Source organism: Camelina sativa, chromosome 6, assembly GCF_030686135.1.
Source record: "Camelina sativa cultivar CO46 ecotype springtype chromosome 6, ASM3068613v1".
Taxonomy (NCBI): Eukaryota; Viridiplantae; Streptophyta; class Magnoliopsida; order Brassicales; family Brassicaceae; genus Camelina; species Camelina sativa.
In genome coordinates, this window is record NC_141885.1 from 1723819 (window position 1) to 1865340 (window position 141522).

At 35.6% G+C, this 141522-nt stretch overlaps 12 protein-coding genes, 3 long non-coding RNA genes and 12 pseudogenes across 25 annotated transcripts; 11 read left to right on the forward strand and 16 right to left on the reverse strand.

Annotated features, from left to right (window-relative positions):
• Positions 1-1358: 1358 nt before the first annotated feature.
• On the reverse strand, positions 1359-1958 carry LOC147942125 (uncharacterized). Its single transcript, XR_015558864.1, has 2 exons — positions 1769-1958; positions 1359-1683 (listed from the first exon to the last, which is right to left on the reverse strand). It is a non-coding gene; the product is annotated as an uncharacterized LOC147942125 (long non-coding RNA).
• Positions 1959-16547: 14589 nt separating this feature from the next.
• On the forward strand, positions 16548-17255 carry LOC104790081 (uncharacterized). Its single transcript, XR_768623.2, has 2 exons — positions 16548-16805; positions 16891-17255. It is a non-coding gene; the product is annotated as an uncharacterized LOC104790081 (long non-coding RNA).
• A 1182-nt stretch (positions 17256-18437) lies between these two features.
• LOC147942126 (uncharacterized) lies at positions 18438-18962 on the reverse strand. Its single transcript, XR_015558991.1, has 2 exons — positions 18789-18962; positions 18438-18703 (listed from the first exon to the last, which is right to left on the reverse strand). It is a non-coding gene; the product is annotated as an uncharacterized LOC147942126 (long non-coding RNA).
• Positions 18963-32377: 13415 nt separating this feature from the next.
• LOC104790082 (SKP1-like protein 14 pseudogene) lies at positions 32378-33175 on the forward strand (annotated as a pseudogene).
• Positions 33176-34783: 1608 nt separating this feature from the next.
• LOC104790083 (SKP1-like protein 14 pseudogene) lies at positions 34784-35728 on the forward strand (annotated as a pseudogene). The gene has a single exon (XR_015560268.1). The product of XR_015560268.1 is annotated as an SKP1-like protein 14 pseudogene (transcript).
• Positions 35729-45160: 9432 nt separating this feature from the next.
• On the forward strand, positions 45161-45894 carry LOC104790084 (SKP1-like protein 14 pseudogene; annotated as a pseudogene). Its single transcript, XR_015560179.1, has one exon. The product of XR_015560179.1 is annotated as an SKP1-like protein 14 pseudogene (transcript).
• A 2002-nt stretch (positions 45895-47896) lies between these two features.
• On the reverse strand, positions 47897-49581 carry LOC104790085 (aspartic proteinase nepenthesin-1 pseudogene; annotated as a pseudogene). The gene has a single exon (XR_015560269.1). The product of XR_015560269.1 is annotated as an aspartic proteinase nepenthesin-1 pseudogene (transcript).
• Positions 49582-49731: 150 nt separating this feature from the next.
• On the reverse strand, positions 49732-53690 carry LOC104790086 (fucosyltransferase 2). 2 transcript variants are annotated; one of them, XM_010515785.3, is made up of 3 exons: positions 52056-53690; positions 51362-51730; positions 49732-51267 (listed from the first exon to the last, which is right to left on the reverse strand). In XM_010515785.3, the coding sequence occupies exons 2-3, from the start codon at positions 51648-51650 to the stop codon at positions 49835-49837; spliced, it is 1722 nt and encodes a 573-aa protein (XP_010514087.1). In that variant the 5' UTR covers positions 51651-51730; positions 52056-53690; the 3' UTR covers positions 49732-49834. The 2 variants fall into 2 exon arrangements, with proteins under 2 accessions (XP_010514087.1, XP_087311838.1); XM_087455712.1 differs by lacking the exon at positions 52056-53690 and adding an exon at positions 51850-51976.
• On the reverse strand, positions 51988-54449 carry LOC104790088 (galactoside 2-alpha-L-fucosyltransferase). The gene is made up of 2 exons (XM_010515788.3): positions 54115-54449; positions 51988-53690 (listed from the first exon to the last, which is right to left on the reverse strand). Exons 1-2 carry the CDS (start codon positions 54389-54391, stop codon positions 52282-52284), a joined length of 1686 nt encoding a protein of 561 aa, XP_010514090.1. The 5' UTR covers positions 54392-54449; the 3' UTR covers positions 51988-52281.
• Positions 54450-54987: 538 nt separating this feature from the next.
• On the forward strand, positions 54988-55768 carry LOC104793854 (uncharacterized). Its single transcript, XM_010520279.3, has one exon. It carries the CDS (start codon positions 55082-55084, stop codon positions 55589-55591), a length of 510 nt encoding a protein of 169 aa, XP_010518581.2. The 5' UTR covers positions 54988-55081; the 3' UTR covers positions 55592-55768.
• A 92-nt stretch (positions 55769-55860) lies between these two features.
• On the reverse strand, positions 55861-60099 carry LOC104790090 (phosphate transporter PHO1 homolog 5). 2 transcript variants are annotated; one of them, XM_087455710.1, is made up of 12 exons: positions 59209-60099; positions 58496-58883; positions 58352-58400; positions 58180-58251; positions 57950-58079; positions 57755-57875; positions 57413-57671; positions 57224-57328; positions 56938-57132; positions 56565-56852; positions 56349-56485; positions 55861-56236 (listed from the first exon to the last, which is right to left on the reverse strand). In XM_087455710.1, the coding sequence occupies exons 1-12, from the start codon at positions 59885-59887 to the stop codon at positions 56137-56139; spliced, it is 2523 nt and encodes an 840-aa protein (XP_087311836.1). In that variant the 5' UTR covers positions 59888-60099; the 3' UTR covers positions 55861-56136. The 2 variants fall into 2 exon arrangements, with proteins under 2 accessions (XP_087311836.1, XP_087311837.1); XM_087455711.1 differs by lacking the exon at positions 59209-60099 and adding an exon at positions 58989-59052.
• A 4533-nt stretch (positions 60100-64632) lies between these two features.
• On the forward strand, positions 64633-66167 carry LOC147942127 (uncharacterized; annotated as a pseudogene).
• A 7278-nt stretch (positions 66168-73445) lies between these two features.
• LOC104790091 (phosphate transporter PHO1 homolog 6) lies at positions 73446-80893 on the reverse strand. Its single transcript, XM_010515791.3, has 12 exons — positions 80350-80893; positions 76905-77247; positions 76759-76807; positions 76600-76671; positions 76224-76353; positions 76012-76132; positions 75567-75825; positions 75380-75484; positions 75104-75298; positions 74729-75019; positions 73900-74036; positions 73446-73779 (listed from the first exon to the last, which is right to left on the reverse strand). Exons 1-12 carry the CDS (start codon positions 80849-80851, stop codon positions 73692-73694), a joined length of 2292 nt encoding a protein of 763 aa, XP_010514093.1. The 5' UTR covers positions 80852-80893; the 3' UTR covers positions 73446-73691.
• Positions 78385-79204, forward strand: LOC109133402 (uncharacterized). The gene is made up of 4 exons (XM_087455487.1): positions 78385-78643; positions 78730-78857; positions 78939-78961; positions 79168-79204. Exons 1-4 carry the CDS (start codon positions 78502-78504, stop codon positions 79202-79204), a joined length of 330 nt encoding a protein of 109 aa, XP_087311613.1. The 5' UTR covers positions 78385-78501.
• Positions 80894-84826: 3933 nt separating the features above from the next.
• LOC104793855 (phosphate transporter PHO1 homolog 2-like) lies at positions 84827-88627 on the reverse strand. Its single transcript, XM_087455929.1, has 10 exons — positions 88388-88627; positions 86845-86916; positions 86632-86761; positions 86431-86551; positions 86086-86344; positions 85893-85997; positions 85619-85813; positions 85214-85531; positions 84991-85127; positions 84827-84899 (listed from the first exon to the last, which is right to left on the reverse strand). The coding sequence occupies exons 1-10, from the start codon at positions 88625-88627 to the stop codon at positions 84827-84829; spliced, it is 1650 nt and encodes a 549-aa protein (XP_087312055.1).
• A 734-nt stretch (positions 88628-89361) lies between these two features.
• Positions 89362-90953, reverse strand: LOC147942128 (uncharacterized protein At4g02000-like; annotated as a pseudogene).
• Positions 90954-92743: 1790 nt separating this feature from the next.
• Positions 92744-93174, forward strand: LOC147942129 (uncharacterized; annotated as a pseudogene).
• An 831-nt stretch (positions 93175-94005) lies between these two features.
• On the reverse strand, positions 94006-95416 carry LOC104790092 (transmembrane emp24 domain-containing protein p24delta8). The gene is made up of 4 exons (XM_010515792.3): positions 95022-95416; positions 94739-94948; positions 94411-94487; positions 94006-94287 (listed from the first exon to the last, which is right to left on the reverse strand). The coding sequence occupies exons 1-4, from the start codon at positions 95226-95228 to the stop codon at positions 94143-94145; spliced, it is 639 nt and encodes a 212-aa protein (XP_010514094.1). The 5' UTR covers positions 95229-95416; the 3' UTR covers positions 94006-94142.
• A 211-nt stretch (positions 95417-95627) lies between these two features.
• Positions 95628-98254, forward strand: LOC104790094 (rhamnogalacturonan I rhamnosyltransferase 4). 4 transcript variants are annotated; one of them, XM_019246615.2, is made up of 8 exons: positions 95628-96254; positions 96346-96413; positions 96503-96591; positions 96682-96844; positions 96936-97225; positions 97308-97512; positions 97595-97752; positions 97823-98254. In XM_019246615.2, exons 1-8 carry the CDS (start codon positions 95987-95989, stop codon positions 98049-98051), a joined length of 1470 nt encoding a protein of 489 aa, XP_019102160.2. In that variant the 5' UTR covers positions 95628-95986; the 3' UTR covers positions 98052-98254. The 4 variants fall into 4 exon arrangements, with proteins under 4 accessions (XP_019102160.2, XP_019102161.2, XP_087311835.1 ...); XM_019246616.2 differs by having other exon boundaries at positions 95631-96254; positions 97595-97742; XM_087455709.1 differs by having other exon boundaries at positions 95684-96254; positions 96666-96844; positions 97595-97742.
• Positions 98188-100582, reverse strand: LOC104790093 (uncharacterized; annotated as a pseudogene). 2 transcript variants are annotated; one of them, XR_015560266.1, is made up of 2 exons: positions 100392-100582; positions 98188-100277 (listed from the first exon to the last, which is right to left on the reverse strand). The product of XR_015560266.1 is annotated as an uncharacterized LOC104790093, transcript variant X1 (transcript). The 2 variants fall into 2 exon arrangements; XR_015560267.1 differs by having other exon boundaries at positions 100396-100566.
• A 3180-nt stretch (positions 100583-103762) lies between these two features.
• Positions 103763-107376, forward strand: LOC104790095 (phosphate transporter PHO1 homolog 2-like; annotated as a pseudogene).
• Positions 107377-111402: 4026 nt separating this feature from the next.
• On the reverse strand, positions 111403-112160 carry LOC104793856 (disease resistance protein RBA1 pseudogene; annotated as a pseudogene).
• A 7917-nt stretch (positions 112161-120077) lies between these two features.
• LOC104793857 (disease resistance protein RBA1 pseudogene) lies at positions 120078-120933 on the reverse strand (annotated as a pseudogene).
• A 4923-nt stretch (positions 120934-125856) lies between these two features.
• LOC147942130 (uncharacterized) lies at positions 125857-128412 on the reverse strand (annotated as a pseudogene).
• Positions 128413-131067: 2655 nt separating this feature from the next.
• LOC147942131 (uncharacterized) lies at positions 131068-131970 on the reverse strand. Its single transcript, XM_087455931.1, has 2 exons — positions 131380-131970; positions 131068-131289 (listed from the first exon to the last, which is right to left on the reverse strand). Exons 1-2 carry the CDS (start codon positions 131968-131970, stop codon positions 131068-131070), a joined length of 813 nt encoding a protein of 270 aa, XP_087312057.1.
• Positions 131971-133009: 1039 nt separating this feature from the next.
• Positions 133010-133784, reverse strand: LOC104790096 (disease resistance protein RBA1-like). The gene is made up of 3 exons (XM_010515793.3): positions 133570-133784; positions 133251-133496; positions 133010-133169 (listed from the first exon to the last, which is right to left on the reverse strand). The coding sequence occupies exons 1-3, from the start codon at positions 133782-133784 to the stop codon at positions 133010-133012; spliced, it is 621 nt and encodes a 206-aa protein (XP_010514095.2).
• Positions 133785-134871: 1087 nt separating this feature from the next.
• Positions 134872-138425, forward strand: LOC147942132 (uncharacterized). Its single transcript, XM_087455932.1, has 2 exons — positions 134872-137379; positions 137454-138425. Exons 1-2 carry the CDS (start codon positions 134872-134874, stop codon positions 138138-138140), a joined length of 3195 nt encoding a protein of 1064 aa, XP_087312058.1. The 3' UTR covers positions 138141-138425.
• Positions 138426-141522: the final 3097 nt, after the last annotated feature.

Genomic DNA, 141522 nt, shown 5'->3' on the forward strand with positions numbered 1-141522 from the left:
ACCATGAACATGGTGGAGAAAACATGACCTAAATAGTTTGACTTAATTTTGTTTTGAATGCATGTAATTGAGTTTTAATCTTGATTTGAATTTCCCCCATATATGTTTTACTTTCATCCTTGCATTTATAGATGATTTATTCGAGTCTTATGAGGATTTACTTATGCTAAATGAATAGCTGATTCCTCACTCTTCACCACAAGATTGTAAGTTCATATTTGCTTGTCTTTTCCCGTAATTACCTCCCAAAAGGCTCACAGATTTCTATTTTATAAGTGTAATTGCCAATTGACGGATCGTCAGTTATTTTTCATGATTTTTCCATGATTGTTGTTGTGGCTAGAGATGATCATAGGAGTCAAATGAATTGTTTTTAAGGCCTATTTAAAAGTCTGTAGGCATAAAATGAATGGTTTTAATTTAGTGACATTTGTCACTTTCTGGTTGAAAATATTTGGAGGAACACTTATTTGTTATATAAGATACTATTGTAAATTCTGTTTTGACATCTAAATTTGTTGTTATATCATATAATATGCTGAATCTGACTACTGTATATTGTTATTTTTCCATCATACGTAAAAAAAATTTGTTTATGTATATCAATTTTTTTTTGTCAATATGTATGTTTATGTTGTTTTGTAGGCTTTCTCGATAAACATTTGTTACATAAGTCTATTAATAGGCCTCTTTTGGACTTCAGAAATAATATAGTAGGGATACACAATAAATAATTGGTGAGTTCACTTCTATCCATTATCCAAACACATCTCAAACCATGGTATCGTAGCAATATAATATAATCATACATACATACATAATTTGTTCTTATATAATCTTATCATACATAATTTGTAAAAGCTCTTATTCAAGAAATATTTATGGCTCGTCAGCCATTTCTTCATGATTACGGTCTGTTGTAGCCAGTGCCCGCTTGAGAGTATTTGATGCTTAAAGCAAATCAGAAATTAATGGCCAAATTTTTTTTTTCATATGACAAAATGATATACACTTAATCTTATTCATAAAAGTTCAATAAAAAAAAATGTCAACAAACATCAGAAGACTTGTAAATGTATGACTTAAGAAGAAAAATGGATAGAGATCGAAGAAGATAGAAATAAACTAGTTATTTTTTTGTTTTAACCAAATGATTTTTTGTTCAAGTATAACGAAACCGTTTGGTTTTTACTTTTTAATGGTTGTTTTCGATCAGTTCTCTTCACACGTGAAATCAAAGTTGTAATATTTGATGAATTTGAGTAATGAAATCACCGTAAAAAGAAGAAAAAAAAGTATATCAATAAAGAATTGGTGAGATTTATTCATTATCCAAATCTCACCAGTGTAGCAATATATCACACATAAACTTTTCGTCAATACATATGCTTATCACGTATACTTTGTAATATGTCTTATTCAAAGAAATACAAATTCCCGTCATAGCATCCACATATTCGTAAAAAAACTACCGTCTGATACTCTAATGGTATCTCACAAATATATAATATCAGTAGTTTTAATATATTATAATTAAGTTAAAGAATTCAATTTTAAATCAAAAACAAATTTAAACCAATCATAAGTTTATAAATATCATTAAAGTATCTTATGTTTTACTCACTTCGGACTCCCCTAAACTTCACCACTAGGGTTGGCCGGCTTCTCCTTACTTACTGGAACCTAATTATTAAAGAAAAATATAACTTTATTTACACTTAACACATCATCAATTAGGTATTACAACTTTGTTATAAGATTTACGTACACTTTTTACAGAGGTAGCATATGCTAACAACAACGCCCACGAAGCCTAGAAAAAAGATGCATAGAATCAAAATCCCCTCCACAGCCATTTTCCGTTACTTGCTCTTGTTCTCACTAACAATTCTTTTATGTATTTTGTGTGGGTTATGATAATCTTATTACAATCCAAATATTAGAAGTACTCATAGCAACATATAAAAGTGGCATTTTATAATCAAATTTGATCTTAACATGCCCTCAAATGGCCAATTTTGGTATTAATCAGATCATGACGTGTGATACTTAATATTAAATAGATTGTAACATTTGTCAAAGAGTTTCCTCAAAACTTATAATGATTACAAAAAAAAAACTTATATATACTAAGAGAATTTAATATATATATATATATATATATATATATATATATATATATACATGAATCTAACTGAAATAAATAATAAAATATACCCAAATCAGTAATTTAATGGTGAAAACTGAAAACATATGTAATGTATTGCAAAATGATATCACTGTAGCATTAATTAATACATATATCTACATATTTTTATCATCTTGTATAGAAAATAGAATGGGGAATTGCATTGTATAACCCAAAAAAAACTTTATAATTCATTGAGTAGTTATACTAACCATAAAAAGGTGATATAGTATTTATTTTATATCATAATTACAAGATTAACCTTTTATTATTATTTTCTACCATCCCTTTCTACCACCACTTCCGGCCACCAGCGCCGGCTGAAACGACCCGACCCGTTTGTTTTTTTAAATAATAATAATAATAATATATAAATAAATAAATAAATACTCGACAGCTAGTGGTCCCATACTCATTATCCACCTAACCACAAACACACAACAGCGGATAACATAAACCATAACAGTAAACTAATAAATATCCAATAACCATAGCAACCTAGCAATGCCAAACAACAACCAATCGAGTCCCTAGAACATCCTCCTCTTCATCGCCTTGATTCCAGGATCACACTTTGCCTTTACCTGCACCACAAACACAAATTGAGATGCATGAGTATTTGATACACTCAGTGAGGCAATCATCCCATCTACTGGGATATACACACATGTAACAGTGATACCAATGTTTCAAACAATCAACAAACAAAGCATACAAACCAGGAATAAAAACATCATCTCGCTGGAAGGGAGGTGTCGACCGACACCAGCCAAGTGTCGACCGACACTGGCTCTTGGTGTCGATCGATACTACCCCACAGTGTGGATCGATACTACCCCACAGTGTGGATCGATGCCGCTTCACTGGTGTCAACTGACGCCAATTGGTGTCGATCGACACTACCTCTGCTACTGCAATCCGCATGAAGCCGAGAGTCGAATCTCGCTACCCAAACTCCATCAAATCGCCCAATACTCAAAACCCAAGCCATATACGTCCATTGGAACCTGTAGCAATCGATCCCAGCAAGAGAAACACACAAAAACAGCAACAATCAAGCAAGAACAAGGAATCACAGGCTTAGATCAGCCATGGTCATGCACTCACATCTTTGCACGAAGATTCGGACCAACAGGAACGAATCCAATCCTCCTAGCAAGCTTCTAACTCCTTCCTAGCCTTGGATCTCTCGAGAAACAGCAAGGAATCTCACCAATCTCTCTCAAAAGCTCAAGAACTATGTTTTTCCCTTTTTCTCTCCAAAACAACAAAGCGGCGACACAAAACACTTCCTAAAACCCTCTTCTGCGACAAAACACTTAAATAATTCGGTTCAATGGTTTTCCCTAAACCAAACCGCCCAAAATCGACAATTAAATCAATCTGATCGAACCAGAAACTAATGGTTTCGATCGACACCCACCCCCAAAATGCAGAGTTTTGGTTCACGGGTGTTACAATTCTCCCCCACCAACATTGATTTGTCCTCGAATCTCGCACAACCATCATTCAAGGACTTCCGTGCAACCGTCTCCATAGCCCGCACTCCCCCGACCGATCTACGAAAGGTCACCTCTAGGCGATACACTCATGTTCCAAGCATTATTTGCTCTTGGCTTTTGGACATTCCTTTACTCACAGGCCTAAACCTTGAGTTTTTATTGTCTCCTCATCATGCCTTAACCTTGAGTTTTTATTGGTCCGCGGGTGTTACACCGACCACCAAATCCGGCCATCACTTCCGGCCAGCTCCGGCAGCCACCACCTCCGGCCACCTTCCTTCACCACCTCTGGTCACCATATCCAGCTACCACCTCCAACCATCACCTCCGGCCACTACCTCTTGCGGTTACTACCTCCGGCGGCCACCAACTCTGGGCATAACTTTCTGACCACCGTCCTCCACCAAACCATCAACATCCCAATTGGTAATTTTTACTACCCCTTATGTTATTCTCCAATTTTTTGAAATAATATGCTTTATCCTTAAATACATTTCCAATTTTGGCTACTACACTAATTCACCAAATAGAATACTATTCAAGAAAATACTTTTTTTTTGTTAAAACACGTATTTTATTACTTAAAGAAGTTAAGGTTCAAACAAGCATTGCTTAAGCTACAAGATAAAAAGGCATTGGGCCAAAAATAACAAAAATACAAAGTAAAAATAGGATTAGTCGACAATCGATTCTTGAGAGTTTTGAACCAAATTCTAGAACAAAATATTTTGATTACTTTTAATCCATCATAGATTCCAACTTATATAAATAAAGCAGCTGTTTGAGGAAGAACCATATCCGAAGACCTACCAAGGCTATACTCACCCCAAAGGCTATGGCAATAACTCTTTTTTTATCTACCCTTATCGACATCGTCAACGCCATTTCCCTTACTAGCTTACTTGTTCATCTCGTCAACAATTATTTTTGGGTGCCTTGTATGTTTTCTGATATTTTATTAAGAAAAGAGGTTCGATGTACCCAATATTAATATAAACACTTACAAAGTGGTTCGCTAATATAATTAAATAAATAAATCTTGTCATGTATTCAAATGTTTCCAACATTTAATAGATTGTGACGTTTTGTTTTTCTTTTTTTATAACAAACATTTGATTTTATTCATCTGAATCAAACCAAATACAAGGCTAATAGAGGATTTAAATATCCCAAAGTTTAAAACATATATAATAGATAAGGACATTCTCCAATGCCACAAAAGAATAGATAAAGGACATTCTCCAATGCCAAACATATATAACAGAGAAGGACATTCTCCAATGCATTTTATCTCCTTAAGAGCATAAGATGCGGTCCGATACTTGGATTCTGCAGAAGAATGAGAAAAGTCTTTTGCTTCTTAATTTTGCATGAAATGGGCGAACCACCAAGTAACACAACATAAGCACTAAGAGAAAGACTAGTAACCGAACAAGAACACTAATTCAAATCACAATAAACATCAAGTGTTAACTCCTAGGAGGAATGAAGCAAAATGCCCTGACCCAACGAGCCCTTTAAGTAACGAACCACTCGTAATGCAGCATGCATGTGAACTTCATGCGGTGTTTGTATAAACTGAGCCAACATATGAACAAACAACTACACTCTGGCCCTGTATGAAGAAAATACAACAAGCGAATAACAAGGCAATGGTAAGGTTTAGGATGCAAGAGAAGGGGACCATCACTGGAAGCAAGATGATGATTTTGTTCTAATGGAGTAGACGGAGGACGAGCACCAAGATTCCCACTATCAACAATAATATCAAGAGCGTACTTAAACTGGGATAAAAATATACTGACATGAGCATGAATCACCTAAATACCAAAGAAATATTAAAGTTTCCCCAAATCCTTCATAGAGAAACCACGCTGAGATAGTCTTTAAACTTCTGAAGCATGTAACCATCATTGCCACAAATGATGAGATCATCAACATAGATCAACAAACACAACTCAATACCTTTGCGAGTATAGTAGAAAAGCGAATAATCATCATCCATCTGGACGAAACCAAAAAGTAGAAGAGAATGAGACAGCTTCTTACACAAACACCAAGGAGCCTTTCCAGGATTAGAATGACGAAATCCCAGAAGAAGTTTCATGTAAACCTCCTCATCAAGGTCACCATGGAGAAACGCCTTGTGAACATCCATTTCATAAACCTTCCATTGTTTTGCAGCCACAAGAAGGAGAAGCTTACGAAAAACAAGAGAAAATGTCCCCTTTTAATCCTCCCCCTCGACCTAATTACTGCCAAGTCGAGCTTTGTAATGTTCAATAGTACCATCAGAATTGTACTTCGTCTTGTAAATCCATTGACAACCAATGGCTACTTTGTTAGAAGGCAAATCAACCAACTCCCCCGTTTTATTGACTTCAAGAGCATAAACCTTCTTAGTCATCACAATTTTCCACTCTTTGATCTGAACAGCCTATTTAAAATGCTTAGCAGTAATAGCCGCCAAAAAGAGCTGATGACTTGGTGAAAAATTAGCATCAGAAACATAATCCGTCAAAGGAAACAGATACGTACCTTGGACCGGTGTCAAAGACTGTGGCGGGGAGTCGGGAGGAGTGTGTGATGAAGATGGTGGGTAATTAGCATTGTAAAGAACATAATCATTCGATCGCACATACGGCTTAGGTGTGCGCTTACTTTGACGTGGCGTAACATGTTGAACAACATACATTAGTGGAGCAACAACCTCACTACTAGGAGGACTTGCCGGAAGTGAAACTGGTTGATATGCTCAAATTTACCCTAGAGCTACTCTCTCAAATTAAAATATCACTATAGTACTTACGGATCGAATCGACAAGGACTCTAGACTCACACAATAAATTAATAGTCTTTTAAATATGCTAAACCAAAATATTGTAATTAAATTGTAAGGTGAAAACAGAAAATAAAAGATTTGTAAATTCTAGATGGATTAAACGCTAGGCCTAGGGAAATTCTCAGAAAATCAGTGAAAATTAGATCAATCAATTTATCAAGTAGGATTTAATAATTAAGCATTGCTCTTGAACTCTAAACACAATTGTAAAAAAAAAAACAGTTCTCACTGCAAATATTATCTAAGTTTAAAACCGGAAATTTAAATCTCTTTGTAAAATTCAAGAATTAGACCAGCTTTAAAATCAAGTTTAGAATGTTCCCGAAATTACTAAATCAAATCTCTTTGCAAAAAGTAATTTAGCTAATCAAAGGTTTTTATCAGGAAAATTAATTATATACTCATATCAATCAATAATCCTAAGATCTAAATCCAAATGACTAATCAAAGATCTAGCTGTAAGAAAAACCCGATTTTGATCGGATCCAGATACTATGTAAAAACCGATCAATTTCTGTCTTGATCGTGAATCGGATTTTGGATATAAACCGATTCGAACCGAAATCCGATCGGTTATCCGCTAAACCGAATACACATTTAATTTTTCTATACATTTGGGTTTAATTGGTGTTATTTTCAAGACTGTTAGAAGCCCATTAACTATAAATGGATTGCTTATAAAAATTTAAAGTCAAATTACCAGAGGGAAGAATCGAACATGTGACCTTGAGGTTAAGGAACACACTCTATAACCAACTGAGCTATTCCAACTTGTCTATTTTACTTTCCAAATGACATATATAATGGTTTCGGTTTAAGTTCGGATTTTTTTAAAAAATTGAAAACCGATCCGAATCCGAACAAATCTGAACCGATCTGATCCGATAAACAACCGGATTCTAAATGGATTTTATATATCCCAATCCGAAAAATCCGATCCGATCCGAACCGAAAATCCGAATGCCCAGGACTAGTGAATAACAAGAAAGATAATGAATCCAAATAGTCAATCAATCAATCAATCCGTGAAATCCCTAATGAATAACTCTAAACCTAACAAGCGTATTACTCAAACATAATCAATGAAGCACAAATCATATTCTGAATAAATTGCATTGAAAATCAAAAGAAGAAGTAAAGGAGTTTTGAATCTCTCTAAAGGAGTCTTGATTCTTCTCTCAAAGAACTCTCGAAAAATCTCTCTCTCAAAAGTTGCAGGGAAATTAAAGCATAAAAGTTTCTAAAACACACTTATATCATGGTGAAAAACCATAAAAACCATTATATATCATCTCCCCATACTTAGCTTTTGTTTGCCCTTAAGCAAAACAATAGCTTAACCTTTGAAAGAGGTTTGAAAACCTAAACACTCAAAATGTCTCCAAAAATGCTCCAAAACTCTCTATTAAGCTCCAAATCATCCTAAATTGCACATGTCCCTGCAAAGACTCAAAAAGAACCTAAAACAAATCAAAAGACCTGCAGGTCATTGTAGGTCTTGAAGAGTATTTATAGGGTTATGTCTTGGATTAGGGTTTGTAAGGGTAAAAGCGTATATTCTTCTTGAGTGCAGGACAAGGGGCGGCAAAAGAGGGTTCTGGACCATGGTGAAGGCTTGGACTGGGCCGCCATGATCGGCTAGATGCTTCTCTTTACGTCGGTTTATAACAAGTCTTTGTAAATTGGGCATATCTTCCTGATGACTGAACAAATTGACTTGATTCCACTTCGAGGAAAAATATGACTCTGCCAGCTTTCCATAGAGACCAAGGATGATATAATAAGAGTTCTATAATTCTTTAAAAGTAGCCTGTAATTTAAAGCTCTGAATCTATCTTAAAACGTATTTTCCTTGTCTTTTGGTCCAATTTGCTATAAAACCTGTAAAAACTTGTTGGAAAATGAAATACTTGATAATAGACCTTTTATACTTGAAATCTTATCAAAGTCTTCCTAAATGCATATGAAAAATATAGCTAATATGAGTAAAATAATGATGTTATCAGAGCCCACCATCTCCGAGTCTTCGTACCGTTTGTATGTAGGGATTAACCACTATGTACATAGTACTAGCATGTGGCCTTTGGAAAGCCTCAAGTACGCTACTATACTATTATGCACAATCTAATATTCATGTAACAATAGTATCTAACATGCAAGCAGTCAATAATATAGCAATCAGACGACATAACGGGATAGCGATTTAACTTCCAGCGTCATGGCTATACCATCGCGATGCTATATCAACAAACAATCACAACTGTAATGCAAGTACAACAACATAAAAATGCAATTATACCAAGTATAATTACCTAACCTCAATCAAATCTAACATGTAACAAATAAACAAATGGATCTAAAAGCAACATATGGCAAAAGTAAATTCTTCTTCATTTCTAGTTTGCATCAAACAATTAAACAACAAGCTGTTTAACATGCGTTCTTTGAACCACATGCAACACGCATAACCTGAACTCACCTTGGCCTAATATCGAAAGAACAACATTCTACCATTGACGCCTACGCAAGCTCTGATCCGACCAAACTTTCTCCAACGTGTTAAATGAAAGCTTGAACCGAAGCAAAACCCTTATAATTTTTTTTTTAAATTAAAATAAAACTAAGGGCGGAACTTACTTACCGAACTACCCGACTCAATCTCCTAGGGCCTAGGCTTACCAGGACGGTTTCAGTTGGTTTTTGGTGTGAGGAACAAATGAAGGGGGGGGTTATTTATAGGTGAGGCTTGGGCATTGGGGAAGCATGAGGTGGCGGCGAGGCATGTCCGGGGGGCGAAACATGTCCAGACACTAATCTCCCTCTGGGCTGTGACACATGACATATAGGCTTGGTCAAGCTTATCAACAACCCTAACCTCGCTTTGAGATTATCCAGTGTCGTCCTTATCCACCAGTGACTTAGCAGCCTGCCTGCTAGCTATTCTTGGCGGATGGTATGGTACGGTTGTGGTCGCGTCTAGCCATGGACCAAAGACTTCACCACCGTACCAAATCCGATTTTCTCCGTTCAACTTCAAATTTTATTCGACCAAAACCTTTATATTTGTCCTTAAATACTTTCACTCAGCTTGAAAAAATTCATTCCACTTGATTTTGATTGATTCACCTTTGATAGCCCTCCTTCCGCCTTCTCGCAAAAATTTTAGGCCACGGGGAGGGGTTTTACATTGACGCCCCCTGCTTCGGCTAGAATCAGAAGGCCGACCGCAAGGTCACAGGGGAAAACCGGGAAATGGCCGCCTACCTCTTGGCAGAGTACCTCATCAAGAAGGAGGGCAGAGGAAAAGTGAGTCCGCACTCGATGAAGAACTTTTAAGAACGGCAGATGAACCTCGACGGCACGTCCCATGGTCTGTCTTTCTAGGCAGAAATCACAATGTCGGGCTAAATCGAGCTTGAAATTCGATTCTGGGACAAATGAGAGTGTAACATCCGTGAACCAAATTGGGAATTTTGGGATGAGTGTCGATCGACAACAGCTTTTCTGGTTCAACCAGATTGTTTTAATTCACGATTTTTGGGTTGGTTTAGTTTAATTGGGTTATCTAAACCGAATATATAAGTGGGGAAGCGACGAATTGAGGGTTTAAGGTGTGTTTTATTGTCGTTTGTAGAAGAAAAGAGAGAGTTTGTGAGTTGAGAGGTTTTTGGGATTGTTCTTGGCTGTTTTGGTGAGATATGTGGCTGAGGAAGGGAGAGTTGTTGCTGGGAATGAAGGAGAAGCTTCTTAAGGTGTTGTTTCCACCGTTTCTCAATCAAACCTTCCTACAAAAGAGGTGAGTGTTTGACCATGGCTGATGTAAGCCTGAGTTCTCTTTTGTTATTGCTGTTCTTTGTTGTTCGTAGTGTTTTGCTTGCGTGGGTTGGTTGGTTTCATGTTTCCTTAGGTCCCTTAAGCGTTTGGGAGAGTTTGGGATGGATTGGAGGTGATTTGGAACGGATGTTCGACGTTCGTTTTCGTGCAGATCGTGTCTGCAAACGCGGTGTCTATCGACACCAGTTGGGGGTCGGTCGACACCATTGTTGTGACAGTGTCGGTCGACACCGACCTACCGTCGGTCGACACCAGGCTTATCCGAGACTTGTTTTTCCGGGTTTGATGTGTTGTTTGTATTTGTTTGTTTGCTTTAACAAGAGAATCTCAGTTGCTTGTGTGTATAGCCTAGTAGATGGGAGTATGGCTTCACTGAGTGTTTATGAAAATACTCATGCATCTCAATTTGTGTTTGTGGTGCAGGTAAAGCCAAAGTGGAATCAAGGCGATGAGGAGGAGGACGATCTAGGGTCTCGGTTATTGTGTTATGGTTATGTTGTTGATGTTGGAACCTTGGATAGAGTTTTGCTAGGTTGTTGGATAGAATGGTTAGGAATGTGTTTGCATTGATGATATGTTGATTTGGTATTGTGGGTATGTTTCCGCTGTGTATAACGGTTGTTGTTGGTTTATTTTTGAATTGTGGTTGGAATGTTTTAATTAAGTAGTACATGATGCTTAATTATATATTATTATTATAAAAAAAAAAAAAGTGGTCCGGTTGTTTCAGAGAGAATGTGCCTTGTGGCTCCCAGAATATTAGCGATGACCGGGAGAGACCCACAAATGAAAATCCGATCCGCAGGAATGCCAAGATCATCCAATGGCTTGCCAATCAAAGAAGGAATCTTGCAAGGAAGACGAGAAGAGGTGGAAACAGCTATGCCATAAGAAAAAAGGCGTTGAAGCACAGCCAAATTAGCCATGTCAGAATTGGAAAAGGAGGAGCCTTAAGAACCTTGGCTCGGTGTTGGAGATGCTGTCAGAATCGGAGGAAGTAACTCGGTGAAGGTGGCTCGCAACAGAAGAATTGGACGAAGCAGATTGGGGAGAAGCCATGAAGGGAAGTTAAAAACAAATCGATAATAAAGACGAGGTGGGGGAGAAGGAAATACCTGATAAAACGAGAGCTGGAGTGAGGAAAATGAGGGGAGAAGGAGGTATTTATAGGAGCAGGAGACCTCTGAGGCGTCATCATTACGGATTTGAAAAGCAAGCAACATTTGGGTTGCCGAACCTCCCGCGCTCACTACAACCACCCACGACGATCGAACAGCTTTACGTCGAAAACCGAGGAACCCACTCACAACCTTTCGTTTGCTTGATATTTGTCCACTTGAGACCTTTTAGTTGCCCAATATTTTTCCAAAAGACGTATACTTGCACAAAGACAAGAAGGTCATCGATACAGGAAACGACGAGAGCCGCTCAGGGTTTCCAAAACGATCGTAGGACGAGCCACGTATTTTAACAATGAAGAACAAGCTCTCCGCCTAAAGCTGCAAACTGAGGGTGGGGCGGATACTGTTGGGGGTTGGTTTTTTCTTCCATCATTAAGCACGGCCCATGAACCTATATAAAAGGCAAGGAGAAAGGATCATATTGTTAGAATATGTACAACGGTATTTTAGTCATTTTGGCGGACGAACCGACACAATATCCTATAAATACAGACTTATGACACCTGGAAAGGGGATGCAAAAAATGAGAGAAGAAACAGTTATAGAAAACGACAGGAAATTGGCGACTGAGTCGTCGGCTTGTTAGCTTGTCCGTTTTCTTGTAAGCGTTCGCTTCTCATTGTGTTAACTCGTCGAGTGGCTTTGTACGAGCTCCGACTTATACTTAATAAAGAGAGTTTCGATTATTTTTCCCTTCAAACAAATCTCTAATTGTGACCGATGACAACATCAACAATTTCCCTCTAGTGTGTTAATTGGTTTGTTACATGCTTATATCACTACAAGAAAAACGGCAGAACACGTCACATTTTATACGCCGTTATGAAAACCGACTTTAAAATTAAAATTAGCGGTTATTTGCGTTGGTTCATAGCGTTAGTTGGTAAACTAACACTTGTATCGATCGACACCCTTACCGAATTTTTACAAATCCGTTCACGGGTCTTACATAGAGTCTTCACCAGAACACGTAAAATCTGAAAACTTCAGAAAAACTGTGCCCTAAACAGATTAAAAAAGCTTTAATAAATCACAAACCAACCGTGGAACACTATCTTCATCGCCTTCATTATTCCATGTGTATGTTAAACAAGATTCAACTTTTGAACCATCTTTAATATGTACCCGTTCTTTCCACATAGACATAAATCGAAAGAGACTTCACCTTATATTCTTTCTAGTATTTGTGACTCCAGTGGACACATCTAAATTGATCTCATTCAGTTCTCATATAGAGTAAATCTTTACGTATGATTTGTTATCAAATGATCTTAATATCTCCTTGCAAATTTCCTTTGAAAAATTATGATTGAACTTATGATAATCACTGAGAAGAACATCTTCTCTTTTTTTTTCATCCAAAACAAACTAATCAAATACTTTCAACCTTGATGATGCAGATCAAATCTCCTTGTCTCTTTTTTCATCAGCTCTAATTTATTTGTTTCGTCAGTGGCTATCTCCTGCAAATACTTTCAAGCTTGATGATACTTTCAACCGGTTGTAGAGAAGTTTGAGGATGTGTTCCAGTCATTGTAGGGATTACCACCTTCTCGGTATTACGATTGAACTAGAACCAGGGACGACACCGTTATCCAAGGCTCCTTACAGGATGGCTCCAACAGAGATGGCAGAGCTGAAGAAGCAGCTAGAGGATTTGTTGAGCAAGGGATTCATCCGTCCTAGTGTATCACCGTGGGGAGCGCCGGTGTTATTCGTTAAGAAGAAGGATGGGAGTTTCCGCTTGTGCATTGATTATAGGGGTCTCAACCGGGTCAATGTGAAGAACAAGTACCCTCTTCCGAGGATCGATGAGTTGCTGGATCAGCTGAGAGGTGCTACTTGGTTCTCCAAGGTAGATCTGGCATCTGGTTATCATCAGATCACGATAGATGAGGCAGATGTGAGGAAGACTGCTTTGAGGACGAGGTATGGGCATTATGAGTTTGTGGTGATGCCTTTCGGGTTGACTAACGCACCAGCTGCGTTTATGAGATTGATGAACAACATATTTCAGGAGTTTCTGGACGTGTCTGTCATCATTTTCATCGACGACATCCTGGTTTATTCTAAGAGTCCTGAAGAGCATGGAGTGCATTTGAGAGCAGTTCTGGAGAAGCTGCGTGAGCAGAAGTTGTTTGCTAAGTTGAGCAAGTGTAGTTTCTGGCAGTGGGAGATGGGTTTTCTGGGCCACATTGTGTCTGCAGATGGGGTTTCTATAGATCCGGAGAAGATTCAGGCTATTATGGATTGCCCTAGACCGTAGAATGCCACAGAGATCAGGAGTTTCCTTGGTTTGGCAGGTTACTACAGGAGGTTTGTACAGGGGTTTGCGGGCAGAGCACGTCCTATGACTAAGTTGACGGGGAATGATGTTCCTTTTGTCTGGTCACAGGAGTGTGAAGAGGGCTTTGCAAGCCTGAAGGAAATGTTGACTACTGCTCCGGTGTTGGCTTTGCCTGAGCAGGGAGAACCCTATGTGGTTTATACAGATGCATCCAGAGTTGGTCTAGGGTGTGTGTTGATGCAGCATGGGAAGGTGATTGCCTATGCTTCGCGGCAGTTGCGGAAGCATGAGGACAACTATCCTACTCATGACTTGGAGATGGGTGTTGTAGTTTTTGCCCTGAAGATTTGGAGATCTTATCTTTATGGCGTAAAGGTACAGGTGTTTACAGATCATAAGAGCCTGAAGTATATATTCACTTAGCCCGAGCTGAACTTGAGGCAGAGGCGGTGGATGGATCTGGTGGCGGATTATGATCTGGAGATAGCCTACCATCCTGGTAAGGCTAACTTGGTTGCAGATGCTTTGGTCGGAAGCGGGCGGCTTCGGCTCAGGAGCAGGATATGGATTCTCTGGTAGGAGAGATCAGTGCGTTGAGCTTGTGTGCAGTTTCTCAGGAGCCGTTGGGTTTAGTTGCAGCTGATAGAGCAGATTTGTTGAGCAGAGTGCGGTTGGCTCAGGAGAAGGATTTGGGGCTGGTTAATGCCTCAAAGGATGTTGATTCAGAGTATCAGGTTTCGGCTAATGGTCTATTCTGGTGCATGGGCGGACCTGTGTGCCTAAGGATGAGGAGTTGAGGCAGGAGATTCTGAGAGAGGCTCATGCGAGCATGTTCTCTATTCATCTAGGAGCGACTAAGATGTACCGTGATCTCAAGAGGTACTAAGGACGTGGTTAGTTTGGTTGCGAGGTGCGATTCGTGTCAGCTTGTGAAGGCTGAGCATCAGGTACCATGTGGTTTACTGAAGAGTCTTCCCATTCTAGAGTGCAAGTGGGATATGATTACTATGGACTTCGTGGTGGGTTTGTCAGTATCCAAATTAAACTGTTAAATTTGGATACCTTATAAATCAAGCTTCCTGCTCATTTGTACTCAAAACATATTAGTCATATATTTATAGTGATTATCAACCATATTCCAAAATATTTAGTCGATGTGGGATATACAATACACTTTTTCTGTAAATTAGTTTACAAATTTACATATATATAATTTCTGTGTTTTTTATTCTTTCTATCTATACTAATCATAATTAATTACTATAATTTCGTTAAGGAAATATTGAAAATCTAAAGTAAATGATGATTTGTTTTTATTTAATTGTATTAAGTTGATTTGTTGTTTTTGTAAACATCTCACAATATAAAAACAAATCAAATTAGTTTACATATATATACAATTTCGTATTTAATCTATTGATTATTTTGGAAGCAACAAAGTCACAATTGATAAGTATTAAAAATTTCTCATTATTATTAACATTTGTGATAATTATATGGATTAATTATAGTAGTAGTTAATATTTGATATTACTCAAGCCATTAAATACTCTAATACCATTTTCCTTTTTTATAGGGATTATACCTCTGTTTGGTTGTGTGTTTAACTATTCTTGAATCAAATAATATACAAGATCCGAAAAATATTAATCTAGAGAACAAACAGATCCGCAAATTTTTTTTCTTCTATTTTCGGGTTAGAGAGGATCCGCGTCCCGACCCGGTTAGTTTTAAGTGATCGACCCAAGGGTATAATGGTCATTTAGATAAATCGAAACTATATGTTAATTTAATGAAATTAAGTGATTCTCTAATCATTTTTAATGAAAAACGTATCAAAACAAAGTCATGGTCCAATTTGAGTATAGTGAGTACTTCAACTTTAATAGAATAGATGCAATTTAACAACGGATCAGAGCATGTAAAAAAAATTATCTCAACAATATTATACTTTTTATTATTAAATATTTAAGTAGTAATGATTCCCACTATATAACCCATCTTGAAGTACACTAACGAATTCTTTATTTTTAAAATTTGAACTATGCAACATGTATAAATAAATTTAATATTATTAAATTTATACAAAATAAAAATGATCTAATAATAACTTTTATGCCATACTGAAAATATAGGATTAATTAATCATTGAAAATTATTTTTCAAATAAATTTTAATACAATTTTTTTAATTAAAAATAATATTGTTTATGTTACGCAGGAATCACACAATGACAATGTATAAACAATTACAAATAATATTTATTTAATTGCATAATTTTATTTTGGCAATTTAATTGATCATTAGTTTATATATATTCATAATTTTTAAAAAATCCCAAACTTAATTTCTTACACAATATTTTAATGTCTTTATTTTTAAACATTAATACAATTTACACATTATTTGTATTCTTCTTTATCTTATCCAAATTCATGAGAATATTACAAATTTCTGTTTTTTCATATTTTATCATATTTCTATTACCATTTACTTTTTTATTCTATTGTTTTATCCAAATTCATTAGATTCATATATCTATATTAAATTCTCTTAGTATATATAAATTTGTTTTTTTAATCATTATAAGTTGAGGAAAGTCTTTGACAAATGTTACAATCTATTTAATATTAGATATACTTAAACATATGTTGTGACTAAATTAGTTTATGACATACATATATCACAATCTATTTAATATTAGATATCACACATGTCATGATCTGATTAATATCAAAATGGGGCATTTGATCAAATTTGATTATAAAATACCACTTTTATATGTTGCTAGGAGTACTTCCAACATTTTGATTATAATAAGATCATAACCCACACAAAATACATAAAAGAATTGTTAGTGAGAGCAAGAACAAGTAACGGAAAATGGATTTGCTGGTGATTTTGGTGCTATGCATCGTTCTTATAGTCTTGGTGGCTGTTGGTGTTTGCCTATGTTGCCTCTGTAAAAAGGGTACGTATATCTTATAACAAAGTCGTAATACCTACTTGATGATGTGTTAAGTGTAAATAAACTTATATTTTTCTTTAATAATTAGGTTCCAATAAGAAGAAGCCGGCCGACCCCAGTGGTGAGGTTTAGGAGAGTCCGAAGTGAGTAAAACATGAGATATTTGATGATATTTGTAAATTTATTATTGGTTCAAATTTGTTTTTGATTTAAATTTTAAATCTATAACTTAATTATAATATATTGGAACTACTGATATTATATATTTGTGAGATACCATTAGAGTATCTAGACTAGTGTGGATGCTCTGACGGGAATTTGTATTTCCTTGAATAAGACATATTACAAAGTATAAGCGATAAGCATATGTATTGGCGAAAAGTCTATGATATATTGCTACAATGGTTTAAAATGTGTTTGGATAGTGAATAAATCTCACCAATTCTTTATTAATATAGTTTTTTTTTCTTTTACGGCGATTTCATAACTCAAATTCATCAAATATTACAACTTTGATTTCTTATGTAAAGAGTAACTGATCGAAAACAACCAGTAAAAAGTAAAAATCAAACGGTTTAGTTATAGTTGAACAATAAATCATTTGGTAAAAACAAGAAATCACTAGTTTTCTTCTATCTTCTTTAATCTCTATTAATTTTTCTTCTTTACTAATACATTTACAAGTCTTCTGATGTTTATTAACATTTTTTTAATTGAAATTTTATGAATCAAATTAAGTTTATATCATTTTGTCATATAAAAAAAATATTTTAGCCATTAATTTCTGATTTGCAAATCACTGAAGGAGCAATACTGCAGTACCTCCTAAAAATCGCGCATTCCCTGTGACATAATAGGTTGAATATTTTTTCATATGACAAAATGATATAAACTTAATTTGATTCATAAAATTTCAATTAAAAAAATGTTAACAAACATCAGAAGTCTTGTAAATGTATTAGTAAAGAAGAAAAATTAATAGAGATTAAAGAAGATAGAAGAAAATTAGTGATTTCTTGTTTTTACCAAATGATTTGTTGTTCAACTATAACTAAATCGTTTGATTTTTACTTTTTACTGGTTGTTTTCGATCAGTTACTCTTTACATAAGAAATCAAAGTTGTAATATTTGATGAATTTGAGTAATGAAATCGCCGTAAAAGAAAAAAAAAACTATATTAATAAAGAATTGGTGAGATTTATTCATTATCCAAACACATTTTAAACCAGTCTAGCAATATATCACACATAGACTTTTTGTCAATACATATGCTTATCTCTTAAACTTTGTAATATGTCTTATTCAAAGTGTAACATCCGCGAACCAAAACTCTGCGTTTTAGGGATGGGTGTCGATGGACACCAAGAGTGGTGTCGGTCGACACCACTTATTTCTAGTTCGACTAGATTAAGTTTTTGATCGATTTTGGTCGGTTTGGGTTAAGGAAAACCATAGAACCGGATTATTTAAGTGGCTAATGTGTATGAGACCACTAATTGTAGTTTATTATTATTTATTATTTATTATTTACTATTTATTATTTAAAAAAAACAGATCATATCGTTTCCAGAAAGAAATACAATTCGTGTCAGAGCATCCACATTAGTCTATATACTCTAATGGTATCTCACAAATATATAATATCAGTAGTTCCAATATATTATAATTAAGTTAAAGAGTTAAATTTTAAATCAATAACAAATTTGAACCAATCATAATATATAATATCAGTAGTTCCAATATATTATAATTAAGTTAAAGAGTTAAATTTTAAATCAATAACAAATTTGAACCAATCATAAGTTTATAAATATCATCAAAGTATCTCATGTTTTACTCACTTCGGACTCTCCTACACCTCACCATTGGGGTTAGTCGGCTTCTTCGTACTTATTGGAACCTAATTATTAAAGAAAAATATAAGTTTATTTACACTTAACACATCATCCATTAGGTATTACAACTTTGTTATAAGATTTACGTACACTTTTTATAGAGGAAGCATATGCCCAAAACAACACCCCAAAAAATGATGAATAGCCCCACAATCACCTCTGTAGCCATTTTCCGTTATTTGTTCTTGTTCTCACTAACAATTCTTTTATATATGTATTTTGTGTGGGTTATGATGATCTTATTATAATCCAAATGTTAGAAGTACTCATAGCAACATATAAAAATGGTATTTTACAATCAAATTTGATCTTAACATGCACTCAAATGCCCAATTTTGATATTAATTAGATCATGACATGTGTGATATCTAATATTAAATAGATTGTGATATATGTATGTCATAAACTAATTTAGTCACATCATATATTTAAGTATATCTAATAATAAATAGATTGTAACATTTGTCAAAGAGTTTCCTCAAAACTTATAATGATTAAAATAAAAAAACTTATATATACTAATGTATATATATATATATATATAATGGTGAAAACATACCCAAATAATAAATTTTATTATTTACGAACCTAACTGAAAGAAATAATAAAGTATACCCAAATCAGTAATTTAATGGTGAAAACTGAAAACATGTGTAATGTATTGTAAAATGATATTCAAATCACTGTAGCATTAATTAATACATATATATTTTTTCTATACATATTTTTATCATCTTGTATAGAAAATAGAATGTGGAATTGCATTGTATAACCCAAAAAAACTTTATAATTTATTGAGTAGCTATACTAACTCTAAAAAGGTGATATAGTGTTTATTTTATATAATTAGCTGGTTGTTCGCGCTATGCGCGTAAGTTTTATTATCTATTTATTTTTATTTTATTTGTTATTTATTTTTTGTTGTTATTTTGCCTTTTGTTTTTATATTGTGATTCATTGGTTTGGTTGTTATTTAATTTTTTTAAGTTGGGTAGTTTTATAATATTAATTATAATATAATTGAAAATTTTGAAATAGTTATTGCATTTGTATTCAACGTCATTGATGCTGCACATTATGGTTGATCGAACAACCGCCAAAATAGCATAATAGAGTTGTATTTTTGTTATCCTGACTTCATGTAATGATTGTTTGTCTTTTTCTAGCATTGATCGGTCTTTGTTTTGTTTTGTTTCCAATCCAGCTTATCTAACCAGAGTTTTCCTTCCACAATATTGCCTCTGCATAACATTACAATTTTGTAAAGGTAAATACTAGTGCTGTTCGTAAATATTCCAATCCTGAATCTGTGTTGTTTTTGTGAAAATATTCTTGAATTCGTTTTATGTAGTGTTTCTCCACATTTTGACTTGCGAGGTATTTTTCCATGAAGGTCTTTGTCTCTATTTATTGTTGATAATAGATTCATACTTTGCAGCCTTAAGTTAGATATTTTTGTTTACTCAATTGTCTCGGGCTGCCTTTGCTTCGAATATATGTCTTACGTTTTTGCGGGAAACGCGAGCAACTTGTGCCATTATATCTTCAAAGATTTCATTTGGGAGTTCCTCTAGGGTGTATGGTTTTACTTGGTACATTTTTTTATGTTTCTTCTGAATTGTTTTGGTCATAATTTTTCATGTATTTCATAGTGTTGACGTGCATTGGAGTTACGTTTTGGCATTATGGCTTAATTGTTGGTTTGTCTTTATTGTTGGTTAATTATGTGTTTTATATTGAGATTTTATGTAGTATTGTCGTTACCTCTCTTACTCATTATTTTATCATATCATTGTCTGAGTGAAACGACTTGACCCGTTTTTTTAATAATAATAAATAATAAATAATAATAATATATGACCCCATCTGCAGACACTATATGACCCAGAAAACCCATCTCACGCTGGCAGAAATTACACTTGCTCAACTTAGCGAACAACTTCTCCTCCCCCAGCTTCTCCAGTATTGCCCTCAAATACACTGCATGCTCTTCAGGACTCTTCGAATAGACCAGGATGTCGTCGATGAAAATGATGAAAGAAACGTCCAGAAACTCCTGAAACACGCTGTTCATCAATCTCATAAACGCAGCTGGTGTGTTAGTCAACCCAAACGGCATCACAACAAACTCATAATGCTCGTACCTCTTCCTGAAAGCAGTCTTCCTCACATCTGCCTCATCTATCGGGATCTGATGATAATCCGACGCCAGATCTATCTTGGACAACCAAGTAGCACCTCTCAACTGATCCAACAACTCATCGATCCTCAGAAGAGGGTACTTGTTCTTCACAGTGACCAGGTTGATACCCATGTAATCAATACACAAGCGGAAACTCCCATCCTTTTTCTTAACGAATAACACCGGCGCTCCCCACGGTGATACACTAGGACGGATGAATCCCTTGCTCAACAAATCCTCTAGCTGCTTCTTCAGCTCTACCATCTCTGCTGGAGCCATCATGTAAGGAGCCTTAGATAACGGTGTCGTCCCTGGTTCCAGTTCAATCGTGAAAGGATCAGACCGTGAAGGTGGTAATCCCTGCAATGACTAGAACACATCCTCAAACTCCTCCACAACCAGAATACCGCTAACCGTAGACTTTCCCACTGACACTGGCATAGATATAGTAACCAAAAAAGCCTCACGGCCCTTCTCGATCATCTTCCCAGCCTAAATGACCGAGATCACGAGACTCCCCGAAGTCGGTCTAATCCCCTGATAAACCAACTTCCCTCCTGAGCGCTCAAACTCCACTCTACCCCGATGACAATCGAGATAAACCGTATGCCGATGCAACCAGTCCATCCCCAAGGTAACGTCATACAGCTCCACTAGGCTGATAAGCAAATCCGCAGGCTAAGACTCTCCCGCGATCTGAATATCGATACCCCTTTCTCTACCAATGACCCTCAGAAACTTGCCTCCAGCAACTCTGACAACTCGTGTACGCTCTCCGGGATCACCCACGATACCCGCACTCTCTGCACACTCAGGGGTAATAAAGCTATGAGAAGCTCCAGAATCAAACATAACGTGGGACTTAAACCCTCCCACCAACAAGGTCCTTACACAAACCTCATGTGCTGAGAACCTAACACTTTATCACAGGAAAACATAAGATCTGAACTTACTAAGAATTCACAAAGATAAAGTACCAGAGATTATAAATGTGATCGACCCGGCACTGGTTCCACCAGTCTCGACAGTCGTGTAAACTCGGGGCGCCTGCTCAATCCGTGCCACCTGCTTTCCTCCCAGCTGCACCTGCTGCAACGCCGCCACTGCTACCGGTTGCAACTTGGGACAATAGGGATGATGTGCCCTGGCTCCCTCCAATGATAGCACACACGATCTGCTGCCGTCTGAGCACTCATCTTGGGACAGCTAGCAACCTTGTGATCCTTGCCTCCACACCCGCAGCAACTCGGACCACCCGGCCTCTGCGTAGCCTCCCATCTCCTCTTGGTTCCCTGCGCAGGCTTGCCGCCCTTGCTAGAACCTCCCTAATATTGTGTCTTGCTAGGCTGGAGTGCTGGGCTAGCCGCCACTGAGTGTGCCCGAATATCCTCCTCAATCCCTGTTGTAGTCTCAACCAGCTCCGCACGCGTAGCGTAACCCCGCCCTCTATAGTGAACCCTCAAGTCATCACGTAGGGCCCTCAAAAACCTCCTGATCTGAGCCTCCTCAGACTCCATATCCCGACCCCCATACCTCAAAAGTTGACTAAACTCCAAGTCAAGCTCCCGCACTGACCGAGTTCCCTGAACTAGCTGAAGGAACTGTACCTCCAACCTATCCAGTGCCTCTCTAGGGAAATATTTGCGGTTGAACTCCAAGACGAAGTCAGCCCAAGTCATTTCCATGTGCACTCTCCTGGCTGCCATAGTACTCCACCACAACTGAGCATCACCAGCCAAATGGTGAACCCCAATGTCGACCCAAAACTCCTCAGGACATCTCAGAGTATGGAAGTTGCGTTCCACACTCGTCCTCCACGCCTCCGCAGCAGTACGATCTGTACCTCCCGAAAACGCTCGGTACGAATACGACCCATCTCTGTCAGCATGCTGATATAACGAGAATGGACCCCCACATCCGCAGCCACTGGCTGCCGCTCCTCCGCCACCACTGGTGGCACTACCCGAGCCTGAGCTGGTGCCACAGGCGGCAACCACTCAATCAACTGTGCCAGCAAAACCGCAAGGTCAACACCCAGGACTCCACCCACTGGGACACCCACACCTAGGGCCCTAACATCACCGGCTACTGGAACATCAACACCGCCCCCTCCGGCCACACTCACGGAATCCCCCTGGACACCCTGCGACTCGCCAACACCCTTTGCTGTCACACTCTGTTCCTTGGTCTCACTAACCACTGGGACTCTCCCCCTACCACGACCACATCCGAGTCCACGACCACGACCAGTAACAGCATCCCCTCTAACCATCTGCACTACCATGAACAGAAGGCTAAGCACACAATTAACATAACACAGTAACGTAAACTCACCGTGGAATCACACTGCAGGCTCGAAGAGGATGTTTTAGGACTCCATGCCATACACAATTGACTAAATCACATAATCAATCAAGACATGCAATCCAAAACATCACAAGGGAAACCTTGTGAACCCAAACCTAGAACAGTAAGGGCTCTTATACCAAACTGAAACGACCTGACCCGTTTTTTAATAATAATAAATAATAAATAATAATAATAAATAATAAATAATAAATAAACTACAAGTAGTGGTCTCGTACCCACTAGCCACCTAACCACAAGCACAACCAACATCGGAAATAACAGATACCAATATCCAAACAATAATCCAATAAAATAATAATCAATAACCAATAATAATTCCAAATCATAAACTAATGATCCAAACAGCATAAACCAGAGAACCAGCAATCCTAAACAACATTCTAGGACTCAACTCTAGCAACCTAACAGAAACCAGAAAACCAAGAGAACCACTAGAACACCCTCCTCTTCATTGCCCTGATTCTACGATCACACTTTGCCTTTACCTGCATCACAAACACAAACTGCAATGCATGAATATTTTATAAACACTCAGTAAGGCAATCCTCCCATCTACTGGGCTATACACACAAGCAATATAGTCATCTCTAACCATCAATAAACAATCAACAATCAACAATAACAAACCAGGACTCAGCATCGACCGATACCAACATGCATTGACCGACACCAGTTGGCGGTTGCGTCGACCGACGCAAGATCTGCATCGACCGATGCTTCCATTGCATCAACCGACGCATGCTCGACATAGCACGAAAACCCTAAAGTTTACGCGCCGTCCTCGCATTTGCATCGACCGATGCACAAAGTGCATCGACCGATGCAATGCCGAGCATCGTTTTCCCCCAAAGCTTCTCGCCGGATCTTCGTTCCTACAACCACAAAACTCGATCCCAAGCCACAAGAAAGCTTCCCAATATCCCAAACAACAATCTAACAAGCCTAACAACACATAACAAACAAATCAGAGATAACTCCAGCTTAGATAAGCCATGGTCATGCACTTACCTTTGCCAAGATGAATCTGAACCTCAAACAAGCAAAACAACGCTCCTAGGAAGCTCCTACAACGATCCCAGCTACAGATCTCTACAGGAACGGCCTCAAAATTCCAGAAATCACCAAGGACACTTAAGGAACTTTTCTCTCTTTTGTTTTCTCTCAAAAATGGCTAAACTCGCCGAATGAGACAAAACACTCGAGTTACGGGTTTTTTCTAACCCAAAACGCAGCGTTTAACTTAAGTCAAAACGCAGAGAACTGAACCGGCATCGACCGATGCACCTTCTGCATCGACCGATGCACCTTCTGCATCGACCGGTGCAATCCCCAAACCGAGATTTTGGTTCACGGATGTTACACTGAGTAATTGTGTTTAGTGGCGTTTTTGTTTATTATCCATTGTGTGAGTAATTTTGTTGTGTGGCTTGATCTCAACAAATTTTTAAATTATGTTTTAAATTTATTATGAACTTGTTGGTCTACACTTTTAAAATTTAAGACATATTGTATTGAAGTTGTTGATGGTCTCGGAATTAACCCTTTGCTCTATTTTTTTGTCCTAAATACTATTAATTATTATACTATTAATATTTCGACATGCAGACCAATTAGTGACAGCTAGTCATGTGGGAAGGTTTTTAATGGGTGGGGACAAGGGTTCGAGGAATGTCTGGTGCACCGATAACCTACTGGTGGATGTGGATGTGAGTTCTTTTCTACGGTGAAGGGTTATGATCGATACCCTGCAGGGCCAGCTTGGGATCCATAAAGGCGGCTAACAATGAACTAGTGGAGTCTACGGGACGGGTTGTTATAGGAAAACCTAAAGTCAGATATTTAAGGAGAAGTTCGTGTAGTTTGGCCACTTTCAGATATAAATGAGAGAGATATGTGCCACTCTTTTCAGTTTTAGGGAATAATATTAATTAATATTATTTTAATTTTTAATTAACGACATAATTGTTTACTTCTGTTTTAACTATCGATAGAACATAGAAATATTGCTGTATAATTTTTCATAGAAATATTGCTGTATAATTTTCTCTACATTGAGGTAATATTTCTTCTTCTACATATGCACTTTTTGATGAAGAGTAAGAGGAAACCGATTATGAAAAATGAGCTTATTGATTTTTTGAATGATGATGGTAAAAAAATTGAATTATTTTTGCTGTCCAAGCACCTATTTTTAAAGAATGGTGGATGAAAGGGAAATAAAATTTTGCAACTAAAAGAATCTTCATTAAAAGAAAAAAACTAAGAGTAAAAGAATAGCCACAACATTTGTATATAAAAAAAATCTCTTTTCATGTTTTTAAGTTGTAACTGTACAAGTTATTTGTTTGTTACATGTGTGTGGAGATAAAAATTATAGAAAACAGTTATAATAACCATGCAAAAATATATACTATTAGAAACAAATGAATGTAACTAAAGAAACGAATAATGAAATCATAAAACACTAATAAATATGACAAAATAAATTCTATAGCACAAAATAAAGATAATGAGAAATCAAACATATAGGTATCTTCTGTTAACAAAAAAAAATGATTATAAAAATAATTAATAATATGATAACAAACTCATAGCCCAAATTTTAATTGACAGGATTATATAATTTATCTACTAATTAGTTCACTATTAAAAATAAACAAATAAGTAACCCTATTAGTGTTAATTTTGTATAGGAAAAAACATATATATATATATATGTATTGACTTATTGAATCATACATAATTGATTGAAAAACTATATTGTGAAAAAGTCATCAAAAGAAAAAACTTAAAAAATGGGTGGACAAAGTCTCTGTTGTTTAATAGAGTAAAAAGTGCTGACATGGAGGGCGATTAAAAAAGCGATTAGGGTTTTCTTGCTTGGCAGCCAAGTTTGATGGTTCCGGCAGATCCGCCGCCTCCGGCTACCGAGTCCGGAACACTGTTGTCGGATTCAGCGTTACAGTTGGATGTTGAGGGGAGTCAAGGGAGCTCTGTTAAGGTTGTGGGGTCAAAGGATGGGGTCTCACCCACTGTTTCGATTGGGTTGGGTTCGGGTGAACAAAAGTTATGGCTAAAGGCGGCAAAGAAACATACTTTCACGAAACAGGCTTTTGTAGTTACAGAGGTTGAGGGGAAGCAGCGTGTTGTAGTTCTAAAGGAAGTGTTTGCTTATGCGAAGCCACTGTGGGAAGATTTTGTCATTGGCAAATTTCTTAATGAAAAAGATCCCCATGTGGGGAAGATCCATATGATTGTTAATAAGATTTGGAGATTGGGTGATAAACCTTCACTTATTGATGTTATAGTGGTTAATAAAACTACTGTAAAATTTCGTGTGCGTAGTGAGAGTATCCTCTCTAAATGGACACCTTTCGCCGAGGAGGCACAACCAGCTCTGAAATCCGTTCCATTGTGGGTTGTCTTGAAGAATGTACCACACACCATGTTTACAAATTAGGGATTGCAGTTTTTGTCTAGTGTAGTGGGTACACCTATACGTTTACATCCAAAAACAGAGGCATGCTCAAGCTTTGAGGAAGCACAAATTCTGGTGGAGGCTGATCTCACAGAGACGTTACCAGTTGAGTATCACTTGGCTGGTGAAGAAGAGGGAGAGTTAGATAATGTGGTGAAATATTCTTATCCTTGGCTATCTCCTCAATGTAGTCAGTGTCGTAAATCAGGACATCTGCAGGCTGCTTGTCTGACAACAATGGTATTGCCTGAACAACCGGTTTCACCCAAGGTTCTGGTGGAAAAGGAAAAAATGAATATGGGGTTTGGTCATCTGAGAAGCACGCCTATCCGGGAGTCTATCCAACAGTCTGCCGAGGTAAGTTTGGACGGAGTCGAGGCTCCTGTGACCGATATGGGGATAGAGGGAGGTCAGGGGTGGATAACACCACAAAAAAAGGTCATAAGTATATCTCTAATCCACCTAAAACGACTTCGCGGTTGCAGTCTGGAGAGGGATCTCTGTTATCTAATTCTTACTCGGTTCTGAGTGAGAGGGATGAGGATGACGAGGTCGATAATGAGAAAGAGGAGGAGGCGGATGTCTCTACGGATACATAAGCGAACCCCTCTATTTCTATTGTTGCTGGTAGTTCTTTTACAGCTCCTCTAAACCCTACTTTATCTGCACAGGCAGACTCTATTGCGCCTACGGTGGGAAAGAACGGCTGTGGAGTCAAAGCTATTGTTATCATGCGGGAATCTATTCCACGTGCTTCAAAAAATGCGCATAAATTTGTTACCAACCCTTCTACTCAACCTCAAAGAGACCAGAGTAGGACGGGTACCCAACAATAACTTATGTCGAGTTTCTTTTGGAATGTTCGCGGTTTCAACAAAATGTCAAAACATTCCGTAGTTCGAGATTGGGTTAAGAAAGGTAATTTTCAGTTTGGTTGTATTTTGGAAACAAGGGTAAAGGAATCTAAAGCTGCGAGTATACTTGCTTCTGTTTTTCCTGATTGGTCTTCCTTAACTAACTATCCTTTCAACCATAAAGGAAGGATATGAGTGGTATGGAATTCAAATGTTCATCTCACACCGTGTTACACAAGCAGTCAATTGATCACCTGCTCGGTCTTGCTGGAAGGTGCTGAAAAGGAGTTTTTTGTTTCATTTGTCTACGCAGCTAATGGTGTTGAAGAAAGAAAAGTGTTGTGGGAGGATTTGAAATTTCACCAAGACTCTCCATTGTTCCGTAACAAAGCATGGATGGTCTTTGGTGATTTTAATGAAATTTTGAAGGGGGATGAGCACTCACTCTCGGATATTCAACCTATTATGTCACATGGAATGCGCGATTTTCAGGAGGCACTGCAGTATTGCTCCTTCAGTGATTTGCAATCTCACAGTCCGCTGTACACTTGGTTCCATAAACGTGAGTTTTGTGTTATATGTAAGAAGCTTGACAGGGTTCTTGTCAATGATACTTGGCTGGCTGAATATCAACAGTCTTATGGTGTTTTTGAGGCGGGAGGCTGCTCTGATCATTTACGATGCCGCATTAAATTTGGGGGAGAAAAACCTCGACTACGACGACCTTTTAAGTTCTGCAACGCTTTGGCAGAGGATGAAAATTTGTTGCCTGTGGTTAAAGAGTTCTGGGACGGTACTGAGATGTTGTTTCACTCGACTTCAGCAATGTACATGTTTTCCAAAAAGTTAAAAGCCTTGAAGCCGCAAATAAATCAGTTAAGTCGTGATCGTTTAGGCAATCTGGAAAAAAAAACTAAAGAAGTGTTTGCACATCTATGTGCTTATCAAAATGAAACAATGCAAAATCCTACCGATCAGACAATGCAGAGGGAAGCGGTTGCTTATAGTCGATGGCTATTTGTAGCAGGTTTGGAGGAAAAAATTTTAAAACAAAAATCTAAACTACACTGGCTTAAGGTTGGAGATGGGAACAATAAGGCTTTTCACCGTGCGGCTAAGGCCCGTGAAGCACGTAATGCAATAAAGGAAGTTCTGTGTTTGGATGGTAGTATAGCAGATACACAACTGACAATTAAGCAGGAGGCGGAGATATTCTTTCGAGAATTTCTGGGACATAAGTTGCTTAACTATCAAGCAATCGATGAAGCGGAGCTCTCGAGTTTGTTGCCATATCGATGATCATAATTGGATCAGACAATGTTGGTTAAGGATGTCACAGACGCTGAGATATGTGATATCTTATTTTCTATACCAAGAGATTCTTAATGCGACATGGTCTGTCATTAAGAGTGATTTTGTTGTCTCGGTTCAATCTTTCTTTAAATTTGGTTTTTTACCGAAGGGTGTAAACACAACCATTCTAGCTCTAATTCCTAAGAAGAAAGAGGTGAAAGAGATGAAGGACTATAGACCTATTTATTGCTGAAATGTGAAATATAAGGTGATATCCAAGCTTCTTGCCAACAGACTTAAACGGCTTCTGCCTGCATTTATTTCTCCAAATCAGTCTGCTTTCGTCAAGGACATGCTTTTAATGGAGAATGTCCTCCTGGCTTCTGAGATAGTTGCTAATTATCATAAGGATATTGTGTCGTCTAGAAGTGCTATAAAGATTGATATCTCTAAGGCATTTGACTCTATTCAATGGCCTTTTCTGCTTAGTATTTTTGGCACTATGCACTCCCTGACACAATTTATCAACTGGATTGAGCGTTGTATTACCACTGCTTCATTTTCAGTTCAAGTGAATGGTGAGTTGTCTGGACTTTTCTGCAGTGAAAGAGGGTTGCGACAGGGTTGTTCTTTATCTCCCTATCTATTTGTGATATGCATGCAAGTCTTGTCCGCTTTGCTTGATAAAGCAGCCAAGGAGCGACGAGTTGGGTACCACCCGCGATGTAAGAATATCAGTCTTACACACTTATGTTTTGCTGATGACTTATTGGTGTTTATAGATGGGACCAAGGCGTCTACTGAGGGTATTCTTCAGACATTTCATGACTTTGCAGGCTTCTCAGGACTGAATATTAGTCTAGAGAAGTCTACACTGTACATGGTCGGAGTTACAAATACTGAACAAGATGTGATTCTTCGCTCATTCCCATTTGCATCAGGCTCTCTACCAGTCTGTTATCTTGGTTTGCCCCTCTTAACCAAGCGTATGACAACTTCCGACTATACACCGCTACTAGAGCGCATCAGAGAAAAATTCAGCAGCTGGACAGGGCGCTATCTGTCATTTGCGGGCCGTCTACAGCTCATCAGTTCAGTTATCCACAGCCTCACAAACTTTTGGATGTCAGCATTCCGCTTGCCAACAGCTTGTACAAAGGAGATAGACAGTATGTGTTCTGCATTTTTGTGGTCGGGTCCCTCTCTCAATACAAAAAAAAAAGCAAAAGTCTCATGGATAGATGTATGCTTACCAAAGGAAGAAGGTGGATTGGGTTTGTGTTCTTTGAAAGAAGCAAATAATTAGGTGAGCTGTTTGAAACTCATATGGAGAATGTTGGCGTCGAACTCCTTATGGGTGGAATGGCTTCGAACTTACATACTCCATAAGGGTTCTTTCTGGTCTATAAAAGCTAACACAACATCCGGCTCCTAGATGTGGAGAAAGCTACTCAAATACCGAGCCTTAGCCGCGAGTTTCTTTCGATATGAGGTTAAGAATGGAGAACGTATCTCCTTTTGGTATGATAATTGGTCGCCACTGGGCTGTTTATTCACTATTGCAGCCTCCCGGGGTACAATTGATTTGGGGATTGGTCTCCACGCCACTGTGGCGGAGGCACTCACTCATTGCCAAAGACACCATTGAGCAGACCACCTGAATCAGTTCGAAGCAGTTCTCATGACAATACGAAACAGAGGACTATTGGAAACAGAGGATGTGGTACTTTGGCGGGGCAAAAAAGATCAATTTAAGACTAAATTTAGACAAAAGAGACTTGGGAGCAAACACGGACATCCCGACAGCGGCAACCATGGGCAGCTGGTATCTGGTTTTCCCAGGGCACTCCTAAGTTCTTCTTCATAGTGTGGTTAGCAACGGGCGATCGCATGCTGTCCTGGAACTTACGAGTTGACGCCTCCTGTTCTCTTTGCTCTACGTCACAAGAAAGCTGAAACCATCTTTTTTTCGAAGGCTCTTACTCCTCAGCGGTTTGGACAGGTCTAGTTTCTAAGTTGCTTATGACCAAGTTCTTTACGGACTGGGACAGCAACGTGCATCTCCTAGTAGACACTTCTCTGGGGTCTGCTACTCTGTTTCTACTCTGCTATGCTTTCCAGGCATCGATTTATACGCTCTAGCAAGAGCGAAATAGACGTCGCCATGGAAAGACACCAATATCCTCTGATCAGCTCATCAGAAATCTAGATAGACAGGTCCGGAACAAGCTGCTCTCTCTTCAAGCTGGAGGGAGGTTCACATCTTATATGGAGTAGTGGTTGGGATCACGCTAAAGGCACCAGTTTTTACAAAAACAATTTCTAGTTATGTATCAACATAAGAATTAAAAACATGCTGCACTTAGATGTAAAAACTACATTTTTTGGAAATAAATTTTATATTTTATTCAAAAAAAAATTAACAAATGAATTATTTTGTCTAAATAAAATTTGGGTCGGTTCGTAAATCGACGGGAAATTCCTTGCTTTCAAAACTTTGAACGTCGGTTTACATTGTGACGTTATTAAACCGACGTGTCCCATCGTTTTTCTTGTAGTGTATAGAATATCTTGTTAGCCTCTTTTTATATATGTGTTGTACTCTTCTTCTTCAATCAATAAGAGATCATCATCAATCGACGTCAATGACGATCATGATTCAACTGAAGGAGATGATGCAGCTGAACCTCTCTTTGACAAAAGTATATTAAGTAGGAAGACAAGAGAAGTTGTGGTTGTGGTCGTGGTCGTACTCTGGAGAAATTATATTTAAGGACACTAAAGGAAATCAACTGATTAAGTGACACAAGAAACAATACCACTCCCTGGTTGTCTTGACTCAAATAGATGCCAAAAACACAAAACAAAGCATCTGAGGAAGAGCGTTTCTCAAGAATGTAATCAAAAATTTTGGCCTCTATAATTAATGTTGTTGTTAAAGCATGTTTCATCTCCATTCTAATTAATCTTATCTGATTGCTATATAAGAAACCATATCTCTCCGGTGAACAACACTTTATAGAATACACGAACAATACAAACTCTTTCATCAACACTTTATAGAATAACGATACAATGTGATATTGTGATATATGACTGCACGCCTAAAGAAAATTACGAGAACGTAGCCTAAGGTTAATCCTCTCAATACGTTTGGTAAACTTCTTACAGCAAGTTGTAAATCTGTGTGTGATACAAAAAACTGTAAGTTGTATTTTAGTTTAAGTCCAATCCTATATTTTAATATAGCAATAGCCAATAGGTACCATTTTTATATTAAAAATAACACTAGTTTCTATTCAATAAAAAATATTAAATTACGAAATACTAAAATAGTATAACATTTATAATAAGATGTTATATATTTTATTTTTAATATATAATAATATTAATAAATAAACAAAAGGAATTGTATGTTGTAGAATCTACTAGATAAGTCCAGAATTTTTACCTGCGGTTAAGACCAAAATTATTAAAAGTAAAACCTAGTTAAAGTAGTATTTGGTTTTTCCTATTATGATTGGGACTTGGATGAAAAAGGAAGAAACACAAGTTTTCCAATTGTGAAAAGGAAAATACAATTAACCGACTCTTAAACTTTATAAATAGACCATCTTCGACTCCTCTTTATTCCATTCATCATTCAACAATCTCTCTCATTCCAATAGCTTTTGCATAATTCATAAACAATATGTCTTCGAAAAAGATAGAGTTGGTGAGCTCTGATGGCGAGTCTTTCGTAATTGAGGAAGTGGTGGCGAGAAAACTGCAGATCGTAAGGCACATGATCGAAGACGAGTGTGCAGACAAAGCAATCCCGCTTACAAACGTCACCGGAAAGATCCTCTCCATGGTGATCGAGTATTGCAAAACACACGTCAATGTTGTAGATGCTGAAGAAGAGATCAGCAAGGAAGCCAAGGAGAAGAAGGAAGATGATTCAATGTCTGAAGAAGAAGCCGCGAAGATCAAGGAATGGAAGCAGAGTTTCTCAAGGATAAAGATCTGGCGACAATCTTTCAACTCATTCTCGCTGCTAACTATCTCAACGTCAAAGGCCTTCTTGATCTCACTTGCCAGAACGTTGCAGATCACATCAAAGACATGACGCCAGAGGAGGTTCGTGTGATCTTTAATATCGAGAACGATTTCACACCCGAAGAAGAGGAAAAAGTTCGCAAGGAGAACTCTTGGGCTTTTGAGGAACCAGCTGCTCCAAAACCCTAACTTTTTTTTTTTTATTACTCTCTCTTTTTTGTTTTTTTGGTGAAGGAATGAATAATAATAATAATTTCCGATTTTTATCTATTGATTCAGTTTCGTTGTTTATTCTTTCTTTGCTGAGATATTATAACTGTATGAAAATATGCTTTCGTAATCCCTAATTATAATCGTCCACCAAAATCCTTCGGCGATTTAGAATCTTCGCCGGCAGTAAAAGTAGAACAAAACATCGCTGCCGTTCTCTATCGGGTTTCTCCATATCTTTGAAATCCCTTATCAATTTATTAAAATAATTAGGTAAATTTACTTTTTTCTTTTTAGCCACGTTATACGTATGAAATAAAATCATTTTTTTTTCGTTCCCAAATCTAGAAATCCTATATTTCATCATGAGGGAACAAAAAAACCTAGACTCTCATTAACATTCATAGGAACAAAAAAACCTAGACTCTCATCCAGGTACTTAATTCACCTCCATCCTATGTGTCAGTCTCTCTAAGTTTTTTCAATAATGGACTGATTAAGATTAGGTCTCAGTAATGTGCTGAGTTGAAATTTTGTGTTAAAGGGCTTTTTTTTGCATTAAAAGAAAATACAGTATAGAGTTTACGAGGGGGGAAGGGCAACACAAGTGCCAGATAAGTAGATGAAAGAAGATCACATGAAAGTGAGGAAGAGGCGGAAGGCTAAAGTGGAGTTTGGAGAAAATTTTATTCTTTGTATTTTAATTATACATTGAAAAATACAAATTTTATATAAATTATAAAGATTTTGTTTATATTTTTTTGACAATTTTTTTCCAACAATTAGCTACAACACTATACACACTAAATTAGCTACAATACTATAGACATATGGTCCCAATTTGTAACAAATTTATGACAAATAACCGGGTAGCTTCTTGTGAGGCTATTAGCCACGAAATTTTGTAATTTTTTTAATCTAGTTGATACTAATATTTCTGACGCAGATTGTAACAAATAGGAGTAGATAAATGTAACAATTAGTAACAACTTGTGACATATTAATTTGTCTCTAACTTGTGGCAATTTGCGATAATTTTTTTCTAAGGGGAAATTTTATGACGACAAAATAGTTACAAAACTTTTTGGTCTCAAATCTGTAACAAAATTATTTTTGCTAGAAACAAATTCTTATAAAACTACGGGTTATCACTACACAATTTTTTGTAACTATACAACAAAATTTTACTAGAGACAAATTCTTATAAGCCTTTTTTTCTAGATAGGTTAATAAATGGTGACAAAAAGAGATTTAAGTATCTGCAAAAGTCTTAAGTTATTTGTATTTAAACTAAAGAAGACTCGACTGATATGTATGTTGTTAAACAATGTTTCAAGTTTTTAAAATGTAAAATTATTAGAGAGCAAAGTAAAATTTTGTAAAATTAATTATTTAAAAACTAATAAATAGAAAATCCCACTATAATTAAAATTTACATTGAGTTATAGGTGGTCCCAGAAAAGAAAAAAAAAGTATTTTATAAATTCAATCCTATAATATAACAACAATTATTATTTTGAGTATAGCATTAGCTAATCTTTTAAAATTAAATTACAAAGTGCTCAAATAGGATAACATCTAGAGAAATCTGATCAATACTTTTATTACTATATGTGTATGTAAAATATTATTACAAAGATAAGAGCCTAATTAATTAAATTAGGATTTTGTTGTTTCTTTATTTTGTTAATTTCCTCTAGGGGGAAAAGAAAATATTACTACATCCCTAAATTCAACAATGGATTTAGATACTCACTCATTATAAATAGCGACGTTACAATTTCTTCAGCATTCTCCCAAACATCTTCTTCTACTGTGTAAACCACCAAAAAAAAAAGAGAAAGAAAAAAAAAACACACTATGTCTTCGAACAAGATTGTGTTGACAAGCTCTGATGGCGAGTCTTTCCAAGTTGAGGAACAGGTGGCGAGAAAATTGCAGATCATAGCGCACATGATCGAGGACGACTGCACCGATAAAGCAATCCCGCTTTCAAACGTCACTGGAGAGATCCTTGGATTGGTCATCGAGTATTGCAAAAGACACGTTGACGATAAAGATAGTGATTCAATTGAAGCAACGAATGATAGTGAAGCAACTGAAGCAACTGAAGCCAAGGAGGAGCTCGTGAGGACTTGGGACAAAGAGTTCATGAAATCTCTCGATCTTGAAACGATCTTCTCAGTCATTCTCGCTGCCAACTATCTCAGCATCAAGAGCCTTTTAGATCTCACGACCCAGTACGTGGCAGATTACATCAAAGACAAGACACCAGAGGAGGTTCGAAAGATCTTCAATATTGAAAACGATTTCACACCGGAAGAAGAAGAAGAGATACGAAAGGAGAACGCATGGGCTTTTGAAGATGATCCAAAACCCTAACTTTTTGTTTTCGTTTTAAAATTGTTGATTTCGATGGTCGTTTAATCTTTGTTGATGACTTTCTTAAATATTTAGTCTCAAGTATGTCTTTGATTTTATGGTTTGTGGTTGCTTTTCAATTTCATGGTGTTATTATGTTCAATAATCTGTTTACTTAGATTTTTTTTTTTTTTCAGCAAATCAAAATATATTGATATCAAAAAATATTTACATGATACAAAAACATCTCAAAACAAACGTTTACCCAAATACATGAAATTATTACAATTTCAATGAAAGAGTGGGGAGTAACCATGCTATCATTAGATTTATAGGCTAATAGAAATAATTTGTTATGTTTCTCTTTCACATACTTTTTATTGGCTATCAGTTTGCTGCTGAAACTCCAAAATGCCTTTAGCATTTTTTTGATTAGTAAATGTAAATTCAAAGTTGTATGACATGAATCTGGATCTTGTATCTTCCTTGAAATCATCAGCAAGATTTCACTGTGTTCCTCTGGAAGATTCTTTGGTTTTCTTATCCATGTATATCTCTCACATGTCTCAATGAAGTAAACATGGTAGTTTTGATATTGACAATTCCTTTGGAACGTTGTGAGAAAAAGACTTCCAGTTTTGGTGATGAGATTTACCCCGAATCTTACTTTTCACTTTCCCTTCCGAAGAGAGCCTCCACATCTCTAAAACTTGTTAAAACCTTCGAGAGAACACTGCCATCTCCTAGACTCCTTGAGAAGAGTATGTCACTACCATACTCCTTGAGAAGAGTATGTCACTAGGCTTCTTCGGGAATTGATGGCCTCCGTCGGAGATCCTCGCCGAGAAGAGTGTAACATATCTTTTATTGAAGCGACTAAGCCACAGTTCATTACCATCATCTTCAAACCCAATATCGGATACTCCTGGATCCCAAATCTGGGTTTGATTACCCTTACACGATTTGCATAGATTGTTGTGTGAAGGAATGAAGCATCAATGGTGGAAACGAACAGTTTCAAACTTGAAACTATGGAAGCCGCCTGGCTGGATCCATGACGAAGAGACGCCGCCAACACTTCGATTCTCTTGTCGGATCATAGTCAAAAAGGAAAACTCTCGAAGAGATAAAATAGATGCAAACACAATAATCTTCAACCAAATAGCCATAAACTATATTTACCGATGTTATTTGAAACTAGAACTGTACAAAACAATAGTTTAGAGAAAATAAATTGTTGGAGTCTATCTTAGTTTTTTCTGTTTTGTGTTTTGCTTTGCGTTTCATTTGCTTATGTTATGTTGTTTACTGATTCAATGTTTCAGTTAGAGTCAAGTGGCTTTAGTTGGGTTAGTGGTCATAGTTGTTTCCTTTTTCCTCGTTTGAGTCAGTTCTGTCTTTGTAAGCCACTATAAAAGGCACTTGCAGTTCATTAATGAAGAATTAAGGGATTCTGGTCCAAAGTGACACAACGAGGCACATTATGCAGAGGTAGACGAGAAAGATGAAGGTTTGCTAATGGCTTGTGTGGAGCTTCTTAGAGCACAACAGAGTGATGTGTGGTTCGTGGATTCTGGGTGTTCGAATCACATGTGTGGAGATAAGGGGATATTCTCGGAGCTGGGCACAAGTTTCACTCACCATGTGAAGCTTAGTGACAACCATAAGCTGAATGTTGTTGGCAAAGGTGTGGTGAATTTTGTGTTTGGAGGAGTAACATATGTTGTAAGTGACGTTTACTATGTTCCTGAGTTAAGGAACAATTTGTTGAATGTTGGACAGTTACAAGAAAAGGGGTTGGATGTGCTATTCAAGGGAGGAATGCAGAAGACGTGTAGCATTTTCTATCCAACAAGAGGAAAGATACATGAGTCCATCATGACTGCAAACAGGATGTACGTGTTGATAGCTGAAACATGTGGAAGTGAAGGTGAGGGAGAAAAATGTCAATGTCTGCAAGTTGATGTCTCTAACATAACAGAAGTGTGGCATCACCGTTATGGTCATTTAAGCTACAGCGGTCTACTCACTCAACACAACAAGAAGATGGTCATGGGCTTGCTAGCGATTCAACAAGTCAAAGCTACATGCGAAGCTTGTGTGAAAGGGAAGCATCATCGGGTGCCTTTCCCTAAACAAAGCACATGGAGAGCAACCGAAAAGCTGTAACTCATTCATTTGGACTTGTGTGGTCCGACTACTCCTCGTCAAAACAATCAGAAGAGGTACCTAATCAGTTTTATTGATGACTTCTCTAGGAAAACTTGGATCTCTTTTGCCTTAAAGAAATCAGAAGCTCTGCATCATTTCAAGTTATTCAAAGCATTTGTTGAAAAACCAAACTCGAATGTTCATAAAATGCTTAAGATTAGATCAGGTGGAGAGTACAATTCTGGAGAATTTAAGGAGTTCTGTGACAAGCATGGGATCTTGAGGCAACTGACTACTGCATACACTCCTCAATAGAATGGAGTAGCTGAAAGGAAAAATTGAACCATCATGAACATGGTGAGAACAGTTCTGCGAGAGAAAGAGATCCCACGATTGTTCTGGCCTGAAGTTGTACAATGGGCAAATCATGTTCTTAACAGATCACCTACAATGGTTGTGAAAGACAAAACTCTGGGGGAAGAATGGAGTGACAAGAAGCCATCAGTAGGGTATTTCAAGATCTTTGGTTGTGTGGGGCACATTCACATTTCAGATGTCAAGCGAGCCAAACTTGATGACAAAAGTGTGAAGTGTGTCATATTAGGCTACAGCAGTGAGTCTAAAGCTTTCCAGATGTATGATTCAGTGGAGAAAAGAATTCACATCAGTCGTGATGTTATCTTTGAAGAAGAAATGAAATGGACTTGAGAGAAAAATCATTCGGCCGAACAGGATGTTGAGCTTGAGTTGGAGAACAATGAAACTAGGGAGATGAATAAAGAAGGTGATGAAAATGAGGCAGAAGATGTAGCGAATGATGCAAAAATGTTGAAGTTAATGATCAAAACCAATTAGTTCAGCCTCAAGTTGGAGAAACTATAGTTTGTAGGCCACCAATATGGGCTGTTGATTACACTTCGGGGGAGGAACTGTAGGATACAGAGGAAGAAATCAACATGGTGAAGGTTGACGTGTTGAATGTTGACTATCTCGCTTTTATGACTATTTCAGATCCCACACATTTCCAAAAAGCAGCTAAAAATCAAAAGTGGAGAGAGGCGATGGACACAGAGATGAGTTCCATTGAGAAAAATCAGATGTGGTCTATCACCACATTACTGGATGGAGCCAAAGCAATTGGAGTTAAGTGGGTCTACAAGACCAAACTTAATGAGCTTGGAGAGGTGGCTAAGTTCGAAGCGAGGTTAGTTGTGAAAGGTTATGCTCAAGAGAATATAGTGGATTACACAAAAGTCTTTTCTCTCATAGCTTAAATGGATACTGTGAGAATGATCCTTGCTGTAGCGGCACACAAAGGATGGGGAGTTTATCAATTAGACGTTAAATCAGCATTCTTGCATGGAGAACTAGAAGAGGAGGTATATGTGGAGCAACCTCAAGGTTATGAAGTCCCAGAAAAAGAAGAAATGGTTTACAAGCTACACAAAGCTCTTTATGGATATAAATAAGCACCACAATCTATGTTAAAAAGGTTTTAGTTGTGTTGGGTTACATAGATATATAGTAGATAATAAATTATAAGATTTTAATTTCTAGATACATGGATATAAGTATTTCTTATTCCCCTTACACTTGGAGTTACATGCATGCTTTGGTTTGGGCTATGGAGTCTATCCTGACTGGGGGGCTCATTTGTCAGTGTTTTGAGACTGATTGTGCGGAGCTAGTCGTGATGGTTCAGTCTCCTAAAGATTGGCCGACCTTTTCCAATCTACTAGGATTCCGCGTGAGTCAAATAAGCGGGCAGACTGTCTTACTCGTTCTTCACATATGTTAGTTTTTGAAATTTCATTTGTAAACTCTTATCCTCCGTTTGGGCAAGGAGTCATCAAGCTCGTCCTGCAACACGAAGTCGCAACTTGCAGATGCGATGACTAAACCATTGAAGCTAGCTACTTTTCAGAATGCTAGAGCAGCATTTGGAATGATCACATTGAGTGAACTGAATAGTTAAGTTCAAGGGAGGGTCTGTTGGAGTCTATCTTAGTTTGTTCTGTTTTGTGTTTTGCTTTGCGTTTCATTTGCTTCAGTTATGTTGTTTACTAAGTCATTGTTTCAGTTAGAATCAAGTGGCTTTAGTTGGGTTAGTGGTCAAAGTTGTTTCCTATTTCCTCGTTTGAGTCAGTTATGTACTTTGTAAGACACTATAAAAAGCACTTGCAATTCATTAATGAAGTTTAAGGATTCTGGTGCAAAACTGTATTTCACATAAACAACAGGAAAGAGGGCCGATAGACGCCAGAAAAGCCGGCGCCGGCCGGAAACGATGAGGACGAAGAGGTTTTGCTAGGAATGGTAGCTGTACGCAATCGTCTAAGGCGAGAGAGAAAAAAACGGTTTACTTTATATAAGTCAATGATTTCATATAAAATAATGTAGTACTGTATTTTCCATCATATATAATTATTTATGAAAATATGAGAGCATTTAATTACACTCGATGTGAGATAATATATATGATATGTCTATGTCTATGTCTACGTATACATTGAAATTATATGATAAAAGGAAAAAAATACATAAGAGTTACGACGCGACAATTGTTCTAAGTTCTACCATATAAAACGGTTATAACAGTAATTAGTAATTAGTAAAAAATGCAACCACAAAGAAAGAAAAAATCAGATGAAAAAATAATACGATAAAAAACACTCTCATAAAGGAGGTACTGCTAAAAAATCATAATAAATTGACATAACTTTGCGAGGACTATTTTGAACGATTATTAATATAATATAAATATAGATTATACAAAAAAAGATGATAAAGATGCGCTATCCTAAGTATTTGTTGAAGTGAAGGTATTGAATGAAAAGTAAAAATAGAGATATACAATTGTATAATCTTCTATATTAATAGAGAAGCATTCTTCATCAAATGTTGATGTGTTGTCGCTAGAGAGCTTGAAACACATTTTAGCAAATAAACTCTATTAATTAATCTTAATTATATCTATACCATTATAAACTTAAATAAAAATTCATTAAATAAATTAAACTATTTGTAGTCATTTAATTTTAAACTATATTATACTTCTTTAAAAAACAACAAGTTAATTTCTTTTAAAAATTTAATAATTATTCATGTTTTATTAAAATAAATTTCATACAAATTTTTTTACCGCGTTAAAATTATTATTTACTTTTAAATATTTCACGAGTGAAACATATTTTTATATAAAATAAACGTAAATTTGAGTAAGACAAAAAAAAAGAATTATTTCCATATTTTATTTTATACAAACTAATATCAAATCCCAAATAATAATTTTATTTGAATTGATTTATCTGCGCTATGTTCGGGTTATTACCTAGTGCATATTTAAAGCTAATTAAAACTTTTACATTACTATAATCATTTCAAAGCTTTTTTGTTAAATTAATTATTTTTAAAATTTTCTTTAAATTTGAAATAATATATGTTAAATTAAAAAGTTTATAGTATATAATAACTTTAGTTATTGAAATTCGAACTATTTAAATTCTTCATAAAATGAAAAAAAAAAATATTTATCAAATCACAAATAGTTGGTAGCAAAATATCTGAGATGAGGCGAAAGTATGTATAATTAAAAAGAAATAAGTTATTAAATAAACACAACTATTTTTGAAAGACTCAACTATTACAACAAAGAGTTATGATCAAAAATATGAATAAAACATGATGAACAATACAATCATAATAGATATTTTTAAAATGATGATATATTCTAGAAAATGAAAATATAGAACTGAGATTTTTTCCAATTTTTATTATTATATAAATTTAGATTTTAGTATTTTTGTGACATCATAATTTATATCTTTTAATATTTATAAGTATTTACTCCATCATCTGTTCCTATTAAGTATAAAAGTTCTTATAAAAAATTTCAGAAAATTCAGATGTTAGAATAAACAAAAATTATATTCTCTAAAAATCTTATTGAGCATTAAGGATAATATAAAATTTTTGGTTAACTGGCTCTAAAAGCAAATGGGTGCCCTATATGGTTATACCACACCATTACAATTGACACCAAGTCTTCTTCACAAAACATGATTTGTAACTTGATGCATATGTAGTTGACTGCACCGATTATAGGATTAGGGTGCTATTTAAATGATGAGTTTTTTAACAGATCTACCACATTACAAAACCTTTCTTTTTCTTTCTACCACATTTGTAACTCTTTTCACCCTATACCACAACCTCAAATGAAAATACAAAAATACCCTTTATCTAATATAGAAATATATAATATATATTTATTCTTCATGTTTATCTCTCTCTCACACACTCTCTCTCTCTTTTATTCTTTTGTTTTTCTTACAAATGTTTACATTCACTCCATTATCTTTTAGATCTACAAGCATAATTAATTAAAATTCTTCATAATTTATCTTTCTCAGTTACATTCGTCTCTAGACTTTATATTCTATAAGATTCGTTTGTAGACAAGTCGAAACTTATTTTTTGGATAACTATTTTGTCCACGGTATTTAATTGCTCCATGACATTATGTTTTTGGTCCATCATATTTCTTGTCCACCGTTATAATTTTGTCTATAGTACTTTGAAATCATATCTTAGCCGTCAATATTTCTTTCTTAAATTCTTATCATAGAAAAGTTACGAATTTTTTTGTTCGTGGACAAGCGTCATATCCACTTAGATCTTTTGAATTATGATTCGCTTACTTGTAACTGTGGACATTTTATTTTTACTAATACTTATGGACAAGTTACTTAAATTATGTTGGCAGACAAAAATTTGAAACAAAACAAATTTCGTAATGATGGACAATAATTATTGTACACTTGTTTATTCTTTGGTCCACAAAAAAACATAAAAATATTTAATAATTAATATTTTATTATTGGTTCCACGTCATAAAAACAATTTTGTCTCTTTAAATTTGTCACTTTCTGTAGGGATAATTTCTTCTTTTTATATGTGATAAAAGTTTATTTATGCTAGTTTTGAAAAAATGTTTTCACATATGGTAGTTTAGAAAAGTTTTTTTAGGAAATGTGGTAGTTTCCACTAAATTCCCTTAAATGATATTGAAGTTGCATATATGCGAATGATAATTTATACTCCCTCTATCTCAAAAAGATTGATGTTTGGAAGTTTTTACACATTTTAATAAAAAAATAATTACTAAGTTAAATATATTTTTTTCTTTGACTAAAGAGATATTATTTAATTTTAAACCAATAACAATTCAAAAAATTTAATATTTTCAATGATTACTTCTTGAAGTTTACAAAGCATCAATCTGTGACAAAAAAATATCTCAAAACATCAATCTTTATGAAACAGAGAGAGTATTTGAATAAAACGAGGATTTAACCCTTGTTTTATACATTTTTTATAGTTGAGTCAAATTTATTCCGTCTTACAACCCGTTCACAATATAACATGGAAACATTTTTTGATTTGTTACATTTGTCTTTTTTATAATATGGCACTGAATTAATGTCTAATATTGTAGACGATGTTGAACACACCTTTTTCCATTCCATTTTCTAAAAATACCTTTTCATGTTGACCATTTTTAAAACTACCCCTTTTTTGGACAAAATGACCAAATTATCCTTTTTTAATGACAATAAGAATGTAAAGTCACCAAAATCAAAAAAATTTCCCGCCAAAAATGAAAAAAAATTCCCGCCAAAAAATAAAAAAAAAATCCCGCCAAAAATAATTTTTTTCCCGCCAAAAATTATTTTTTTTCCTGCCAAAAAAATAAAAAAAAAATCCCGCCAAAATCGAAAAAAATTTCCCGTCAAAAATTATTTTATCCCGCCAAAATTTTGAAATGTATACATTTTAAAAACCTTGTAAACGCTTTTAAAAACCTTGTAAATTCGTTTACAAGGTGTTTAAAAACCTTACAAAAACCTTGTAAAAACGTTTACAAGGTGTTTAAAATCTTTTAAAAACCTTGTAAACGCTTTTAAAAACTTTTAAAAGCGTTTACAAGGTGTTTAAAAACCTTTTAAAAACGGTTTTTAAACACTTTTTTAAAAACATTTTGAAAACATTTTAAAAACCTTATAAAAACCATATAAAAGCGTTTAAAAGGTGTTTAAAAACCCTTTTAAAAACCTTTTAAAACTCTTTTTAAAATCTCGTAAAAGCTTTTACAAGGTGTTTATAAGGTTTTTATGAGGTTTCTATCTTATAAAACCTTTTAAACACCTTGTAAATTTTTTTGGCGGGAAATTTTTTTTTTCGAAAATTTTTGTCGGGAAAATTTTTTGAAATTTTTTTGGCGGGAAAATATATCGGAAATTCTTTTGGCGGGAAAAATTTGTTTTTCTTTTTATTAAATAAAATAATCTAAGGGTAAAATGGTCATTAAAAATTAAAGGAGGGCAAAAATAAAAATAGCCAAAAAATAGGGTAGTTATGAAAAGGGGTATATCAAAAGGGGTATTTTTAACAAATTCTCTCTTATTAATAATTGAGTAAAAGATATCCATTTTTACAAATTTATTTCACACTATATGCAGAGTTCTTTTTTATTTTATTTTAATTTTATGTATTATACGATGATTCAAAGCAATTAAAAGACAAAATCAAATAAATATGACAAATCTTAACACTATGTTCTAAATATCTATATTATTAATTGTTGAATGCACAATCTATGTTAAAAAGGTTTTAGTTGTGTTGGGTTACATAGATATATAGTAGATAATAAAGATTTTCTAGAAAAATGGATAAAAGTATTTCTTATTCCCCCATACACTTGGAGTTACATGTTTTGTTTGGGTTATGGAGTCTATCCTGGCTGGCGGGTCAGTGTTTTAAGATTGATTGTGCGAAGCTAGTCGCGATGGTGTAGTCTCCTGAAGATTGGCCGGCCTTTTCCAATCTACTAGACGATATCAGTTTTGCTCGGAGCTGCATTTCCCTCTTTTTCTCTTACTAGGATACCGCGTGAGTCAAATGCGCGGACAGACTGCCTTGTTCGATCTTCGCGTACGTTAGTTTCTAAAATTTCATTTGTAAACTATTATCCTCCGTTTGGGCAATTAATCTTAGAGTTCTTTTCTAATTCTATGTTTGGTTGACAAAAAAAAAAAGTAATTCTTATTCCAAATATATCTTTAACGAGGTTATAATATATTTTGCCTTTTAAAGTGATGGCATTAATCGTAATATCTTACAAACAATTGCTCTTAAACATGTATAGTTAAAAAATAATATAAATATATATATATATATATTAGATGTATAGATATTAAGATATAACTTTGAAATTACAATATTTGTATAACATTTATATTAGAACAATGTGTGTAGTATAATTGGGGTTATATTAATTATCTTCCACCAAAAAAAAATTGGGGTTAAACGATTAAAGACCTTAAATACTTTAGGAATTTTTTATAAATAAAGATATTTTATTACCCTTTCCTTATTGCTTTGGAAATTAAAAAGGGAAAAATTATCATATTTTCTAATTCCTAAATTCAATAATTGGCCGACTCTTCTCATCAGATAAATAGAGAGACGATCATCATACCTTCTTCGATCTCTCATTCAATATCTCTGATTAAATCTCCTAAAAAAATTCTTTTTCGTTTAGCCACACAAAAGAAAAAAACAACAACATGTCTTCGAACAAGGTTGTGTTGACTAGCTCCGATGGTGTAACTTTCGAGATTGAAGAAGCGGTGGCTCGTAAATTGCAGATCATAGGGCACATGATCGACGATGACTGCGCCGATAAAGCAATCCCGCTGGCGAACGTGACTGGTAAGATCCTCGCACTGGTCATCGAGTATTGCAAGAAACACGTCGATGATAAAGATTCAACCAAGGAAGAGGAAGCCAAGGCGGAGGAGCTCAAGACTTGGGACGTAGAGTTCATGAAAAATATTGATATCGAAACAACCTTCTCAATCATTCTCGCTGCTAACTATCTCAACGTCAAAGACCTTCTCGATCTCACTTGCCAGAGCGTTGCAGATCATATCAAAGACATGTCGCCAGAGGAGATTCGAACGATCTTCAACATCGAGTGCGATTTCACACCCGAAGAAGAAGCAAATATTCGAAAGGAGAACGCGTGGGCTTTTGAACCTGAACCAAAACCCTAAACTCTTTTTTTTTGGTTTCGTTTTCTAATTGTCGATTCCGATCGATGTTTTCTATTATCTTTTGTTGATGGCTTTTAATTTGTCTTCTTTCATCGTTTTTCTCAACTGTGTGGATTGACTTGGTTTCTCTAGTTTCGATTCGTTTTACTTAATTTCATGGTGTTATGTTATCTTCGTCTCTTGTTTCTGCTAAATTCTTAGTCGGAAAACAGTAGAATACAGGCGGCGCCGCCGTTTGATAAAGACTTGGGCACCGGAAAGTTATCATGATACATGTGACATATCTAGGGTTTCTCTATTCCCTTTTACTTTTAATAAATATCGACTAGGGTAAATTCCAAGAATAATGACTTACGCAATACGAGTATTGACTAGGTTAAAATTTCTACGGCTTGGCTTATTTGAGAAAATCATTAATATAAGTTGTTGAACAAAAAAATGATTAGAATAAATTCTTAATTCAAACAGGGTATTTTATCTACACACATGATATATAAATACTAGTAATAAAATTAAGTAGAGATATTGAAAACTATATTTCAATGCTCTAGAGCTTTTGACACCTATTATTCAATCCGTCCTTGGAAGCTTCATGTTTCTTGGTCATCTCTCATTTGGCATAAAGTGGCGATCCCTAAGATTCAACAACAGCTTGGCTCAAGCTCTGTTTGAGATAGTGTGGCTCATAAGATGGGTCTATCAAATGACGTCCCTCACTCTTGGGACCAAATTCTCCTCTGGCTACATCCCCTAAGATTAATTCATTCATTTACCCTCCTTCAAGGCTAGGCAAGGAGGAACTTATAACTTGTGGAAAGAGCGTAGCCGTCGGTTTCATCAGGGTTTGTCTCTACCACATGTTACCATCTCTATGAAAATCTTGTTGGTGATGAAAAACAAACCAATTGTTCTCAACAACATGGGATCCGGATACGGTGAGGACTTGATCCATCTCTCTGGTCTTAAGATGTGGAAAGAACAACATCACAATGGGCCGATTAAGCAAGATTATTATTTTATTATAGGCCCTTTCAAGCCCAATGATATGAGCCGATTAGCTCTCATACGAGTATTCTCTACATGTTTAATATGGGTATTGTAAGTTTGGAGCTCATTCTCTTTCTTTTTCACCCATTATACTCTAGTTAAATTCAAATCGTAATGACCAAATAGGGTTTAATGACCAATACACATGTACTCTAAAGTTCTATATATATGCGAGGTAAAATATACAATCGTGAAAGAAACAAATCTTACACACATTTTTCCTAAAACAGGATATATATACTTCCAAGTTTAAATCTATATGATATACCAATTTTATGGGTTTTGAAACATTTTGATAAAAAAATATAGGTAAGATTTTTATTTTATTTTTATAATTAAAATATAGGTAAGATTTTTATTTTATTTTTATAATTAAAATATAGGTGAGATAGTTAGGGATTAATTATGTTAATTTGTTGGGCGACGTGTTCGTATTTTCATCTTTTATAATCAAACTGCATGACGCATGGTTTTCATCTTTCTCGCTCGAGTTGCTTGGAAGTTGAGCGAACTCTTTTACTTTGCTTCCAAGGTTAATGATTATAATGATACTTCTTGTTCATTATTATCAATAATTCTCGTAGAAACATCATATCGATGTGATTTCGAATTAAGTTGTTCATGATGGGACAAGCCCTTCCAAACCATATTAGCACTCTTTTACGTTATATATCTAGAAATTACAGGATTAACAAATCTACGGTAAATGATAAAACAATTTATAAGAGATTTCAATAAGCAGAAATAGACTACTCTTTGTTATAATGTTACTATATTTAGAAGTTTTTTTTGTAGCTATTACTCAAACAAATGATGACGAACAAAAAACAAACCCCAAGGCACATGATATTTATCATTGTGGTTTCACGGACACATGGAAATTTACACATATACAATTACTTAATTTTTATTCTAGCTAGGTTAAAATAATTGTTTATCAATAAGAAGTTTAAAATAATTTTTCTTTTCTTCGCAAAGATTTATTACTTCTGTTTTTTTCCCTTGTTTTCATATCAACACAATTAAAAAACATGATATATTCTATTTTCTCGGAGATATTACCTACCTACTGGTGTAAAATATGGAGGCATTTAAAGTTGTCTCAAAGCATAAAAGTTTATTTATCATAAAAGAAGAAAACAATCAAAATCTACAATTTTCCACATTCGGTAGGGACAAACGACACCGTTTCTTTCTCAAGATCATGAAGTACATTAAAATTCTGCTGCTGAACATTTCCGAAAATAGACATCCTATTAGAACTTCCCATGGCCAAACACAAAAGGCCTGTGCTCGAATCCGCCACCATGTAGTTCTCTCCGGGAAGCTCCAAATCCGCACCTTTAAAATGGAAAATTAGCTTAGGAACTGCAATATCCTTTTCAACATTAGGTAACTTGAAGCACAAGTCAAGTCCCGTAGATCCCGAGTCATCGACTGGTAGACTCATACGGGAAGTAAACTCTTCCTTCAACTCCTTAAAGGCGGACTCCTCAAGATACGTGATGGTCGTTCCCGAGTCTATGATCATGCCTCCCGTTCCATCTTCGGTTAGTTCGAAATTAGACTTTTCAACAGAAAGGCGTTTTCCTCCAACGGTGATACCTTGTAACTCAAGGTAATAGAACGAAGGCTGATTCGGATTCCGTAGCAAAGACATCGTTTTGGTTACTTCGCCATCTAAACTTGCACCTGTTTTGTTGACGATATTCGAGGCTAAAGATCCGATAAACAACGAGCTAGATGCTTCGCTATCCTCAATCGAGGTTAAGCAATAAGAGAATTTAGTCTCTTTGAGCTGAGAGATAAGCGAGAGAGGTCCACGACCAAGACCTACAAGACCTGAGCCTTGTGAGAACCCGTCCCCTTCGTTCTCAACCCCACACCCGAAACCGATACCAGGAATCGAGTTCCCCTCCTCGAAAGTGAACGTTTCCGTAGCCAAGAACCCACTTGTGGATGAGTAATCTCCATAGGTATACAAATACTCACAAGCATCATTGTCTTGGTTGCAGTTTGATCGAGGCAATGCGTTGCAAAGACCAGAAGAGCACCCTACTTTCGAGTAAGAGGAAGATTTCTCCGGGTCAAAAATCGGAGTTGGTTGATCAAAACATTCCGTACACGGCTTGCATTGAGTCCATATAAGGTCACTTCCGGTATCAAAAATAGCCGAGTATTTAACCGCCGGGTTTCCAATAGATAACTCCATAAGAAACTCGCCGCTTCCTCCATGAGTAGGTGCTTTAATGTTATTAGTATCATCAGGATTAGACGCTACAGCCAAAACAGCTACAGCTCCTAACCTGTTCAATCTGTGGAAACCACGGTTAATCCCTCTTTGAATCTTTTGGATCTTGGTGAGGTTTTTACCTGAATCCACATGTTGAAGACTTAATCGAAAACCGGATCTTGGAAGGTTCTTGGGAAGAGGACGGTCGATTAATGATCTGCTTGATGATGAAAGTGATATTAAACATGAGAAAAGAATAAGAAAGAAAGGAAATAGTAAAGAAAATGATGAAGAAGAAGAAGAAACCATGGTTTCTGTGTGTGTGTGTGAGATAGAGTGGATTGATGAGAGATTAAGGGAGTGTTTATATAAGGAGTTTTTAGGACACAAAAAGAAAGAGTTACAGAACAAAGTTAGGCGTGTAAGAAGATAAACACTGATGTAACTTCCCTACTTAAAATGAGGAGAGGCTTTTTAAGAGATCCATTCAAACAAGCAAGCCCTCTTCTTTCGTCAAGTTAGTTGAGAAAACTTTTGCGTTTTTCTTTTCTCCTCATCATCTAATACTGTTGGAAAAAGTTATATAACAGATTTCTTTATTACGGGCTTGTTTTATATAAGCCCACTAAAACTACGTTTAGTGATAGTATTCAGTCAATTTTATGATTAATAAGCTTTAAACTTTAGGCTCATACTTAGTTTGAAGGCTAAGCAAAGAATTTATTAGACAAAAAGGAGTCAAACACGATGTTGATTATCTAAGTTTTGTCCATATATAAATATTCAGCTGGCTTGTTTCAAATTAAGAGTTGTCAACAAGTTTAAGTCCCCAGCTAATATCTTCACAATGTCTGACGTGCGGGACAACTTTACCGGTGTCAGTTCCTCGTTTTGCTTTGCAGTCGTAGTAAGGAGGAGCATGGAAACAAGGATCTGGCGACATAGCTCTACCACAAGGTGGATTTGTGTTGGTTTGATTCTCTTGTTTATACAGAATCCAAGCTCTTAATCCTCCAAGTCCTTGAGCTACATACCCAAATGTAGACCAAGCACTAATAACCAACTTATCAGTTAAGCTCAACAAGTACATCTCTGCCCAAGCTTTCCTGTTATGCATTAACTTCTCTGTTTGTTGATGTCCTTCATGACTTGGCTGATGTATCCCAATCACATCTCTTGTTACAGTTGGATTTTCCCAATACATTGTCTTCAAGATCTCAAAGTATCCTGTTGTTAAAGAAGTGACCAAGACAGATTTGAGTTTCAAGTCTTCTTCTGATGGCTGCTTGTGTTGTTCTTCTCCTTTGCTTAGTTTAGGTAACAAATCCTCGTTTTGAACGCACGCAATGATTTGCTTCGTGACTTGAGGAGATACGCCTGACTTCTCATCAAAGACTCTTATTTGAAGACCAATCCTCTCATCTGCTTTGGCTAAGTAAGCTTGGTAGTATCTTGTGATTAGTCCCCATACATTATTTGAAGGATGGAAAAGGTAACGACCCAAATGGTGAAACACCGTTCCTTTCTCGGGAAACATCATACCAAGCTCTTCCTCAAACGAAGGAATCAAGAAGAGAGATGGTGCAAAGAAGTTGTTTGTCCTCATGATCAACCAAGGAACATTCTTTAAAAGATTCTGATCTTCTGCGCAGAAGAACATTTTGTCCTGGTCGTTGTAATCGTGAGCTAGATGGAGATAGAGATGAGACATAGACGATACAGAGGAACTGTTAATCAGTTTCTTCTTTAGCATGTCTCCGTGGCAATGAGCTGAGTTTTGTCCAAAGCCACTGAACTGACTAGTTAAGGTGAAATCTTTAGGTAACAACCAAGTGGTATCGAGGAACGGTTCGCAGAATAAGTCCTTGAATTGCTCTCCTCCTTCAACGAGCAAGACTCTATCTGTCAACATTGCATAGAGAAAAGCAGAAGCAATACTAATAATCCGGTTTCCTAATCCACTAAACGACATCCAAACAACATACTTGCATCCTTCTGATTCCTCATCATCAGTTTGTTTCAGTTTAAGCAGTCTTTCCGCTTTGATATATGGTCTGGTTCCTGGTCCACATCGTTTATGAAGCTCTTCGTAAGCTCTAAGCTTCGAAAGTAGATGCAAAGAAGGTTTATGCGGTGAAGCTTTACGGTATTGGTAAGATTGGTATCTACTCAAGCAAGACTCTTTCTTGAATCCAGAAACAAGTAGTCCTCCAAGCAGAGACAAACCTACAGAATCTGATGGAACATTCCAAGAAAGATATAAACATTCCAATCCCAAAAGAAAACAGTAGAAGGTAAGTTAAACAACATATATATATCATTGTCTTACCCTTTTGTTCCTGATCTCTCTGCAATGTTGAATCATCTGAGGATGTCACATTTGGTTCCGGTTCCATTCGTATGATTCTGGTGGCTTCTACAAAGCCATTTCCTTGATCATATCCAAACATGGCTACGATTACTAGCAAGACAGGGATAGTAACCATGAATAAAGCTAAGATCTCTGTGATTCTCATTGCTCCCAAGAATCTGCATCTCTTTTCTTGTACTCCAAATTGTTCTTCCGGTTCTTTATCAATGGCTTTGGAAAGAGGTAATCTTCTTCTGGATGGATACATTTCTATTCAGAAACCCTAAGATCTAAACAAAAAAATGAAAATAGAAATCAAATCTGATCTCTCCCTTTTACCTTCTTCATCTGTTACATGGAAAAAGAGTAAGAGAAGAAGCAAAGATTCATCAGATTCACGTTTTACTGCAACAATACAATACAAAAAAAAAAAAAAAAAAAGGAGACTTTGGTAATAAAGACTCAACCTTTATGCTCTTGTCTTATATCTAATTTGAGAAAATGTCAAAAGCACAAAATTTGACTTTATAAAAGCTAATTTAAGAAGAGGGAGGGTGTTACACATAATAATACATCTGTTAGAGATAGAATCCCAAAACCAGAAGTAATATCAAAACCCCTTTATTATAAAGTAGAGAAACAGAACAATAACGTAACAAGAGTAAAACTCAACTTAGTTCTCTTCCCTCGGCCTAATCCGATAGAAACCTCCAAAGCTCTCAATTGCTTGGATGAGTCTTACAACCTAGACTTCATCTCTATATATAATCAAACGTAAAGTAAAACCCTAAGAGAAAAGGAAATAAGAAAAATAGAAATAATCCTAAATAGCTAAATAGAAATATTCGTAACAATATCAAAAGATCAAAACAGGAGTAGAGCAAAAAATCAAAAAAAAATCATACTAGCTTCAGTCCCCAGCTCATATCCTCACAATGTCTCACATGAGGAACTAGTTTTCCCGTGTCGATACCCGTTTTTGCTTTACAATCATAGAAAGGAGGCGCGTGGAAACAAGGCTCCATCGACATAGCCCGGCCACACGCAGGATCAGGAGCTGTACGGTTCTCGGGTTTATAGAGTATCCAAGGCTTTAAACCACCAAGACCTTGAGCTACATATCCGAACGTAGACCAAGCACTTGTCACAAGATTATCTGTCAAACTCAAAAGGTACATTTCCGCAAGAGCTTTTCCATTATGCATCTTTTTTTCTGTCTGCTGATAACCTTCTTGGCTTGGCTGGTGAACACCAATGATTTCTCCAGTCGATGTAGGATATTCCCAATACATACTCTTCAGATTCTCCGAGTAGCCAGAGCTCAAAGATGTGACAAGTACAGCTTTGTGTTTGGGGGTTCTAACTTGGCGAGATCTTTCAACTAGTGTATCTACTTCAGGTAGAAGTTTCTCCTTTTGAGTACAAGATGAGATCTGATCCATCACATGCTGAAATGGACCTGCGCCTACGTCGAAAACTCTTACTTGAATCCCAATCTTCTCATCCGCATGGGCTAAGTAAGCTTCATAATACCTAGTGACTAAGCCCCATACTTGGTTTGTTGGATGAAAAAGATATCTACCTAAGTGATGAAACACAGTCGCTTTCTCCGGGAACAGCTTGTTTAGTTCATCATCAACCCCCGGTATGAGCCATAGAGATGGAACAAAGTAATTGTCTGTCTTGACGATCAACCAAGGGACTTTCCCAATTACGTTTTGGTCTCCTTCACAGAAGAACATCTTATCATGATCTCCATAATCATGTACCAGATGAAGATAAAGATAAGACAAAGTTTTCTCAGTATCAATCGCCTGATTCTTCACCATACCTCCATAACAACGTGAGGATTTCTGATTCAATCCATCAAACTGATCAGTCATAGAGAAATCTAATGGCAGTAACCACGACATACCGGGAAACGGCTCACAAAAGAGTTCATCCATGTCTTTGCCTCGGTCAACAAGCAAGACTCTATCCGTCAAAAGCGCATAGAGAAAAACGGAAGCTAGAGAAAGTATCCTGTTCCCTAACCCACTGAAAGAAACCCACACAACATATTTGCATTCACCATTGTCATCAATATGGTCTTGATCAAGTTTCTTAAGTGCTTCCTTGTAAGATTCAGTACCCGGACCACAACGCTTGTGAAGCAATTCATAGTTTCTAAGCTTAGAGATGAGATATGGAGAAGGTTTGTAAGGGGAAGGTTTACGGTAAAGTACTGATTGGTACCTACTGAGACAAGAACCTTCATCAAAACCAGAAGCTAGTAGTCCTCCGAGAAGCTTATCTGAATCATTTAATTCTACAAAAAAAATATATATATATATCAAAACAGAATCTAAAACGGGGAAAGAAGGAAACGAACATTCTAAGCTAAAGACCAAACAAAAGAGCACTTTTTTACACCTCAGACCAAAACACACAGTCTTGGGACCAACAAAGACTCAATTTTTATGGCAGTCTCCATGAAAACTCCAACTAGCTTATGAATTCACTCCATAAAACATAACCTGGTTTTGTCACCACTCACTGCAGATTCTAAACTATGAATCACAGTAAGCTTAAACGCAAAACCAAACAATCTTGCTCAGTTAAAGAGAATCAAAACTTTGTTGTAAAATTGAAATCGAAAAGGAGCTATGGACATATAAAGGCAAATGCTTGAGTGTAAGAACGAGATCTAAACTAATAAAGTTCAAAACTTTGACTTGGATGAACACACATACCGATTTTGGTAACATTGGAGAAACCTCCGCCGTCGAGAACTCTTGCTTCGGCGAAACCCATTATCCGATTTGAATCAGATGGGTGGTGGTTGAAGATCATTGAGAATACTACTAGTACAGAGCAAAGTATCAAGCAAGTAGTGAAGGTTCTCGTGAGGTTCATCGTACCGGAGCTGAGATACTTCATCGGAACTAGTTCGGAGAAGTTAACGGACTTTGAACCGCCGGTGGAGGTTCTGATCGGAGACGATCTTCTCCTATACGGACTCTGATCCATTGATTGCTCTTGAGGGAGACAGAGACAGTCACCGACTTCATTACTTTAATTCAGAACTTGTCTCCACGACATTGTTTAGTTGGAAATATAATATATTTCAATTGAACGTCTTTACTTCTAACATTATTACATTTTACACCAGAAACTTTATAATGTCCAATTTTGACCCTAAATGTGACTGTTATGAACCCATTAGGCCCATCTTAGGTCTATGTTCTAGACTTGCTTGTTTCTCAAGTTCTTCTTATTCTCCAAGTCTTGTCTTCTATGGAATAATATACAACAATTCTTCCAATCTCTCTTTAGTTTATAACATTGACCAAAAAATAAGAAATAAAAACAAAAAACCATGTGTAAGATGTAATACTTTTTACAGCAGTCAATATATATTTGTATATCACATTAATTCATAGTTAAATTAAATCTAAATTTTTAACAAAAGACAAAATTAACTATAAATATAGAGGAAAATCTTAAAATACCATAAAGGAAAATTTGTTATCCAAGATAGCACTGTTTTTGGATATCTTCCTAAATTATTAAGATATTATTTCCTAAAATTTAAGAAAATTTTCCATAAATTTATTACTAACCTCATTAAGGGTTTGTTTTAGAGAGGGTTATAAAGCTATTCAACTTGTGTTCTTGACTCGCAAACCTAACTTCATCTTTCAAAATCAGACCACAACTATGTCTTCTATGAATCCGAATGCTGAGAGTTCCGAGACCAAAGCAAAAAGCGGTACCGATCTTTCTGCTCATCAAGGAGGAGATTCATCTGTTGATTCGCAAGATCCGAACAAATCTAAAACCGTAAGTTCTGATGATAATAATTTGAATGAAACTAACAAGGAGAATGAGGAAGATTGTGATGAGTGTTCGCTTAGTCGGTTTTTGAAAAAAGGTGGGTGCAAGGATGCATTCGAAGAATTTGTTCAATGTCGGGAAGTGAAAGATGACGGCACGAGTTGTCTAGATGCTAGATTGAAGCTGAATACATGTATGTATGCTAACGTCGATTACTATGGACAGTATCTGGCAATGCAGAAAGCGATGTTAACTCAGTCCTTAAAGGAGTTGGAGAAAGGGGAGGAGGCTGCGGCTGCGGCTGCTGCTGCGGCTGCGGCTGCTGCTGCGGCTGCGGCTGCTGCTGCGGCTGCGGTGAAGAAGAATGAAGAAGAAGAGACTAAGGGAAAGTGAGAAGATTATCAGAATGTTTTCGATTTCAACTTTGAATGTTTCTGATTATTACTTTTGTTGTTTGTGGAAGGAATTTGGTTTTTAACTTAGGTCATTGCTTTGTTGATGCCCATGAATGTTTCTCAATGAAACTAATTTTTGTTTCTTTTGTTAATTTGGTTAATCGTTTAAACGAAATTATGTGTTTGCATTTAATTAATAGTTCTTTTTCACAAAAAAAAATTTGCATAGTTGGAGACAATCACTTAGTTGTAGGTGTATTTCCTCTATAGATTAATGACTTTTTTTATATTAAGATAACCCAAAATGAGATATACTGAGTACACTGCTTAATGGAGTCTATCTACTCTTCTTCCCTGAACCAGCTTACATTCACCTGCCTCAGCAAATCAGTGACCCTAATTACTATGGTTAATCTAGCAAATATCCGTTATCTTATGTGAGTGTAACAGCTCCTTGATCTCTTTAAACCAGCTTTATCCTCCTCTCGATGTGGATGAATCGGTCTTTACATAATAATCTAAGACTATAACCCGAAAAAAAAACTAGTTGTCTTTGTCATCATCCTCGTCGTAGTTAAATGGCAAGGGAACCGTCTTGAATGCTCGATACTTCCCTACATTGTTCAAATGCTCGTTCTCTAACCTGTTATTTTTTCATTAACAACCCACCAAGAAAGTTATACTATATGTTGTGTGACGGTAAATAGCGTGGATTCATGATGAAGAAAATTTGCAGAAACCTATGTTTTCCTCACCTAAAGAAATTCCAAATCCCACGACGGATAATCTCAAGACTGGCAACAACAGCAACCATCGTTTGTCTGTGCATGAAGGAGAAATTGAAATCCAGAACGGTCTGCAGCCACGCAAATCTGAGCAAGATGTTCAAGATCTGCGAAAAAATTGAAGTGTTATATTCAGAGTTTCTCTAGTATTCAAAATGATGAGGTTTTTCTATAATTTGTGCTCACCATTGCGATAAAGTATACTTTCTTCTGAGGGACAAGGAGTTTATCCCGGAGCCACGGGTTTTTTGATGTTCGATTCAGAAGACCCCAGTCATAGACTAAGTCCCAGTAAGTACAGAAAATGGCAGCAATAGCTGAGAAGATCCCAGCTAATATTCTCCAGACAAATTCATGATCCTCGTCAACGACACTGTAAGTTGTCCTTAAGCAGACGGCCACTATAGTCAAGAAGTACTTGAGGCCATTGTATCCTTGTTCTGGGTTTTTCTCTTCAAACAGTCGCCTCAAGCACTGCAAACATATAGCGTTTTTTTTAGACAATTATAAATGAAGAGAGTTTTGAACGGTTGGATTTCGAGTGAACAAACTTTTTTACCTGAAGGAGACGAGCACCGTATGGGATGACAGCAACAATGAATAAGAAAGCATTGTAGGCACCTGAATCTGCGCAAGTGTTCAATCTATGTTTGTAGTCCCCCCAACCGTAGTGACATATGTAAAATTGGATGCTTCGAAGAGCTTGCACCTGACTTGTTAACTGATCGCCCACCAAGAAATCAGGTAAGGTTACCTGCAGGGTACGTCAAAGTTAACATATGTTGTTATACATTTATTAATATATCTTTTTTCATGATCAATGAAAAATTTAGTTTCTGTTCTACCTTGTAAAGAGGAGCAGCAAGGCAGTGGAAGAGGCATGTGAGGAAGAAGAAGCGACTCGAGCGGTAGAAGATGTTGAATGGTAAGACTAGAACTACAAACATAACCTAGTTCACAAAATTATGCCGTTATATTATTGTAATAGAGTTGAGTTTCACATATAAAAGCGGGTTCTGGGTTTATAGACTTACAATGAGCAGGAAAAGAGGAAGAAGCTCCGTTAATGCTTGGTAATCTTTGGTTTCAGGGTCAACCTCCATGTCAAGGTTGGCAAGAATACAAAGAAGCGCAAGGACTCCAATGCTTAATCCCACAAATAGAACTTGTCTATAACCAAGTTCAGTTCCGTGCTTAAACCCAAATATGAAAGAGTAATTCACACGGTATCGCCTCCAGTAGTATATATTACCAGCATACATAAGTATGTGCAGAACAATGAACCCGAACAAACTGTAAGAATAATCGAAACTATAAGCTCCACCACGAATTTCCGATGTATAGTCATGAGAAGAGAAGAAACATTAGAGTTTTACCTGTAAAGAGGGAACATAGTGTTCATGTACTGTTTCTGGCCTTCTTCCTGCAAAATGTTTCGGGTTCGTATGATCGCGAATAGAGCTACAACTAAAGAAAACAGGCATCCACCCAAGAAACCTGAAACCCAAAAATTCCACATTAGAAATTGACAAACAAAATCTCATGTAGAAATGTATAAATGAAAAGCCCACCTGTGGAAAATGTAATTCGATGTCTTTCTCTTTTAGCTTTCGGTCTCAAGATATTCATTCCTTTTCTCCTGTTAGCATTCACGAAATGCTTTATAAACGTAGCTTCAACACGCTCCACGAGTCTCGTAACCTGTGACAAAAAAAAAAAAAAGAGAAAGATCACTTTGAGTAAGATACATACGTTAGTATCAACCAACTGAATCCAAAAAGGCCTTGTGAGAGTTATATACCTCATCAGAGCTGCCAAGGTAAGAGTTATCAATCATTTTCATGTAAGACTTTGAAGCATGTCTTGAAGTTATCTGTTTCAGAGGAATTTCGTCGAACACCTTTCAATCATACTTCAAAAACAAAAAACAAAAAAAAATTTCAAAATCTCAAAGTCTTAAAACCAAATCTTACCTTATCATACTTCTTCAATATCTTCGAAAACGCCAATTCATTCAAAAAGCTGCATCGAATTCGAATCTCAAAATCCATCAATCATAATACTCTTTAAGATTTGATCATCCAATTCAACAACATATACATACGAGTATAACGCACCTGTAGCTTTTGAGTAGCCGAAGCTTCTGATAGAACTCGACGAAGGCGCGTCTAAGCTTCGCTTCGACTCTCCTCAGATTCTCTCTGCTAAATTTAAGCTCCGTCAAATTCGCGACCTGGAGAACGCTTTTGATGGTGGAGCGTGGCGTTTCTTTCGTATGGTTCATCTTAACACGATCCAAAACCTCGATCGGTGGTGGCCTCGCCGTTTTCAGCTTACAGCTGTCATCGTCGGCGGCTACTACGACAGATACGCCGTTATCTTCTTCTTCTTTCTCTACATCATCATCGTTTTCATCATCTTCTTCGTCAGAGGATTTACCAGCTTTACTCGATCCTCCTTCTTGTATCGCCTTCATGTGAGCTTGATGATGAGCTCCAACCTTCACTGCAACCGCAAACCAGAATTAAATTCAAATTTCGCTACTCGGTTTATTCAAACCGGACAGTGTTCTGAGAATGCCAAAATCAGAGAAAGAAACAGATCAATTACATTCAATACGGTTGACGGTTCGATAAAAACCGGACTTAATAATCAAACCGGAGAGCCGCTCCAATAAAACTAGAGTAACGGTTTCGGTTTGACAAAAACCGAGATTAATCAATCAGTCAATTTGTCAATTACGGTTCGATAAAACCGGAGTAACAAAACCAAAGAAAGAAACAGATCAATTTCAATTTTATAGTGAGTGAGAAAGGTTTATTATACTTACTCGTGGTGGATCTAGCACCGGCGGGAGTAGAAGCAGCGACGGCAGCCGCAGAATTAGCAACATCAGAAGCTAAACGAGTCATCTCAACAGTACGTACCTCCCAAGGCCAACCATCAGGATGCTCAACTTTAACCCTAAACGCGATCAAAGCATCCATCTGCTTCTCAAGCATCACAGCTTCTTTCATCACTTCTTCAACCTTATCTTTATAAAATTTCTCAACTTTGTTGAATTCATCATCTAGTCGCCGGAAAAACACGGTCTCGTACTCTCCTCCTTCCTCCGTCGCCATCAAAAACGTCGTCTGGTAACCGTGACTCGCCGAGCGAACCATAATCGGCGCAATCACCGGCTTAATCCCTTCCTCGAGATCGTCGTCGGAATCTGAGAAATGTCCGATCTGACCACCACTACCGCCGTGTCCGCCGCCGTGGTGGTGTTTCTTTTTCTCCGGTGGTGATGTAGAGATTAAACCGCTGAATGCTCGGTGAAGAGTCATTTTCCGGTGAAGCCCGTCGTGGTGGTGATGATGATGATGATGACCACCAGCTCCGTGAGGATTGGTTTTGCGTTTGAATTTGATTATTTCTTTAAGCTGAGATTTGAGATAATCATAATCCATGTAAGCTTCTTGCCATTCCGGCACCATCTGAGACGAGAACTCTTTCCCGAACTTCATTTGTCTCAGACAAAATCTTTGTCTGAAATCTAATCTTTGTTTAAGTCAATGTTTTTCTTTTTAATGTGTGTGTGGGTGTGTCTGAAGAAGAAGAGTGAAGAAGAAGACAGAGGAAAATTTGATATTAGATGTGGAAAATATAGTGACTGGTCTGTCACATATATATAAGGATTAGAATAATGGGGTCAATTTCTATTGATTTTTGTGGGGATAAAATAGTATTAAGAATATGGGTTAAACAAAACAAATAAAGGGGTTATTTTCAAGCTTAGTTGTTAATTGAAAACACATTAACCAATGTGTTCAGACTTCTGATTGGGCAACCAAAGCGCGTGTGGACACCCGACCACGGACCCTTGATACATGGAAACGAATAAAACACGCACAGGCACCAGCTGATTATAATGTTAATATATTGAGATACCAATCTGAATTATTCTAGTTTTACAATATACAGAAAATTCGAGTAAGTAGCCTTTTTCCTTTTTTCTTTGATATATTTGTACACAAAAATATATATATTTATTTTGCTATTCATTAGAACTTTTGTTCTTTTCTGTTTACTATACTAATTTCGCGGAAGAGTCTAATCACGAGGTGGAGGTGGCTCTAAGATCTGTGCATCGAATGTGATTTTGCCATTTTGGTATTAACTTAATACGGTATATATGCTTCCGAGATATTTTAAAGCAGTAATTAAGTAGAGTTCAGGATTTTATGGTTATGATTAGATATGAAGAAAAAATATATTAGATACTGATAATGAAGAAAATTTACTATGCTGGAATAAAAGTTGCCAAAAATTTATTAAAGTTTCCAAAACAAGTTAAAGTAATTAAATGATTATATTTTGTAATTTAAATTTAGGAAGAAATCAATATATAATATTTATTAAATTCAGGATTTATCTATACTAGTATCTATATTAACATTTTTGAAATACATTTTGTGTTATACCCTTTTAGTTTTGTTTATTTAAAAAAGTTATTTACAACATTAACCCCTAAAAAATTTACATAACTAAAATTATTCCAGATTTTGTTTTCTAAATATTTTACATTTTTCATTCCAACTAAAAAATAACATTAATCAATATGGAAATGGAAACTATCATACATTTAACCACACATTCTGTTGTGTTTTAAAAATATCTAAATCATTCGCAAACAAAGAAAACAACAATTTGATTCCTATTTTGTTTTCTAAAACCTGTGAGCTTTGATTCTTAACGTAAGAAAAACTTCGATTGACATTTATTTAAATATCATAATTAACATATATAAACTTAATAAAAAATTAATTATTATGAATATGTAAAATTAAAAAAAGTCTAAAATACTATATAATGTGGTTATATAGTAGATGAGTTATAAAGAGGACATGTTGGAATTAATCAAATATTATTAAATTTGTGTTAATACTACTAATAATAGAATATTTGACATAAAATTAAGTTGATTTAACTAAGATTGTATAAACTAATTAAATCATTAGGAAATATGTGACTTAATCATAGCGTATAATTTACTGATTATGTATTTAGATCCCTTCTTTTTTTTATAATAATTAAAAATCAAAATAGAATATCAAACACTAAACAAAAAAAATAAATATAACAAACGAATGGTCATGAAGTGTGTTGCGGGTTAAAAACAATATAAATATTTTGCCGCACAACAATTGGAAAATTTAGTTATTATTCTATTTACAAAACATCCAATATTATCAAATAGATACAATATAAAATATAAATTATAATAAAAATTATATGTCTGCGGGGTACCGCGGGTTAAAATCTAGTTTTTGCAGCACTTTTTGCTCAAAAATACTTTTTGTAAAGTATTTACATTTAATGCATTGACTTTAATATTAGTTACCAAAAATTTCAAAGTTAATTATAGGTAAGATTTAAAAAACTGAGGAAATATTTGTACTTCATTCACACATAAATCTATGATTCCCTTTCATTTTTATTTTTATTTCTATTTAAATTATTTTGAATTACTCTATAATATATTTAGTTGATAAAAATTGTAATTTTTTCCTGCATATGATGTAACACAAATTTTTTAAAACAAACATATATTAATTAATAGATGAATAAAAAATACGGGTATAATATCTCACATCGCCTAAAAAAATTGGGCAATAGTTCAGAGTCATACTATAAAAGAGACCAAAATGATTCATAATACAATTGAGCAGAAAGCTTGGAAAACTTTTATTTGGTTTATTCCGGTTCTTTATTTTAAATTTTTTAAAAAATTAAATATTATAAATATTTTAAACTTTTAAAATTTTAAATATTATAAATATTTATATTTAATCAAAACTAGAAATATTATAAATATTAAAATTTTATAAGAAGCGACAATCTTATAAAATGTAAATGGTTACAACCTTAATAAAAAAACATATCAACTCAATCTAATATTTATAATACAAAACAATAAATATTAAAAATTAAGATTATATAATGGGTGTTAAAATATCTCAGGACGGAGTTATATAGCGGGACGAGTTTTGTTGATATTTATATAAATTTAAAATATCATTAATTTTTCGTTAAACAGTAAAACATCATTTCATTATTTTGTTAACATATCCAAGAATAAACATATCTAATTTAATTAATTAATAAATATTATGTAAAAATAAAGTATATTGCAGTATTATATGGTTTAAAACATAAAATTAAAAATTATTATATAATTATAACATATTTAACTAACAAATACAATTTATAATTTAAATGTTTTAGTTATAAATAATTTGCCCCGCGGTGTACCGCGGGTCCTAATCTAGTTATAAATATTTAGGGGGTGTATTCAAACCATGATTTATGAGAATTTGATGGGATTTAGGAAATTTAGAATTTTGATAAATTTTAGGGAAGTTGATATGATTTTCTATAAAATTCTTTCAAATCTCATCTAAAACCATGAGATTTGGATTTCTGTATTTTTAACTAAACGAATCCTCTCAAATCCTCCAGAATTCTAAAAATCATTAAAATCCAAATCCACAAAACTGTATTGAATAACAATGGATTTTAAAGTAGATTTTTAAATCATCAGTTCAATAACAGTGTATTTTAAAGTAAATTTTTTAATCATCAGTTCAATAACAGTAAATTTTAATAGACTTTTTAAAATCCATGATTGAATAACATAGGATTTGTAACAATCTTAATAAATAACATATCAACTCAATCTAATATTTACAATACAAAACTTAAATATTAAAAATTAAGATTATATAGTGCGATTAAAATATCTCGGGACAGAGTTATATAGCGAGACGGGTTTTGTTGATATTTATATAAATTTAAAATATCATTAATTTGGTGTTAAACAAGTAAAACATCATTTCATTATTTTGTTAACACTATCGATATCCAAGAATATAAATATCTAATTAAATTGATTAATAAACATTATGTAAAAATAAATTATATTTCAGTATTATATGGTTTAAACTTATAAATACAACTTATAATTTAAATGTTTTAGTTATAAATAATTTGTCTTGCGGTGTACAGTGGGTCCTAACCTAGTTATGGACTTATAACTCAAAACAAATTGATAATTAGTGCAGAAACTCTAACCATTTATATATCACTTCATAATTTTTCCAACTTCCGATGTGTGATATATTACACTAACATCCCCCTCGCGTTCAGGCATGACCATCTAAAGTGTGGGCATATGTGGAAACAACATACACGTGGTGGCCCAATAATCGGGTGATTATGATACCACAATAAATTCAGATTTTATTGTGGGCTTCTAACTCAAAACCAATTGACAATGAGTGGAGATGCTCTACTCTTTATAAATCACTTGATAATTTCCAATGTTTTCAAAACCGGACCGGACCAGCTGTCGAACCACGTTAACTCGTAAACCGGTAGCATATCTGGTTTGGGTTAATATCAAACCCCAAAGAAAATGAAATCGGTAAAAAATCCATATCAACCTACCAAAAACCCTAAAACCAGTGAACAGACCGACTAAAACTGGGTTCAACTTTTTATTAATTACCTTTTCTAGTTTTCTTATTAGCATTATAGTAGGGTTTCTTAAAAGAAGAATAAATTTATAGCCGTAATTCAGTAGGGTTTTTTTTCCTTCTAAACTCTAGTTTGAATTCTCTATATTCAAATGGAACATCTATTCTTATGATTTATATGGTAAGAAAAATCATGGAGGTGGGATCAACAGAATGAAACAACACTTGACAGGACTGAAAGGAAATACAAACGGATGCAAGTCCAGAAGTTCAAGACACAATGAGAAAATCTCTGAAAGAAAATGAGGATAAAGCAAAAGAGAAAAGTGGAGTGAATAAACAATTTTATGATTTAGATGATGGGGAAGGTTCTACTCAAGTTTGTGCTCCTCCAAGTCAGAAAAGAAAGGTCAGTAATGATATAAACTCATAATTTAAAAGGGGTTAAGAAGATCAGGCGCAACCAACCATAAAATCATGTTTGCAAAGTAAGGAAAAGATTCATGATATTGATATGGCAGTTGCATTATTTTTCTTTGATGTTTGTATGCCCATGAATGCAGTGAATTCCCCGTTATATCAGCCAATGATTAGCAAAATTGCAAGCATTGGTCATGGTTATATTGGGCCTTCTTATCATGTTTTACGTGTTGGTTTACTACGTTTGATGTTAGATGCAAGTTTCAATTATGAACTCTTTAAGGAGTACATGGGCTGATACTGGTTGTACTTTGATGGGTGATGGATGGAAAGATACTAGGCAAAGGCCATTAATCAATTTTTTGGTCTACTCTACTAAAGGAATAACTCTTATTAAATCAGTTGATGCTTCAAAAATATATACAAATGCAGAGAATTTGTGTAACTTGTTTGCCCCCAAAATGTGGTCCATATGGTGACTGATAGTGCACCTAAGTACAAAGCTGTTGGTGGTAGGCTTGTAGAAAGATATCCTAGCATATAATGGTCACCATGTGCAGTCCATTGTATTAACTTGATATTGGAAGATATGGGAAAACTATCTCAGGTGGAGAAATTAACCAGTTATGCATCAAAGATTATTGTGTGCGTGTATAATCATAAGCATATATTGAACTGGTTGAGAAACAGACCGGGTTGGAGAGAGATAATTCGTCCTGGGGAAACTCAGTTTGCTACAAATTGTGTAGCTTTACAAATTTTACTTGCCCATAAGGATTATTTGCATAGTATGGTTGTTGATAAGGAGTTCAGAAAGATATCAAGATCTGAGAAAGCAAAACTTGTGAAACAGCTTATCTTTGATGAAGAATTTTGGAAAGAGCGCTTTATGATTGTGCAGATTATGAATCCTTTGATTCGTTTGTTGCGTATTTGTGATGCTGATGAGAAACCCATCTTTGCCTTATATATGTATATGAAGGGATGCATAGGGCACGATCAGGCATCAAAAATATATTCAAGAAGAATAAAAATCTTCACCGAGTCTTATAAGAGGATCATTGATAATAGGTGGGATAAGTGTTGCGTCGTGATATTTATGCAGCAGCTTATTTTCTGAATCCAGCTTTTTTGTATGACGAAAAAAAACTTTTGTGAGAAACCTTAGATTACAAGAGTAATGCTAAATTTGATTCAAAAGCAGAATGGTGGTTTAAGTGAAACAATGTTGGTATCTACCATTCGCTGCTATAGGGATCGAGAACTTAATTTCTCTAGAGAAATGGCACTTTCTTGCAAAAAAACTACTCGATCCGGTAAATATTGTTGTTATATTTATGCTAGTATAATATGTTTTTGCTATTAAATATATATCTTTTTATTGTACTTGTAGATAAATGGTGGAAACTATTTGGTTGTGATATTCCTGATTTGCAAAAGCTTGCAATAAATATCCTTAGTCAAACAGCTTCTTCATTTGGGTGTGAGCAAAATTAGACCGTCTTCGAATGCATTCACACCAAAAAGAGAAATAGGCTAGAGCATCAAAGACTCAACGATCTTGTTTATGTTCATTATAACTTACGTTTACAATACATGTTAAGTAGTTATAGTCTTAAAAGTTTTTGATATATATTTTTTACTATTTATCTTTAGTAATATATAATTTTTTATTTTTATATGCAGAAAGAAGAACAAAAGCTAATATGATCCTGTTGATTATTAGTCAATAGATAAAACTGAGTTTTGATTGTAGAAGAAGAACCAGAAGGAGAACTTGATTTTTCTGAGTTACAAGATAAACTTCTTGAAGAATATTGATGGTGAAGATTTAGAAAATGAAGATTGAATGTTCTACACTCTTATTCTCTTATTACGTTTAGATTTGAATTACTAAAATATTTTACTCGAATGGGTTATACTTTGAGTTTGTTACACTTTGAATTTATTACTTTTTAAAAGTTTTTAAAAATATTATGAATATTGAAGTATTTTATTTGGTATAACCAATTATATCATTTTTTTGTGCAAAGACCAATTATATCATAGTTGTAAATTGTAATCATTGAAAAAAATAGAAAACATATCCCTAAACACATACACAACTTGCTAAGTTGCTAATACGATGAGAAAAGAAAATTATTCGATTCTGGATTATGCTGTTGCGCTTTTATATTTGATTTAGAAACAAGAAGGTGTACTTCAACTGTGATTCAAGTCGAAAACCCATTAACTAGTATACTGAAACTCTCTTTTTTTTTTTTTTGGGTCAAAACTTGAGCTCTCATCTTTTTTTTTTTGGGTCGAAATTAAACTCTCACCTGTAAAATTAGTTCTGTTATATTCAAAATCCTATGTTACCATAAACGATCCCATATGTAAAATGTTGTTTACTTTAATCAATTTCAAATATGATATTTTTTTTAAAACAAATATCAACAATTTTGCAAGTTTCCAAAAATATGGAATTATGGAAATATAAAAATTCAAATTCTTTCTAACACTACCGATCGTTTGTAACCAAAAATAAATACCAAGGAAAAACATATGATTAAGAACATTACCAAAAAAAAAACATATGATTAAGAAAATGATAGTTCAACAAACTAAAATAATGTATATAAATATGTTATGTAACAATTATCCCTTAAAATATTACTAAATCGTCTGCATTTGGTCCGATTTTTTCTACACCAATTGTATATCGGAACTGTATAGCTTACGTAATTTGTCTATTGTCTTACCAGTACCATCTACATCTAAATCATTAGTAGATATTAAAATAATAATAAATGTACAGTCCCCACTTGATTTTTCTCTAATTAAGAAACTAATCGTATATGATCCTGTGATTAGTTTAGTTTAATCTCTGTATCTTTATAATATCATTATTATTTTTTAATGTTTTGGTCAAATATATTACTTGGACAAAGATAGTCTCGAATATCTCAAAGTTGGGATCTTTATAAGAATCATGTATTAAACGGAAAGTTATCTTAATTTTCTTAATATAGTAATTACTCTGGTCTTATAGCCTTTACATATTCTCTCTTATACTATTTGATATCGAAGTTGCAAACGTGAGTCAAACTATTTGGACTCAAAAGTCATCAGTCAATACATGATTCTTATTTCGTTTACCATAGGAAAAATATGGTTTTAACTTTTAAATATTCCACAAAGATTCCGATCTGACAAAGACTATCCACTTCGTTAAATTCAAAAGATCTTTACTTAGCCACTGAATATAGAATGTTAGTCAACGTATGAAAACTCCAGTCTCCAAACAAATATTAGAAAGACAAAAAAAAAGATAGAAACATTGCTTAATTATTAATCAAACGATCAATATAATTTTAACATGATTTTAACTAAATTTTGATATAAGTCGGGTATAATAAAATTAGATACATTTCTCATAGTTTCTATATCCCCAGTCATTGCGCTTCTTCCTCTACCTTTTTTGTTTTCTTCATCTTTGTTGTTTTCCTATATCTTTTTGCATGTGTACGTTGGACTCTAGCTATCACTCAATAAATTTGTGTATTAAATTGAGTTCTCTTTTTCTTTTAGTTTAGTCCGTTCTCTTTACATTTTTGTATGCACTCTTTCTCTCACCACTAGTTAAGGCCTCTTTTCTATTTTGGTGGACTTAGACGTGTTTTGTTTTCATCGTCGCTTGCTTTTGCCTTACTTTCCCAAAAAAATTTTGTGTTAGGCTTCAATATGTTGATGGGAGATAACAATATTGGATGCTTCTAGAAAACAATTTCGGGGATGGATTAAAAGACTCTCGTGAGTCGTGTCGAGCCATGACTCAGGTGCGGGGTTTTGTGATCTATAGCAACTGCTCTTACGAAATTTTCTGAAATCGGTTGACGTAAATATCTAGTTCTTGATTTGCGGTGTGCATGATACACTTTCTCCTCTAGCATTAAATTGTCCGCTAAATCCCAAAAATGGATAATATATAAATATATAATCCAAGAAAATAATTATATTGAAAACTAACAAAAAAAATATGTTAATATTGAATAGTACGTCAGTGTCTTTGCAGAGTACATAATGTGGATGCTAATTGCTAAATCAAATATCACATTAATGGTTATACATGCTAAATCGCAACTCTTCAAATGATTTACTATATATATTTCTCATGGGTCACTTGTTGACAAGTCTGGTTCTCCGGCGACTTTTAGTTTAAATTCAACGTGAACATAGCCATCAACTTTGATTTCGAAACATGTGACATGAAACCTTATAGTTATTTTACTTGCTTCGCAATAAATTAGTTCCAGGCCTATATGTCTTCAGAATAAGAACCAGTTTTTGATATTGAAAATATTATTTACACTTGTGTTCTAAGTGTCTACGTTATTTACTTACTTGAATTAACCACTAGTCAATCTAACATTGGTGAAATCTTATATTTATAATATCAAATCATAAGAAGACAAAATTAATATGTGAATGTTTTTTTATAATAGAACAAAAAATCAGAAATATGGATCAGTTAACGAATCAAGTTGACAGAAAAGAAACGTTTAGTTTTTTTTATAAAAAAACATTTGCGTAATTTGGTTTTGTAATATATATATATATATATATAGTGAACTCAATTCAAGTTTTTGATGTTTACAAAAAATAATTTATCAAGTTTGAAAGATATTCATATGGTATATGTTTTCATTGTATAAAAAGGATTTAACAGTAACTATTTAAAAACTGTAAGACCATCTTTAGTGGAGTACAAGATGTTGCTCAGAAAACTAAAAAAAAGAAAATCTATTATACATATTCTTTCTTTAATTATTTATCAATATGTCTACCAGTGAATAAATGATATATGTCATTTTACTTTGAGAAACGTTTATTTCGGTTCTCCACCAAGCAACATTCCTCCTGGTTTTTTCTTCTCTCTTCTCTTTATTATTTTTTTAATGAAAGCAATTGCATGAACAATATTTCTAACAACCCCACTAATGATGTTCTAACATGTTTTACATGTACAATATTTATTTATTACCACATTCTTTTGTCAAATACTACTTATAGTTTAATTACACTTTTTAACGCTAAGTACTAAAAAGTGGAATCTATCTACTTATCGTACCTTTGTCAATTACTTGTTAAGTTTGCGCGTGTGAAACTCAACTTTACACGTCTCTTTTTTTCATCTTTTCAAGTGATAATAATTCATCATAAAGAAAGAATTAGAAAAAGTTATTACAGGACGATAAAAGAAAAAGATATTTGACAAAATGATACATTTTTCAAGCATAATTAAAAAAAAAAATACATTCACTATCTATAATTAGAAAAACCACATTTATCACTATTTGTCTATTTTCTCAGCCTTTTTTGCCATTCAGCAATCTTCTAAATTACATTTATGCAATTGTATCTCTATTTCTCTCTATTTCTTGATTTTTCAAATAAGTGTTCATGTAATTTTTTTTTAGAAAACTTTTTAAATACAAAAGAATCTATATTTTTTTCTTTACAATTTGATATAAATTTTATTTAATAATTTTTAAATATATTATATATATTTTGTATCCATACACATTTTTAAGTGTACACATGCCTATACACCTTATTAAGTGTACATTTGTCTCAACATTTTATTAAGTGTACAGATGTCGGTATATATTATTAAGTATACAGATATAATTTTTACAAAACCATTGTAGTACAAACAACTGTACAAATATCTAGAAACCAAAAAATTAAACAAATTACATATGTACACTTATTAATGTGTACAGAAATTTGTACTCTTAATAATGTGTACAAGATACAAAATTTGTTAAAAATATTTAACATTATCAAATAAAATCATCAAACAAAATGCATATCAAATTACAAATAAAAAGAACATAAATTATTATCCATCTTTAAAATTTTAATTAGCTAGCATTTTTGTTTTACATTGTTGGGAGCATATAATAAAGAAGAAAAAAGAATTTTAAAAAAATAAAAATAGAATCAAACCTTGACTAGGACGTTTTAGTAATGTTCTTCCATCCACTAGGTCCCACTCATAATTCTATCTCTACTACTCTCTATTTTACAACACCCTCTTTTTCTATTATAAATAGTGTAGGTATGTTTTTGATAATTAAGTTTTAAAAATGTACTAAAATGCTAACAAACCCTAAAAAAAATGTAAAGTGTATAGTGTCGGTGTTCATTGTCCAAAAGAAGGAGAGAAAGATATATATAAATAGCATGGCAAAGTTAAGGAGCATGGCAAAGAGAAGAATGGGGGATCTGATTCGGAAAACAAAGGAGGCGTTTACCACACTTTGTCAGAAGCAACAAGCCACTGCATTGCACCCCTCGTCTCAGGCCATGGAGGAGGAAAAAGAGGCTTATAAAAAATGAGATTTTCTGGCAGGTTTGGAGGAGAAATATCTCAAGCAGAAGTCGAAGTTACATTGGTTACAGGTGGGGGATAGAAACAATAAAACCTTTCATCGAGCGGCTAAGGTCAGGGAAGCCAGAAACAGTATTAGGGAGATTCAGTGTCTTGATGGTCGGGTAGTTGTGGCGGAGGCTGATATCAAACTTGAGGCTGAAAGGCATTTTCGAGAATTTTTGCAGTTCGTTCCGTGGGATTTTCAAGGGGCCACTGTTGATGATTTAGAGCGTTTGCTGCCTTTTCGTTGTTCAAACGTGGATCAGCAAGCTCTTACCCGGGATGTGACGGGTGATGAGGTAAAGACGGTCCTTTTTTCGATGCCGTGTGATAAATCTCCTGGACCGGACGGATATACGGTGGAGTTTTATAAAGCTACCTGGTCGATCATTGGAAGGGAGTTTGTGTTGGCGGTCCAGTCGTTTTTTGCTACAGGTTTTTTGCCCAAGGGCATCAACACCACCATTTTAGCGTTGATTCCTAAGTTGTTGGAAGCTAGACAAATGAAGGATTATCGTCCTATCTCGTGCTGTAACGTGCTTTACAAGGTGATATCGAAAATCTTAGCAAACAGATTGAAGCGCGTGCTCCCAAAGTTTATCGCAAGCAATCAATCGGCTTTTGTTACGGATAGGTTGTTAATCGAGAATGTGTTATTAGCCACTGAATTGGTTAAGGACTACCACAAGGGCTCGGTCTCTAGCAGGTGCGCTATTAAGATTGATGTTTCCAAAGCTTTTGATTTAGTGCAGTGGTCCTTTCTCTCCAAGACTCTATCAGCTATGCAGTTTCCGCAGTTATTCATCCATTGGTTGATGCATTGTGTTACTACAGCCTCATTTTCAGTTCAGGTCAATGGGGAACTTGCGGGTTTTTTTCGGAGCTGTAGAGGCCTTCGACAGGGTTGTTCTTTATCACCTTACCTCTTTGTCATCTGTATGGATGTTCTCTCTAAAAAGTTGGATAAGGCGGCGGGGGAGCGGTTGTTTGGTTATCATCCTCGCTGTAAGCGTTTGGGGTTAACTCATTTGAGCTTGCGGATGATCTCATGGTGCTTACTGATGGTAAGATGCGGTCTATCAAAGGTATTGTTGGTGTGTTTGAGGAGTTTGCTAAGATTTCAGGGCTGAAGATTAGTATGGAGAAATCCACGCTTTATTTGGCGGGAGTTACCGTTGATCGGGCTACTCGGTACCCGTTTACTGTGGGACAATTGCCGGTTCGTTATTTGGGGCTGCCACTGGTCACAAAGCAGCTTACCACCGTTGATTATTCTCCTCTGCTTGAACAAATTTGCCAGCGTATTGGTTCGTGGACAGCACGCCATTTATCATTTGCAGGCCGTTTCAATCTGATATCGTCGGTCCTTTGGAGTGTGTGTAATTTTTGGCTAGGTGCGTTTTGCTTACCAAAGGGATGTTTAAAGGAGATTGATTCCATGTGTGCGGCTTTTCTCTGGTCGGGTCCAGATATGAATCCCAACAAAGCAAAGGTCTCGTGGGAAGTAGTGTGTAGGCCTAAAGTTGAAGGTGGGCTTGGTCTCCGGTCGCTTCATGAAGCAAACATTGTGAGCTGTTTGAAGTTGATTTGGCGAGTGGTGTCTAACGGTGACTCTCTATGGGTTAAGTGGGTCAAGGCAAATTTTTTAAAGGGGGCATCCTTTTGGTCGGTGCAGGAGAATACTAGTGTGGGTTCTTGGATTTGGAAGAAGCTTCTCAAATATCGGGGTATAGCGAAAAACTTTTGTAAGATTGAGGTAGGGAATGGACAAAGCACCTCCTTTTGGTATGATTGGTGGGCGGATTTGGGTAGACTCATGGATGTGTTTGGGGATCGTGGGGTTATTGCTTTGGGGATAAGTAAGCAGCTTTCCTTGGCTGAAGCGTGGGTATTACGTCGACACCGGCGTCGCCATAGAGGTGACCAACTAAATGTGGTGGAGCAGGCTCTGGTTTCTCTAAGGGACCTGCGTCGGGAATCATATGATCGAGTTCTATGGCGAGGTCGGAGTGATGTGTTTAAGACGTCATTCTCAACTAAGGATACTTGGAATCATATCCGAACTACGACTAATACGGTCTCATGGCATAAGGGGGTTTGGTTTACGCATGGCACACCAAAATTCTCTTTCTGTGTATGGTTAGCTGTCCAAGATCGTCTTCCGACAGGGGATCGAATGGTTATGTGGAGTGGGACTGCTGCAGGAACTTGTGTCTTCTGCAACTCCATGTTAGAAACGCGAGCTCACCTGTTTTTTTCTTGTTCTTTTGTCTCTGGGGTGTGGTCGGCTCTCGCCAAGGGGCTGTTTAAGGCTCAGTTTTCTACGGATTGGTCTGCTGTCATGGCTCACCTATCACTCTCCACTCTTCCCCGCGTTGAAGGTTTCCTCCTCAGGTACGTCTTTCAAGTGGTGGTGTATACTATTTGGCGCGAACGAAATGGCAGAAGACATGGTGATCCGCCACATTCTGCTATATATTTGGTTGGATGGATTGACCGGCAAGTTCGGGATCAGCTTCTGGCGATTGGACGGCTGGGGGATCGTCGGTACGATGAGGCTTTTCAAATGTGGCTACAAGCGTGTTCTTAGTCCTTTTTCTCACTAAACTCTGTTTCACTCTTTTAATTTTCGGCTCTATCCTATCAGCTAACGCTGCACTCGTTGTATTAGTGTAATTTTTTCTTTGAATATAATTTAACATTAGATTCAAAAAAATATATATATATATATATATAAATAATAAATATTAACACGAGTAGTACAAATGTATAATGGTCGAATTTTGTTGACCAGTTTGTGAGACTTGTCACTAATCTAGATTTGATCGTAAATTGACTAATGTCCTTTTCGTATGGGATAATATCATTATCAGCTACTACAGCAGATTGATTAGCTTACCACCTAACTACCTAAGGGCAAGCAAGGATGGCTACGATCTATTCAACAAACAATTACTGGTCCACTTCGTAGTTGAATGGTAATGAAATTGTCTTGAAAGCTCTGTACTTACCAACATTGTTTAAATGTTCGTTCTCTAACCTTTTATTCCGAACCAAAACCAAACCAAGATTAATTTTGTCAAAACGCTACTGAAAATTCTCGAAATATAGTGAAATTAAAAAGAAAAAGAAAAAAAAAAGACAAGAGTGATTTAATTACCTGAAGAAATTCCAAATTCCACGACGAATGATCTCAAGACTTGCCACGACAGCGACCACTGTTTGTGTGTGCATGGACTCAAATTTGAAATCTAACACCGTTTGCATCCACGCAAATCTCAGCACCACGTTTATGACCTGCATTTTAAAAAACAGTTTTTTTTTTTTCACTATAGATAACATTAAAAAAAAAAAAAAAAACAGTTGTTACTACTTCCACTTGAATTTTTGTTTTTTGAAAAATTGAAAGTTAACAATGCATAGGGGCGGATCTAGTAAAAGATTATGGGGTCACCTGACCCCACTAAATTCATTTTGGGTATAATTTTAGTTATAAATTATAATATGACCTCTCTAAATTTTGTAATTTGATCTCTACAAATTTTGCATTTTGATTTTAACCCCTACAAAAATTATGCATTTTTAGTTTTTTTACCATATTTTCATACTGTACATTTTTTCATACTCACATTGGAATTCTCGTCACATGATGATCAAATTCATGTAATCTATCTGGTTACGTGGTTTCATATTTGATATGTTTCCATTCCCATTGGATTTTTACAAAATAACTACATATGGCCTATGGGGATCATGTCATTGGGGTTAACTACAGGATATTATATATTGGTAACCTATTCCAAAATGGATTGGCCTTAGTTAAAAATCTCTAGGGGGTTTTCCTATGTATGTATTAGGTTAGCCGCGATTGATTTAGGTTTCAATCTAAATGTCAACGCCATAGTCATATCAGATTTATGAAATATCAGGACTGGGCGCAATACCGACAATACCAAGCTGGGTGGTCCTAATAATGTTCTAAAACTCACCATTGCGATGAAGTACACTTCCTTGTATGGGACGAGGAGATTATCGCGCAGCCATGGATTCTTGGATGTTCGGTTAAGAAGTCCCCAATCGTAAACCAAGTCCCAATATGTACAGAAAACCACTGCCATAGCCGAGGTAATACCACCTAACAATCTCCAAATAATCTGACGATCTTTTTCGCCATCCACTTCATAAGCCATCCCTAAGCAAACAGCTACTACTATCAAAATGTACTTGAAACCATTATACCCTTGCTCTATGTTTTTCTCTTCAAACATCCGCCTCATACACTACACAACTATAAAAATGTCAGAAAAGTTTTATTTGAACAACAAAATAATTAATGAATTAGTATAGAGATCAATTTTGTGTACCTGAAGGAAGCGAGAAAAAAATGGGAAAGCAGCAACAATGAATAGAAAAGTACTGAAGACTTGTGAGTCTCCACAAGTGTTTTTTCTTTGTTTAAAATCTCCCCAACCGTAGTAACATATGTAAAACTCAATACTTCTAAGAGTTTGCGCTTGGCTGCATAATTGATCTGCCAAGAAGAAATCGGGTAATGTCACCTGCATGGAGAAAGCAATAGTGATATATTTGTTAAAATATTTAATTTTTATTGATAATTCTGTTGAGTTTTAATTTTTTACCTTGTAAAGAGGAGCAGCAAGGATGTGAAAGAAGCTTGTGAGTAAGAAGAAGCGACTCCATCGGTAAAAAATGTTGAATGGTAAGATTAGAACTACGGACATAGCCTAATTTACATCACGCAGTTAACATCCCATGGATTATTGTGGAATCGTTATAAGTAGTTTGAATTTGGATTTATGGGCTTACAATGAGGAGGAAAAGGGGAAGTAGTTCGGTTAATGCTTGGTAATCTTTTGTTTTGGGGTCTGTTTCCATGTCAAGATTGGCAAGAACACAAAGAAGAGCAAGCGCACCAATGCTGAATCCCACAAAGAGAACTTGTTTGTGGCCAAGTTCAGTTCCTTGTTTGAAACCAAATATGAAGGAATAATTTACTCGATACCGCCTCCAAAAATAAATATCAGCAGCATACATAGTCATGTGTAACACGATGAATCCGAACAAGCTGCAAGAACAAATTTGAAAGAAAATAAAAATGAAATGCTTATAGAATTTCGTAATTACATAAGCCAAAGTATAGTGTCAACGTGTAAGAAAACGGGAAAAGAGAACTTTTCAATTGTGTCAAACTTTTACTTTACTGTTAACTACATACGAAGGAAGAAACAAATGACTGAAGCATAAGGGTTACCTATAAAGAGGGAACATTGTATTCATATATTGTTTTTGACCATCATCTTGTAAAATGTTTCGGATGCGTATGATAGCAACAAGAGCCACTATGAGCGAAAACATGCATCCACCCAAGAATCCTGAAACATCATTTCTCATAAAGAACATGTAAGAAAATTGAGAAGCATAGCAGGAAAGAGAGAAAATGACCTAAGAGAGTAAGAATTGTACCTGTGGAAAATGTTAGTCGGTGTCTCTCTCTTTTAGGTTTTGGTCGCAAGATGTTCATTCCTTTTGTTCTGTTACCATTCGTGAAATGATTTATGAATGTAGCTTCAATATTCTCCATTAGTCTCATAACCTATGACAAAGGAAGAGCAATAGAAGATCAATATTAGGATAAATAGAGAAGATAGAATTAATAAGGTATATTCTAGTAATTTGGAGTTGACTCAACAAGTATCATGCACTAGCTTAGCATATTATCTCCCTTGAATTTTATAAGATAAAATGTTTTCATCAAATCTCATATAGTGTTATTTATAATATTTCTTTTAAATTAACATATTTTATATAAAATTATTTACAAAATTAAAACTAAGCTAACCTCATCAGAGCTTCCAAGGCAAGATTTATCAACCATTGTCATGTAAGACTTAGCAGCATCCCTTGAAGTTATCTGTATAGAACTACACATTTTCAGTTACGAAAACAAACCCCATACAATAAACCATGTAATCATAATATTTTCTTTAACCAATCTAACCTTATCATATTTCGTCAACATCTTCGAAAGCGCCAACACATTCAAGAAGCTGCATATATTTTTTGATAATTCAAATCTAAGAATTTAATTTAAAAAATATAAATCACCTAATTGATCTCAGATTGAAGGTGTAAAAAGATACGCACCTGTAGCTCTTGAGATACCAAAGTTTCCTATGGAACTCGACAAAGGCGCATATTAGCTTCTCCTCGATTTTCCTTAGGTTATCTCTGCTGAATTTAAGCTCCGTCTGGTTCAACACCTTGAGAACGCCTTTAGTAGTGGACCAAGGCGTTTCTTTCGTGTTGTTGATCTTAATGTCATCTAAAACCTCGATCGGAGCAGGCCTTGAAGCTTTCGTCTTGCTAAAGTCATTGACCGGAGTGAGGAATATATTGTTATCTTCTTCTTCGTCAGTATTCTTATTGTCATCTTCATCGTATCGACCAGATCGACTGGAACCTCCTTCCTCTACAGCGCCCATGTGAACTAATTTCACAAAAGGTCAAATTTCAAATTTGGTATTGTAACTGTTCATTTGAATATAAGGCAAACTAGAAAGAGAGTGTAATTTAGTTTTTTTTTCTTAGAGGTGGACAAACTTGAACCAAAATATATATATATATATATATATATATATATATTAACAATTTCATTTCATCTTCATTGATTAGATTGGGAACAAGATTTTCTATGGGTCAAATTTTGAAACAAAAATGAATATATGAAAAATCACAAGGAAAAAAGATATATTATATAGTAAGGATTACATGAGATGATCTTCATACACTAGTAAAAAAATATCATATAGCCACTTCTCCGTCACAGTCACTCCGTGGTTTTTTTTTTAAATAGTGACGAAATAGTCACATAAAGTCACAGAAATGAAAAAACAGTAAAAACGTGACTAAGCCGTGGTCTAACCGTGGCAAAAATAGTCACGACACAGTCACATGAGTGATGTCACTAAACTAGTCACAAAATAGTCACTTTAAATTTATGATAACAAAGCCACAAAGTAAAAATGTGATAAAATAGTGACCAAACACCCACAATAAAATATGTTACAGCGTCAAAACCACAAAGTAAAAATGTGATCAAATATGTTATCATGTTTTAATTTAATATCAATTTTATAACTTTAACTATACCATTTTCTTACAGCATAATTTTATTTATTCATTGTTTTACACCTAATTATTTAAGTTGAATTGGATCAGCGAAACAACAGATTATTTAGGTTTTCCTTGGTCACAAAAAATTAATCACCAAAAAAATATTTGGGTTCCCGGGTAAATAGAGTAACTTTAACATCAAAATTAATTTTGGTTTTCCGGTTTAGGTTAAAAGCAAGAAAACCATCGTCCTGATATCTCTGCCTCCATTCCTAACTTAACACTTAGAAAAAAAAAATCTCATTCTCAAATCTCTCACTCAACAAAACACACTTCAGCAACATTTAGGGTTTCTTCAATTCGAATCGCGATAACTCTGTCAGGCAAAGCCTCCGACCGTCGTCGCACACGGCCTTCCGATTTAAATCTACCGTATAAATCTTCTTCTTCTCTTCTCGATATGAGTTCCTTCAAATCCTATTTCAATGTATAAACGTACGTTTAGGTTTTTGGGTCTGTTCTTCAGATCCCCTTTCAATGTATATGTTCTGCTTTGTTTGCAGATATGCAATAGAGAAGGCCTGCAAGGTCTTCACCTTTGGGCTCTCCCATTCCTCCAGGTCCTTCCATGCCTCCAGGAGCTATTGGATCTGCAAGCGCAACATCTTCAGCCGCAAACAACTACGCTCGTAGAATCGAAGAGGCACTACTACATACTGTCTCAAGAGATGCCCAACCACACCTCCATCCAAGAAAAATCAATGGCCTTTATGGTAATTAGTTAGCAAAATTCTATTAATGTGTATATCATGAATGTATAATCTTCTTTGTCTCTGATTCTTAATTTTTTTTGTTGGGTTCGGTATAGACCCCTATGTCCATGGGTTAATCCGGATAACTTGGCAAGGCAACTACATGGGACCAAAGTCAAGCTGGAAATTTGTTCCTCAGGAGAGGAAAACTAACTGGTGGCAATCTTTTGTGGTAAATTTATACTACTTTTTTTAATCTACATAACTAAGTTCACTTACTCACAAATACTAATGTCTTCTTTTAATATTGTAGCAAAACTTCTATTGGGAGTCAAGGTACTCTTCAAATAACTTTCACTTTTGGATTATGTGGATGATGTTTTGTAGGTGTATGATGTCTGTACGTTTTCATTCACAATCTATAAGAGAATGTTCATTGTTTTAATTTAGTTTTTGTTGTGACTAGTTGTTTTTGACTTTTGATCTGAATGTTTGTCTTTGATTGTTGGTTTATATTAATTTGGTTTTATATCCATTCACAGCGGGGTAAGTCAAGAAAATGACGCAATTATGGAATAGGCAGTGTTTAATACTGGGATTTTGATCCTTCTAAGACCTTCTCTTCAACGCAACCTCGACATGGACTTGCGTATCTCTGATTTGGGTAAGAACTCTGAAACTGTTAACACAAATGTTGAAACGCTCAAGACTGACATGAAGACACTCAAAGATGATATGATTGCCTTGAAGAGTGAGTTCAAGGACGAGATGGTTGCAACACGAGCTTCACTAAATGTGATTCTACAGGCTCTTGGGGTGAATTCTGCTACCCTCCAACATGTTAATCATACTCAAACTTCTGATCCTACTGATACACCTATTAATCCCAATGTCCTGAATGCCGCAATGCCTAACACTGCCTCCACCTCGACTCCACCTATGACTCGAGATCAACAAGCTGACTTTGAACAATGGTGTGCTACTCGTGACTTTACTTCACAAGCACTTAGATAAGCGGTGTGTCTCTTACTTTATTGTGTATCTTGTATTTTAGGCTTGCTTCACAAAATAATTGCATCTTTCGTAATACTTAATCACCTTTTGTAAGTTTTTTGGAATCTCATGGATCTTTTTGTAAAACTTTGGAAATCTATGGTAGTGTATTAAAGGTTTTATATTTCACGTTTCAGATTTTTAGAATTTGTATTTCACGTTTCAAATTATAGAATTTTGGGGTGTAGGTTTCAATTTCTAAATTTATCACAATCACCAGGTCACGGTGGTTCGTGGTTAGAAAAAGCCATCGTTTAGACACAAGTGCTTCGTGTCTACTTAGTCACTGAATAAATATGAACTGAATCGTGGCTAACTGACCACAAAAATTTGCCTGACTATTCTGTGGCAATTAATGTCATGAAATACGCGTGTCAAAATCGTAACTATAACGTCACGAAAAAGCCACAAAATATTTTAGTCCACGATCGTATAGACACGACTTTTTCACGAAAATGAGACCTTCTCCACGAAATATTTCATGGCTATAGGCTCTATTTTTACTAGTGATATATATATATATATATATATATATATATTTTGGTTTAATGTTAAACTAAATCTTCATGATATTTTTATTAGTATTTCATATATAATATTTAGATCTAGGGTTTTAGATTATCAATTTATGGGTTTATTAACATTAAATATTTGATATTTCGCTTACGTACTAGATGTGTTTTTGGCGATCACCGCTTGAGAAACCACGACATGCGAGGCCAAGCGAGCCATCTCCACCGTACGTTCCTCCTCCATCTTACACCGAAGCGAGATTAAATCATCCATCTGTTTGTTAAGCACCGCGGCTTCTTTCACCACCTCCTCCACTTTCTCTCTATAGAATTTCTCAACTTTGTTGAATTCGTCGTCTAGTCGCCGGAAAAACACCAACTCATACTCTCCTCCTTTGTCCGCCGTCATCAAAAACGTTGTCTCGTACCGTTGACTCGCTGTAGAATTCACCTGAATCGGCGGCGTCGTTGTTCCATCGTTAATCTCCACCACAGTTGAAGAAGGGCTCATCTGACGGCAACCACCACCACCGCCGTGACGATTGGATTTGCGTTTGAAACGGTTGATATCTTTGACAAGGGTTTTGAGATACTTGTAATCCACGTAAGCTTGTTGCCACTCTGATACCATCTGTGATGAAAATTCTTTTCCGAATACCATTTTTTGTTCCTCTGTTTTTTTTTTCTTTCGAATAGTATTTGTTAATTTGTGAAGAACCTTCATCAGTGTGAATGTGATATATTTATAGAATGAATGTGTCAATTTTTATGAATTTGACCTTACATTGATTGAAAATATTTTAGTGTACTTGAGTCAATTAGCTAAATTAGGAAACTACTTGTAAAATTAATAGAAAATTAAATGAAATGAGAGTATATATTGTGGAAAATAACTATATCAAGTCATATGCGAATAAAAAATGTACCAATGTCAAATGAACTCGAAAACATCGGTTTTCAGAACTTAAAACATGTTTTGGTTCCGTAATAGTGGGAGAAAATGTCTATGTGCAATGTATTAAGTGTTAAACGTTTTTGCTGTCTATAATTAATGTCATCTTGAAAGACTTGAATCAAAATTTAAGGCACTCTATAAACCATCTAAAGCAAAAACAGTTGATAAACGCTTATAATTTTTTGTAATGGGGCTTAAAGTTTTTGTTGTTTAGGTATTGTTATTAGGTTTATGTACCTTTAGAAAGTGATATTAGGTTTACTTTTTAAAAGATGTTATTATCTAAAAGACCATTTTTTCATTGTTTTAAATATATTATTAGGTATTTTTAAAAAGTGTAATTTGGTTTAGGATATTTTTAAATTTTTTTTTAAATGTAGTATTGTAATGAAAGTAATATTTAACATCGAAGTTTTGATCTAATTAATGAAAAACAAATTATAATATAATGAAGAAGTAATATTTTACATTTTTTTTTCAATTGTCTTATGATACTCACGTAATATATAAGGGATTTTTCTTTTCTAAAGGTATAGCTTGAAATTTGTGTTGACCACCGTTCCAAAAGAGATAAGACTTGCCAATGGTCACATGCACGTCTTTTTTAATGCCGCCTTATCTATCCAAAGCCGAGGATAGTAGTGATTTGAGCATATTGGAATACTAGAAAGTTGCCGATGCGATGCATGGATTTTTTTAATAATTTTTTATTTTGGTAATTGTAATATAATTTATGATTTATAAAATTTAGTTGGTGTAGTGTATATATATAAATTCAAATAATATACATCTGTAATACAATTATTGTTAATTATTTTTATATTTCAAATAATTTACAATAATAGTTTAGATTATTAGTTTGTAAAATATTCTGAACACAACATTTTATCTCGTTAAAATTATATATGTTATTTACAGAAACATCATTTAACTAATTGTTGATAGAGCACTAATTCTAAATTTAACAATGAAATGGTTGTGAGGTGAGTACTACTTGTTGAATATAGTTTCTCATGGTATAGATAAAAAATAATGTTTTACTAAATTGATTTGTGACTTTTATCTTTGACAACCTCATTTCTAGGTTTTTTTAGTGATAATATTTTTGCTGTCAATGTAGCAATGTTCCAAAAAATTTAGGGTAATTAAAAGGAAAAAAAGAGAGAGTTCATTTAAAATCTTAAAGGGGTAGATTGTAGCAATGTTTGTTGAGAATCCTAAATGAATTCTCTAACATAAAGTTAAAATTTACAGAGTGGATTCTCTTAAAAATAAGGAAAAAAAAACAACTTATAATTTAATATCAAAGATTAAAATATGCAAAGATGCTTATTTATATAATCTAGTCAATGTAATCAAAACACACTTTACTCCATATTTTTACCTATTTAATTTAATGATACAATATATTAAAGTTTAATATTTCCCTTCTTTTCTTATTTTTACATGATTATTTAAAATATATATTTTATCAAATGCATAAGAAATGACCAAATTTGGTTGCACAAATATGGTTATTTGTATAGAGAAGGTTATGCATATGCATCCAAAATGAATCTAAAGCAAAAAAATGGATTCAATATATCTCTAATTTCATTATTTGGAAAGATGATGTGGAATCTGATTTTTTTAACCATTTATTTCATGAAGCATTAAAATTATACAAAAGTTTAAATCAAAATTTAATGTTAGAAAAAGATATAAGTTCAAAAAATCTAAAATTTCATTCATCTGACAAGATCTTAGCCACTTCAGTTAGTGTTTTCATCCAAAAATGGATGTTATAAAAAATCATGTCAAACTCTAAATAAACTTAAAAATTATTACTTGTAATCACTTTAAGTAAACCAAATATGACACTATGGAGAGAAGGATATGTTTCTTTGATAACTCTACTCAAATGTCTTATTCTTTCATTTTTTTTTGAATTGTAATGTTAGATAACGATAACCTCATGACCAAATACATAGGATCCCCTGTTGAAGACTAAAAACAGTTTCAGAAAAAAAGTAAGAAAGAATAAATAGCATTGAAGAGGTGATAACACATTTAGAAGTAATAAAAGTAGGCCTAATAAAAAGATAATGGTTAAGAGCATCTCCCACCCATCCTTATTTTTTCTCTGTAATAAAATATAGCAATTTCTATTTTAGATGTGAGAATAGAGATGAATTGGAGTCAAACTCACATCTATTATAGAAAAAAAAATCAGGATAACCATTGGAGATGGTATAAGAGAGTGCAGTAGCATAAAAATTGGTGGTTCGGTTGTAAAACTATGTTGTAAAGGTTTTTTTTTTAAAAAAGTTGATCAGTCTTTCAATATTTTTGTGAAGTGATTACTACATTTGATATAGTTTATCATGACATATATGAAAAATATCCTAAATGGTTTTTTATTTTATTTTTTTGGATAGTTAATATAGAAGTATATCTTATCAAATTATAAGAAGTGGCAATATATGGTTAATTGCATATGGCTCTGTTTCCTTTTTTAACTATCTATTTTATTAAGCAAACATGTATTATATAAAAAAGAAATATATAGATTCAAAAGATCTGTAATTTCATTCGTGTAATGAGAATCTACACAGTTTATGTAGTTTATACATCCAAAAACAGATGTCATGAAGAATTATTTCGAGTACTCAAAAAAACTCACCTGTCATTATCTCTCCACCATTCTTAGAGATTATTCAAAACACTTGCCTATGGTTTTCTTCTTTATGAATCTTATAAACAAATTTATGCCCCTACCAGTTTTTTCCTTGGTCCTTGCTTGGTCTTGCAACTGACTCTATTTCCCATGGTCACTCCTTTTTTCATATATATTCAATCGTTTAAAGTGCATTAGATGTCTCTCAATCCTCCTCTTTAGTTCAACCGCATCATGTTAGGTATTAGTCATGTTCCACGATAGAATCTGCTTCAACTTGTGATGTGAGAAAAAAATCAATTTTATTTGGATCAAAGAAAAAACAGGAAAACAAAAAAGGAACATATGAATTGAGCCATCTTAAGAATATTTAACAATTTGAATGATTCACTAAACTAAAAAATGAAAGGTGAAACACCAATATGAGTCGAAGACGTAAGTAGACTTATACTTAATGTTTGAAATCAGAGTCATTGATACACTGAAATATCTGTTAGTTATAATCAAAATTTAATTTGTATATACCAATTTTTTGTTCCATATTGTTGGTAATTTACTCCTCTCTAATTTATGTGTCTTAATTTGTATTGTATAGTCATTAAATAATTTTGACTTATACAGTTGACAAAAGTTAGTGGAGTAGTGTGTTTGCCTGTCTTAAATTATAGTATTAATTGGGTGGTTTATTGTTTCATTAAATTTGTTAACTAATGCAAGAAAAAAATGAGAAAATGGAAAATGTTTACAATAAAAGAAACAAAGTTAAAATAAAAGATGACATGTGTCATCAAAAGAGAATACCATATGTCAAAATATTAGCAAAAGTTAGAAAAAACCTTCTCATATTATATAAGATACCACAAAATGTCTACTTACCACAATTAAAATCGGTATTATGAACTGCATTGTTTTGTTAGTAAAACGTGTTCACATTTTCGTTGGTTTTGTATAGTTTGATACAAACTTCAATTTTATATTGACTATGTATAAGAAAGTATTTAGTCGTCTTTTTCATCGTCTTTATCCTAGTTGAACGGTAGTGGAACTGACTTGAAAGCTCGGAACTTCCCCACATTATTCAAATGCTCATTTTCTACCCTGTTAAAAAAAACTAAACTTTCAAAAAAACCATCATACAAAAAAGAAGGTGAAGAAGAAACCAAAGTAACAATGTGTATAGTAAGTAGACCTGAAGAAATTCCACATCCCACGGCGAATAATCTCAAGAGAAGCCATAACTGCAAGCGTCGTCTGCTTATGCATGAACTCGAATTCGAAATTCAGTACCGTTTGCAACCACGCGAATCTCAACACAACGTTCAAGATCTACAGTTGAGTTTTCAAGAATTCAGTTTTTTTTGTTCTCTATGCTTTGGAGATTATATAACCGAAGATGTTTTATATGCGCTTACCATTGCGATGAAGTATACTTTTTTCTGTGGGATGAGAAGTTTATCCCGAAGCCATCGGTTTTTAGATGTTTTGTTCAGAAGTCCCCAATCATGAACAAAGTCCCAGTATGTACAGAAAACAGCAGCAAGAACTGAGGAACCAACAGCTAACACTCTGAGTTTGAAATGTAATGTAGGATTCTTCAATAGAGGATCCTTCCAGTTTTTTTCTTCAAAACCATAAGCTGTTCTTAGAATAACAGCTATTATTGTAAACAAGTACTTGACTCCGTTGTATCCTTGATCAACGCTTCTTTCCTCAATCATACGCCGCATGCACTGCACCAATTGAAGGAGAACAGAGATGGTATTATTAAAATTGCTCTAGACATGTTGTTTCTTTTGAAGAAACTATTTTGTACGTACTTGAAGGAGGCGGGAAAGATATGGGATTACTGCAACAATGTATAAGGAATAGCTGTAGATGTTTGAGGCTTCGCAGGTGCTTTTTCTTTTTGTGAAGTCTTCCCAACCGTAGTAGCATATGTAGAAGTTGATGCTTCGAAGAGCTTGTACTTGGCTAGTTAACTGATCTCCTAAAAAGTAATCAGGTAACGTTACCTGCATTGAGAAAGCATTAGTAAACCATATATATGATTATCAACATTGATATATAAGCCGTTAGATTTATGTCTTTTACCTTGTAAAGAGGAGCAGCAAGGCAGTGAAACAGACATGTGAGGAAGAAGAACCGACTCGAGCGGTAGAGAAAATGAAATGGCAAGATCAAAACTACAAACAGAGCCTAAAACAAACATCATATAGAGCTAGGATCATCATATAGCTGAGCTTGCATAAAAAAAAGAACAAAATATTTGGATTTACGGACTTACAACAAAAAGGAAAAGAGGAAGAAGTTCAGTTAATTCTTTGTAATTTTTGGTTTTGGAGTTTACTTGCATATCAAGATTTCCAAGAACACAAAGCAACGCAAACGTTCCAATGGTGAATCCTAGAAACAGAACTTGTCTGTAACCAAGTTCAGTTCCTTGCTTGTAGCCAAATATAAAGGCATAATTTACTCTATAACGCTTCCAATAGTATATATCAATCGCATACATAGTTATGTGAAGCACGATGAACCCGAACAAGCTGCATGCATGAACAACGGATGCGTCTAAGCAACAAGTTTAACCTCAAAATGAAATTTGTAGGAGAAGAGTGATATGAAGGTTTACCTATAAAGAGGGAACAAAGTATTCATGTAGTCTTCATAGGCATCATTGGAAGAGGCTTTCCGTGTGCGTATGATCGTGACAAGAGCCACGATAAGAGAAAACACACATCCAGCAGAGAAACCTGAAACCAATTTCCTCGTAAGCACAAAAATAAACAAAATGACAAAACCAGAGCATGGTGCTGTGTATATATGATTGTACCAGTGGAAAATGTAACTCGGTGTCTCTCTCGTTTCATTTGAGGTCGTAAGAAGTTCATTCCTTTTCTCCTATTACCATTTGCAAAATGCTTTATGAATGTAGCTTCAACACGTTGTATGAGTTTCACAAGCTGCGGATATAAGAGAAGGTATGATCAATACAAGGATCGAAGACAGAGGAATCAATGGAGTTACTAAACTTAGTCAAGCTCACCTCATCAGAGCTTCCGAGATACGAATTATCAACCATTTTCATGTAAGACTTTGAAGCATTCCTTGAAGTTATCTGTTTCAGAGCACCTTTCAGTCATACTTTAAACCCCAAAAATCAAAATCTCAAAGTCTCAAACCCGGACCGGAATGTCTACCAAACTTTATTTTCTAAATAAAAAATTAAACTAACAAAAATAGATATGAATTTCTCTGATAATTAAAATTTAAAATATATTAAAATGTCAATAATTAATAATTAAGAATAACATAGTGGACTATTTATAAAATTAACCTAGTAAGCTAGTTAAAAGTAAAAAAAAAAAAAATAACAAATAAATAAAGGGACGTGGATCCACGTAAGTTTCAAACTCAGAGTGTTAGCTGGTGGTTACTTTTGTTAATTTAGCTTTTCATCATTAAATAATAAAAAAGACTTTCCCAATTAAAAGAACACGACCAATTAAAACTCTATTTTGAAATCTCTTAACTTGGCTGTAGACTTAAGGAATTTTTATTAGGTTAATATGGCTGTAGAAAAACTAGGGCGTTTACTGCTTATAAATGATAATATGTAATATCGCAGACTCGAGATAGAAACTAATCAACTAAATTTCTCGATAAGATGTATTATGTTTTGAATACGTAAAAATAATCTTTCAAATCTAGAACTTTTTTAATCTTAACATAATATGACTAAGTGTTGTAATTTTTTTTATTTACATTTGAAAGATATAATTAAATATGTTTTCTGAATATATACTCCTTGGATTTTTATGGTTAATGTAGGATCGTTAATAATTTTTTTTTTTATTGTGGTTGTCGTTTTCTACTAGAATTTAAGGCCGTATGCTAGAAATCAAAAACATTTAATTTTAAAACTGAAGCGCTTGTTGTAAAAAAAAAAATTTGTATGAAAACTTTTACATTCATTTAAAAAAAAAAACTGATCATATGGAAGCAGAAAACAACGATCATAGGGACTCACGTACACATGCCATGATCTAAGTGATCCAACGACCATTAAATCCCTTCTTTATCAGAATTACTTTTAAGAAATCCCAGCTGATACGGTCATATGCTTTACTAATATCTGTCTTAACAGTTATGTAGGAGTTTGCACATTGTTTCCTTACACGTAAAGAATGCACTACTTCATGTGCAATCATAACATTATTTGTTATTTGCTGGTCTGGTATAAAAGTTGCATGGTGCTCCGAAACCACTGATGAGAGTATCTTCTTTAGTCTCATGACCAATATTTTTGATATTATCTTGTACAGGACATTGCATAAACTACTTGGCCTGAAATCCTTCATGGTTTGAGGGTTGGTGCCCTTTGGAATCAAACACAGGTTTGTGTGGTTGCATTCTTGTTGAATTTCACTTGTTTCAAAACACTTTTTCACCTCTGTAACAATAGCTGGTCCAACAATATCCCAATACCTTTGATAAAAAGCCGCATTGAATCCATCAGGGCCCGGGGCTCTCGTTGGGCCAATAGAAAACAGAGCAGTATTAATTTCCTATGTCGTGATATCCCGTACCAAACTATCGTTCATGTCACTCGTAACTACCCTGTCTAGGCAGCACAACGCATTCTGCATATCCGTCTGGCCAGGACTCGAGAAAATCTCACTGAAATATCGTTCAGCTTCGAATGTTATATTCTGGTTTCCGAAGATATCAGCCCCGTGATTATCCTTAATTGAGAGGAGACAATTTCGAGCAATCCTATTTTTCACAGAGGCATGAAAGAAACTTGTATTGCGGTCACCTTCAGTCATCCATTGACATCGACTTTTAAGGTGCCAATATGTTTCTTCATCTTTGGTAAGCCATGAGTAAGTCACGTTGTAGTGACTGAATCTGTGACTTAGAGATGTTGATGTCCGTATGAGCAAGATCGATATCCTTTATTAGTTCCTTGATACGGATAGCAGAGTTGGTGAGATGTTGACGCATCCAGAGAGCTATATCACGTCTACATCCTTTGATTCTGTCAAAAATAGTAGGGCATGGTCCTAGTTCCTCCTTGTGCCAAGATGAACTGATTACAACTTCGAATTCAGGTTGTTTACAGAGCCTTGTATCAAACTGGAAAGGTTTGATACCTTTATCGGTTGTACGGCTGATTTTAATAATTGCAGGTCGATGATCAGATTCTATTATCTCTAGATATTCAACCTCCGATGCTGGAAACAGAGCTCTCCATTCATCGTTAGCCATAGCTCTATGTAACCAGCTTTCTACATTTTAATGACGTTGTTTCCTTAACCAAGTCATGTTATTGCTTTTGAAAGGGAGATCTTGAACCTTGCAAACATCAACCATGTTTCTAAAATCCGTAAAGCTCCAATTTTCTATGACTTGACCACCCCATTTTTCATTTGGATATAAGATTTCGTTGAAGTCACCACACATCAACCAGGGACCATTACGTTTAATTGCAATTCGTTGAAGACTTTCCCAAAGGATATGTCTCAGTTTACGAATAGGATGGCCATAAACACAGGAGAAATGGAAACACACATCTTTATTAGCAATCTTACAATCAATGAGACGTGCGTCAAGTTCATAGATAGTTACAAAAACAATTTTCTTCCATAGCAAAGCCAAGCCCCCCCAATACCCAATGGAGATACACATTTAACATAATCATAGCCTAACTCCGCTGCAGCATCACGTACCACATCATCTGGATTCTTTGTCTCGATCAGAAAGAGTAAGTCCGGGGAATAAGTTGTCTTGATTCCCTCGAGGCGTCGAACTGCTAGGTTCCCTTTCAATCCTCGGCAGTTCCAAAAGGCTGTATTCATGGCGACTCTGGTGGCTTCTGGCCCACCGTGCCCTCTCGAATCGGGTTGGGGTTTGTTGCATCAGAATTCCTCATGTGCATCGGTGTGGTTGGAGTCGGGTGCATGACAAACCAGTTACGTACTTCCAGCACTTCAGACTCTCTCTTTTGACGTGTGTGTACACTTTTCAGAGTATCCTCTGAAGAATGCGCCTGTTTCATCTCACAGCAGAGCAATGGAACGGGTCCATTGTTATCAGAGGGAGATCCTTGTTCCATCTTTCGCTTTTTGGACGTAGTAGGCGTTTCAGGGCCTTTACTATTGCACCGGTGTTGTCCCATCAGTAGGACTTGGGAACTCATGATTGTAGTCAGGGCCATCCTCATCATCTCCTGGTGGTGGTTCATCTGGTTCACGCGAAGGACACTTCGAAGAGTCGTGAGTGAGTAAACCACAAAGAGAACAGAAATTTCGTAGCTTTTCATAACGAAATTTCAAAACACAGGATGTTTCTCCAAATTGAAAAGTTCTCTGAAAGAGCAGAGGGGTATCAATGTTCCATAGGAGACGGATCCGAACATAATCCACCAAAACAGCAACATCACCCCCAAAGTCCGTTTCCGTGAAATTGCCCAGGTTTTCACCAATAAATGTGACCATCCGGTAAGTGAGGAAGTGATGCGGGATGCCTCTGATCTAGACCCAGAACGGGATGTTCTTAATTTCTTCAGCAGGGTTGGCTGGATTCTATTTTTGTAGCACACACATCCATTCATTAAAAGACCATGGGCCGCGGCGAAGAACGGCATTCATAGCTTCCTCAGATTGAAATAAGAATTGGATTCTCTTATTTTTCAGGATACGCCCAATAACTTCTTCTCCTACTCCCCAAAGACGCGGTAGGACATTGAGCATAGCACGCAGGTTTTGCTTACGAGGATTGATTGGTTTAGCGAGAAGGCTAAAACGAGTTTCACTCAATGCTTCCGCACAAAGGGCGGCGGGGAGAGTGACGACCGAATCATTAATTCCCAAATCAATTTCTTGCATTTGTCTCCAAATCATCTCAGACATGATCAATATGAACAAAGGAAAAAAAATTTCACTCTGAACAACCCGATGGAGACAGAGACATACACAGGGTTTAAATGGTGTGGGTAGAAGGTAATTATGGAATCAATAACTGTTTTACCATTATTGAACCTTGAAAAAACCATCGGAAACCGACGACAACCGCTCTCCGATACGAAGAGACACGAAGACGATAATCAGAGAGGCGTTCACCAAAAAAAATCGCTTTATTTTTTCTCTTATTTTTTTTTGTCTCACTATATTGTTAGTTTATTAGGCCATTATTAATGGGAGAACACTAAGGGTGTTCTAAGCCCAAAAAAATTATAAAAATAATGAATAGTCGCTTAGAATACTTTTTTTTAGTTCTTTATGTAGAACTGATTTAAGCCTAGTTCTTATTTGACGTGGCTTCATGTGATTGGACGAGATTTTTTGGAAAAAAAGAAAATATTTTATTTATATAAGTATGCAATTTAAATGTTAATTTATAAGTTTTTATAATTGTATATGTTTAAGAATATTATATTAATTTATAAGTATATAATTGCTTTTATATAAGTATGCAATTTAAATGTTAATTTATAAGTTTTTATAATTGTAATATGTTTAAGAATATTATATTAATTTATAAGTATATAATTGCTTTTATATAAGTATGCAATTTAAATGTTAATTTATAAGTTTTTATAATTGTAATATGTTTAAGAATATTATATTAATTTATAACTATACAATTGCTTTTGTATAAGTAAGCAATTTAAATGTTAATTTATAAGTTTTTATAATTGTAATATGTTTAAGAATATTATATTAATTTATAAGTATACAATTGCTTTTGTATAAGTAAGCAATTTAAATGTTAATTTATAAGTTTTTATAATTGTAATATGTTTAAGAATATTATATTAATTTATAAGTATATAATTGCTTTTATATAAGTATGCAATTTAAATGTTAATTTATAAATTTTTATAATTTGTAAAATGTTTATGAATATTATATTAATTTATAAGTATACAATTGCTTTTATATAAGTAAGCAATTTAAATGTTATTTTATAAGTTTTTATAATTTGTAAAATGTTTATGAATATTATTTTACTATATCTTTATTCTAAAAACACCATAATTAGTTCTCCCATTTTTTTTACCTATAATCTTAACAACTGATCTAACATTATTTTCACTATATATTTAATGTAAGAACACAAAAAAAAAGTTCTTCCATTAATGATGCCTTTATGGTCGTAGTACTTTCTTTCGATTAAAATCATATCAAGAGGGGTCCCTCCTACGGGAAAAATATTATGGTTTCACACTTGCGTAAAAAGTGCTTTCACACCACAAAAATATACCTTGTTCTTACTTTTCAACGTTCTAAATGTTTTTAAACTATTAATAATCATATATATGATCTTCATCTTACACAAAGAAGTCCGCCAATAGAAAAAAAAAAGAGAAAAACCATACTATTTTTTTTTTCTCCCGACGAAAGAGTTCGTCCTAATCGTCAACAGACTTCAGATCTACATTTTCCCTCTCCGATGGCCGGCGCTTCTCGCCGCTGCCGTGAGAAGGTATCTTAGTTTCTCTTTAGCTTTGCTTTGGTTTGCAGTCCTTTTGGCTTTCGATTGGGAATCCGTAGTTCTTCTTCAAGTAGTGGTTCAGAGTTTTTGTGGAAGCGGTCGAGTGGTCAGGTTCTTGTTTGGGTGGCTCTCGTGTAGAGGATGGAGGTTGGACCTGTTAGATCTATGGTGTAAGTCTTGAATTGTCGCCATTTTTGCTCCCACACCTAGATCTGTTCCCGCTCCAGTGTTTGTAGTCGCTTCTATGCTGCCGATGAAGGTTGGATTTGGGCTCTAGTTAGTCCAGCCTTTGTATTTCCGCGATCTCCTTATCCCTTTGAATTAGCCATCGGTTCCTTTTAGGCTTGTTCCCTTTCCAAGAGAAAGGTTTGAGTGTTCTGAATTCGGGTATAGTTTCCTTAGTTGCAGGTAGTCTCTCTGCTTAGTGTTGGTTGCGGTGGGTCGTTATGGGTGTTAATCGGCTCGTGTTGTCGTTCTCGCTTTTGAGAATGGTATGAATCGTGGGGTTAGACTTCCCTCCTTGTCTCTGCTTTCGAGTCCTGTTTAGGTCTGCTAGCTTTTTGGAAGGCTTCTTATCTAGGCGTTCATTGGTGCTGATGTCGCTGTCGTCGTATCCGAAAGTCAAGCGTAGTTGTTCTCCAATTATGGGACTTGCTTGTCGGGTTTTGAGGTCTTGGTTTGGAGAGATTGGCTCCCATTATGATAGGAGGAGGTAGATGTTATCATTTGTTTGGCCTGGGGCATCTTTGATAAATCTCATTTACTGGTTTCTGTAAAGAAGAGGTTGCTTTGCTTTCTTGGTATCTATCTCGTTTCGGTTTAAAGTCGCTTTGCTTTTGTTCTTGGTGTAAGGTTATGTGCTCTTTCGATTTGAGTTTAAAAGTTCTACGTTGTAATTCTAGTTTTATTGGTTCCTTTATATGGGGCTTAGTTTCCGGGGAAATCTCGTCTTCCTTTGGCTGTTTGACTCCAGAGACATTATGTCATCCGCCGGCTTTAGTTTCCCTTTTTTGGGCATTTGTATCCTACTTATTTTGTTGAAAACAAGCTTATCAATATATTTCCGGTGACAAAAAAAAAAAAATGATCTTCATCTTAATGTTTTTTTTGATCAACTGACACACCACATTCACTTTCTACTTCCTTAGAACCACTCTACCTACTTATGGACGCAGAAAAGAAAAGCCCGCTAGTACTGATGCTTCAAGGCCGGAGTTACTAAAAACTCCCAGTGTTTCCTCTGAGGCTCTAGCGATGGCACATGGCGAAAGAGATGCCGCAAGCTTCGCATCATACTTATAGGGCCTTTACAAAAAAGGGTATAGTTAAATATACAACCAAAAAAAGTCGAGACGAGATCAAACAGGGAGATAACTTTTTTCTTCCATAAAGACGTGATGCAGCCAAAGCGGGTGATCCGTAGCAACATGCAAGTTTAACCTGCCATTCATTATAACACTTTTTGCGATTAGAAGAGCTTCTCTGTTTGAAATAAAGTTTTTCAAAAGAATTTTCCAGTGTTTGATAGGAACCAAAGCTGCTTTTACCTCTCCTGCTTGATATCTAAAGGAAGGCCACGCAGCAGCCGATCTTCATCTTAATTTAGTTCCGTCACCTAACTATATTATATATAACAAAAATTTGACAGGAAGACATGAACCAGATAATTGGGGGCTTATGCACTTCGTACCAACACAAATCTCAAAAATGATCACAAAATGTTGTTTTCTTTGCCTTAAAAATGAATCCTTAATTTAAATGAAATCTCTAATGGTCGTTAAGTTTGACTACAGTACAATCATAGACATGAGCAAATGAGTATGTATGTATGTGCATGTCTACCACTCAGATGAGTTTCTTTTTCTCGAAGAATATTTTCAAGTGCCATAATTGTAGACCAGCCACCGATAAACAAACCCCAAGCGACACGACAGTTAACCACGCCATCTTCGAGTTTGTGGATTTATTTAGCTCTTGCATTTCTTCTTCCCTGGTAAGATACCACCAAACCAAAACACAATAACAAGTATATTAAGCTCATCATCTCTCTCTTAAGACCCAACAAAAAAAACAAAGGCCAAAAAATGAGTGTTCTTTCATTTGCCTAATTTACCTTTCACGAAGATGATACATCTCCTCATGGATGGAATTAACAGTGTCCATTAAGTTCTTGACCTCATACTCCATCATCTACAGAAACAACATTAAATTAAAGATTGAACAACAACTAGGTCAATACAGAAACCTTAAAAAACTACAAGCATTCTAGAATATCTTCTTTCATTTCCACATTCAAAACCAGACGAAGCTCTAAACTAGTTAGTTGTAGGCTTGTAGCTTTTGGATCTTGAGCATGAAACATGGCATAGATGCTCAAATTTCAATAAACCAAACACACACTAAAAGAACCTTTAAAAACCGAAACTATAAAGGCCACTTACTAAAACTTGGCTCTTCTTAGCCACATTGGTCCACTCCTTAGAGAGAACACCAGACTTCCAATCAAAATCAATGGTCAACGTCGTCTCCGGCTTGTAATCAACGGCTGTGATACACGTAATGTAATCCCCAGTCTCAGACGCTGTAAACGAAAACTGACCAGCCTCTACATGATCGGCTTCGTGCAATATCGTCCCTTTTGGCGGCAGCACCTACAATATAGGAAAAAAAACTTCGATGCTAAATTAAACAAAAGGTTGGGATTGATTTGAAATTTTGATATACCTTGACGATGATCTTGTGAGAAGCAGGAAGAGGATGATCTTCGTTAGGGTTTACGATGGCGTATTTGCCAATGGACATGGCGTTTTCGTGAATTTCCTCTCCAGTACATTTGGTTCTCCCAGACTTTAACTCGAAATACATTGATAGTGCCCTGGGAGATAACAACGCAATGATCAAAAGCAAAATCGAGCTTCGACGAAGATCCATGGCGGCACCACAGAGAGAGAGAGAGAGAGAGAGAGAGAGAGAGAGAGAGTAGAGAGGAGAGAGAGAGAGAAAGAACAAATCTTTGCAGTGTTTGCCGTTTCGAGTAAGTGCAAATAGGGTCAAAGGACGTTCTTCGCATACGTGTGACTATTTTATTGGTTAAGACACGTGAGACAAGTCATGGAGACAAGATAATGTTCTCATTCTCGTATGGTCGAATATTTAGGTTTCTTTCTTTTTGGACATGTCTCTTGAGCATTTAATGGGCTTTTTATATGGACTATTATTAATAGTATTGGGCTTCGTTTTGAAGTGTTAAACTTTGACTTCTCCCCAAATTTTGGATAAACAGACAATTTTACAATGAGATAAATAATGATTAGCTTGGTGACAAAAACCAGAATAGTTATAGTAATTAATAATTCAAATTTTAAAAGGGTGAAGATGATTATGATGATGAGATCAATCTGTTCGGATCTTCATGTTTTTCTCATAGACAAATTCTTGATTTTGAAAAATAGCCCTCAATAGTTTGAACAATCTTCCTTCTTCCTTCTTCCCAAAAGTAGGTACTTTTCTCGGGAAAGTTTCAATTTTTCTCACGGGAAAAGACACCTAAACATAAACATAAGAAAACAAAACTTTGTACGGTCGTATCTATATTTTTTGTCCGCATTAGTTTTCCCAACGTTTCCCTCTCCTCGTGATCCCTTTTTGGGATATCTCCTCAGAAATTTTTAGGTTATGATGAAGCGGCGATGAGTGTCTTCGTCGTGAGATACATGGAAATTAGATCGGAGAGTGGTACTCTGATGCGGAGTGACTATAATAAGCCTCCGAGTCATCATCAATCAGTTCCCAAAGCTCGATTTCAAGTTTGGTTCTTTAGAGTCTGTTCTTGCATTTTGGTTTGGACTTGCTTGATTCAGCTCTTTTGGCATTCCCAAATCTTCACTGGTTTATCCAATCAGATTTCTAGGTTCTCTCTCCCTGTCGAGCCAGTTCGACTATCGCCTCCTCCACCAAGTTAGTTTATGTGTTCTTCAATCGATTTGTGTATTTTGGGTTTTGGTTTGGTGCTTGAGAGATTAAGGAAGTTTTAATTTTTTTTTTATAGGGAATTATACAAGTAATGGAATTTTACTAGTGTCCTGTAATGGTGGTTTGAATCAAATGCGTGCAGCGGTTCGTGTAACTTTCTCTTCATTGCATTGCTCTCTCATTTCAAGAATTAGTGGTTTAGTTTCTTGATGCTTGTATTGTCTCTTTTTCAGATTTGTGATATGGTGACTGTTGCTAGGCTATTGAATTTGACTCTTGTTGTTCCTGAACTTGATAAAAAATCTTTCTGGGCTGATCCAAGGTATCACATGTTCGTTTGGTCTTTTGAAGGAATACTAAATGCGCAACATCTTGTGTAGCTGAAGCAACCCAAAGTTTCATCCTTTTGCAGTGATTTTGAGGACATTTTTGACAGCAAGCATTTCATTGATTCATTAAGAGATGAAGTTAGGATCGTAAGGAGACTTCCAAAACGTTATAGTAAGAAGTATGGATACAAAATATTCGAAATGCCTCCTGTGAGTTGGTCCAGCGACTTATATTACTTGCAACAGGTTTATTTGCAAGTTTCTTTTGCTTCCATAAGATGAATCTGAAATGCCTATGAATCTGCGTTCTTGATTGTTCGGATTTTTTTGATTTTAGGTACTGCCACGGTTCAGTAAACGTAAAGTTATACACTTTGTTAGGAGTGATACACGATTGGCGAACAATGGTCTTTCTCTTGATCTTCAAAGGCTGAGATGCCGAGTTAATTTCCAAGGACTGAAGTTCACTCCGCGGATTGAGGCTTTGGGATCAAAGCTGGTTCGGATTCTTCAACAAAGAGGTTCTTTTGTGGCTTTGCATCTGAGATATGAGATGGACATGTTGGCTTTCTCTGGTTGCACTCATGGCTGCACTGAGGAAGAAGCTGAACAACTCAAAAAGATGAGGTAAAAACTGTTACTTGGCATATGATGCTTTCACCTTTTTATAAAATCTTGATTTCTGGGTTCTCTTATGTGCGTTCTCTAGGTATGCATATCCATGGTGGAGAGAGAAAGAGGTAGTCTCAGAAGAAAGGAGAGTGCAAGGGCTGTGTCCATTGACACCCGAGGAGGTGGTTTTGGTCTTAAAAGCATTGGGGTTTCAAAAGGATACACAAATATACATTGCTGCTGGTGAGATTTATGGTGGTGCAAAGAGATTAGCCCTCCTAAAGGAATCATTTCCACGAATTGTAAGTTTTTATCACTCTCAACATTATCCACTTTCGATATGATCAAATTTTGGTGATGATGGTGACATGTTGATTTTTCCAGGTAAAAAAGGAAATGTTATTGGATCCAACAGAATTGCAGCAGTTTCAGAACCATTCATCTCAAATGGCAGCTCTAGATTTCATAGTGTCCGTAGCTAGCAACACTTTTATCCCTACCTACTATGGAAACATGGCAAAAGTTGTTGAAGGTCATCGACGGTAATAATTCTCTATAATCAAATATATTCAATTCTCAGTAAGATTCATAAATGGAACATTCTAATTGCAGATATCTTGGGTTTAAGAGAACAATCCTGCTAGACCGGAAGAGACTTGTGGAGCTTTTGGACTTGCATAACAACAAAACGCTTTCTTGGGATGAGTTTGCAGTAGCTGTCAAGGAAGCCCATCAAGGACAAAGGATGGGAGAACCAACACATAGGAAAGTTATCTCTGATAGACCAAAGGAAGAAGATTATTTCTACGCCAATCCTCAGGAATGTATCAGTGAAAACTGATAATGACATAGTTCACTAACCACTAGTCACTAGAGCAGGATATGATTAGTTCTCACCTCTGAGTTTTCCTTTTCTTTCGTTTTACTTAAGACCTGTTTCGGTTTTTGTAAAGTAAGAGATGTAACTAAACAGAAGGTTGTGTCGTCTTTGTACCAAGAATTGGTACAATATTTCAAATCTGGAGTTAAATTGGTTTTCACGAAGATGATTTGTCTTTGCTAGCTAACCAAACCAAGAAACATATCTATCAATTGGCCTGAAATTTTAAGAATCTTGAGGTTACTAGTTTGTGTACTCAGAGGCACTGAGATACTCGCCATGTTCCTCAAAGTACTCAATCATACGTTTAAGAAATTGATCACTGCTCACTGTTTCTGTATCGCAGACGATGCAACACTGTCTTCTAGAGCGAGTAACAGCCACATTCATTCGCCTTTGGTCCTTTAAAAATCCAACCTCTTTCTTCGAGTTTGATCGAACCATGGAAATGATGATAGCTTCTTTCTCTCGACCTTGGAAACCATCCACAGTAGAGACCTCCATGTCCTTTAGCTTCTCCTCTTTGCCCCTAAGAATCCTAAGCAGCATAACCTGAGCAGCGTAAGGTGTGATAATTCCAATATCAGAAGGTTGAACTCCACTCTCCATTAGTCTCTTAGCCTGTGCCATTGCAACCTCTGCTTCGCCTTCATTATAGGTGCTCTCTTCCTCATCTTTCTTCTCTTCCATGTCACACCCAGCGGTATCCACTAATAGTAGAGTCGCCTCAGTTGAAGAAGATTTTACTACATTCTCCAAGTCAAAAAGCATGTGTGAGGCAACACTTGAATGCGCTGTTATCTTATTATCGTAAAGCGCTTCCGATGACCAATTCATAATAAGCTCATGCATACGATACTGGACAGTAAGCATGGACTTGATCTCATCTCCATAGAGATCTGCCAGCCGTTCGAAAAGTGTTATCCCTAATCCTTTCCTTTCAGCTTCAGCGCTTTGGATTGTCGGAGGGAGTTGGAGATGGTCTCCTGCAAGTATACACCTTGAACCCTTTAGCAGAGCAATCCAGCATGCTACCTCAAGAGCTTGTGCCCCTTCATCGATGATCACCAAGTCAAAAGTTGTATTATCGAGCTTTCGTGTTAATGCACCAGTCAAAGTTGTGAGAATGACATCAGCATTCTTGATCACATCCGATACAGCTAATTGCTGCCTCTTACGCTCTTCCTTACCAAGAGTTCGAAGCTCTTTCTGGATTTCTCTCCTTGTGTTCTTATCTTTCGCTTTCAACAACTTCCCATTCAATGCCTTCATTTCCTTTCTGATGTCATTCGCTAGACCGCTGTTATCTCCCTTTAGAACCTGAGCATCTAGAGCACTATCCAGTACTTGTGGTAAAAGCCTTGCAGGATGTCCCACCCTCACCAGCTTAACTTTATGAGGAACAAGTCTCTCAACAATATTATCAACTGCAATATTCGAAGCTGCACAAGCAAGAATCTTTGAACCGCGTTTGACTTCCTGTAAGATTATCTCCACCACCGTCGTTGTCTTACCAGTACCAGGAGGACCATGAAGTAAAAACACATCCTTTGAAGATAAAGCCTTTGTAATCGCATCTTTCTGTGACTGATCAAGGTTCTTGTTAAAAAGAGTAAAAGACTTAACATCCTTCTTAGACACCGTTGGTTGTCTCTCACCAAACAAGACAGGCACTAAATCAGAAGCAGGTTCTGTCAACACACCTTTGCTAAGCTGAATCAAAGTATCTTTCATCCTGCGATACGTAACCTCATTGGCAAGCTTCTCCAACCGGAGAGAAGTGTTTAACCCTTCTTCAGGAATCTCATCAAACACAACGGTGATCGAAGAATCTTTTAACCGATAGACCACTCCTTGCGCAAGAGGAGAAGAACCAAGATCAGACTTGTTCAGTTTCAACACAACAACATCATGGTTACCAAACTTGTGAGCAGGGAGAACATCTCCTTTGTTTGATTGAAACTCAATAAGTGATTTACCCATGAGACCTGTTTGAACATCAACACATTTCAAATTGAGAATCGTTGTTCCTTTCTTCTGAGCGGTTTCTATATTCCTGGAAGCACCAGAGGTTAACGACATCGAGATCTCAGCTTCTTTCTCCATATCTATAAGTGGTGCCATTGTTGACACAAATACATCAAGAGACATCGCAGATCCTTGCTTCTTCGCCATTTTTTCACAATTCTAAAACAAAAAAATACACAATTTCAATCACAACGATGAATAAAAAAATTCAGAGAATCACACAGATGAAATCAAATTAACACAAATCTATACAAAGCCGGAGATGGTTTTTACCTACAAGAAGAGTGATGATTATTTCTTCTCCGTTGAGTTCTTCTCGGAAATTGAAGATGAAGAACAAAAACCCTACAAATCACAGATGGCGGGGGAAGACGAAGTGAGTGAGAATGGTTGTGGAGAGCGTTCAACTCAAGATTCAAGAAGATGGGAAAGAGCACGCATGTCTTCTATAACAACACTCAATCACTGCTTTTATAACGGGCTTAGAATTTATAACGTCTATTGGGCTTTGACGTTACGTTTAAGGCCCATTTAACCAATAATCAACTACTTTTTAAAAATAAAAGATAAATATTTAACCATTTGTCTATGCATTCTATGAACAAATATCACATCTTCCAAAATTATTTATTTACTAGATGAATACCCACACTATACGTGGACGTCTACCATTTTTTAAACAGTTGTGTTAGTAATTTTGTCCTTTTTATTAATCTTTGTTTATTTTTAATTGTAGAAATCTTTAAAATTTTATTTTTAATACTTCACATAGGTTTTCTCATTTTGTAATTGAATTATTAGATGCATGCATCAACAACTTTGTTTTGAGAGATTTAAACATTCTATAATTCTTGTCTAAAATTTCTAAAAACATATTTCAAATAAAAGCTTGATCTAAGGATGCATATTTTGTAACAAAGAGTTTTTTAGTTGAATAAATTTTACATTCATTCAAAAGAAGCTTAAGTATTTAAATATCTTCGCTTCTCAATTATATACTATGAAACACTAACATTTTCATTTATCAAGAATTGCAGCTTGGCTAACTCTTTAATAGATATAATTAAGATAGACACCTTCTTTTTATGTTAGCTCTTCTATTTTTTTAATATAACTCTAAATTGTTTTTAATAAGAATTTCATTTAATTTTTTTTGACAACTTCTAAACATTAGAATATGAAAACCCCCTTTGTCTTTGTCTATGTATTTTTCTAACTAACATTCTACAATTTAATTCAATTATCTTCCATTTGATAGTGAACAAAAGTCTAATCTTCATCATATAAAAAAAATTATTTCTTTTGGGACAAACTTTCATAAATTTCTCTACAATATTAAGAAATATCTCGATCATTACTGCAACTCTTCCAACTATTGACAAAATTGTAACGCCTAAACCATATGTCGATATATTCATGGTTTACATCAAGAGGAAGAAGTGGCTATTTGATTCACTCCTGATGCATTTTTATCTTTTGGTGATGCATCTACTTTCTTAGGACATGTTCTAAGCTTCTCTAAATTTCTTATATGAATATTGAAACTGTTTTTGGGATATATATATATATAAAAAAGACATACAAGATGTTTCATATTTCTTTTAGTTTAGATTCTTTTTTTTAGTAATGATAGACAGGTGGCACTCTTTCCACTGCTGACGTGTCACTCAAATGAAGAGAGTTAGCCAACTTTTATAATATAGATTATATTTAACCAATTTTTTAGAAAATTAATAACATATTGTTCTTTAACGATACCCGTATTGTTATTGTTAAAAATGTTTTTCTTACTTTTGGGATCTGGCAAAAGATTGTTTTTAATATGATTTATAAGATTTTTGTTGCCAACCAACAAAAAGAAATATTTAGTCATTATTGAAAGTACTTCTTCTCTGTTGATACAAAAACAAATAGTATTTGGACGGATTAACATTTTCTTTTTACATCACGATTTTGAGCTTGACCTTGACTCGTCCATTCATATACATGTCAATTAGGGCCAAAGCACGCGGGCTCGGGCTTAAATATATATGTTCAGAAAAAATTGGGCCTTTCGGGCTCAGTCCGTTTGGGCAATAGGGTTTTTCGGGCTTAGCCCGACCGGGCTCGGGCCAGCCCGAAAAGCCCTTAAACAAAAATATTTGTACCTTTTTGTTAACATTTTTGTTTTATTGCAATATTTGATTAATAATTTATTGTAAAGTTGTAAACTCTAATCCTAGTTTTCATATTTACTTAATTACCATACTTAATACTTTTAAATTTTTTATCTATGATGTTTTATATGAATTATATATTGGTTAATTTGGTTAAAGTATAGAAATTTTATTTAGTTATAAACTTTTTCTATTAAATTAAGTTGGTTGTAGTGAATATAGATGAGTTATTAAATTTTTGATTGATTTGTTTTATACACCTTCAAACACTACTTTTTAAGGCTTATAAGTTTGAATTGTTGATCGGTAAGATAAGCCTGAAAAATCTCGAAAAGCCCTATAGCCATGTTAGGGCCGGGCTCGAGCTTTGAAATATAGGTTCGGAAATATTTCGGATTGGACCAGGCCGGACTCAAACATATACGGGCTTTACGGATTTCAGGCCGGGCCGGGCCGAGCCAACCCGATTGACACCCTACCATTCACAATGTGTATTAAAATATCAACACGACTTTGTTACAATGGTAATGGTAAACGGCATACGTATATATATTCAAAAATATCAAATAATTTCAGTATTTTTCTATCGTTATTTATGGAAAGTGGAAACTAGTCTAACTAATATAAATATAATATGCACAACTATATAAGCGACACATAACATTGATGATTAAGATTTAAGATATATATCGATATTATATCCTACTGAGCAATGACTTGGTTAATTAACGTATACATGTAACACAAATTGAGACATTATATATAAATTCTGAAAGACGGTTGAACACAAAAATATATACAATACTGAAAGACATTTAACTTTGATATAATAGATTATAGACTAACCTATAAATCGATGTATATTTTTAAAATTGCTATCAATTGTATAAATAACAGAAAATAATAACTATACATGGAACTTGTAGGAAAGATCACAATATGTCGAATCAAGGGAAAGCTTTAAGATCGTCATTGGATCAGAATGGTAATTGATATATATATGCACATGAATGGTAGTGTTTAATTAATTTTGTGTAATTGATTGAAACCTCGATTGATCATGTCGTAGACAATTTAATAAAATTTTGGTAGAACTGCAAGCAACTAGTTATTGAAACCTCGATTAATTATATCGTGGATCATTTAATTCCACATGGTCGATCGGTAATTCTTCGCTACTCGCAATTTGTATTGACTATTGCATCACTCGAGCGACAATTTTTACAAGTGGCTCAATGTCTTGTGAAATAATCTCTATTTTTTTTTTAAAACTACACTTGTCATATACTACTGTCTTGGTGTAACAGCAAGAGATAAATTTTATATTTGCTCCACAAAAATATCGACTGGGTCGTATCTTCCAACTAACAATATATATTAATACTATGCATACAAGTCACTTGGTCGTTATAACTATGTATAAACTTCTTCAGTCTTTCTTTCAGACACATCAACAAAGAAAGATTTCAAAACAAGAAATCTAGAAAGAGTAAGATGAAGTTCGGTAAAGAATTGTCGTCACAAATGGTACCAGAGTGGCAACAAGCTTACATAAGCTACGATTATCTCAAAACCCTTCTCAAAGAAATCATCAAACTCAAACAACAAACCAACCCTCCTCCTCCTCCACATCATGCGGTCTCCGGTGAAGGACTTAGTCGGAAAATGACTCTATACAGAGCATTTAGCTGTCTTGTCCAAACACCGGGAAAGAAAAGACAAAGCTCCAGCCAATCCAACTACGCTTCAGAAACTGACATCGAGGAAGGTACTCTTAAGCTTCTGACTCAAAGCTAAGTAGTAATTTTCATGTATTATTGTAATATTGTTTAACTTTTCGATGTGGGACTCCTAACAGGTAAGGCTCCGATACTTGTTAACAAAGCGATTCATGGACTAGAGACAACGTTTCTAATGACGGCAGAGGAAGGAGGAGAGTATGAATTGGTTTCTTTCCGGCGACTCGACGATGAGTTCAATAGAATTGACAAATTCTATAAAGAGAAAGTGGAAGAAGTATTGAAGGATGCAATTATGCTTAATAAGCAAATGGATGCTCTTATTGCGTTTAGGGTTAAGGTGGAGAATCCTGTTGGGTGGGGATGGGAGGAACGGAAGGTAGAGATGACTCGCTTGGCCTCTGATGTTGCGACTTCGACGGCCGCGATCGCTGCATCTACACCCGCCAGAACTCGAACCAGTAAGATAACCAAATGCAGTTAATTCATGGAATTGTTTTTTTGACAGGCAGTAATTTTTTCAATTTAAATTTATTGAATTAGATTTGATTCAAACAAGATTAATTCAGAGTATATGTGAAAACATTAGAAAATGGTAATAAATTGATGTAAAAAAGAAAGAATTAAATATATGAAAACAATTATTTTTATTTTTTACATCAGTTTATTACCATATTCTAATGTTTTTACATCATATTCTGAATTAATCTTGGTTGAATCAAACTGATCGTAAACCGAAACGCACAATTTGAAATTTGATGAATTTAAATATCTCCCTCGTGTTTGGTTACAGTGAACCCTCGAGCTCAAGTGCACATGGAGGCCATTCAAGAATGAAGCTTCAGCAGAGACGACGAAAATGAAGATCACGGCTCCGTCGACGTGAAAACAAGCAGCTTGAACAAGGTGAGAGGTGCGAGGCCAGCACCAATCGAGGTTCTAGATCACATCAAGATAAACAACACTAAAGCAACGCCTCGATCCACCATCAAAGGCGTTCTCCATTCCTCAAGCCAAAACGAGATCAAATTCAATAGACAGAATCTGAACGAAGTCGAAGAGATGCTCAAATTCGCCTTCGTCGAGTTTTACCAGAAGCTTCGTCTTCTCAAAAGCTACAGCTTTCTGAATGTTTTGGCCTTCTCGAAGATATTGAAGAAGTATGATAAGGTATAAAGATTGGTTTGAGACTTTGAGATTTTGATTTTTGGGGTTTAAAGTATGACTGAAAGGTGCTCTGAAACAGATAACTTCAAGGAATGCTTCAAAGTCTTACATGAAAATGGTTGATAATTCGTATCTCGGAAGCTCTGATGAGGTGAGCTTGACTAAGTTTAGTAACTCCATTGATTCCTCTGTCTTCGATCCTTGTATTGATCATACCTTCTCTTATATCCGCAGCTTGTGAAACTCATACAACGTGTTGAAGCTACATTCATAAAGCATTTTGCAAATGGTAATAGGAGAAAAGGAATGAACTTCTTACGACCTCAAATGAAACGAGAGAGACACCGAGTTACATTTTCCACTGGTACAATCATATATACACAGCACCATGCTCTGGTTTTGTCATTTTGTTTATTTTTGTGCTTACGAGGAAATTGGTTTCAGGTTTCTCTGCTGGATGTGTGTTTTCTCTTATCGTGGCTCTTGTCACGATCATACGCACACGGAAAGCCTCTTCCAATGATGCCTATGAAGACTACATGAATACTTTGTTCCCTCTTTATAGGTAAACCTTCATATCACTCTTCTCCTACAAATTTCATTTTGAGGTTAAACTTGTTGCTTAGACGCATCCGTTGTTCATGCATGCAGCTTGTTCGGGTTCATCGTGCTTCACATAACTATGTATGCGATTGATATATACTATTGGAAGCGTTATAGAGTAAATTATGCCTTTATATTTGGCTACAAGCAAGGAACTGAACTTGGTTACAGACAAGTTCTGTTTCTAGGATTCACCATTGGAACGTTTGCGTTGCTTTGTGTTCTTGGAAATCTTGATATGCAAGTAAACTCCAAAACCAAAAATTACAAAGAATTAACTGAACTTCTTCCTCTTTTCCTTTTTGTTGTAAGTCCGTAAATCCAAATATTTTGTTCTTTTTTTTATGCAAGCTCAGCTATATGATGATCCTAGCTCTATATGATGTTTGTTTTAGGCTCTGTTTGTAGTTTTGATCTTGCCATTTCATTTTCTCTACCGCTCGAGTCGGTTCTTCTTCCTCACATGTCTGTTTCACTGCCTTGCTGCTCCTCTTTACAAGGTAAAAGACATAAATCTAACGGCTTATATATCAATGTTGATAATCATATATATGGTTTACTAATGCTTTCTCAATGCAGGTAACGTTACCTGATTACTTTTTAGGAGATCAGTTAACTAGCCAAGTACAAGCTCTTCGAAGCATCAACTTCTACATATGCTACTACGGTTGGGAAGACTTCACAAAAAGAAAAAGCACCTGCGAAGCCTCAAACATCTACAGCTATTCCTTATACATTGTTGCAGTAATCCCATATCTTTCCCGCCTCCTTCAAGTACGTACAAAATAGTTTCTTCAAAAGAAACAACATGTCTAGAGCAATTTTAATAATACCATCTCTGTTCTCCTTCAATTGGTGCAGTGCATGCGGCGTATGATTGAGGAAAGAAGCGTTGATCAAGGATACAACGGAGTCAAGTACTTGTTTACAATAATAGCTGTTATTCTAAGAACAGCTTATGGTTTTGAAGAAAAAAACTGGAAGGATCCTCTATTGAAGAATCCTACATTACATTTCAAACTCAGAGTGTTAGCTGTTGGTTCCTCAGTTCTTGCTGCTGTTTTCTGTACATACTGGGACTTTGTTCATGATTGGGGACTTCTGAACAAAACATCTAAAAACCGATGGCTTCGGGATAAACTTCTCATCCCACAGAAAAAAGTATACTTCATCGCAATGGTAAGCGCATATAAAACATCTTCGGTTATATAATCTCCAAAGCATAGAGAACAAAAAAAACTGAATTCTTGAAAACTCAACTGTAGATCTTGAACGTTGTGTTGAGATTCGCGTGGTTGCAAACGGTACTGAATTTCGAATTCGAGTTCATGCATAAGCAGACGACGCTTGCAGTTATGGCTTCTCTTGAGATTATTCGCCGTGGGATGTGGAATTTCTTCAGGTCTACTTACTATACACATTGTTACTTTGGTTTCTTCTTCACCTTTTTTTTTGTATGATGGTTTTTTTGAAAGTTTAGTTTTTTTTAACAGGGTAGAAAATGAGCATTTGAATAATGTGGGGAAGTTCCGAGCTTTCAAGTCAATTCCACTACCGTTCAACTAGGATGAAGACGATGAAAAAGACGACTAAATGCTTACAGAAGCTAAGACTCAAACTAAATTATTTGTAAAATCTTACTTCTAATATCATTCATTCATTATATTAAATTTTTTTTTTCATAAATTGAATTAAAACTTCGATATTAAATATTACTTTCATTACAATACTACCTTTCAAAACTATTTTAAAAATATCCGAAACCTAATTTCACTTTTTAAAAGTACCTAATAATACTTTATAATATATTTAAAACAATGAAAAAATGGTCTTTTAGATAGTAAACTCTTTAAGAAAGTAGCATACCTAATATCACTTTCTAAAGGTACATAAACCTAATAACAATACCTAAACAACAAAAACTTTAAACCCCATTAAAAAAATTATAAGCGTTTATCAACTGTTGTTTGCTTTAGATGGTTTATAGCAATGTTTTTAAACCTGGACCGGACCGGCCGGTCGGACCGGTCCAACCGCGATCCGGTAGACATTCCGGTATGGGTTATTTCTAAAAACCGAATAACTAAAAACCCGCAAAAACCCCGCTAAAAATTCGTGAACCAGTGGTTGAACCGGCGGGTCGTACCAACGGGTCAATATCAAATTTAAATATTTTATTTTTATCACACTTCAAACTCAAACTAAATTAAATTTAAATGTTTTTATTTATAGAAAAATCACTTAGTTATTTTATCTAATCATTTAAAACTTTAATTTTAATTGTTTAGTATTTTATTATGTATGTTTTGTTCATATATTTATAGAAAAATAGATATTTTATTTAGAAAATGTAAACAAACCAATAAACTAATTGACCCGTGGTTCAACCGGTCCGACCGATTGACCCAGTGACCCGAAAGATTTCCGGTTCACCTTCCGGTCCGGTTTTAAAAACATTTTTTATGTTATTTCTTCTTTTGGTACTTTTTATCACATACAATTATACACATACTGTATATGTAAACGTACAGTAAAACCTATAAAAGTTAATAAATACTATGAATTAATAAAATTTATTAGTCCCAAGTCGGGATAGTATAAAAAATAACAAAATTCAATAAGATAATAAGATAATAAGATAATAATTTTTTTGAAATTCCAATAATATCATAAATTTGGTGAGATTTTAGTCTTTGTACATAAAATTGGGTCATTCTAGTCATGAAATATATGAAATGTTAATCTAGCAATTAATTACCAAATTTGGGTCAAACTGCTGAAACGTGTTTAGATTTTGACTCTGGGTTTCAGAGTGGTACATGACTACTCCATTTGATATATGTTTGTGTTTATGAATAAGCTTGCTTGTATGGTGTGTTTATGAATAAGCTTGCATAATATATATTGACAAAATATATATATATATATTGGACTACCATAATATCTTTAAAAAAAATATTAAAGACAGGTTTTATAAATATACTTTCCAAGCTTTTGGTTAACATGGTTAACAAAAGATTATTGGATCAAAATTTTTATTTTCAATACATACAGTAATACCTCTATAAATTAATAATGTTGGAACCAAAACATTTTATTAATTTGTAGTGATATTATTTTATATTAATTTATAGGTATATTTTAAATTTTAAATTTTTTGAAGATTATGAGTTGAGACAATTTTTGCAAAATAAGATTAGAGTTTTGGATGTTGTAAATTTTCTGTTATTAAAATTGAATTTGAAATAATTAAAAAATATTATTGATAGTAAATTAAAAATATTATAGACAAATTCACTTATACATATGACATAAATATTCAACATTATGAATAAGAATATCAATTATCATATTTTAATAATCTATCAAACTATCAAAATGTAAAAGATGCATATTTAGAAATTGAAAACTTTAAAAAGTTTTAGTTGTTTTATGAAATGTTATAGAATATTTTATATCATTATAGTTTGAAGATACAACATAACAATTGTTTTATAGATATGAGGTTTCAGAAAAAAATACTTTACTATATCAGCATATATATATATATATATATATATATATATAAATTTACATGATTATTAATTTATGATATTATTGGGACCATATTTTACATGGAGATTTCAAAAAAATTATTATTTTATTATATTATCAAACTTTGTTATTAATTATACTGTTCCGACTTGGTACTAGCAAACTTTATTAATTTATAATGATTATTAATTTATAGAGGTTTTACTAGAGTCTATTCATTTTTGCTTTTTTATTTTTATCCATTTATGTATCTATTTTATTCTTTTTAGCATTACATTTACATATATACTTCCTCCATTTTTAATGCATAATTTTTTTATTATACTCTTTTTAAATATATATTTTTAAATTTTTTTATTGGTCAATATATTAAAATAATTGACATAAAATTTATAATTTTATCAAATGTATGCTGATATATCATGGTTTTTGTGGTTTTTAACCATGATATAAGGAGTCTTTTTGAGTCTTTTGATTTGTTTTCTAGGATGTTTTTGAGTCTTTGCAGGTTTTCTAGGACTTTGACATAGAAAGAGCAAAATGGAGCAATTTGGATGACTTTGGAGCATTTTACAGAAGGAAAAGAACTTGGAGTCGGATCAGAGTAGCAGCATCGACCGACACCGAAGGAGAATCTGTCGACACCCATGTTCATCTGTTTACAAAGTTGCCCAAATTTTTTCATATTTGCAACAGAAGTCCCTGACGTGTTTTAGGACATATATATATTGTTTTTGGGTTTTAGAAAACCCTTAAGTTTTATTCAGCAAGTTTTATTTTTCTGCAACCCTGTGAGATTTTGAGAGCTTTTGGGAGAGAGATCTGAACTGTTTTGAGAGAAGAATTCTTGAACTCCCTCTTTACTCTTTTAATTTCTATTGCATATTATTCAGAATGATGTCTTGTGCTTCATTGATTATGTCTGAGTAGTTTGCTTGTTAGGTTCAGGGTTTTTCACAGGGATTTTATGATTTATTAGATCTGTTTATTTAGGATTCTTTATCTTTCTAGATCTTCATCATAGATTGTTCTTAATGCTAGATCTTTGATTAGCCATCTGGATTTAGATCTTAGGATTATTGATTGATATGAGAATATAATTGATTTTCTTGATAAAACCTTTTGATGAGCAAAATTACTTCTTGCAAAGAGATTTGATTTAGTAATTTCGTGAACAATCTAAACCTGTTTTTAAAGCTGATTTTTTAACCTAGAATTTTACAAAGAGATTTGGATTTTCTGGTTTTAAATTTAGATAATATTTACAGTGAGAACTGATTTATTTTACAAAAGAGTTTTGAGTTCTAGATCTGTTTTTTAATTGCTTGAATCCTAATTAATTTATTGATTTAATATTTTTTAATTTCTTGAGAAATTCCCTGGACCTAGCTTTTTGATCTCTTGAATTTACAACAGTTTAATTTAATATTTTGCATTGCCTTTTTAATTTAAATCATCTTGTTTAGCGTAATAACAAAACTCTATAATTTATTGTGTTTGATCTTGAGTCTCTGTGGAATTCGACCCCTAAATATTACAGTGACCTCTTAATTTGACAGAATAGCTCTAGGGTAAATTTGAGCATATCATATGCGTTAAAAATTTAAGACAACAACTATTATAAAACAAAATTTTTACTCTACAATGTCAACTAAACAAAACAGGAGGGCGTATCTGTCAATATTATAGAGTAATTTAGAATAGCACATTTATCTTTTAGTGCCTTACCAAAAAAAGAACTGTTTTTGTTACTTAAAAAAAACTAGGCCTGCTTCTACTTATATAAGAGGAAATGTACATTGTATTAACTATGATACTCAATAAATTTTTTTCTACAGATATATATTTTTGTGTGTTCTATCTCTCGTTGTTTTCTCAATAGTTTTCTAAATGACTTTTTAGAGAATTCACAACCAAAATTGTAGAGCTAGAAATGAAATCTACAACGAAAAACTTACACTTAGAAGTCCCTAACCAATCGAGCCAATAAAAAAATTATACTATATATTTATTACTTGAAAAAGACACATATCTAGGAAACAAAGTACTACTATACAGTATATCAAGATAGGAACATTTATGTTACTACATTTTGGTTTTGCTCTTCTCAAATTCGTGATCGTATTGGAAATGCATTAATTGCATTTCCCGACCTTTGTCTTTTTCTTTTCTAATCTGATTTTCTTCTTCCTTTCCAATTGCTTCTGTAACTTTGTGAACCTCCGTAACAATTTTCTTAACAAAATCGGCTTCAGAGCTGTCAACAAAAAAATTTGAAGAAAAATGTATACTTTAATTAGTCCATCAAATATCCTTCATATTTCGAAGCAAGTTAAACGAAGAGACAATATAAAAGAAGAAGAAGAAGATGTAGAGAGTGTGAGTGGAAAATCACCTTTTGGCTCTCAATGACAAACCCATCTTCTCAGAGATACACTGGAGAGCTTATTTCCAATTCTTGATCTGATCTCCAGTAGAACACTTGGCGAGAGTCCAGAAGTTGTCACCAAACTCACCTGTTTGATTTCTTATGTTTTCTGGCTCCACATTGTAAAATTGGAATGACTAGGACTCTAGGAGCTTTCCCTGATCCGCAAGTTTCTTGAATTGTAAGGCTCATAGGACGTGAAAAGAAACTACATAACCTGGGAGAGAAGATTGCCAGCGCGATCCTCGATTCTCTGATCCGTATAAAGAGATTTTTGAGGTCTTTGCCCGTGTCTGTCTACGAAGAAGTTTACCGCATTCCGTTCAAATGCATCAACCAGGTGGCTCACGAAGCTTGTACGCAACTCCTCTCCCTTATAATTCAAGAACACTTGAGTGGGAGAGAAGACTGACATCGTTAGGGCTCTCAGGTTATTCAATACTATGTGTCTTCCCTCTAACATGCTTTTAAAGCCCATAAAAAGTGGGTATCTAACTTTTTTTTTTGTTAAGAGAGAAACTATCAATGGACACTTTGAAACTGTTTTCACTTTTCACACAACTGTAACTTTCGCAAAACCTTTAATTTTCGATTTTCTCTCACGAAAAACCTTTAATACTTTGTTCAGACAGAGAAGAGAGACAGTGTTCCTTTTTTGGGGAAAAAGTTTTGTTACCAACATTTGTTGCTTATCCCCGTTTAAAGTAGATTAATTGGGGGGCAAAGATTTATCTACTTTTAAAATTTTCTATTGTTTTCTTTCTTTTCCCCGTTTTTTTTTTTCTTTCAACGATCGCGTTATTGTCTTTATAATTAACAAAAATATTAACCAAAGGGTTACACCTACATAAGATTACGAGATTAGATCCACATACTCAGAGATGACGCTCAATCGGGGTTTGTTTATTACTTTATTGATGGCTGGCCGGTCTACATTTATATATGGGACTCAAAATTTATTCGTAGACTAAAAATATCATCTAACTAGTAGTACACACACAAACATACTCATCTGAGAAAAAGCTATATATAGCTTTGAGAATATATATTCAACTAAATTTATTTTAATTAGGCGAACAAACGTTTTATGTATAATTTTTGATGATCTCTATTTTGAATTTTGACACAACGTTCATAGGAAAGCACCATCCAGCAACAATCTAGAGAATTCTAGAAAATTCATAATTTCAGATATTTTTGCATAATGGAAGCGTGAGCTAACGTGTGTTTTAAATACTACGGGAAAACATAAACAGAGTTATAATGTTTACTGGAATGATTCATGGCTAATGGTGTTTAACGGCTCCAACTTTATCTTGTGACGCGTGTCCCATGTTTCCTTTATTCTCCATTTCAGTCACATGTCATTTCCTATATCATGTTCCTTGACATATTACTGAAATGACCAACTCATTAAAAGAACACTAATAATATGATATATTACATAAGTATATTTGACCAAAACATTCAAAAACACTAATAATATTTTTTCTGGTTAAACAATAATAATAATAATATTAGAATAAAACTCGTACTAATTAGAGATTGATATTTTTTATTTTAAAAAAAATTTAAACAAATACTTCATCCGTTTCAAAATATAAGATGTTTTAGACAAGGCACACATAATAAGAAATGTTTAATTTTATCAAGTTTAACCAATCAGAAACAAGACTGCATAAAATAAATAATAAAAAAAATATAAAATTAGTCTAAAAGTTGCCTCAAAAATTGAAAACATCTTATATTATGAAACAAGCAAAAACCTCTAAAACATCCCTCCATTTCAAATATAGGATCTTTTAGCTAAAGTACGCAGATTAAGAAATCTTTACTTTTAACAAGTTCAACCAATCAGAAACAATACTGCATAATATAAAATACTAAAGTAATCTAAAAGTTGCATAGAAACTTGAAAACATCCTATATTATGAAACAAAAAATTTCTCTAAAACATCTTATATTTTGAAACGGAGGGAGTATATTGTTATAAGTTCTATATTGTTATTTTTATCATATGTCTGAAAATATTTTTATGTATGTCGATTTGGTATAACAGATTATTACATTGTTAATTTGGTCGATATATCTATATTTTTTTTTATCTTATTCTATATTTTTATATATTTTTTACTTTGTTAAGTTGTTAATATTGCGGAAAGGATAAGAGATTTGTTTAGATTATTAGGTATAAAGAATAATGGTTTAGAGATTTCCTATTTGTATCAGACTAGGCGTTCACCCGCGGTACACCGCGGAAATAAATTATAAATTAATGTATTTTAAATAATACTTTTAATTTATTTAGTTTTCAAATTCCCAATTAATTAAATTTTATCTAATTAATTAATAATTTTGTTTAGAATGTTTTTTCTTCTTCTTGCGTTTTATACAGTTTATAACCTAATTACAATAAATTTGTTATTAGACTGAATAAAATTTTTTAAAACACTTAGTTTTGTTTTTTATAATTAAACAGGGGTATAAGCCTATATTGTATGTTAGTGTATATTTTTATTTCTATACATTTTTTTTTGTTGGAATATTAAGAATATGTTGTAGTATGTGTAATATTTTGTAGTTCATATACTAAATAATTTATAAGTTAATTTTCCAAACTATGAATGAAAATCTATAGTATATGAAATAAACTAATAGTTTTAGTGTTGGTTCTATAGTCCAAACCCACTATGTTAGGCGGATCACACAACATGTTCAAAGATTTTTTAATCCGCAAAAACTCATCATACGAAACCCGTGAAAGTAAAATATAATATGTGAGGCTAAAAGTCACTTAAAACACGGAAACATAACTCTCCTATGCACGGACGTTTACTGAGGCTTACAATTATGTTTGTTACCTTTTAAAACAATTAGTTTCTATTAAAAAAATCAAATATAAGTAGAGTTAATTTATTTATTAAATTAATTATTTAATGCTAATGATATACTTATAAATAAGTGTCAACTTGAGAATTTATTTTATAAATGTCTCAAAAAATGTATATATAGATTGTCTCCTAAACAAGAAATAAAGAAGCCATAAGCGTAAAAAGAACAAAAAAACTATAATGTTTTCAGCATCCCTCTTCTTGATTAAGAAGGGGTCGACCACCTTATATATAATATAATGTTCCTTAGCAGTTTTCAAAACCTCGAGAAACGGCTGATAGTAATCAAGTTATGAAAAGGTGGACCTCATACACTCACACATCGTCTCAAAGGCTTCCGGATTCTTCGTAAAGCTTTCCTTGTATTTCTTTTCTTCTTCCCAGCTATCACTCCAAGCCTTAACTTATTCTGCTTCTTCCTTTGATTTCGACTGGAGCAAGGCGTTTCCTTAGTATAATGGTTGTTAGCATTCTTCAGTAATTCGGTATACGGCTTATAATTAAAGTAAGCCTCAGTAAACGTCCGTGCATAGGAGAGTTATAAATGACATGCATGGTCGGGATGATTTTTTTTTTTATTTTTTCCTTAAATGAGACGAATTTATATTTGGAAAAAAACTCTCTCGAATGTGTTTAGTGGTTAAACACATAAAATTTTTACAAAACGCAGGAATGAACTGGTGAAAGTGTTGCACTGCTAGTAAAGGGCAAACGAGATGGACGACGTGCTATACTTATACCGTGACGAAATCGACAATCACGCCATCTTTGGTTAGATGGAAATGTATTAAATAAAAATCGTAAAGAAATAATAAACACTAGTTTATTGGAATACTAAATGAGAACTAAGAAGAGGTCAATAGAATTGCAATGGTATAAAAAGATAAGTGTGCAAGTGATGTTGAAACTTTGATACGGAGTGACATCAGGGGAAAGTCTTTATGCGCCAAAGTCTTTTTCGACGCATCATCATATGTGACCAAAGTGTAGTTAAAACATAAATAAATAACTAAATAAGGATGACCAAACTGAACAAACAAAAGTATTAGAAAAATATCCCACAAAGACACCACCAAACCAAAATAATCACTTATCCGAAACAGAGGCTCAGAGGATTGATTAGTCATCTTTATGATTACCGTTGGATATCTCAAGTAAGATTTCGTCACAGAATATATAAAAACAAACTTGAAAATAAAAAGAGAGGAATTTCTAACAAATTAAGAATTATTTTGCAAATTATAAATAGTAAGTGTACTAAATTGCCAATTATGTTTTAAACATGTACTAAATTGCCAAAATTCTCAAAGTGAAAAACTAGTTCAATAAAACCAAACCGATACCCATAGGTCTATCTCAAACCCTGGTCATTTTATTTCTATCAATATTATCCCAATAACTATTTTTCTCTTTTACACAATTTCGATAATTTACTCTTTTTTTTTTTTGTAGAAATGGCCAATGAAAATAAATTTGAGGTTACCCAAATCACTACCTCCAAATTTGTTTCAGTGGAGTCCGTTGTCTTGTTCCCTAAAATACCAGTGGAAAACACAGCTTTTGGAGATACTATGACCTCGGAGAAAAGGATTAGGAAGGTTGATCAAAAGGAGAAACCGAAGTTAAATCTTGTCGAGAATGGAAAGGGTATTGCCAAACTAGGACTGGTGTGGATCACGGCCATAGCTTTTGCAGTTACGGTGTACTATGAAGAGATTGTCAAACCTCATATTTTGATACATTATAATTTTTATAAATCATATATTGAATAACACCTTTAAACACATATTTTAAACATTTTCATTTTCTAAATCATATTTATCTTAAAAAGAGTTTAAAGATCATATTTTTATACATTACATTATATTTTTCGTAAATCATATTTTAATAACATTTTTATACATTATATATTTTTTTAATGTTCATCTTTTATATTTTTATAAAAACTATTTAAAAATAAAATTTTAAACATCATATTTTTGAATATTATTTTTGTATATTATATTTTTAAATCATATTTTTATATATTTTATTTTTATCTATCATATTAAAAGATCTATTTTTAAACATCATAATTTTTAAGTCATGCTTTCATACATTATTTTTTTCATTAATCATATTTGTAAATCATATTTGTATATATATATATATATATATATATATTTCATTTTTTAAAAAATATGGAAATAAAATTTTGGTGAGTATTTAGTCTTTGTACATAAAATTGTGTATATGACTCCTCCATTTAGTAATTAATTACTAAATTTAGGTCAAATTTGGGTCAAACGGCTGAAACATGTTTAGACTATGACTCTATGTTTCAGAGTGGTACATGACTCCTCCATTTGATATATGTTTGTGTTTATGAATAAACTTGCATAAAGTTGTCAACTTGTATGGTGTGTTTATGAATAAGTTTGCATAAAGGTGTCAACTTAAACCATGCATTCATTATCCAATATTTGGTTTTTTAACCAGTAGAATGGCCATCTCAGCATTTTTCTGTAAACTCATAAAAATCTAACATGGTATCAAAGCAGGCTCAAGATCTGAGCTGTTAGAAGCTTTCACATCGTTCTAGTGGAGGAAAACCTCCACAAACACACATTCTCTTTTCTATTCTGCAAAATTTCTCATTCTTGGTTATTAAATCTCTCTCATTCTTGTTACTACACTCAGAAACAGAAGCTCAATCTCGCCGAGAGTGGCAAAGGCATCGCCAAGCTAGGGCCATTGTGGATCACGGTCCTAGCTGCTGCAGCAAAGGTTTACTTTGAGGAGGTGGTGAAAGGCAAGAACAAGTGACCATGGGAGGAGAGATTGAAGAAATTTCACAAAAAAAAACAGTCTTTTAAACTTAAGGTAAATAAAAGTTTGTATCTTTTGAACTTTTTCTTAATTTTGGAACCTTGGATCTTGCAATGACCGCTTAAAGGTTGGAACTTTAGCACTTTCTAAGCTTAAAAAGGACATCTTTTGTTTTGGTATAAACGTTTTGAAACTATCTTTAGATATGGGCTCATGTCGTTTATCTGTTAAAAAGTTTGGTTTTTTAAACTATCAAGTTCCCATTTTTTTTTAGGTTTTTTGATTCCTGAAGAATGTTTAGATCTTTGATTCTGAGTGAGATGATATCTGTTTGATCTTCCCTTTTGTGTGTTTTTATGATTGTTTCTCTGATAATTTTTGTTGGTTAACAATGCTTAGCTTTTGTCACCTAGTTTTAAGTTTTAACTAGATAAATATTGGACTACTACAATAATATCATTAAAAAAAAATTAAAGACGGTTCTATAAATACACTTTTCAAGCTTATTTGATCAAAACTTTTTATTTTCAATACATATTATCCATTAATAGATCAATATTATTTCGAAAACCTCTTTTTGGTTTTTGTTTTTTTCTGTTTTAATATGGAACTCATGCAATTGAGTTGGAGTGCATGAATATTTTGGCCCTAACATCTCCAGAGAAACTCTTCTAATCTTGCTTATCACCATCTTCAACATTCCTTAGGTTCGTCTTTTCTACAACACAAACCATTTCTTCACACTTGCAACATGTCAGCTCCTTTCTGCATGCGTGAACCTTAAACCATGCATGCATGCATTCATTATCCAATATTTAGTTTCTTTCACCAGTGGAATGGCCATCTCTGCATTTTTCTGTAAACTCATAAAGTTCTAACATGGTATCAAAGAAAACAGGCTCAAGATCTGAGCTGCTAGCTAGAAGCTTTCAAATCCTCCTAATGAAGGAAAAACTGAGCAAAACTCTGCCCCAAACACTCATTCTCTTTTCTATTCCACAAAATCTCTCATTCTTGTTACTCTATTCTCTTGACTACTATTCTCAAAATCTTGGTTACTCATACTCTCATTCTGGTTATAAAGACTCTCCGTTACTAAGTCACAAATTCTGGTTACTATATTTTTGGCAACAAACTAAATACTCTATCGAAGCGACTTAAAGATCGACTCTTACGAAGTCCCTACCAGTGGAAGTATGACGCAGTCGGATTGCTCTAGGTTAACAAGCGTTGAATCTAGAATGAAAATCAAGATCACAAGCACCATAAAAGATAAAGAGATAAACTATAAAACTTTGATTGATAAGAATGATAATAATATTGTGTCTAAAACATATCACCTAAGGTTCTTTATATAGAGAAAGCTAAAACGTAAAATAGGTAATTCCTAGAAAATAAGTAAAGTTACTAAGATCCTAATAGAAAAAGAAAACAGGAAAATTTTGATTCCTATATATCCACTCGGGTCGCACCGGAACTGGAAGACGAATCAGAGGAAACAGGACTCGCAATCAGGGATCTCTTCTTACGATGAACTAATTGAGCCGAGTCGTCAGAATTGGACGAAGTAGCCTGACGAAGATGTCTCGGCACGGATGAATCGGGTGAAGCATACCGAGAGGAAGCCATAAGAAAGTCTAAAGGAAGTCAAAATATATAGACGAGAGAAAAACAAGAGAAGGGAATACCTGAAGCGATAGGCAGAGAAAGCAAACTCGGAACTAAAGTGAAAAGAAGAAAAGGGAAAACGAGTATTTATAGGGAGAAGGGAGGATTTCCCGAAGCGTCATCATTGTGAATTGGGTGTTACACGGTGATTTGACAGCATCCCTCGAAGAACGAGGAACGTCACGCACGACTCTTCACTTTCTCAAATTTTGTCCACCCATGGACCTTTTGAATGCTTGATATTTGCCCGTCTCAAGACCACTTCATCGCTAAAAGCTATGGTGGAAGATAGTGTGGAGATGCACGGCTGGTGGTAAACTGATAGATCATCTTCATCACGTATTGGTGCTTATATGAAGTGTATGGAGCTGTGAAGAAGCTCTAAAGATAGTACAAAGAAGCATAGCAAAACGTTTGGTGCTTAAATTGAAGAGCAAAGCAAAACGGTTGGTGGTTATGTGAAAAGCAAAGCATAACGTTTTGCGCTTATGTGAAGTAAAGAAGCGACAAGAAGGGTGTGCACAATAATCCAAGATTGGGTCTGATTCCTTAACTCAAGCCAATCTTGAGGGGGAGGAAGGATTCAACAACCTCATGGAGCCATAAAGGCGGTTTTTTTTTGTTTAAAGATGCGGTTCAAGAAGTCTAGCTATAAAGGTCTATTGTTCAGGATTGGCATGTGGTGGTTTCATTCACATGCAAGCCAACTTGAAAGAAGTGGTGGACTTGGGATCAAGAAGACATCAACCATGAAGAGGAGATCCATGGGGGCATGGGGAAAAATCTCAAATGGTGATGCAAAGAGAGTCTCATCCAACACATTACATCAAGGAAGACAATAGGCTAATTCTAAACCCTTACTCTTCCATTATAATAATTTGATTACTTGAGTATTACTTGAGTTTGTTAAAGAAGTGAATTTCAAGTTTGAATTTATTTTAAATTTATAATATTACATCAAAACTTTATCTTTTTTTTTCTCCTGTAAACGGTAAGCGCACGTAGGAAATTGCATTTGCGATTTGTTTTTTTCCCACAAAATGATTCACTTTGTCCTCAGTTCCAATCGCTGAACTTCCTTGACAATCTCCTTGATAAAATAGGCTTCATAGCTGCAAAGAAAGAACAACATACTTCAAATAAATAAATATATAAATAAATAAAAAACATACTTCACATTTTGAAGAAAATTACAGAGAGAACAAAATTTTATTTAGTTTTAATTAAAGGGAAAAGAAGAAGATGGATGGTGACGGGTGAGTGAGTGTGCGCTTAAAGTACCTCTTGTCTCCCAATGACAAACCCATCTTGTCGGAAAAACATTCCAAGGCTTCTTTCCATTTCTTGATCTCATCTCCAGTAGATCCTTTCGCGAGAGTCCAGAATTTTTCACCAAACTCACCTGTCTGTTTTCTGATGTCTTCTGGCTATACGTTGTAAAAGATTGGAATGACTAGGAGCTTTCCTTGATCCTCAAGTTTCTTCATAGTAACCAACTCATCCATACACCACGACGACTCCGCATATATATATTCCTTGAATCTTCTGGTTCAGTGAAGAAGATATTAGATAATCGTCAAGAGTACTGTGAAAGAATAGTATAGACCTGGTAGAGAAAATGGCCAGCGCGATCTTCGACTCTTGAAGCCTTACAAAGAGATATTTAAGGTCTTTGCCTCTCAGCTCGTATCTGTCTACGAAGAAGTTTATCCCATTCCTTTCCAAGGCATCAGTGAGGTGGCTCACGAAACTATAACGCAATTGCTCTCCCCAGAAATTTAAGAATAGTTGATTCGATTGAGTGGAAGAGAAGACAACCATCGTTGTTCGGAGGTTTGTTTGAAATTAAGCACATTATTATGCTGTTAAATAAATTCTTCCATAATCCAAACCTTGTTTGGCACCGCCTGGCAATGCAGTAAAACTTCAACAGTCAAACTCTTCTGTTTCAGAGCCCACGCAATATACCGACTAGCCTCTGGATATCGAAACGAAGATTTGGTTTTTTATCTGGATATCGAAAAATTAAAATTGAAACTGTATAATTAAATTAAAACATTTTCATTTACCTAGATGTCGGAAAAAAAAAATTATATATAACTTTACTATGTGTGTATAGTTTTTGTTTTTTAGGCATTAGCTTTCTATTTTATAAAGTATAGTTTTGTGGGAGAAGAGTTTAGTATTCAGAGTCTAAAATTTATGCTTGAGAATTTATTTATTTTGTATATAAAAAAGAGTATTATTGAAAATGGACAACCAGAAAGAGTATAGTTGCAACAAGATACTTTTACTCGTTTTTTATTTTGAAAAAAAAAATTCTTTAGTAATAAAGTAAAACCTCTATAAATTAATAATGTTGCGACCATGAAATTTTATTAATTTATAGAGGTTTTAATTTACCGCTAAGTAAATAATTATTAATTTATCGATAAATTAATATTTTATTAATTTATGAAGAGATTTTTTTATTTTCATAATTTTGAAAATTTTCTATTACAACATAAAATATTTTTGTTATCATTTAAATTTTCATACTTTATAATATTGGTTATCGTAATAGGATGAATTTCAATTGTTTACTAAATTATCTAGGTAAAAATAATAAATGTTAGAAGTTTCGAGTTTAGAAGAAATAGCTACTACTATCATTTATGGTAATGATGAAGTCGAAGAAGATATTGCGGTACATTTAGAACGAGTTACTAAATAAGCAATTATCGCATATAGACTCTCCACAGTTTTTTGATGCGATTGAGAAGACAACAATGAAAGAGATTAGAGATGAGTTCCAACAAAAATATAAATTCAAGAATAGACAAACAACAATAGAGTCATATTTCACTATATTTTCTTAAATATATATATATATATATATAGTTTATTTGATTATTGATTTATGATATTGAGGGACCATATTTTTATATAGGATTCCAAAAAAAATTATTATCTTATTATTTTATTGAAATGTGTCATTTTTTACACCGACCGAACTTGAGACCAAAAAAATTATTAATTTATAGCGAATATTAATTTAAAGAGTATTAATTTATATAAATTATACAGTATATAATAACAAGTCAAATATATTAAAAAAAAAAAGAAAAACGTCATATTTTTCGATCAAAACTATCACATCATATCATATAGAACCAAACTTTCATCATGTCCTAGATATTTCCGTAACAGTGTTTCTCGACCTATATTCTCATAAATCGAAAGTTCTATTTCTAAATCTTCCTAATAACTGACAATATTATACCTAGTTGATTTTCTTTTAGTCAAAAGAAATTTTATTAATTGATCAGATCATTACAAAATAATTGTTTAGGCTTTTAGCCATATAGGCGGATTCACATTAGCCAGCAAAAGTTAGGTGGTGATCTACATTATTATAAGACGATTTGAGTATGATAGTTTCTTATTTGTCACGAGCATTTATTTGCAATGAAAAGTAAGTAACTGTGGCTTGAGGTGGACTATCTCATCGATCAACACCCATGCATTTTGTGCACCGTTTTACTATCTTCTTTTTCTTGGGACCTCATCGCTTACTGAGCAGCTTCAACAGCAGAGACGCTGAGGATCTCTTATTTATTTTAACTATATAATTTATTATTACCGTTTTTAATAATTGCTGCACCATTGGCTAAACGACATATGACGATTTAGCGCCTGCTACTGAATGAGAAATTGCCTGTAATAGAAACACACATAAAAATTCCTGAAAACCTAAATTTGGAAGAATTTCTAGTCTGTTTTTTTTTTCCTTGTTTTTAATACTAAAAACAACTTTAAAATATTTTTTGAAAGTCAATGTTCGGTGTTCGTTAAACAATAATAAAATAGTTGTAATAATGACTCTATGTTGTCGTATAATTAATATATGTGAACATGTAATACATATAATATAATTTATACAGTTGGGTATATATTTACAAGGGGATGTGTGATTATGTATTTGTTATACTTCATGCAGATTGTAACTATTTTTCATACATCTTTTTGTTTTGTTTTTGTTTGGTAGCTTTGGGCATTTGTCAATTTATCTAAGGATAAGAACAGTTCCATCAGGATATCTTAAGTAGATACCTCTTATCTTAAATATCCCTTATTAAAAAAAACCTAAGTTGCATGGAAGCGAAAACGAATACGGATATGCAGAAACAAAGCATTTTGGAAACAAAAAACTGGCTTTTCTAAAATTAAGAAATAGGAAACATTTTGCAAATGTATGCATATATATTTAGATATATATATATATAATAAAACACCAAACATAAAACCTATATAAAAAAGAATATTTGAAACAACACAAATTCAAAACATGAATATGAAATAGTTGAATTAAAACACTAATATTATTATATATTTATATGTATTATGAATATATATATATATAAATATCTTTAAATTATTTTATTTATTATGTTTATAAGCAAAAAAAAAATTTCCATCGTGTTTCCAAAAAGGAAACGAAGTTTCCATTGTGTTTCCAAACAAAGATTTCTAGGAATTGTGTTTCTGTGGTTTGTTTTTGTGTTTCCAAGAGTTCCTGTTTCTGAAATGTTTTGGTTTCTGAAAACGGACCTTGAAAAGAGTTTTCATGCAATACAAAGAGAAAGAAAAGAAAAAAAAAAGAGAAATTGACGGAGTTTTCTTAATAAGAGTATGTGCATTGCTAGAAACTACGAGAATCTCTTAATATATATTGTTTTAATAGTTATAAAATTATTATCATTTATTTAAAAATTTAATCATAAAAAAAATTATCTATATATACATATTTGAAATACATTTGGGAGGAAAACCTTGGGGTTCCAACAAATTTACGATCCTATGTCATTGACATTTATTGATTATTAAAAATATTATAAACTAATATTTATATTATTTAACAAAATTTCCTAATATCACTCTCTAATAAAACCTAATTACATCCTTATATGATTTAATCTGTTTTTAATTATTACATAAAATATATGTATAGTGCTATTTGAATTTTTTCAAACAGATATATATTAAAATTAAAAGTATATATATAACGTTCTACATTGGGTACAAAATTTTAGACAATGGTTCAAAGTTTAAACCATTATAAATAGGACTAATATGCTTAAGGGTCGGAGTCATATAACAGGACGGTTTGGATCAATATTAATATACTTTAAAATATTATTATTTTGGTACTAAAATAATAAATCATTATTTTATTATTTTGTTAACATCACCAATATTAAAATATTAGATATATTTCAAACGACTAAATTATTATTTTGTAAAAAATAAATGATTGTACGTATACCACAGATTAAATCATATAATTAATAATCAAATATCATTATATAACTATAATCTTAAACACCAAATAAAACAAATCAAATTAACTAACAATTACAACTTTAAATTTAATACTTTTAACTAACCATATGTGAAAAACCTTTTTAAAGGCTTCTCATTTCAAAGTAGTTTCTCACTTTCTCTCCTCTTTCATTATTATTTATTAAATATTATATTACTAAATGACATGAAGAAGGGTTTCAAGAGAATTGCAATGGTATAAAAAGTTAAGTGTGCAAGTGATGTTGGAACTTTGATACGGAGTGACATCAGGGCAAAGTCTTTATGCGGCAAAGTCTTTTTCGACGCATCATCGTCATATATGACCAAAGTGTAGTTAAAACATAAATAAATAATAATAAGGATAACCAAACTCCACAAATAATAGTGTTAGAAAAATATTCCACAAATTATTAACTTTAGAGGATTTCACAAAGACACCGCCTGGCAGTCCAGCAAAACCTCATCCGTCAAAGTCTTCTGTTTCAGAGCCCACCCAATATACCGACTAGCGTTTGGATATTCAAAAAGAAGATTTTTTTTCTTCTTCTTCTAGATATCAACAAAATTAAAATTGAAACTATAATTAAATTAAAAGATTTGCTATTACCTAGATGTCGAGAAAAAATTATATGTATAACTTTACTATGTGCTATAGTTTTTGTGTTTGTATTATTTTTAAAAATAATAATATATTTTCTGCAGTTTGGGCAACCAATCTTGGAGTTATTTTCTAATGTTTGATTGACAAAAAATATATATATATATATATATATATATATATTTCTGGTATTTTTGGCAAAATAAATTAATTTTGTTATTTTTGAAAAATATTTAAAATATAGTATTTTGAGAAATTCTTCGTTTCTAAGAGAAATTGCACTTTTATTTATAGTTTGATTTATTTGTGATTTTTAGAGAAATTTTTAGAAATATCCTTTTGTAAATACCTTTTCTCAAAAAAAGAATTGCAATTTTTTTTTCTTCTTTTTCACAATTACAAGATATGCATTTATGTGTACTAGTTAAAGCTTTAAGTCTATCTGGCATTAAATTAACTTTTAAAAATATTTTTTAGATATACGTTCTTTATTTTATATTTAAAGTATAGTTTTAAGAGATAGAGTTTAGTTTAAAATTTATTTATTTTGGATATAGAACTACGTATTATTGAAAATAGACAACAAGAAAGGATATATTTTGCAACAAGATATTTTTACCTATTTTTTAATCTTAAAAACAATTTTTTTAGTGATATATATTAAAAAAATAAAAAATAACTAAACACCATCCACCACCACCTCCCACCACTGATTTTAATAATTGCACCATTCGCTAAATGACATGTGATAATTTGTTATATTTTTTTTTTCACGGCAAACAGACTTTTGTATTTAACAACTATCATCTTACATTGTTCCATGAGATTACAAAATTCAACTTCCTTATCCTAGCATTCTTAGCTAGACCATCAGCAACATCATTTACAACACGTGATACTTTAATAAACTTTATAGATTCATATGATGAGGCAATGGTTTGAATGTCCTGCAAATGGGTTGCGATAAGAGACTGGTCCCGATCTTGTGGTTTATATCCGGAGGCAGAGATGTGGGATACCTTCTTATACAGGGTTTATGCATCCCCATAAAAGATGACATTATTATAACCCAACCTGCAAAGATGATAAACGGCCTATTTTAAAGCTTCAGCTTCTACTTCAAGAGGTGTGCTCATTGGGCTGATGGACACCGTACCCCGCAGCATAAACTGTGCCTTTTTGTTATATAATACCCAGGCTATCCCTGCAGAATCATGTGGAGATTTCCATGAGCCATCAACAAAGCAGTAGTACTCTTTGGCATTCTGAATAATAGAGTTTTTGGACATAGACAGTGCCGAATACTGTTGCCCTGTATAACTCCAAAATTGTTGAGCCTGTGTCACTTCAAGGCTAATTTGGAAGCTCTCGTTCCATTGCTGAATATCCATAATAGCCTTGTTGATAGTATCAGGAATGGACCACAATTTATTGTTGAAAATCAGGTCATTCCTCATCTTCCAAATTCTCCAACCAATGAAAGGGAATAAACTCTCCTTACTTATCCTGCAATGGAAAAGAAGGTGATTGAGGTCTTCTTGTGCGTCTCCGCATCTCTGACATGTATCATCAATCCCTATTTTCCTCTTCTTTAAGTTTGTGGCAGTTGGTAGTGCATTGTAAAGACATCTCCACCAAAAGTGTTTGAGTTTCTGAGGCATATGATATTTCCAAATCTTTGAAAAAGTGGTGATCTCAGAGGAATTAGACAAAGAGTTAGTATGAGGCGATATATCATTAGAGAGCTTATGCTGGAGGTGATAGCCTGATTTAACTGAATAAAGTCCACTATTTGTATGAATCCAAGCAATGGCATCGTTTGCTCCTGTTATAGAGGGTCTTATCATCTTAACATAGGGTATGTCATCAGGGTGCATGATTTGTTGGAGCAGAGATTCATTCCAACCTCCCTGAAATAACATATCACAAACTTTTAGATTGGGATAAATTAGAGATCCAGGTCCTCTCGCTGGTCGCGGTGGGTTATGAGGAAGCCACTGATCACGCCAAACATTGATTGTTTCCCCAGTGCCCACTATATACTTAATGCCTTGAGAAATCAGTTGAATACCTTGGGAGATACTTTTCCAAGCATAGCTAGAATTTGGTTTGCAGACTGATGATAGGAGGCTACTCTTCGGATAATATTTTTCTTTGAAAACTCTTGCCATGAGAGAGTTTGGTTGCTGGAGGATCCGCCAACTTTGTTTGGCAAGCAGAGCTAAGTTGAAATCTTTGAGATCTCTAATTGCTAAACCACCAATATCTTTAGGGTCAGTTATCTTCTTCCAAGCTATCCATGGAATTTTGTGTTTGTCTTTGATGCTGGACCACCAAAATTGTCTCATTGCGCTTGTGATCTGGCTGATTAATCTTTGAGGCAGGAGAAAACAGGACATATTGTATGCTAGGATTGTAGTAGCTACTGACTTCAGAAGAACCTCCTTTCCTGCGGGGGACAGAAGTTTAGTGTACCAACTTTCCAGCTTTTGATCAATTCTTTGAGCCAGATATGAGAAAGCATTTGTCTTATTTCTACCAATAAACTCAGGTAAACCCAAATAGCGACCTAACCCACCAGTTTTGTGGATTTTGAGAATGCTACTAATCTCATTTTTGGTTCCTAAGTCAATACCTCTACCAAAAGTGATAGCCGATTTTTGAAAATTTACACTCTGACCTGACGCTTTCTCATATTGGTGCAGGATGTTAAGGAGAGTCATACATTCATCCAACGAAGCTCTGCAAAACATAAGGGAATCATCTGCAAAAAGAAAATGAGAAATTGCAGGTCCGTTTCTGCTAGCCTTGAATCCATGGAGCTTTTGCTTTTGAATGTTTTCTTGAACTAGAGCAGACAAAGCCTCAATACATAGCAAATATATATAGGGTGAAATAGGGTCACCTTGACGAATACCTCGCTGAGGCTTGATATGTCCAACTGGTTGTCCATTGATAATCATCGAGTATGACACTGTTGTGATGCATGTCATGATCCAATTACACCAGACCTCAGAGAATCCCATCCGCTTCATTACTGCCTCAATAAAAGACCATTCTACCTTATCAAAAGCCTTGCTAATATCCAGCTTAGTAGCAATAAAAGGTTTGGCTAGTTTTATTGTATGGAGGGAATGAATAAGCTCATGTGTAATAAGGATATTGTCTGTTATCATCCTCCCAGGAATAAAAACTGATTGGTTTGCCGAAATGATGTGACTTAGCCAGGGTTTGAGTCTTTCAGCTAGAGCTTTTGATATGATTTTGTATGCTACATTTGCTAGACTTATAGGCCTATATTCCTTTACTTCACTAGGCTGTCCTACCTTTGGTATCAAACAGATATGCGTATTATTCATCTTTGGGTCAAGATAGCCTTCTTCAAAAAATAGCTTGGCAAAATTGTACACACCTGTATGAATAGTGGACCAATGATCTTGATAGAAACCTGGATTAAATCCATCTGGTCCTGGAGCTTTGTCTCTTGACATATTGTGGAGTGCTTGGTATAACTCGTCTTTCGTGATAGGTTTAGTAAGCTCTTTATTCATCTATGCAGAAACTCGAGGTTTAATATGTTTCACTACGGGACTGATGCACTCCTTATTTGCTTCAGCAAGAAACAGAGATTGAAAATAATCAATAATCACCCTGTTGATACCTTTCTCATCAAACCAAACCTTCCCATTAGCATCAGTGATTGCAGTGATTCTATTGAAGCTTCGTCGTTGTTTGGCTTTGGCATGGAAGAATCTGGTGTTACGATCCCCTACTTGGAGCCATTGGATCCTACTTTTGGTTTTCCAGTACTCCTCCTCCAACCTGTAAACTTTAGCTAATTCGTCTTTCAACAATCTAACTCAAATGAAATCCACAGGAGTAGTACTATATGCTTGATGAATCTGAGATTTCAGCTCTTGAATTCTCTTTGCCGAATTGGTAGGATTCTTTTACTTCCACCTGGAAAGACATATCCGACATCTTGTTAGGGCAACATGGAACTTTTTAGGTGATAGGTGGTGACACTCAGCGTTCCATGTTGTAGCTATTGCTTCCTTTACCTCCTTATTGAACCGCCACCGATTGTCATACCTGAATAAGGAACAACCAGTTCTCTTTTTTTCTCCTGTATAGATTAAGAGTGGTCTATGATCAGAACCAATCCAGTCGAAAAGCTGGACATAGGCTTTAGGAAACAGATCTTGCCAATCAGCAGTGGTCACAGCTCTATCAATTCTGGAGCTGACTGAATGCGAGTATCTGTGTCCAGTCCAAGTAAACTTCCCCCCTCCCCCCCCATTAATTTTAAATCATGTAAACCGGATGTATTTAACATTTTCCTGAAAAGCTTGAAAGAACTTTCAGGTTTTTGAGGACCTCCAACCTTTTCTTCATTTCCTTGTATATCATTAAAGTTGCCAAATACTAACCTCGACTTTCCCCTGTACAAACCCATTTCAGCCTGTAACAACCCGTCTCGTGGACCCCACTAGCCTCACTGCTAGCTTGCCCCCATAGGCCCAAAGCTGGCCCTGCAGCGCATCGATCCTAACCCCTCACCGCAGCAAATGGAACTACTCATCCAAATCCACAGTAGGTTATTGGTGCACCAGACGTTCCTCGAACCCTGGTCCTCACCCTTTATCAACCTTCCCACTGGACAAGTTGCCACCAATTGATCTGCAGGTCAACTGGTGGCAACTTATCCTGTGGGAAGGTTGTTAAAGGGTGGGAACTAGGGTTCGAGGAATGCCTGAAGCACCAATAACCTACTGGTGGATTGGGATATCCACAGTGATGGGTTAGGATCGATGCCCTGCAGGGCCAGCTTGAGGTCCGTTTGGACGGCTAGCAGGGGGCTAGCGGGTCTACGAACGGTCTGTTAGGGTAGCTAGTGGGGGTCTAGTGGGGTCCGCGGGACGGGTTATCATATAAAAATCAATTTTTATGTAACAACCGATCCCGTGGACCCCACTAGCCTCACTGCTAGCTTGCCCCATAGGCCCAAAGCTGGCCCTGTAGGGCATCGATCCTAACTCCTCACCGTGGCAAATGGAACTACTCATCCAAACCCACAGTAGGTTATTGGTGCGCTAGGCGTTCCTCGAACTCTGGTCCTCACCCTTTATCAACCTTTCCACAGGACAATTTGCCATCAATTGATCTGGACATAGGACAACCTACTGTGGTTTTGGATGAGTAGTTCCATTTGCCACAGTGAGGAGTTAGGATCGATGCCTTGCAGGGCCAGCTTTGGGCCTATGGAGGCAAGCTAGCAGTGAGGCTAGTGGAGTCCACGGGACGGGTTGTTACATAACCCAAAAGGTCATAGTATCCCACATTCTATTACGATGTTGTTGATTTGGATCAACGTATACGTAAGTAATCCAAAAAGCTGGAGAACCCTGCTCTCATATGTACATATCTGTGTAATTTAAGGTTAGTTTATCTACAAAATCTACCTTCACTCCATCATTCCAAAAAATAGCCATGCCTCCACTAAGACCCTCTGAAGGAAGAATAAACCTATTGGGATAATCTAGATCTTTCGCTAAATTATTCACATAATTAAAATCGTTCTTAGTTTCTACGAGGAACAAGATATCAGGTTTAGAAGACTTCCTGATATCCTATAGATATGGAATTGTCAGAGGGTTCCTCTTAAGGCCCTGACAATACCAATGCATGATCTTCATCCTGGATGGGGTGGTTTCTGGGTGTCCACCCTCCCCTGAAACATACCTTTGGTTTTAGCCTTTGAAGTGGAGGCTTGATCCTCTATCATTTTTTCCTGTCCTTTTCGCTTTTGACCTCTGTCTGTAGTCAGAACAGGTTCAGCAACGTCCTTCATTGCAACTTGATTAGATTGATTAGGATTGTATCCTGGAACTTGTGTTTGGTCGCGTTGTTAGATGTCATCATGTGGAATTGGTTGAGTGATCAGAAGCCTCTTTGACGAAAGTTGCAGAATTTTCATCAACTGGGTCAACGGCAAGAAGTTTACTTTTGTCATCCTAAGGCAGTTTTGATTTGGCTCCATACTCTTTTATTGTTAGCGGAATGTATTCGGGAGTGATAGACATATCATCCTCCTCTCTCGGCCTAGTCGGAAACTGAGCTTGTAGAGCACCAAGGAATGGTGTAGATGATTCAATGTTTTCACTCATGTCATCACTTCCACCCTGAGCCTCACTGTAAAGAGGTTCTAAAGCATGACGAATTGCCTCGCCATCAATCTGAGGGATTTGGGTTTCATAGTCACAGAGCACTTGGTCATGTCATAGAGACCCACAGCGAAAACAGAAGTTTCAGAGTTTTGGAAATACAAATCTAATCATGACGGGCGGCTTGGTAGGATCAAACTCGATATACCTGACAAATATAAGACGATCGTTGATATTCATCTTAACATGAGCCAAAACTTCCCCATTTGCTTCTTCAGTAGCTTCCTGAAATTTAACTTCATCTATATGACCCAAAACACCTCCTACCTCACGAACAACAACATCAGATCTAAATTCTTCAGGAATATTAAGGATTCTGACCCAAAACAAAATTTCAGTTAAGAAATTCGGAAGAAAGCGTCTTGTCCAACAGTCCATTGCTACCATCCAGAGATTATAATGCCAGATTCCATTTTCTAGAACTGTCATTAAGTGATGCTCCGCTTGAAAGAAGAATTGGACTGTGCCATCATCATTTAACCTGCTGGTAACCTTTCCTTGCAAATTCCAAGCTTTTGGTAGAGCTCCTTTCATTCCGATCGGTTTCTGATGCTGAGAATTTAAGCATTTAACTACCAGGTTGAGCTTATTAGCAGCTTCGCGATCTTTCAAAGCTTCCCTAGACATCCGCAGAGGGGTCCTTTCCGAACAAAGGTTAAGATTTTGAAGAGCTTTCCATAAGTATTTTGACATATTTGTAAACGCGCAGTCACACAACTAAACAAGAGACAAAGGACCGGCAAAGCTACCAGAATGAAGATCCGCACTAGAATGGCAGAAAACCACCGGAAAACTCAATCGGTGGAGAGTCGGTGCAAATCGTCTTTAGAATTGCCTAGAAGAAGAGAGAGAAAAGACTTTTAAAATGAAAATATGTGACAATTTGTTATACTTTGGGTATTTGTAACAAATATATTATTACCGGTTTTAATAATTGCACCACTGTAAATATGTTACTAAATAACATTAAGAAGGGTGCAGCCCCCGACTCTAGACATGTGCCAGGGGTGCAAATGTAGAGGGCCTAATTATTTTTGTTTTTTTAAGTAAGAAAATAGGGTCTAAAATTTTTTTTTCCCACAAAAACATAGAGATCAGGGTCCATTTTCTTTTGTGAGCTCAGGGACTTAAATATTCTTGAGCCGGGCCTCGGTGTCAAGAGAATTGCAATGGTATAAAAAGTTAAGTGTGCAAGTGATGTTGGAACTTCGATACGGAATGACATCAGGGCAAAGTCTTTATGCGGCAAAGTCTTTTTCGACGCATCAGCATATATGACCAAAGTGTAGTTAAAACATAAATAAATAACTAATAAGGATGACCAAACCTGACAAATAAAAGTATTAGAAAAATATTCCATTAAGTTTTCAGAGGATTTCACAAAGACACCACCAAACCAAAATAGTCACATATCCAAAACAGAGGCTCGGAAGATTGATTAGTCATCTTTTTGATTACCGTTGGATCTCTCAAGTATGCTGTCGTCAGTGAATAATATAACACAAACTTAGAAAAGAATAATGAGGAATTGTAACAAATAAAGAATTAATGATTTGTTGTTTGTTGAGGAATTGTAACAAATAAAGAATTAATGATTTGTTGGGAAACAGAGAATTAATTGATTAATCTGAATTTGTTAAAAATAAATAAGCAACATATAAAGAATATTAAAGTACCCTTCAATAAATAAATTAAAAACACAACTTTTGGTTCTGCTTAACATTGTCTAACGTCATAATTTTTTGGTTCTGCTTCTCTTGAAACCAGGAAGCTCAAATTTGCAATCTTTCCTCTTCTTTTTCCCAAAATGTTTCTCTTCTTCATCAAGTCCAGTTGCTGCTACAACACTCTGAACGGCCGTAACAACATCCTTGACAAAATCGGCTTCAGAGCTGCCAAAAACAAAGTATACATTCTTTCATACAAGAAGAAGAAGATTAAGGATTTAGTAAGTGGTGAATGTAAAGTAGTACCTCTGGTCTCCCAACGATAAACCCATCTTGTCAGAGATACACTCCAAGGCTTCCTTCCATTTCTTGATCTGATCTCCACTTGAAACCTTCGCGAGCGTCCAGAAGTTGTCACCAAACTCACCTGTCTGTTTTCTAACCTCCTCTGCCTTCACCTTGTAGAAGATTGGAATGATTTGGAGGTTTCTTTTATCGGCAAGTTTCTTCATCTTCACCAACTCATCCATACACCAGCTCGACTCGGTGTATCTGAAATCAAGACGAGAGTGATTACAATTCTTGAATCTTCTGGATAATGTGAAAGAATGCATAGAATACAAACCTGGTAGAGAAGATGGCAAGCGCGATCCTCGACTCTTGGATTCGAAGAAAGAGATTTTTAAGGTCTTTGCCTCTCTGTTCGTATTTGTCTACGAAGAAGTTGATCTCATTCCTTTCAAAAGCATCGACGAGGTGGCTCACGAAGCTGTAACGCAGTTGCTCTCCCCTGTAGTTCAAAAACACTTGATGCGCTTGAGTGGGAGAGAAGATTGCCATTGTTCGGAGGTACCTGTGAAATTAAAAGCACATGCGTTGTTGCTATTTAAACACCAAAAAGTGTCTAAATATGAGTCAGCAGAAATTACATTACACCTACGATAACAAATTTATTATATGGAAGAAGAGCATTACTTATAATTAAATAAAACATACAATATATTAAATACCGAGTATTGTTTGTACCGGGCATTGCACAACACTAAATAAATATCAATTTTAGGGGGAAAGAGTGAAGTTTGTTCTTTATTAACGCTACGAATGTGAGGTCGTCACTAAAACGAGTCAAGATCGTGCTCGTCAGTTCACAGGAGAACTGACAAGTGAGTCACGACGAGCTCGGAAGCTAACAGGAAATTATACAGAGAATAACAAGAGTTTTTAGACGCAAAGTATTGCTCTCGGGGTATTGTACGCGAGTCCTCCTCCTTTCTCCAGTGAGTACTGTTTCTTTATATAGTGGACTGTAGACCGAGGGTCTTCTAGGGTTCCCATCGTGAATTCCCGAGATTGCCCTTTACGGATTATTAATGACTTGCATCCAATTTTGTCGGGCCGGAATCGCGGAATTCGTCTTGTTGGGCCGAGTGGCATATTGGGGCGCAGCCCATGTCCAACAATAGTCCCCCCCTAGTCCGGAGAGCGTCAGTTTTTCTGCGATCGGCGGGCATGCTTGATTTATTTGTAATATGCCTGCTCGGCGCAGATCGTCCCAGATTGCTTCTGGGAAATGAAATTGCTACAGTGATTCTTCTACAATCTCTTTTGTAATTTCTTCTGTAATTTCCAGATTCATTTTTCGAGAGACACTGGGAAAAATCCTTTGGTCTTTATTCTGAATGCGGTTTTCAATGATATCCCCGAAAAAGAGAAGAGAGTCGCGGATTGAGATGATGGATTTGACAGTAATTTTTCCATTTTATTTACTTATTTATGTCTCCTCGTCTTCTCCTTTTTCTTCACTTCCTCCTCTCCATAAAAAGGTAATTTTCTCTCTCTACTCTTTACTTTAGTGTTTGTGCTTTCTTCTCTCTCTAGTTTTCTCTCTTTGGTTTGGTTGTAAATTCCAAAACCTTGCACATCATTGATGGTCGGCGATCGGCGAGATCCTACGGCTGGAGATCGGCGCGACCACGACGGTGCCGATCTGGATGATGGTCGTCGCGGGGGCTCGAGCTTGAGTGGGTTGCATCGATTTGGTTTGGAGGAATCGGGGGCAGATCGGTCGAGCGATTTGAGTGAGATCGGCGGCTTTCCGGCCAGAGCGCCTGGATCGTGCGAGCTCGGCGGTCTCTTGGCTGCTCAGCTCGGCGAGGCTGAGGTCGGCGGTATCTCGGCTATTCGGCTCGGCGGGGTTGAGGTCGGTGGCCCTCCGGCTAGAGCGCTGGGATCAGGCGAGATCGGCGGTCTCTTGGCTGCTCGGCTCGGCGAGGCTGAGGTCGGCGGTCTCTCGGCTACTCGGCTCGGCGGGGTTGAGATCGGCAATTTGGATGAGAATCATGAGTATAGAGTCGAAAATCAGTCCATCGGGTTTGAGATCGGCGGAGCAGTTGAGACGGAAGATCAGCGAAGGGGTGTGAACGAGATCGGCACATCTCTTGAGCTCACCTTTGGTGACACTAGTCGCACCGGCGGTCGGCGTATTAGCCTCGAGGATGATCGTTGTGAGATTAACGATGTCGAGATTGGTCAGTCTCGTTTGGCATCGAGAGGTTTGCATAGAGATGCAGAAGGTGAGATCGGCGACATTGGTTCTAGTCATGTTGAGCTCGGCATAGGGACTCCCGGAGGTCAACTTGATGGTTTCGGTAATGGTCATCGTGAGAAAGATATCGACTCTGATGATGGCGATCACGATCTTATGATGGGGGCTCGCGAGGTCGGCTCGCTTTGCAGGAAGGTTGGCCGACCTTCTACAAGTTCTCGTGTTCCCACACGTGCGCGTGGTAAGACTCTTGCGGGGATCCGACGCGCTTTCACGAGGGAATCTGGTACCGGCTATAAGAATGCTTTCGATGACGTTGGTGTTGACATTGGAGCAGAGTGTGGAGATTTTGACAGTTTGGCCAACGACTACGATTTTGCTGATATTCTCGAATTCAGCGAAGATAGCGACAATGGTTCTGGTGGGAGTCCTATGGACGTTGTCCCGGCCGAGGATACTGGTCCTCGTTCAGCTGTTTTGGGTCTTAGTGCTGCATCGATTGGTGCCAGTCTTTCAGCCGGTCCGGCCGATCACGGTCCTTCGTTGTGCACATCGGATACTATTGCCGAGATGATGCGGTGGTGTAAGATGCCCGAGGGTTTGGTTTTTCGATCTCCTGAACCCCGCGAGCGTCCTTGGACGCCTCCAGCAGGTTTTATTACCCTCTATGAGCATTATTTTACTGATTGCGGTCTATGGTTTCCTCTGCCGGAGTTTTTGACGCGTTACTGCGCGAGGCGTAAGATAGCTATCTCCCAGCTTTCTGTGGGGGGTATCCGCAACGCAGCTGGTTTGGCGATACTGGGTACCGATTGTGGCGTAGAGGTTGATGTACATTTCCTTGAGGAGGCTACCAGGTTTACGAAAGTTAGAGGTAGTCCGGGGTACTTTTATACTAGTGCTAAATCGGGTTATCAGATCGTCACCGGAGCTGAGAAGAAGATTCGTCATTGGCAGCGTTATTTTTTCTTTGTCAAGCTTGATGAGACTTCGGTTGACAACCTCGATATGTTTTACGCTACTGAGTGGAATATGGTTCCCGGTAGCTTTGCTGTTTCTTATCCTTACTTGTTGATTTTCTTTGATTGGCTTCTAACACTTATCTTGTTTTTGTTGTTACTTGCAGAGCCTGTCGTTCGCTTGCGTGCTCATCCTCCAGGTTTTTTCGACAATCTCAGGAAGATCAGAGAGAGAGGGGCGATTGATTGGCCTTTGATTACTCAGAGATCTCGTGAGTTTCCTGCTTATTCTGTTGTATCGATTGTTGCTCTCCTCGGTGGTTATTGGGTCGTCACACTTTTGTTTTCCTTTTTAGGTCTACCGCGCTTAGGGATGGGAAAAGTTAACACTCGACTTTCTCGATACGCCGATCAGTTCAAGAAGGCCGTTGATGCTGGATCTTCTTCGCGCGCTGCCGACACTGAAGTCGTTGACCCGTCAGCCGGCGGAGATGTCGATCTGCGAGTTGCAGGAGATTTGAGATCGGCAGAGGTAGCCGCTACCCGCGCCGACAAAAGAGCTGCCAAGGTTCCTGCTGTCGTTCCGCGTGCGCAGAAGTCGCGTGGCGAGGCTTCTGATGCCCTAGCGATCGTCGCCGCTGATTCTGGACGTCCTACTCCATCAAGGAAGAGAGCTTCTCATGGTGAGGTGGTTGCTCCCGAGCCCGAATCGTCCAAGAGATCTAGGAGGGATGGCATACCGCACGACACTACTGAGATTGATGATTCGTTCTCCTTTTCTTACAAGACAAAGGATGAGTTGTTTATCAACAACGCTACTGCTTGCGGTGAGCTTGCTAGCAAGGTTCGCGGCTCCTTCGACCCGCTTCTTTCTGTGGGTTCTCTCTATGATCCCGAGCTGTATCGGTCGTGGGCTCGGAAACACTTCCAGGTTGGTATTTCTCTCTATGTTCTTGATTGGCTTTTCCCAATTACTATCTTGATTCTTTATTTCTTGTGTTTCAGGATGGTGGTGGCGTGAATCGTATGGTCGTCTCGTACGAGCGTCGCATTGCCGAGCTGGAGAAGCAACTTGCTGATTCTCGTACCTCTGAACCATCGAGGAGATCGGCTGAGGAGCTTCGTCAGGATCTCGATAAAGAGCGAGGGGTTTCTGCTGTTCTTACGAAGCAAACTGCCGGTTTCAGGAAGCAAGTGGCCGATCTCAAGGCTTCTCTTAATGCTTCCCGCTCTCGTCTTGAGCAGTTTGAGGTTGATCACGCGTTTCAAAAGGCGCAGTTGCAGCAGCTGCAAGCAGAGCGGCATGGCATCGATGTCGAGGCTGCCGGCTACAAGTCTCGTATTGAGAGGATGAGGAGGCATATTATTGACAACAGAGCGGCGCAGGAGTCTCTTCTGACTTTGAGCCAGGTGAGCGGCACCTATGATTGTCTTCAGGAGCTGGTGAAGAGTGGTACGGTCATTCCGTCGAAGACTTTGCTCGGCTTGGAGGCTGACGTGAAGATGTGGGATGACAAGGTTCTTGGTTTCGATATTGCCGATGTTTTGGACAGCGACCTCGAGGCTCTTCCAGAGACCGCGATCGTTCCTACGAACCTTCAGGCGGTGGAGGTTCCCGTGGTTGTAGGAGAGGAGGTCGTCATGGCAGGGGCACCTGCGGGCTCGGGCGCTCAGGTTGCTGCCGAGCAGTGACTTGCTTTTGTCTTGTTTCATTAGAACCTATTCCCGTTTTGTAGCGGATATTGGGCCGTTTAGGCGATATATTTTCTTTTCGGGACCTTGCATTATCGTTGGATTGACCGGATATTGGGCCGTTTAGGCGTTGTACTTTTCCTTTTTGGAACTTTGCTATGTTTTATCCTCTCGTTTTTTGACATGCGTTGATCGTTTGATGGATGTGGTCTTCGAGGGTCACTGTATTGGCCACTTCACCTTGAAAATTGTATCTTTTGTTCTATAAGTTGCTCCTCAAATGCTCGTTTCTTGCCATTCCGCTTTTCCAACCATTTCTCTCCTTTTTTAAGAAGAAAAAGAAAATCACTCTTTTGGTTTTGAGCGGTTTGAGGTTGGCATTATGCCTGTAACTACGAGAGCGGCCTGGCTAAGGAGAGCGCGAGAGCGGCTTGCTGCGAGATCGGATGATGTAATTCGTTCCGAGCTCGAGTTTTATCGTGCTTGGATCCAGAGGTTGAGAGCCTACACCCTAGCTTTGCGCCGTAAGTTCGAGCTATGCTTCCAGTTTGATCGTGTGGATGGGACTGTTGCGTATCTCGAAACTATGATCGAAGAGGGGTTCTTCGTTCCGAAATGGAGATGGGATCGTTTGCTGGAGGAGCGTTCTCGTCGTGAAGCGGCAGTGATTGCAGTGGAGATTCCTGATCTCGAAGAGGGTGATCTTGAACCTCTTAACACTAGACCTTTCGAAAGTAATGCGGAGATCGATGCTTGCCGAACTCGGATCGACGTATTGCGTCGTTACATTATTCAGCTAGAGCGCACAGACCATATCTTTGTTGAGGGCAACCGTGCTGAAGGAATCTGCACGTACCTTGAGAGCATAGCTGCTAGAGGTGTGGACGTTCCACTGGACGATGCTTCGTCTTCTAGTGGTAATAACGTTTCAGGTTTCCGGAATTCCATGAACGGGGGATGGGGGTGCCATCCAAGGTGAGGAGCTCGTAGACGCCGGGAGTGACAACCTTGGAGATCAGGTATGGGCCTTCTCAGTGGGCGCCCATTTTACCGGCATTGAGCTCGGCAGTGTTTTCAAAGACTTTCCTGAGGACGAGATCACCTTCATCGAAGTGGCGAGGCCTGACTTTCTTGTTATAGAACTTCGCCGCTTGTTGCTGATAGTTCTGGATTCGGATGAGTGCTCTGCCGCGCTCGTCTTCGAGAGTATCTAGAAGATCGAGCATCATTTCTGTGTTCAGAGCAGGGTTATGGACGAGCATAGAGCGTCGCAGGGATGGCACGCTAATTTCCTCTGGTGCAAGTGCCTCCATTCCGTGCGCAAGGGAGAACGGGGTCCGTCCTGTAGATCGGCGGGGGGAGGTACGGTGCGACCATAAGACACCATCGAGCTCGTCAGCCCAGAGACCTTTCTTATCCTCAAGTCGTTTTTTGAGTCCGTCAATGATTGTCTTGTTGGTCGCTTCGGCTTGTCCATTTCCCTGCGGGTAGCGAGGAGTAGACTTGCTCAGGCGAATTCTCCATTTCGCGCAAAAGCCTTCGAATTGTAGTGAGGTAAACTGCGCGCCGTTGTCAGTGACGATCTCGTACGGGAGTCCGTGTCGACATATAATGTTTTTCCATACGAACTTTTGGACTTGCTCAGTTCCGATTTTGGCAAAGGCTTCTGCTTCGACCCACTTAGTGAAATAATCCGTCATAATCAGGATGTATTTCTTCTGACGAGAAACGGGGAGTGGTCCGACGATATCCATTGCCCACCTCATGAAGGGGTACGGCGGCGTTGTTGTCCTTAGGATCTCGGTCGGCGCGTGGATGATGGGAGCGTGGCGCTGACATTTTTCGCACTTTGCGACAAATTTCTCGCAATCATCGTTCATGGTAGGCCAATAATGACCATTGTTGCGTATGCGCATTGCGAGCGCGCGAGCCCCAGAATGATTGCCACCGGAACCCTCGTGGACTTCTCTCATTACGTCATCGACTTCTTTGGGACCGACGCAGGTCAAGAGTGCGCCAGATGCAGTCCAGCGAAAAACGTTACCATCCAAGAGAGTGTAATGTGCGCAGCGGGCCCGAAGGCGCCGAGCTTCCCATTTGTCGGACGGAGCAATGCCATCGGCGATGTAGGAACGGATATCTGCTTGCCAGTCATATGATCGTTCTTTTGGTTCGGAACTGGTCTGCCCTTGATTGACGGACTCGTGCTCGGCAGATGCTTGTCCTGTTTCTCGTTCGGCAGATATTCGTTCGGTGGATCCTCGTTCGGCAGCTATTTGTTCGTTGGATATCAGCTCGGTGGATTCTTGTTCGGCGGACTCTGATTCTTCAGCTATTTGTTTGTTGGATATCAGCTCGGTGGATTCTTGTTCGGTCGTGCTTTTAACAGAAGTCGATGGCGCACCGGCCGATGGTTCAGAGATACGCAATGTTAGCACGGGAGGACCCTCACCTGTTCTTTGTTTCTTTGAGGATGGCATGTTGATGCTCGCATCCTCCATAACCTTTTTTGTTTTTAAAATCTTCAGCAATGGGATCGATGTTCGTTGGGAGATTGATGCTCGGCTGATCAATACTCTCGACAGGAATGATTTGACGGAGGTCGGGGTCGGATGTTGAAGCGAGGATGGCCAGGGCGTCAGCTGGAGCATTGTCGCTACGAGAGATTTTCGTCAATTCAAACGACTCAAATGAGCCGGACAGTTCCTGGACAACCTTAAGGTAAGCGTCCATTCGGTCGTTCCTGCATTCGTAATCGCCGCTGAACTGGTGAGTTACTAGTTGCGAGTCGCAAAAAACTTGTAACTTCTTAACCCCGATTCCACCTGCCAATCTCATTCCTGCGATCAGGGCTTCATACTCGGCCTCGTTGTTTGAGGCAGCGAAGGCGAGCAGGAATGATTGTTCGAGTACTTGTCCTGTCGGCGAAACGAGATGTATTTCGATCCCAGAGCCGTGTCGGGAAGAAGCACCATCGACGTGTAACGACCATTTCTCTGCGCGTGGAGCCCCTGATTCTAGTTCAGGGGAGAGCTCAACCAAAAAATCTGCGAGTACTTGAGATTTCGCACAAGTGCGATTCTTGTATTCGATATCATATTCGCTTAATTCCACTGCCCATTTGGCCAGGCGACCTGATTGACTCGGACTGTGCAGGATGGTCCTCAACGGCTGGTTAGTTAAGACTTCAACAGTGTGAGATTGGAAGTATGGACGTAGCTTCCTAGCCGAGATAACTACGGCGTAGGCGAGCTTCTCCAAGGTTGGATATCGGATCTCAGCTCCATCGAGACTTTTACTCACATAGAAAATGGGATGCTGATCTCCCCTGTCCTCTTTAATGAGTACACCACTAACCGTCGAGCTGGAGACAGCGATGTAT

Excerpts from the sequence above, each read along its gene's own strand:
- LOC104790086 (XM_010515785.3), bottom strand. The coding sequence starts at position 51,650 with ATGTATCCATCCAGAAGAAGATTACCTCTTTCCAAAGCCATTGATAAA. Across the intron at positions 51,268-51,361 it reads GAGAGATCAGGAACAAAAGG|ATTCTGTAGGTTTGTCTCTG; the intron begins GTAAGACAATGA and ends ATGTTCCATCAG.
- LOC104790088 (XM_010515788.3), bottom strand. The coding sequence starts at position 54,391 with ATGGATCAGAGTCCGTATAGGAGAAGATCGTCTCCGATCAGAACCTCC. Across the intron at positions 53,691-54,114 it reads CTCCAATGTTACCAAAATCG|AATTAAATGATTCAGATAAG; the intron begins GTATGTGTGTTC and ends TTTTTTTTGTAG.
- LOC104793854 (XM_010520279.3), top strand. The coding sequence starts at position 55,082 with ATGTCTTCTATGAATCCGAATGCTGAGAGTTCCGAGACCAAAGCAAAA.
- LOC104790090 (XM_087455710.1), bottom strand. The coding sequence starts at position 59,887 with ATGAAGTTCGGGAAAGAGTTCTCGTCTCAGATGGTGCCGGAATGGCAA. Across the intron at positions 57,672-57,754 it reads ACTATGTTCCCTCTTTACAG|TTTGTTCGGGTTCATTGTTC; the intron begins GTAAAACTCTAA and ends TTATTCTTACAG. Across the intron at positions 56,237-56,348 it reads GGGATTTGGAATTTCTTTAG|GTTAGAGAACGAGCATTTGA; the intron begins GTGAGGAAAACA and ends AAAAAATAACAG.
- LOC109133402 (XM_087455487.1), top strand. The coding sequence starts at position 78,502 with ATGCCTCCAGGAGCTATTGGATCTGCAAGCGCAACATCTTCAGCCGCA. Across the intron at positions 78,858-78,938 it reads ACTGGTGGCAATCTTTTGTG|CAAAACTTCTATTGGGAGTC; the intron begins GTAAATTTATAC and ends TTAATATTGTAG. Across the intron at positions 78,962-79,167 it reads AACTTCTATTGGGAGTCAAG|CGGGGTAAGTCAAGAAAATG; the intron begins GTACTCTTCAAA and ends ATCCATTCACAG.
- LOC104790091 (XM_010515791.3), bottom strand. The coding sequence starts at position 80,851 with ATGGTATTCGGAAAAGAATTTTCATCACAGATGGTATCAGAGTGGCAA. Across the intron at positions 76,672-76,758 it reads TGTTGACGAAATATGATAAG|ATAACTTCAAGGGATGCTGC; the intron begins GTTAGATTGGTT and ends AGTTCTATACAG. Across the intron at positions 75,020-75,103 it reads TTTTTTCTCGCTTCCTTCAG|TGTATGAGGCGGATGTTTGA; the intron begins GTACACAAAATT and ends ATAGTTGTGTAG.
- LOC104793855 (XM_087455929.1), bottom strand. The coding sequence starts at position 88,627 with ATGACTGAAGGTGACCGCAATACAAGTTTCTTTCATGCCTCTGTGAAA. Across the intron at positions 86,917-88,387 it reads GTGACATGAACGATAGTTTG|ATAACTTCAAGGAATGCTTC; the intron begins GTACGGGATATC and ends GCTCTGAAACAG. Across the intron at positions 84,900-84,990 it reads GGGATGTGGAATTTCTTCAG|GGTAGAAAATGAGCATTTGA; the intron begins GTCTACTTACTA and ends TTTTTTTAACAG.
- LOC104790092 (XM_010515792.3), bottom strand. The coding sequence starts at position 95,228 with ATGGATCTTCGTCGAAGCTCGATTTTGCTTTTGATCATTGCGTTGTTA. Across the intron at positions 94,949-95,021 it reads CTCACAAGATCATCGTCAAG|GTGCTGCCGCCAAAAGGGAC; the intron begins GTATATCAAAAT and ends CCTATATTGTAG. Across the intron at positions 94,288-94,410 it reads ATGTATCATCTTCGTGAAAG|GGAAGAAGAAATGCAAGAGC; the intron begins GTAAATTAGGCA and ends GTATCTTACCAG.
- LOC104790094 (XM_019246615.2), top strand. The coding sequence starts at position 95,987 with ATGAGTGTCTTCGTCGTGAGATACATGGAAATTAGATCGGAGAGTGGT. Across the intron at positions 96,845-96,935 it reads ACTTATATTACTTGCAACAG|GTACTGCCACGGTTCAGTAA; the intron begins GTTTATTTGCAA and ends TTTTGATTTTAG. Across the intron at positions 97,753-97,822 it reads GTTGTTGAAGGTCATCGACG|ATATCTTGGGTTTAAGAGAA; the intron begins GTAATAATTCTC and ends TTCTAATTGCAG.
- LOC147942131 (XM_087455931.1), bottom strand. The coding sequence starts at position 131,970 with ATGTCAAAATACTTATGGAAAGCTCTTCAAAATCTTAACCTTTGTTCG. Across the intron at positions 131,290-131,379 it reads CGCCCGTCATGATTAGATTT|ATTGATGGCGAGGCAATTCG; the intron begins GTATTTCCAAAA and ends CAAATCCCTCAG.
- LOC104790096 (XM_010515793.3), bottom strand. The coding sequence starts at position 133,784 with ATGGCAATCTTCTCTCCCACTCAAGCGCATCAAGTGTTTTTGAACTAC. Across the intron at positions 133,497-133,569 it reads CTTGCCATCTTCTCTACCAG|ATACACCGAGTCGAGCTGGT; the intron begins GTTTGTATTCTA and ends TCTTGATTTCAG. Across the intron at positions 133,170-133,250 it reads TTATCGTTGGGAGACCAGAG|CTCTGAAGCCGATTTTGTCA; the intron begins GTACTACTTTAC and ends TGTTTTTGGCAG.
- LOC147942132 (XM_087455932.1), top strand. The coding sequence starts at position 134,872 with ATGGTCGGCGATCGGCGAGATCCTACGGCTGGAGATCGGCGCGACCAC. Across the intron at positions 137,380-137,453 it reads GGGCTCGGAAACACTTCCAG|GATGGTGGTGGCGTGAATCG; the intron begins GTTGGTATTTCT and ends CTTGTGTTTCAG.